The 125166-nt window shown below is 44.6% G+C and overlaps 1 protein-coding gene and 1 long non-coding RNA gene across 8 annotated transcripts; one reads left to right on the top strand and one right to left on the bottom strand.

Moving 5' to 3' along the window:
• Positions 1-13529: 13529 nt before the first annotated feature.
• Positions 13530-90705, bottom strand: LOC144597889 (KN motif and ankyrin repeat domain-containing protein 4-like). 7 transcript variants are annotated; one of them, XM_078407644.1, is made up of 14 exons: positions 67467-67589; positions 64413-64458; positions 50102-50238; positions 49463-49551; positions 47941-48148; positions 44479-46677; positions 30678-30776; positions 30466-30577; positions 30141-30347; positions 26366-26453; positions 24325-24544; positions 23535-23677; positions 16481-16681; positions 13530-14179 (listed from the first exon to the last, which is right to left on the bottom strand). In XM_078407644.1, exons 5-14 carry the CDS (start codon positions 48038-48040, stop codon positions 14078-14080), a joined length of 3471 nt encoding a protein of 1156 aa, XP_078263770.1. In that variant the 5' UTR covers positions 48041-48148; positions 49463-49551; positions 50102-50238; positions 64413-64458; positions 67467-67589; the 3' UTR covers positions 13530-14077. The 7 variants fall into 7 exon arrangements, 6 of the variants coding, with proteins under 6 accessions (XP_078263770.1, XP_078263768.1, XP_078263769.1 ...); XM_078407642.1 differs by lacking the exons at positions 64413-64458; positions 67467-67589 and adding an exon at positions 90491-90704; XM_078407643.1 differs by lacking the exon at positions 64413-64458 and having other exon boundaries at positions 67467-67616.
• Positions 58074-85566, top strand: LOC144597890 (uncharacterized). Its single transcript, XR_013547802.1, has 3 exons — positions 58074-58153; positions 82519-82756; positions 85286-85566. It is a non-coding gene; the product is annotated as an uncharacterized LOC144597890 (long non-coding RNA).
• Positions 90706-125166: the final 34461 nt, after the last annotated feature.

Here is a 125166-nt window from a genome sequence, read left to right as displayed (position 1 = left end):
GCTACATTGTCATAATTGCGGGGTTGTGGGTAAGAGAGAAGGAAACTAGAGGACATGACTCTCAGTCTGAAGAAGGGTGTCAACCTGAAACATCACCCATTCCTTCTCTCCAGAGATGACCCGCTGAGTTACTCCAGCATTTAGTGTCTGTCTTAGAGGACATTAAGTTCTGTTTGCTTTTTTAATTCATTTTCTGTGATTTGGGCATGATTGGCAAGGCCAGCCATCCCCAAACCCCTTGATGATGCGATGCTTTCTCGAACTGTTGCCGTCCTTCTGATAAAAGTGTTCCGACAGCAATGTTGGGCAGAGTGTTTCACGATTGTAACCCAGCAACTTCGACTGGCCAACTATCTGTTTCCAAGTCCTGGTGCTGGGGAACCTGCAAGTGGTGACGTTGCCATTAGCCTTCTGTCATTGTTGGTGTGGTAGAGAGGCCATGGGTTTGAGAGGTGCTGTTCAAGGGGCCTTATGAAGTAACTGCAGCGCATTTCACAAAACGTGACACAATGCGGCCTTTGAGTGCAAGTGGTAGAGGGTGTTGTACTTCGTGGTCTGGTATCTGTTATACCTTTGTTATGACTCTGGACGGACCACAAGTACACGTGTTTAAAAGGTTATAATGCTGGAACTTAAATCCAGGCTGTTTATTCCACAGCTACCTGGAACCAGAGTGACCACCTAATCACCTCAATCTCTTATATACACGTTACTACTCAGGGAAATAAAGTAGTCCTTGTGATACAACAAAGTAGTCCTTGCAGTATCACAACAGAGGGGTGAATGTTTGGAGTGGTAGATGGAGTGCCTACCAAGCCGGCTGGTTTGTCCCGGGTGGTGATGAGTTTCTTAAAAGTTGCTGCTGTGTGGAGAGTAATTTATTACGCTCTTCCATGTGTCTTGTACATGGCTTTGAGAAGCCAGAAGGTGAGTAAGTCACTATAGGATACCCAACTTCTGACTTGCCTTTGTAGCTCCAGTTTATATATGCTGTATATTACTATTCTGGCTGAGATACCGATCAGTTGCGTCCCCATGGAATTTAACGGAGAAGGGATCTGTGGTTGTACTTCCGTTGAATGTCAATGAGCGATGGTTGGGGTGATCATTTCCGGGCACTTCCAGGGCACAATGTTATTTTCCACTTATTCGCCCATCCCTAGACTTTGTTGCACATTGCTTAATTTCCAGCATGATTGTGAATGGATTGAACAGCATGTAACCATCTTACTTCTTTTTGATGAAGGAAGGGGTCATCGATTAATGATCTGAGGATGGTCGGGCCGAGGATATGCAGTGATGTCAAGGAACTAGAATGATGGACCTCCAATAACCAGAGTGATCTACCTTGGTGCAAGTTATGTAACCAATGGTAGACACAAAATGCTGGAATAGCTCAGCAGGTCAGGCAGCATCTCGGGAGAGAAGGAATGGGTGACGTTTCGGGTCGAGACTGACATCAATCTGAAGAAGGGTCTCAACCCGAAACGTCACCCACTCCTTCTCTCCTGAGATGCTGCCTGTCCCGCTAAGTTACTCCAGCATTTTGTGTCTACCTCCGATTTTAACCAGCATCTGCAGTTTTTTCCTACACTTCTAACCAATGGTGTTTTCTCCTGATGCCTATTGACCAGTGAACCTAGATGCCACACTTGGTCAAATGCCATCTTGATGCCAATGGAAGTCAGTCTTCCTTTATCTCCCAAATTCACTTGTTGGTCCATGTTTGCACCACGGCTGTAAAGAAGTCTACAGTCACGTGACGATTCACTTAGGCATTCTCTGCTTCGGCGAGCAGGTTACTGGCAGCACTGTTGATGATAGTCTGCATCATTTTGCTGGTTGGTGACGAATATATTGATTAGCTGAGTTTGATTTATTCTGCTTTTTGTAAACTGTTCATACCGGGGTCATTTGGCTCATTGCCGGAATCGTGTACGTATTGGAACAGCTTGTCCAGGGTCACAGGATTTAATCACCATGTTGTTTGGACCCGTATCCAATGCAGTATCCATTGCTACACTTGGTTGAAATTAGATTTTTGTCACTGAAGAAATGGCTGGCAAGTTGGTGCAGTGTGGTTCCTGCAGGATGTGGGAAGTCAGGGACATCGCTTGGAGCTTCTGGGAACTACACCTGCAGAAATTGTGTCCAGGTGCAGCTCCTGAATGAACGTGTTGGGCAACTGGAGAAGCAGCTGGATGACCTCAGGGCAATCCGTGAAAACGAGAGTTTCCTGGACAGGACCTACAGCGAGGTTGTCACGCCAAGGATACAGGAAGAGCGAAGGTGGGTGACTGTGAGAAAGGGGAGTAAACGTGGAGAGCAGGAGACCCCGGTGGCTGTGCCTAATGAAAACAGGTACGCCCTCTTGGGAGCTGTCGGGGCAGAAGACGCTTCCAGTCCGAGTGGCAGATAGGGTCGGTGGCTCCAATATCAACGATGAGACTCGACCGGTGAGACCGACATCGGGCAGAGCCATAGTGGTGGGTGACTCCATTGACGGAGGTGCGGACAGGAGATTCTGTGGCGGCAGGCGAGACTCGAGGATGGTCTGTTGCCTCCCTGAAGCCAGGGTTCAAGATGTCACGGACCGACTTCAGAACATCCTCGAGAGGGAAGGTGAACAGCCAGAAGTGGTTGTGCATGTGAGCACAAATGACGTCGGGAAGAAGAGGAAGGAGGTTCTGCAACATGAGTTTAAAGAGTTAGGAAGAAGACTGAAAAGCAGGACTTCTAGGGTGGTTATCTCTGGATTGCTTGTACCTCGTGCTGATGAGGGCAGGGACAGGGAGATAGGGGATATGAATGTATGGCAGTGGGGCTGGGATTTAGATTTCTAGACCACTGGGATCTTTTCTTTGGTAGGGGTGACCTGTACAAAAGGGACGGGTTACACCTTAACAGCAGGGGGACCAACATTCTGGCAGGCATGTTGCTCGTGCTACACATGTGGGTTTAAACTAAGTAGTGGGGGGGAGGGGTTGACGAATTGGGAATATAAAATTGGGCAAATGTAAAAATTGTCCCCAGTGTGTGTAGGATAGTGTTAATGTGCGGGGATCGCTGGGCGGCGCGGACCCGGTGGGCCGAAGGGCCTGTTTCCGCGCTGTATCTCTAAATCTAAAAAAAAATCTAAATCACTTGGAGTGATTTCAATTGGCTGAAGATAGAGGATTTCAGAGGGAAGCTGAGGAGGACTATCTATTTGACATTTCTGACTGCACATGTTTGCAAATGCTTTACCCATTTCTTTAGCACTTACATGCAGGTTCCTATCGTGGCCGAGGATGGGGATGTTTTGGAGCCATCTCCTCACGTCACTGTGTAGGAAGGAAGTGCAGACGCTGGCTTACACCGAAGATAGACACAAAATGCTGGGGTAACTCAGCAGGACAGGCAACATCTCTGGAGAGAAGGAACGGGAGACGTCTTTAGTCTGAAGAAGGGTCTCAACCTGAAATGTCACCCATTCCTTCTCTCCAGAGATGCTGCCTGTCTCGCTGAGTTACACCAGCAATTTGTGTCTATCTTCGGTGTAAGCCAGCATCTGCGGTTCCTTGCTCCACACCGACCAACAAACTTGCCCCACCTCCTCAGATGCCTGCAAACCCTCTGTGCTATTTGTCCTTTGCTTTCACCAGCAGGGAGTTCCTTGCACTGGGCAAGATCTAGACACACAGTTAATCTCTCTACACCATGTTAAAACTGCTGTAGTTATGTAAGGACTGGTAAAACCAATGACCTGCAGAAGCTGGAAACCTGAAATAAGAAAGGAAATACTCAGCCAATCAGGCAGCATTTATGGGAAGAGTGCAGAAGTTGGGAGGTCATATAACAGTTGTATAAGACGTTGGTGAGGCAACGTTTAGAGTATTGGGTTCAGTTTTGGTCACCATGTCAAAGGAAGGATGTTGTCAAGCTGGAAAGGATGTAGAGAGGATTTACTGTATGAAGATGTTGCCAGGACTCGGGGGCATGAGCTATAGGCAGAGGTCGAGTGTGCTGGGACTATTCCTTGGAGCGCAGGAGGATGAGTGGTGATCTTATGGAGGTGTACAAAATCATGAGAGGAATAGATCGGGTAAACGCACAGTATTTTGCCCACAGTAGGGGAATCGAGGAACAGAGGATGTAGGTTTAAGGTGAGGAGGGATGGATTTAACAAGAACATGAGGGGTAACCTTTTTACACAAAGGTTGGTGGGTGTACATAATGAACTGCCGGAGGAGGTATTTGAGGCAGGTACTATCGCGATGTTCAAGAAACATTTAGACAGGTACATGGATAGGATAAGTTTAGAGGGACATGGGAAAAACCCAGGCAGGTGGGACTGGTATAGATGGGGCATGTTGGTCGGTGTGGACAAGTTGGGCCGAGAGACCTGTTTCCACGCTGCATCACTCTGACTCTATGACAAACAGACTCAATCTGAAACATTAACTCTGTTTCTATTTCCCTGTCCATGGATGCTGTCCACTGACAGCTTCTGGCATTTTCTGTTTTTTATTCCCAACAGGCTGTGAATTTTTATGCATTCTACCCCTAATGAATGCTCAGGAATTAAAATGAAGACACTTACTATTCCTGAGGCACCGTCAGCCCGGGGCCATTCACCATATGGGCGTCTGGGGAATATGCCTGAACAATAGGAGCCTGTGGATCAGCTGGTGAAGACTTGCTCTCCTCTCCTGGTTCAGGAAGACTACAATTAGTTCCCAGCACCAGTCTGTTCCGTCTGATTCAAGACTGTGCCTGGCTGTGTACTGTCTGAAGAAGGGTCTCAACTTGAAACGTCACCCATTCCTTCTCTCCACAGATGCTGCCTGACCCGCTGAGTTACTCCAGCATTTTGTGTCTATCTTCGGCTTAAACCAGCATTTGCAATTCCTTCCTACACATTTCATCTGAAAAAGAGTGTGAAATCTGATAAGTCGAGTGTTAGCAGCATTGTGAAACCTGACATTCAGAACGGACATGAAAAATCCCTGCAGTACCAATGCTGTCATGGCTGTTTTGTATTTGTTCAAATAAAACGATTGAAACAACCCAAGTTCTCCTCCTCTCCTCGATGCGTTCTGCCACACCCTCTCTCACTGCTCACCCTCTGTGGTCCTCCTGCTCGCCAGCCCTCCCACCACATTTTAACCCAGAAAACAGCCAACAATAAACCATTCCACGTTTCCTGGACCATCGTCTGCTTTGATTGGTCCTTTTCACATCTTAAACTCACTTTGTACCCTTCCATATCTCTAGTTTCCCTCTTCCCTGACTCTCAGGCTGAAGAAGGGTCTCGACACGAAACGTCACCCATGCCTTCTCTCCCGAGATGCTGCCTGACCCGCTGAGTTACTCCAGTATTTTGTGTCTACCTTCGATTTAAACCAGCATCGGCAGTTTATTTCCTTCATAAAAGACACTTGTGTCTAACTTCATAAATGCAAATGTTTTTCAGCGAGTAACTATGCATTTATGAAGTACTTTTGTCAAGCTCGAAGGTCTTTACAGCTGATGGTGTAGAGAGTCAAGAGTGTTTTATTATCAAATGTCCCAGATAGAACAATAAAAGTCTTACTTGCAGCAGCACAACAGAATATGTAAACATAGTACTCTGTAAATAATATAATAAATGAGAAAAAGAGTTTAGTGTGTGTGTATACATAAACATGCACACACACACACGCACACACGCATATATATATATGCACACACACATACACATCTAAATATATTTATTAAAAAATATATATCTAAACACACACACACACAAATGCATACACATATATCTATACAAGCACACACACATAAATAAATAAATATATTTATTTAAAAATATATATCTAAACACACACACACACATATATATATATATATATATACACACACATATGCATGCACACACACACACACACACACACACACATAAACCCAAACAAACAATAATAGTGCAAAAGACATAACCATGCCCCATGACTATGCAGTTTGGAGCTTATTTGGAGGCTGTTTGGAGGTGTTTAATAGCCTGGTAAATGTCAGTGAGGGCATTATCCATTGAGGGGGAGGTGAAGGGGCAGGTCATGTTTGGCTGGGAGATGCTCAGAATTCCATCCCAGACTAACAGACAGAGATCTCTGATTTCCGTGTAGTGGTATAATATCATTCAGAGTCATAGGGATTCCGTTCAGTTCAATCCAGTTCCTAGCAAGTACGTTAGCATGTCATTGACGTTTACAAATGAGGCCATGTCCTCAATTCTCATAATGAAATCTGCATCAACTCAGGCAAATAGGAATAGGTACCAGAAATTCCCATAATATGCATTTCACCCAAATTTTAATTTACTAAATTTAGCTTAACAAATCTTGGAATGCATGCATTTCATCAGGGGCAATCTAGATACTGTCTGGGCTGCCACGTGACCATCTTGAGGCTAACCATAAGACACACACCCATGTCTGATCACCCTGCGGTGGGCCTGCCTCGACTGAGGGTGTCTTGTGATAAAAGGCCGAAACACCCAGTGATGTTGAGGTACATAACTGAAGATGTGTCTGAATGGTAGCAACATCACCTAGTGGTCACCCCCAAGAACAACACCAGTCAATTGTAGTGCAAACCTTAGGGATTGTAACATCTAGTCCTATTAATCAATCACCCAAATTTTAAGTTACAAAATTTAGCTTAACAAATCTTGGAATGCATGCATTTCATCAGGGGCAATCTATTTTAAAAAAATCAAGATAGCTGGCATGTAGAAGGAGAAAAATCTGTGCTTGTTGTAGTGTGTTTTGATTAACATTACAGATGTGATGTAAGGCATGGAAGTGCTTCTTGCCAGTGCTTCTTAAACCAGTGAATGGTTCACCCAAGGGCAAATGAAATTATTTTGGGGTGAATGAAACCAGAGGGGTGAATGAAGGGGTGAGTGACTTAATAAATATAAAATTATATTAAGACGAAAATTACCAAAAAACATAAGAACATTTAGTCGAGGGTGAATTAAAGGTTGTGATAAAGCTTCAAGGGTGAATGATACAGAAATGGTTTAAGAAGCACTGCTCTATGCCATCAGTGGAGTGAGCACCCTAAATATTAATTATAATTATCTGGTACCAATGCCATCTTGCTCCCGGTGGGAGAGTTCATTGTAAACCGATGCCTCAAAAGAACTATAATTCTCCAGAAACCAGCTCCCTACATTTGAAAATGTATTGTATAAATCCATACAAAGACACCGTTCTATCTTCCTAAGTGCTCCTTGGCAACAGATTTTGCAACATCCAGCAATTCATTCAAACACACATTTGTCAAGAGGTAACATGTCCCGCTGACATTTGTTGTGGCACCTTAAAGCTCACGAGGGGGAAACAGTCATTTGCACAAAACAACTTGTTCTTCATTAACCACGACAGCAGGGAATATAAATCAGATGATGAATTCAACTAGAGCATCGCAATGCATTAATTAAAATAGCAACAAACAGAGGACTACCCATTTCCTCCGACCCCTGATAGCTGTTAATGGAAACGCACACACAGAATCTTAACAATATCTGTGTCTCAGGGTGTACTGAACGAGCCTGTGCTGTAGTGAACTCGAAATGTGCAATAGACTAACGGTTGACAATGGCCATCATGGGAAACGTGTACCCTTGAGTTGTCATCCTCTGTCAATTAATTTGTTTCTGTAACGTAGACAATGTAACGTAGATAAAGGTCACCTGCATCTAACTTTACTACATGGCTCACAATGACACCCGACTGGGGAAATCAGTTGTTGACATCCTGCCTCCTCTGTTTCTTCGTTCCCTGTGTCGGTAGGACTTTCACTTCAAAAGTTGCCTATGGCTCGTTGGACAGTGATTGGCAAGTAAAATTGGACCAGCTCACTTACCGTCACCTCAAGTGGAGAAGCCAAGGACAGGGAGAGCACTCTTTCTGTTGTCGGAGGAAGATCAGCTCGAGGCTTATTTATGTTCATAAGTGATAGGAGTAGAATTAGGCCAATCGGCCCATTAAGTCTACTCTGCCATTCAATCATGGCTGATCTATCTTTCCCTCTGAACCCCATTCTCCTGCCTTCTCCCTATATCCCCAATCACCCGTACCAATTAAGGAATCAATCTATCTCTGCCTTAAAAATATCCATTGACTTGGTCACCACTGCCTTCTGTGGCAATGAATTCCACAGATTCACCACCTTCTGACTAAAGAAATTCCTCCTCATCTCCTTCTTAAGGGAACTTCCTTTAATTCTGAGGCTATGACCTCCGGTCCAAGACTCTCCCACTAGTGGAAACATCCTCTCCACATCCACTATATCAAGGCGTTTCACTATTCGGCAAGTTGCAATGAGGTCCTTCCGCATCCTTCTAAACTCCAGCGAGTACAGGCCCAGTGCCGTGAAACGCTCATCATCGTTAACCCACTCATTCCTGGGAAGTATGCTGCTGTTGAACCACACAGACTGAAGGATCCAAAGTGAATATTGCCATCCCTTGGCTTCAGCAATGGGTGTAGACCTCATATGCACTGAGAATAATACTCTGCCAGGGTCTTGTGCAAGAGCAATGATCCTTGCTGGATGGTGGACAAAGTCTGAATCAGGCTCTCCAGCCCAAACTAATAACTATACATGAGGAATGGCCATTTGAGTTTGGTATCAGAAAACACACAAACGTACAGTATTTAATTCTCACAATTCTGCTGGGTATTTTCAAAAGCGATTTATATGTTTGCCAATAATGGCTATCCCATTGGCACAATAATTCTCGACCACAACCGATCAATATCAAATAAGGAGAGATTAAGGGAGGTTTAAAGACCATCCTCATATTTCACAAGTAAACGATAACTAAGATTTATTTGAACTGTGTAGGAAGGAACTGCAGATGCTGGTTTAAACCGAAGATAGACACAAAATGCTGGTGGACTAGTCTAGTCTGAAGAATGGGCCTCGATCCGAAAACGTCACCCATTCCTTCTCTCCACACATGCTGCCTGTCTCGCTGAGTTACTCCACCATTTTGTGTCTATTTGTACTGATATCCTTTTGTGGTCTTCTCAGACAATTTGAATGAAAATGAACAGTTCAGTTACGTGAAAAAATTTCCCAAGATTTTCAACGATAAGCTAATGCACGAGGTTTTTCAGAAATGTGGGGAAAAAATGCATTTGCAAGCAATTACTTTGAATTGTTATGACTTGTTCTATGAACGGATTAAAAAAGAAATCAATCATTCTTAATTACAATACAAATATTACCTATCAGTCAAATGCTTCAGTCATCTCCTGTTCAAGTGCTAAGGCTTCATTACAAAGTGCCTAAGGGAGAAACAGATGCCAAGCCGTGTGTTGTTGATGTGAGTGATTTGAAGTGCACCAATACACTTTACATCAAATCCATTGTATGCAACAAATGTAGAAGAGTTTGCAAATGCCTATTGAAATCACCATAGTGCATCTATCAGCATTGCATTTCAAGAAACGTTTATTTGATTTGACTTTGGGATTCACTGGCACTTATGTTGAAGCAGAAGACATTATTTTAATCAGTTGCCTTTTTCAATCTACACTCTTCATCTGGAATAGGAAAAATCCAATTGAAGACAAGGGTTATAAAGCAGGGATGAAAGCTAAATGCACTGCAATGAAGAGACGCAAATTCAGATTGAGACATTCAGAAGTGCGTAATGGGAAAAGGCAACGTTTCTTTCTGCAAAATGCAACGTGTTCATGCAACATGGGAAGATCATTAAAGTGTGCTGTACAAATGGGCTCAGAGGGGAACTTGATGTGACTGTAATTATATGGACTAATTTTATGTTAATGAAGTTCCAGCAGAAGTGTGGCCAGCTGGCGCTGCCTATTCAGAAACTATGGATACGTCACACATGAATCCCAGCAGACCGATGAATACCAATGTGTGGCCAGCAGGTGTTTCAGTACACCAGGGTATCGGGGGTGGTAAGTGAGAAGGCAGTGATATGCGGCCCAAATCTAAAACAAATATAAATGTTAGACCGGATATTTTCCTGTCATAAAAATCCTTGTGATTTTATTCACACTCAAAATAAGGCAATTGTTCACCAGCCCACTTGCAAAATGCATTCTGAAGAAGGGTCTTGACCCGAAACGTCACCCATTCCTTCTCTCCAGGGATGCCGCCTGACCCGCTGAGTTACTCCAGCATTTTGTGTCGATCTTCAAAATGCATGTACAGTGATCAGGCCAATATTTGCCCAGAGTTAATATCACAGAAACGGCTTTAATTATATTTCATAATTTCTAAGATCTGAAGCATACCTCTATTGCCCATTATTTGATTAAGTGGTAGTAATTAACTAATGACCTTTGTTTTAGTATAAAGCAAAGGTCAGAGTGTTTCATAACCTCAGAAGATCTCAATGAAGTGATTGGATTTTCATTGCCACAAATGTGGTAGGCGACATGCACACAGGAAGCCCCCACACACATAACATATAGAAAAGCCGTTTCTTTGATATTAACTCAGGGCAAATATTGGCCTGGTCACTGTACAAAAAACTCTGGTTTCCTTATTGGACCATGCAATCTCTAATCTCCATCAGAGATAGTTGGCAGAAGAAATCAGATCAGGTATAAAATGAAAGTCCACTCAGAACACATCTCATCCACATCAGACCAAGGGCATGAACATGACCCATCACCATTCTGTCAGGTATGGGAGAGTCTCCTTGGCTTCAGTGGCGTGTCTAGGGTATGGCAGGTATGGCACGAGTCCTGGGTGCCAGTGACAAAAGGGACAATTTTACATTTTACACCAAGCCTATTAACCTACAAACCTTTGGAGTGTGGGAGGAAACCAGAGCACTCAGCGAAAACCCATGCAGGTCACGGGGAAAACGTACACATTCCGTACAGACAGCATCGGTAGTCAGGATTGTAAGGCAGTAGCTTCACTATATGCCGATAATGAGTGCTTTAGTCCAACTGATCTGCAATACCATTAACCCTTTATGCTAGTCATAGTAAAATATTGAATGGTGCTTTGTAACTTAACTGGAGGTTTTGTTCCGCTCCACAGTTATACACATATAGACTTCTCAAAGGCTGGCAGATCACCTCTGATCTAGGCTGTTGTTGGAATACAGGTCCACCACCGATTTTCCGGCACCGTTGGTTCCAGAGCCTTGCCAAATTATCCGTTTTGTCGGACCAACAGAGGTCACAGTCTTATGGGGCCGAGATACTGGCCCGCAAAGCCGGCCTCGGAAGTCGGCTAAGGGGACAGATCTGCCTGCTCCGGCTGGGCTGGAGTTCCAGAGCCCCAGCCGCAAGGAGCAAATTCAACCCGCCAATTGGCACGGAAGACCCAATGAGGTAGAGATCGGCTGGACCACCGTTTGCCGGAAAATCAACGGTGGACCAGTATCACCTGTAGGACCTGTGTGCGGCACGGTGGAGCAGCGGTAGAGTTGCTGCCTTAGAGCGAATGCAGCGCCGGAGACCCGGGTTCGATCCTGACCTCGGGTGGTGTCTGTATGGAGTTTGTAAGTTCTCCCCGTGACCTGCGTGGGTTTTCTCCGAGATCTTCGGTTTCCTCCAACACTCCAAAGACGTACAGGTTTGTAGGTTAATTGGCTTGGTAAATGTCAAAATTGTCCCTAGTGTGTAGAGGATAGTGTCAATGTGCGGGGATCGCTGGTCGGCGCGGACCCGGTGGGCCGAAAGGGCCTGTTTCCGCGCTGTGTCTCTAAACAAAACCCAAAGGCGGGCCTACCTGGTCCGTGTCAGATGTTTGGACAGGGGCGCGATTTCAGAGCTTGCCATAGGCGCGATTTTACGTAGTTACGTCCCTGCTTGGCTTCCAGTCGGGTAGGCAGGCTCTAGTTCGATGTTTGAAACTCTGGACCCGAGTTTGATGTTTCACCTGAAAGATGGTATCTCAGCAATGCATTGAAGTGAAGCATAGCTGATGTGTTAAGCCTCTGCAATGGGGCGAAAAACCACAACCTACTGCGTCGGCCGGAACTGCAGATGCTGGTTTACATCGAAGCTAGAGACCCTTCTTCAGATAATCCACTGAATCCACAACATACTGATGATTGATAAAAACACTACCTGCTGACTGACACTTTCTTGATTAACTAATCAAGAATGGGGAGAAGGCAGGAGAATGGGATTAAGAGAGAGAGATAGATAGAGAGAGAGATAGATCAACCATGAGAGAGAGATAGATCAACCATGATTGAATGGTGGATGGGCCGAATTGCCTAATTCTGCTCCTATCACTTATGAACATGACATATCTCTTGTTCTCTTGTTTGTTTATAGGACATGCCAAATCTGGTCTCCTATCTCTAAAGAGGGTGGACTGAACGGTCTCTAACAGTTGAAGTGTAATCGGCCATGATGTAGGCTTGAGAGGTCAGGGGTTGCCTATCCTGCTCCTATTTTCCTGTGGTCCTTGTGGTTGATTATTGTGGTTGTGGTACCTCAGCTGCACGGAGGCAGAGAGGAAAGCTCTTCAGCGGGTAGTCCATAGAGCTCAGAGGACCATCGGAACACAGCTACCAGACTTGGAGGGCATCTACAACACACGATGCCTCAGAAAAGCCACCAGCATCCACAAAGACTCCTCACACCCCTGCAATAGTCCATCGGGCAGACGCTACAAGGCCTTCTACGCCCGCACCTCCAGACTCAGGAACAGCTTCATCCCCAGGGCCATAGCTGCTATGAACCGGTCCTGCTGAGCCGGATGGTCACAACGCACAGTGAACCGGTACAGATCTACTTGCACTATATTCTGTTTTAAAACTGTTACAATTTATTTCATTGGGTTGTTTAAATTAATACTGACTAGCTAATTAAATTATTGCATCGTATGGGAGGCGCATTCCCAATCTCGTTGTACCCCTGTACAATGACAATAAAGATATATTGTATTGTATTGTATTGTATAACGTTACATTAATTACTGAGGGCAGAATAGACAAAGAGCGGTCAGTGGTAGGGGAAGGGAGGGGGGGAAAACAACACAAAGGACATAATGAAATGAATGAGGAGCAAACATTTCATTAAGGCCCATGTGTAGATACTTTTCCTCAGTTAATTAACCAACAAAAGCTCTCGCTGACAGAATCCAATCTATTTTGATAGCGAAAATTATTCTTTAACGATACAATAATCACCATTGTGATTTGTAATTTATAACAAATTATGAAAGGGTACAAATCAGTCGATGGGAGTTCCACGTGATTGCCGACTCAAGGCCGATCTGCTCTCAGATTGGAGTCTTCTACAGAAGGTTCTCACCAGCATCTTGTTTCTTCGCCATATTATGAATGGCAATAATTTAGTTTTCATGAGAGCTGGTGTTAAATGCCATGTACGTCAGGGTCACTGGGCTTAATGCTTTTGGTATGCAAACAAAATTCATCTCAGGCAATGTCAATACCACAACAAAATACCGCACCAGCATAGTTCTTCTCAAAACCATATCATTTAAGCTCAAAGACAGTACATTTTTCACAGCACAATCTTTTATTTTAATAAAGCTTTGTAATGGCCATGAATTTGAAGATATTGCAAGTATTAGAATATTCTTAAAGCACATTAGGGTAAAGCAGCATATATTTTTTGTTCTACTGTGAGAACTGTACGATTAATTTTATTAGAAGTTAAATGAACGGGATTTGCATAATCTTACGAGCAAATTCTCTCTTTAAGGCTCTCCGCTAGAATGGCACAGAAAGATACAGCATTAATTTGGTAATTAGCATGACTTCAAAATTAATGTCCATTTTGTGTGAAGTGATGCTGCAGAACTATTGAATAACAAGCTTAGAGACGTGTCTGCAGGAGTCCATATGCTATTTTTGACAGTGTCCTTCAAGCCAAGATGTCAGTCATTGACAATTTTTAACTTCTGAGGAAAAATTGAGATACGTTTCCAAATGGAAGGATCTCTTGATTAGCTCAAAGGGCTGAACATCTTCTCTGATGAATGGTTTAGAGTAGCGAAGTTGGGGTGTCACAGCTGGTTGTTTGTTTCTGATTAAAGAGTCAATAAGGGAGGCCGCGGTGAATGTACATCAAGGAGTGTGAGAGATGTCACTGATCATGTGGATTCTCAGCAGCTCCGCTATCTCCTTCTGTCCAGCTTGTACAGCGATGTCCAGAGCCGTACTGTCATCCTGCAGGGTAAAGGACAGAGAAAGATGCGGAGTATGAAACACACGAGAAGCAAATCATCAATCATGTTTTGTCAGAGGCCACTGTCCCTGCCACCGTGCTGAACTACTATCTATAGTACCTGTGTCGGAAAGAACTGCAGATGCTGGTTTAAATCAAAGGTAGACACAAAATGCTGGAGTAACTCAGCGGGACAGGCAGCATCTCTGGAGAGAAGGAATGGGTGACCTTTCGGGTCGAGACCCCTCTTCAACTACCATCTACCTCTTTGGTGACACCCGGACTATCCTTGATGGGACTTTGCTGGCTCTACCTTGCACTAAACGTTATCCCCTTGCCATGCGGCATAAATGGCTCGATTGTAATCATGTATTGTCTTCCTGCTGACTGGTTAGCATGCAACAAAAGCTTTTCACTGCACCTCGGGACACGCGACAATAACTAAACTGAAACTAATGCTCCAAGGGCTATAATGTCACAACACAGAGAACAAGTTTCAGATCCACACTGACCACTCTCCTTGCATGTGATGTCCAGGACCTCAAACCACACTACAGTGGCGGCTAATTATCAAGAGATGCTGAAGCTTACTTCCAAAGGAAAGAGAAACTACAACTGAGGGAGGGGTGGTTTTGTTACAAACTCAATTCAATTTTAATAGCATCGTTTTATTTCGATTCCCAAAAACTGACATCGCTTTCTCTTCCAGACAGATTGTGTTTTTCAAAAAGAGAATAAAATGCCAGTTTAATCACAGAACGTGCGACCAAGCAGGGCCTCAGAGAAGCATGAGGCAGATGGTAAATAGCTCTGCCTGAATCCGGAGAAACTAATAAGAGTCTCATTGTGTGCCACTGACAGCCGCCTCAGAATTAACAGAGATGTTTGCAATAATCTCTATCATTAGTTTAGTCAGCCGCTAACAATCATAACAATCCTCCCCTGGAATAGTCTCTCAGTGGCAGTTAACATAATAAATTGGAGCATGTTAATTGCCAATCAATGCATTCAAAAGTCACCAGCAAGTGTATTGAACAAATGCAGATTATATATAAAATGTGCTGATGGTGAATCTTTGAGCAAATCAAGATGGAGAATGCAACAGAGCCCCACTCTGTTTCAGTGACATTATCAAGTACGCTCAGGTCAATGTACCATTGTTTTCTCTAGACCGTTGGAGACTGAAGGGGTGCCTGATAGAAGAATATAAAATTACAAGAGCACAGGTAGGACAGGCAGTCAAAACCTTGCGCCCGGAATGAGAATATCAAAGCCTAGAGGGCATAGTTTTAAGGTGAGAGGGACAAAGCTCAAAGAAGATGTGCAGGCAGAGAGAATTAGTTTAACTTGGTATCATGTATGGCACAGACACTGTGGGCCGAAGGGCCTGTTACTGTGCTGCATTGTTCTATGTTCACAGCAGAGTAGAAGCTCTCTGTTTTGCCTTAGTAATGTAATTCAACGCAAACCACCCTCAGGTGCACATAGGGTTGCCAACTGTCCCGTGTTAGCCGGGACATCCCGTATTTTGAGCTAAATTGGTTTGTTCCTTACGGGACCGCCCTTGTCCCGTATAAGGCCCGGACGGCACTGTAGGCCCGGACGGCACTGTAGGCCCGGACGGCACTGTAGGCCCGGACGGCACTGTAGGCCCGGACGGCACTGTAGGCCCGGACGGCACTGCAGGCCCGGACACTGCAGGCCTGGACACTGCTGGCCCGGACACTGTAGGCCCTGACACTGTAGCCCGGGGGCCACCTAACGGACATTGCATAGCAACCCGTCTCCCGGCCCGGACGGCCGCCATTGGTGGAGCGGGAGCACGTGGCCGCTGGCTGGGTGAGGTCACGTGGGGCGCAGGGCAGTGACATCACCTTGTCCCGCATTTGGGAGTGAGATAGTTGGCAACCCTCGGTGCACAGCTCATGGCTCACCACGACACCATTTCCCAAGTTCCCACACCTGTTGCCAGTGTGGCCGCTTTGCAACAACCAGATTGTCTCACACTGTTAAATAATCGTGCGCTGCGAGCCTGGACCACGACAGGCTACGGGAATAGGTAGAGTGGGGGAAAGAAAGTCTAAGATTAATATTGTGCCTTTCAAGAATTGTGAAGTTTCAAATATAGACACAAAATGCTGGAGTAACTCAGCGGGACAGGCAGCATCATTGGAGGGAAGGAACGGGACTAATAAGTACTTTTGACGAGTAGTCTCCTCTGATGTAGGTGAGCTGGCTGTGAGACATGGATGAAGATGTGGAGAATGGACAAACCAGGAGGTCTAGAACCGCGGGATACTCACTTTATCAGTTAGTGCTGAGTTACATCCAGGCTGAGCCAGAAGGAGTTTAACTATCTCCACATGACCATTCTCACTTGCACACATCAGGGCTGTTGATCCATCAGTATCTTGAATGTTCACGTTGGCCTCACTGGAGAGGAGCGCTCTGACCATATCTGTCCTTCCGTGGCTAACTGCCAGCATTAATGCAGTCTGCCCTGCCTGCAGAAAGTAATCACGTTTGGTTGTTATTACTTTTAGAAGTTAAACTTCGAGCAAGAATTCAAATGGTTACATTACACCCGTGCTTGAGGCTTGCCTACCCATGTACCTTGAGAAGTCTGTAGGAACGAACTGCAGATGCTGGTTTAAACCAAAGAAGATAAGACACAAAATGCTGGAGTAACTCAGCGGTCAGGCAGCATCTCTGGAGAAAAGGAATAGGTGGCGTTTTGGGTCGAGATCCTTCTTCAGAACCGAAACGTCACCTATTCCTTTTCTCCAGAGATGCTGTCTGACCCGCTGAGTTACTCCAGCTTTTTGCGTCTATCCCTTGAGAAGTCTATTGAGTTTCAGCCTGGGATAACAAAGAAAGTGATGAAGCCTTCTACTGGAGAGAAAATAATGTGAATTACTTTGCAGTTCAATCTTTCCATAACATAGCCAATTTAATACACTTGCACTGAATGCATCGGATTCTTTCTTATCAATATACATACCCACTGTAATCTCCACATCAATCCATTACAGTCACGTACAGTGAAAAGCTTTTTGATGTGTGCTATCCAGTCAAAGAAAAGACTATACGTGATGATCATCAAGCCACATCGGATACAGGTAAAGGAAAAAGAATATTGAGAATGTAAAGGAAGGGCGGTCACGGTGGCGCAGCGGTAGAGTTGCTGCCTTACAGCGAATGCAGCGCCGGAGACCCGGGTTCCATCCTGACTACGAGTCCTGTCAGTATGGAGCTTGTACGTTCTCCCCGTGACCTGTGTGGGATTTCTCCGAGATCTTCGGTTTCCTCCCACACTCCAAAGACGTACAGGTTTGTAGGTTAATTGGCTTGGTAAATGTAAAAATTGTCCCTAGTGGGTATAGGATAGTGTTAATGTGCGGGGATTGCTGATCGGCGCGGACCCGGTGGGCTGAAAGGGCCTGTTTCCGCGCTGAATCTCTAAACTAAATTTTAAAAAAACTAAACAATATACCATTTATTGGAAGATAAAGTCTGATTAAAGATAGTTCAAAGGTCTCCAATGAGGTAGATGGGAGACCAGGAAGGCATTCTAGCTGGTGTGAAGACGGTTCAGTGGCCTGATAACAGCTAGGCAGAATCTGGAGGTGTGCGTTTTCAAACTTCTCTTGCCCGATGGAAGAGGGGAGGGGAGAGTGACGGGGTGGCACGGGCCATTGATTATGCTGGTGGCCTTGCCGAGCAAGAGTGACGTGTAGATGGATTTAATGGAAGGGATGTCGGTTTGCATGGAGATCAGGGATTTTTCTTTTCTCTTTTGTCTTCTGCAGAGTTCTTTACTCTTTATTGCCCTAGATTTCTCTGAGATTTGTTTTAATTTCCCCAGAAAACTACACTGTTTCAAAAGAGTAGGTGAAGGATTGGACTCAATGCTGCAGACTCAGGAGTGTGGCCAGGTTTGATGGACCAACTTATCTTCCCATTCTTGTGACTTCCACGTTCCTCTGCTTTTTTTGCTTTTTTTCTATACCTGAAGCCAAAGATTTAATCTTCAAATTAATTAAAATTGAATACATTTTCAATAAATGTTCTCATTATGAGTAACTGTTCCGATTCCACTGAGTTCCCAGCTCACCAGAGGCCTGCGTTTTCCAGAGCAATTAACTCATTATTTCATCAGTGATAGGAGAAGAATTAGGCCATTCGGCCCAAGTCTACTCTGACATTCAATCATGGCTAATCTATCTTTCCTTCTTCACCCCATTCTCCTGCCTTCTGACACCCGTACTAATCAAGAATCTATCTATCTCTGTCTTAAAAATATCCATTGACTTGGCCACCACAGCCTTCTGTGGCAATGAATTCCACAGATTCACCACCCTCTGACTAAAAATATTCCTCCTATCTCCTTCCTAAAGGAACGTCCTTTAATTCCGAGGCTATGACTAGTGGAAGGTTATAGACTCTCCCACTAGTGGAAACATCCTCTCCACATCCACTCTATCCAGGCCTTTCACCATTCGGTAAATTTCAATGAAGTTCCCCCTCAGTCTTCTAAACTCCAGCGAGTACAGGCCCAGTGCCATCGAACGCTCAATCCTGGAGTCATTCTCGTATACCTCCTCTGGGCCCCCTCCAGTGCCAGCACATCCTTCCTCAGATAAGGGGTGCAAACTTAGTTCCCTCACCTCAAAGAGTGGCAGAGATGGGGCAGCTTCAGAGCACAAGGGAACTGACTGACGCTCATTGGACACTGTAATCATATGCTCACCTGAACCGCCTCCTCTGATCAACTGGCTACAAGACTAGTGCAGACCAGTATTCAACATCTTGAAGGTAATTCACAGCTTGTTGTCAACTGGGCAACTGTGGGTCCTTTCCAACTTTTAAATGTCTCCTAGCACTGCAGTCAAGTCATTGTAAAATAAATTCCTCCATGCCTTTAATACTGATACTAGGAGTGAATCAAAGATGCAGGCAACTCATGTGAATGCTTTGCTTCCAATTCCTAATCCATCCTTGCAGCGACCAGCTGAGGTCTCAGAAATGTGTGGGATTATCGATAGACACAGCCCAAATTACATGAGCAACCGCATTAAGCAACATGTTGATGCAGGTTTGCGCCTAACTCAGAGGATTTGCTATCAGGCAAGCAAACAAAGTATATTTATGAAGCATATTTAAGTGGAACAGGACGTGGTATTGATCACACTCATTGTCGTCGAGGTAACAGGGTATCCAATCACTCCTGACAACGGCACGTGCAAACTACTGGGACCGAATTCACATCAGGATTTAAGTCTAGACATTCCCTTCGTAAGAAATAGAGGTCTAACCACCTGCGGTAAAAAAGAGGTTCCAATTTATCTTGCTACAGAGGATTGTACAGAGGATTTTCAAATATTTATTTTTTCACCCTTAAAAGAGGACAATTATTCTTTGTTAAATTGAATTGCCATAACAGCAAAATCATTGCCATCTGCGAAAATTCCCCAGAAGCTTTAAGACGTTATTATGTATGCTATTTTGTCGGAGCTAGAAAAATAAAGGAATGGCTTTTAATGAGAGCCACTAAACACAATTTCTAAACTACGCACATAAAAACAGAAGGTACGGGAATACTCAGCAGGTCAGGCAGCATCAGTGAAGACAGCAACACTGTTCATGCTTCAAGTCGATAACCTTGCATCAGAACTGAAGAGATGTAGGGTCTTGACCTGAAACGTCACCCATTCCTTCCCTCCAGAGATGTTGCTTGTCCCGATGAGTTACTCCAGCATCTTGTGCCTGCCTTAGATGTAACCTACTTTGTTGCCAAATTTCTACAGGTGTAATGGTTAAAATAAAACCAATGGGATTTTCTAAGAAGGTTTGTATTTCTGACTCATCTGCTCAGCTTTCACTCACAACTAGTCTCCCTGGTAGAATTGCAGATTTTTATATACCAGAGGGCAGCAATTAAATCTAATTTGCTTCTGCCATGTTAGAAACATAGAAAATAGGTGCAGGAGTAGGCCATTCGGTCCTTCGAGCATCCACCACCATTCAATCTGATCATGGCTGATCATCCAAAATCAGTACCCCGTTCCTGCTTTTCCCCCATATCCTTTGATTCCATTAGCCCTAAGAGCTAAATCTAATTCTCTCATTTCCGTCGTCTTTGGAATGTGGGAGGAAACCGGGCCACCCAGAGAAAACCCACGCAGTCACAGGGAGAAACCAACAAACTCCATATGGACAAGCACCCAAAATCAAGGTCGAACCCTGGTCCCTGGCGCTGCAGGGCCTGGGTTCGATCTGCGCCGCCCATAATACAAACCAAAAAGGAAGGGAAAAACAACCAATGTCTGAAAAAGGAGAGTCCATGCCTTAGTCTGCATGTTTGGGGCAAGAGATTTGAGAATGTATAAGGATTTTTTAACATTACAAATGGAAGTAACCTGCAACTCAATGCTCCCGAGGGTAGTGGATGGACAACGATTTCCAAAAGAAACTCGATTGGCACATAAAGGAAACAAACGTGCAGGGCTGCAGGAATTGCATGGGGCTGCATTGATCTACCAAGTACCCAATGATATCTCGGCTGCTATGGGTGGAGGCTGGATTGGTCCACCAAGAACCCAATGATATCTAGGCTGCTATCAATGAAACTTCTCTTTCCAAAGCTACAATGGATTCTCAGTGGACTCTTACATCTGCTCAGACATTTCCGGCACTAACACAACAATTTAAAAAAAGTAAAGATTCCCCCTTAATTGTTTGAAAAGATTTAAAATTTTCTACAATGAATTCCAATGAATTGGCTTGGACTTGAAATGCTACGTCTATTTGTCTCAAATCCACAGATTCTTCTGATCTGCTAGCGTTTGCAACATTTTCTGTTTTTATTTCAGGTTTCCGACATCTGCAATTTCCGCTGTCTGGGAAATATGGTTTACCACTATTTACTTGAAGGCTCAAGTTACTTGAATTTGATTTCTCTAAATTCAAATAACCCTTGCTTTCCCTCTCTTGCTGTCCCTCCCCCACCCTAGTTGTCTTTCTAGTTTCATTGTCCTAATTAATTTTATTATTTGTCGCCTTGTTGTCACCTTCCCTTCATCCAACAATGAACCATTCTACATGTCCTTGATCATCGTCTGCTTGATGTGTAGGGAAAAGAAACTGCAGATGCTGGTTTAAATCGAAGGTATCACAAAATGCTGGAGTAACTCAGCGGATCAGGCAACATCTTGGGAGACAAGGAATGGGTGGCGTTTTGGGTCGAGACCTTTCTTCAAACTGAGGAAGGGTATCGACCCGAAACGTCACCCATTCCTTCATCATCTGCTTGATCTTCTTTTCACACCTTACATGGTCTTAGATAGAGCTCTTAAGGATAGTGGAGTCAGGGGGTATGGGGAGAAGGCAGGAACGGGGTATTGATTGAGAATGATCAGCCATGATCACATTGAATGGCGGTGCTGGCTCGAAGGGCCGAATGGCCTCCTCCTGCACCTATTGTCTATGTACCCTTCCATATCTCATTTCCTCTCCCCTGACTCTCAGTGTTAGGAAGGGTCTCAAACCGAAAAGTCACCCATTCCTTCTTTCCAGAGATGCTGCCTGTCCTGCTGAGTTACTCCAGCATTTTGTGTCTATCTTCACTATTTAAAGTTGGTTGAAAAATCTGAAACGGATGATTTTTTAAAATCAGGGCTGAGATGAGGCAGGGAACTGCTAACATCCATGGCACAATGTAATCAGCCTGTGTCAGCTGGAAGATATGGAATGGAAGGGTAAGCTAAAAACCAAACCAAAGAGAACAAGTGAATATTGAGTCCAAAGAATTCAGGCTGCAAAATCTGTTGATTAATCGCATTAAAAAGTCAAATTCCCCAATCAACCTCGCTGTGACCTTAGCACATCGAGGTGGATCTCTTACTTTCAACTTCACTTCCTCTGTCACTGTAAAAATATATATTCTGCAGGGTTTGATTGTATTCATGGATGAATGTAGACCCAGATAGAACAAAAAACAAAGTTTTTCACTGTACATGTGACAATAATAAACCAACTTTAAACAACGAGCCTGTTTCAAGGATTCTTGTCCAGGAAGCCTGAAAGGAAGAAAAGTCAAAATTAATTGTCAGAAGCATGTCAACAAAAATAACTTTCCAGTGAGCAAGTGATATGCTTCTGACAATTAATTTTGACTTTTCTTCCTTTCAGGCTTCCTGGACAAGCTGAAACAGAACATCATATTGAGGTGTATAAAATCATGAGAGGCGTAGATCAGGTCTCCTGCCCAGAGTCGGTCAATCGAGGACAGAGGACATAGGTTTAAGGTGAAGGGGCAAAGATTTAATAGGAATCTGAGGGGTAATGTTTTCACACAAAGGGTTGTGGGTGTATGGAACAAGCTGCCAGAAGAGGTTGTTGAGGCAGGGACTATCCCAACATTTAAGAAATAGTTAAACAGGTACATGGATAGGACAGGTTTGGAGGGATATGGATCAAACGCGGGCAGGTGGGACCTGTAGCTGGGACATGTTGGCTGGTGTGGGCAAGTTGGGCCGAAGGGCCTATTTCCACACTGTATCACTCTATGACTCTATAATGATCTAGGAATACCTCACTATTTTCCTTCAATGTTGGCCTTTTAAGATATCCCCAAACGTGGTTTAATTCACCCAGGACAGTTGTAATGGCTGCTATACACTGATCAGCCAAAACATTATGACCACTGACAAGTGAAGTGAATAACATTGATTATCTTGTTACAATGGCACCTGTCAAGGGGTGGGATATATTAGGCAGTACTTGAACAGTCAGTTCTTGAAGTTGATGTGTTGGATGCAGGAGAAATGGGCAGGAGTAAAGACCTGAGCGACTTTGACAAGGACCAGACGACTGGGTCAGAGCATCTCTGTAACGGCAAGGCTTGTGGGGTGCTCCTAGTCGGCAGTGGTGAGTACCTACCGACAGTGGTCCGAGGAGGGACAAACCACAAACCGGCGACAGGTTTGTTGGGCACCCAAGGCTCATCGATGCGCGAGGGCAACGAAGGCTATCCCGTCTGGTCCGAACCGACAGAAGGTCTACTGTGGCACAAGTCACAGAAAATGTTAATGGTGTTCACGGGAGGAATGCATCACAATACACAGTGCATCGCACCCTGCTGCGTATGGGGCTGCACACGGAGGACCAACAGCATATTAGGCAGGTGGTCATAATGTTTTGGCTCATCGGTGTATTTTCTCCGTCACAACCTTTCATGCTAATTAACCAAACCATTCCAAGGCACTCTTTTTAGCCTCTCAGTGAAAGGAAGCAAGAAGCAGCCAAAGGCAATGAAGTGGATGGTGTTTTGATCCATGGCACCACTTCGTCCATTACCTGGCTGGCTTGAATGTTGACATTTCCCAAATGAAGCAGCTGCCTCACCACCGCCACCTCTTCACTTGTGTCAGCAGAGGCCAAGGAAGCGAGCATGGACGCCGTGTATCCAGCCTTGTTCTGATGGTCCACGTTGCACACACCTGCTCGGCAACAATAAAAGACCAAGGTATTCACCAGCAACTAAAGCACATTCCCCTTTCAAAGTTTCAATCACAATGTTTCAAAGTTTCTATCCCCATCTTTAAATTACGTGAGCTTTATTTAGAATTGGTAGCATTGAGAATTAAACCAACGAGCCTGTTTCAAGGATTGCGCCCAGTTGGGGGAATGTACATAACATGGTGCCTTTCCTCATGTTTACAAGCTAAAAGTCTCAGCTGGGGCGGACTGTTGGAACTACCGATAGAACGTTATCCTTATCTGAAATCCAAATATTCCATTATTATATAAATGGCCAAGAATGAGGTCCTTGATTGATTCAAATCGCTGGACCAAGCTCTCTGATTTGCTGCAATTTAGGAATATTAATACACTTTTAGACCTCTGCACCAAGTGGACCATGGATGATCTTAGCTCCATCTATCTACCTTGGTTTCTTAAGCCTTACCTAACAAAAATCTATTAACCCCATTTCCGAATTTCTCCATGGTCCTCACCTCAACAGCGTTTTGGGGGAAATGAGTGTTCAAGATTTCCACCACTGTCTCCGAGGAGCCAATTTTTTTAATCATTCTCTAAAATGTGTTGTTATACTTCAGCCCTTCAAAACAGATGTCTCTTTTGGTACCTGTGTCCAGTAGGAGCCTCACAATGTGGAAGTTGGAGTGGGAGACACTGTAATGGAGAGCGGTGTTCTGATTGTCATCTGCTAAGTTCACAATGAAGTGAAGTAGTTCTGGTGACGTTTCTTGGAGTTTTTCGAGAAAGGCTTGAACTCTGTCAGAAGCTGCCGATTTCTGACTGGAAATCCTAAACCATTCCCACTGAACTGTGGTGAAATTCTGTCTCTGCAGAAACAGAGCACAACGAAACATTTTGTTAACAAAAAGTAGTTTTCTGTATTATTGAATACTGATCTCATTTTCCTGAATCTCCCCCCCTTCTCTACTAAAGCACTTGAACCATGGCCCTATGCTGAACATTATAAAGGCTACGTCTTTCAGTGATGGAATGTTTTTTATGTTCATGTCCTCCTGCAGAGACAATGTTCAACACCACATCAATCTGGTGTTGGGGGAAATATTATTACTGGTGATTGCCTTTTTTTTTGGAAGTAACACTAAATTGAGACCGTGTCCTTTCTTTAGGCTTTCCAAAAATCTCCACCACACTATTTGAAAAAGAGCAAGGTCTTGGCTCAGACCTAAGCCATCATTCAAGAATCAAGAGTGTTTTATGTACCGAAATAGAATGTCTTACTTGCAGCAGCACAGCAGTTTGTAAATGACTAATATAATAAACAAACATAATAAATAAATAAATAAATAAATAAAAATAATATAGTGCATAAACAAAACAAAGCCCAAAGACCCGAGTGCAACCAAGGCAGTTCTTAGCTCAGAGTTTAATTGGAATTGGTAGTGTTCGGAAGAAGCTGTATGAGTCTGGATGTTTCAGTTTACAGATTCCTACCTTCTTCCCGATGGCAGGAGTGAAATGAGAACGTGGGTGGCCAGGGCAGTGATGACCTTTGATGATGCTGGCTGGCCTTTTTGAGACAGTGTCTCCTATAGATCATCCCTGGGATCTATCACCTCCATCAGATCCCCTCTCAACCTCTGATGCTTCAAATCTGCCCAATCTCTCTTTATAGCTAACACCCTCTAATCCAGGCAATATTCTGGTAATCCTCCCTGCACCCTCTCCAGAGCCTCCACAATCTTCCTGTAATGGGGGCCACCTGAACTGCATGCAAACGTGGCCTAACCCAAGATTTATAAAGCTGCCACACTACACCCTGACTTCTATACAATGCCTCTAACACCGAAGGCAAGCACACCATATGCCTTCCTGTCTGCTCGCATTGCCACTTTCAAGGAGTTTATGGATCTAAACCCCAAGGTCTCTCTGTACAGCAATGCTGTTAAGGGTCTTGCCATTAACACGAATTGTCTTTCTGCTGGCTGCTCAGCACGCAACAAAGGCTTTTGACTGTACCTCGGTACACGTGACAACAAGCTAAAATTGAACATGAGGCTGGTGTGGGAGGAATGTACCTTGATAACCATATGACTACAGAAACAGGAATGGAAATAAACTGGAAAGATGTATAAAACATTTAAAGGCATGGCCATGCTCAAGCAGGGAGTCAACGTAGGATAGCGGGCACAGGGGAGGGGATGAATCGTGCAAGGTGGACCAGAGGCCAGGAGGTTGACAGAGAACAAAACTACAAGCCAGGGGGGAGAGAATAGTCAGGGTGAAAGACACAAAAGACATTAACAGTTGTAATATAGCAACTTCGCCTAATTCTGTTGGTGGAGGTTACTTCCCATATGGATCAGGTGGGGCCTGCAGTAATACCAAGATACATTAGTTGGCAGCCAAGTGGCTGGGAGAGCAGATTTACTTCATTTGACAAGTTCCCATGGGAGTTGTCACATGCAAATATGTCAGGCAGTGATGGCTTTCAAATCTCTTCAAAATTCAGTATAAATGCACCCCCCCCATCAAAATTAAAGTGGAACCTTTGAGTGGCTGATGAACTATCAACTCATCGTCCACGGCAACCAAGCTCAGCCATTTGTAAAATATTTAAAGCATCCACCTCTGAACTGCGCAAGGTTTTGATTCGAGCAGCTAAAGTTAAGACAGGAAAAGTACCATACCATGCCTTTGTCGCTTGTGGCTCCCAGCTCACTGAGATGATCCTTCAGGTTTTGACAAGCCAAAATGAGGCTTGGGTTCCATTCATGGCTGCAAGGAGCACATAAAGTAAGTCCTATTAATTATATTTGAACGGGCTCATGATCTGGTGATTTTACATAAAATGGTATGCTGGTCTGCCATCCAATGCACCTCATATCATATCATATACATACAGCCGGAAACAGGCCTTTTCGGCCCTCCAAGTCCGTGCCGCCCAGTGATCCCCGTACATTAACACTATCCTACACCCACTAGGGACAATTTTTACATTTACCCAGCCAATTAACCTACATACCTGTACGTCTTTGGAGTGTGGGAGGAAACCGAAGATCTCGGAGTAAACCCACGCAGGTCACGGGGAGAACGTACAAACTCCTTACAGTGCAGCACCCGTAGTCAGGATCGAACCTGAGTCTCCGGCGCTGCATTCGCTGTAAAGCAGCAACTCTACCGCTGCGCTACCGTGCCGCCCAAACATAAAGGTTTATCTCCTAACACATTGGTTAGGATGAGATACACACAGGCCATTCTGCCTAGAATAGAAGGGGCCATTCTGTTGTGAATGCCATGACCAGTTTAGTTTAGTTTGGAGGTACAGCGCGGAAACAGGCCCCTTTGCCCACAAGGTCCGCACCGACCAGCGATCCCCACACATTAACACTACCTTACACACTCGAGGGACAATTTTACATTTACACCAAGCCAATTAACCTACAAACTTGTACGTTTTTGGAGTGTGGGAGGAAACCGAAGATCTCAGAGAAAACCCACACAGGTCATGGGGAGAAGGCGCAAATTTTGTACAGACAGCACCTGTAGTCAGAGGTATTTATTCACAAAATGCTGGAGTAACTCAGCAGGTCAGGCAGCATCTCAGGAGAGAAGGAATGGGTAACGTTTCGGGTCGAGACCCAAGGGTCTCCAGCATTTTGTGAATAAATACCTTCGATTTGTACCAGCATCTGCAGTTATTTTCTTATAGCACCCGTAGTCAGGATGGAAACCGGGTCTCTGGCGCTGTAAGGCAGTAGCTCGACCACTGTGCCAGTGTGCCGCCCTTTGCTAAGCCATCGTGCCGCCCAGTTCAGGTCAGCTATTTCTTTAATCGATTACCATATCATAATTTCCTTAAATTTGTTTTCTGAAACATGCTCAAATCCTCCATTTTGGGAAAGCACAACATTTATCTTTTCCAGGTAAAAGTATGAGGGTGAGGCAAACAAAGGGAAGTCCCCGTACCCTTCATCAGTCTGACTGTAGCAGTGGGGGAGAAAGCTGGAAGAGAGGTAGGGGTGGGTCAAAGTCTGGAAAGTGATAGGCCCATGTGGGTAAGGCAGTTGGGGGGTGGTTTTTTCTTTTTTTTTAAGTGCAGGAGTAGGCCATTCGGCCCTTTGAGCCAGCACCACCATTCAATGTGATCATGGCTGATCATTCTCAATCAGTACCCCGTTCCTGCCTTCTCCCCATACCCCCGGACTCCGCTATCCTTAAGAGCTCTATCTAGCTCTCTCTTGAATGCATTTAGAAAATTGGCCTCCACTGCCTTCTGAGGCAGAGAATTCCACAGATTTACAACTTTCTGACTGAAAAAGTTTTTCCTCATCTCAGTTCTAAATGGCCTACCCCTTATTCTTAAACTGTGGCCCCTGGTTCTGGACTCCCCCAACACTGGGAACATGTTTCCTGCCTCTAACGTGTCCAACCCCTTAATAATCTTATATGTTTCGATAAGATCCCCTCTCATCCTTCTAAATTCCAGTGTATATAAGCCTAGTCGCTCTAGTCGTTCAACATATGACAGTCCCGCCATTCCGGGAATTAACCTAGTAAACCTACGCTGCACGCCCTCAATAGCAAGAATATCCTTCCTCAAATCTGGAGACCAAAACTGCACACAGTACTCCAGGTGCGGTCTCACTAGGGCCCTGTACAACTGTAGAAGGACCTCTTTGCTCCTATACTCAACTCCTCTTGTTATGAAGGCCAACATTCCATTGGCATTCTTCACTGCCTGTGTACCTGCATGCTTCCTTTCAATGACTGATGCACTAGGACACCCAGATCACGTTTCAGGTTACCAGTGACACATTCATCACCGACCACCCTCTGGGCAGGGGTTTATGACTCGTTCAGTACTATTATTTTATTACTAATAATCCGTCTCCCATGGTCTGTAACTGATGTGATGTATCTCTTTAACTTGGTTAAGGGCCTGGCTGATAACGTGGAATTTGCAATCACAGGGAAGAGTCATATCAGGATTAAACCAGATTGATTCCAATAGTGCAGAAACAAGAAACTGCAGATGCTGGTTTACAAAAAAAAAGACACAAAGTGTTGGATTAACTCAGCAGGTCAGGCAAAATCTTTGGAGAATATGGATAGGTGGCGTTTTGGGTTAGTCATAGAAATAGAAAGGAGGAGGCTATTTGGCCCTTCGAGCCAGCACCGTCATTCATCGTAATCATGGCTGATCATCCACAATCAGAAACCCGTGCCTGCCTTCTCCTCATATCATTTGATTCCGCTAGGCCCTAGAGCTCTATCTAACTCTCTTAAATTCATTCAGTGAATTGGCCTCTACTGCCTTCTGTGGCAGAGAATTCCACAAATTCACAACTCTCTGGGTGAAAAAGTTTTTTCTCATCTCAGTTTTAAATATCCTCCCCTTTTTTTTAGACTGTGGCCCCTGGTTCTGGACTTCTCCAACATTGGGACCATTTTTCCTGCATCTAGCTTGTCCAGTTCTTTTATAATTTTATACGTTTCTATGAGATCCCCTCTCATCCTTCTAAATTCCAGTGAATACAAGCCCAGTCATTCCAACCTTTCCTCATATGACAGTCCCGCCATCCTGGGATTGACCTCGTGAACCTACATTACACTGCCTAAATAGCAAGGATGTCCTTCCTCAAATTGGGAGACCAAAACTGCACACAATACTCCAGATGTTGTGGTCTCACCAGGACCCTGTATAACTGCAGAATGACCTCCTTTTCTCAAATCCTCTTGTTATGAAGGCCAACATGCCATTAGCTTTCTTCACTGTCTACTGTACCTGCACACTTACTTTCAGTGACCCTTCAGGCTGATTGTGTGGTGTGTGGAGGGGGGGGGGGGGGCAGGGGCAGGGGGTGGGGGGGGTTGGAGAAGAAAGCTAGACGAGAGGAAGGACAGGATCAAGCCTGGCAGGTAACAGGATGATACTGCTGGGGATGGGGAGGTGATGGTTTGATAGGAAGATGATTGGACAAAGACAGAAGATGACAAGACAAAAGGGTGTGAAACAAAAGAATTGAAGGGCTGTGAATTGTGAAGCTAGAGGAAGGAATGTGGGTGGAAGGGAGGGGGTGGGGAACGGGAAGAGTTACAATGGTTAGCAACTGGGAGATGCAGTAAGTGAACGTGAAGAGGAGTTCACTATGGGAATGGGAAGAGAAGTCATGCCCTTTATTCTATTTCTTCCCATCTTTACAGGAAATTAGATGGCTTTCGTTGTTGGAGTGTATACTAGCTACCCACTAGTTGGGAGACTACTGCCCTCACCCTGTGATCAGTAGAGTTAATGGAGAGATAAGATAAGGTGAGATTCAACATGCACCCTACACATACATTAGATGGACTTAACGTTGGACTAATACCCAGATTCCAGCCCGATGTCATCCGCTTGTCCATTGCATTTGATTGTTTTCCTCAAATGTTTATTCCCCACAACTCTCAGAACAGTCAGTGTACCTTGTCGTGCAGTCTTGCCTACTTGTGGCTGTGGCACCGCCTGCCGTTGGCTGGATCTCTTCAGGTGCTGTTCTCTCTGATTCTGGACATAGTTCTGCTTGGTTGTCAGCATGTGGCACTCGGTCTCTTGTGTTGACACCTTCTTTCTCCGATTCGCTCTCTGAGCTTCCTTCTGAGTTGGAATTTTCACTTGACGTGGTTTCGTAACTTTAAAAAAATATATATTTGTTCAAAGAACCAGTGCAAATGACATAATTCAGATACTAGATTAATTCTGTGCACATCGCCGGTCGGCAAAGACCAGAAACTCTTATTTAATGCTTACCCGCCATTCACACCAATGAACTGAAGATTCTTTTTGGCTGATGAACCTCCTAATTTGTTATTTCCACTGCTTTTTTTCATAATAGATTTAAGAGATGTGGATTGAAACGTAGCTAGAGATAAAATAAAGAAAAACAACAATCACTTGATAATGGCTGCAATTATGTTTCTCAAACAAATGAATCATTTTACTTGGTCTTCAAGGAACTAGACCTGCATCACCGATGCACATCTGCAGCTGGAGGTGGGTCCTGTAGTCCAGAGGTTTGGAGGGTGATGTCGCCAGCTCCACATGATGCACAGGTTCAGTTTCTGAAATACAATACAAACTACCTCAAGAGAAATTCAATGGATCCAAAGACTTTGAGATGCGCCAGTCACACTTTTGAACCGCATGCAGACTTTATGAACTTTATGAACTGAGATGAGGAAAAACTTTTTCAGTCAGAGTTGTGAATTTGTGGAATTCTCTGCCTCAGAAGGCAGTGGAGGCCAATTCTCTGAATGCATTCAAGAGAGAGCTGGATAGAGCTCTTAAGGATAGCGGAGTCAGGGGTTATGGGGAGAAGGCAGGAACGGGGTACTGATTGAGAATGATCAGCCATGATCACATTGAATGGCGGTGCTGGCTCGAAGGGCCGAATGGCCTCCTCCTGCACCTATTGTCTATTGTCTATTGACTTGCCATTTCTGCATTCCAGATTAGTCAGAGCTAGAAGCAAAATGCTGCAGTAACACAGCGGGACAGGCAGTGTCTCTGGAGAGGAGCAACGGGTGATGTTCCGGATCAAGACCCTTCCTCAGAGTTTCTTCCCACACATTCCTGACTGGTCAGCCAGGTGGAGAAATTATTCTTAAAATACATAGGACTGAGAATTTTTAAAAACGTTTTCTTCTTCCGTAGAGACAAGACGAATGGGTGCAGTGACAAGCTAGTGTGTTCCTTTGTTCAGGTTCTCTCTCTAATTACCCCCTTTAAAGCACCGACTAGATATCTTCATCCACTGCTTATCCCTAGCCTCAGCCTCTCCGACGTCCAATTTATCCCTGCTCCACACTATCTGCAATGTTTTCCTTCTTGGCAGCTCCAAAGTGCTTTTGACCCAAATGTTAACTCGTTTTCACCTTGCACTTTTGTTGCTAATTGTTTCCAGCGTTTTCAACTTTTAACTCTCAAGATGAAGTCTATGTTGGTGACTGTCCATAACCAATGGTTTATTCTCATGTGAATCCATGCATTTACCCCCCCCCCCCACTCCCCCCTTGATTGGAAGATCAAAAACTGGAGGATATAAGTTTAAGGTGAGAGGAGAAATATTTAATAGGAACCTGAGGGGCAACTTATTCACACAGAGGGTGGTGGGTATATGAAATAGCCTGCGTGAGGAAGTATTTGAGGCATGTACAATGACAACATTTAAAAAACATTTGGACAGGTACATGGATAAGTAAGGTTTAGAGGGATATGGGTCAATGGGGCGAGCCTGGATGGGCATTTTAGACAGGATGGATAAGTTTGTCTGAAGAGGTGTTTCCATGCTCCATGGCTCTGACCCTATGACATGGCCTTGGAATACAGGTAAATCAACTAGATTGATTTCATGTTAGACAGATTCATAATTTGTTAGGAAGGAACTGCAGATGCTGGTTTAAACTGAAGGTGGACACAAAATGCTGGAGTAACTCAGTGGGACAGGCAGCATTTCTGGAGAGAAGGAATGGGTGATGTTTCGGGTCGAGACCCTTCTACAGTCTCGACCCAGAACGCCACCCATTCCTTCTCTCCAGAGATGCTGCCTGTCCCGCTGAGTTACTCCAGCATTTTGTGTCTATCTTAAGAATTTGTTGGACGGAAAGAGTTTGCAACCTCAGCAAATATCGAAAAACATTGGATATTTCCATTCGACGATACTTATGGGTCATTTGCCAGATATGTGTTGAATTATGAGACGAAATTACAGGATCCTGAAACATAGACTTTTTCCATTAAATGATGAATCGGGAACACAGATGGAAAATTAATGTGATATTTGGAACAGAGAGCAGGAGAAAGTGGTTACACGGCGGAATACAGAAAGGCCAGTTGGAATTACGGAAGGAAGCATTTAATAGCTTAAAATCCCTTCCCTCATCCAACTGTCTGAGGGGAAATGAGTACAGAGCTCTCCGTCTGTTAATATCAATGGACCTGCCTGCTATTGCTACTGATCATGACGAGTTTAATCCTTGAACTGATGCTGTTCCTCTGTTGTGATTTCTATATCATGTCATTTTAATCTAGTCTGGATTTACATCATGTTTTAAGAGGTGGAGGATCATGATGCTAATTTATCTGTTCTCCATCTGGGCGTACGTCTGCTGCCCTTCACATTGTTCCAGATTTGTTTCTCTGCCATAGCAAATCATTTTGACATTTTAATTGTCAGCAAGCATACCAGATAGTTAAACTTACCAAATCTAAAGCAAATGTATGATAAATATATTCCTTGCTGGAACCCAATACAATCTTTAAGCATGGCTCTACAAAATTTTAGCTTTTGTTAATCTATTGCAAAGAAGTTGCTCTGTTTCACTGGAAAGTCACAGGTGGAGACACGGGAACAAGCAATAAATGTAATATGCATGATATCTTTGGTGAACAAAAAGCAAAATAATTGTTGGGAGTTTGAAATTAAAACAAAGTGCTGGTAAACCTCTCAGCAGCACGGTGGCGCAGTGGCAGAGTTGCTGCCTTGCAGCGCCAGAGACCCAGGTATGATCCTGACTATGGATGCTGTCTGTGTGTAGTTTGCACGTTCACCCCGTGACCGCGTGGGTTTCCTCTGGGTGCTACAGTTTCCTCCCACCCTCCAAAGAAGTACGGGTTTGTAGGTTAATTGGCTTTGGTAAAATTGTGATTTGTCCCTAGTGTGTAGGATAATGCTGGTGTAAGGGGTAATCGTTGGTCGGAGTGGACTTAGTGGGCCGAAGAGCTTGTTTCCATGCTGTATCCATAAAAGCAGAAGTGTAAAATTAAAGTCTAAAGTCAGGCAACACCTATTGAGAGCAATTCAGAATTAACGTTTCAAGTTGGTGACATTTCATCAGAATTAGGTGATTATAAACAATGCACGAATATCTCTGCCAAAATCAACAACAAAAGTGGTTAAAAAGATCAGGCGATCTATCATGTGACCAGGTGATGAGATATCTCCTGATAGCATCGTTTCCATCACTTTTGACAGATTTTTGGATAAATATTCATGCATTGTGTTTTCAGGTTCATTTTTACGAAAATGAAACAACGATGAACAAAACTATACCATGGTAATCTAATAAAGATCATCTGAATCGGACATCAATATTAGTTTTTAAATAACTATGGAAAAGGGTGGGACTGGCCCAAAAGATTAAACTCCTAAATTGGGCCAAGGCCAATTTTGATGGCATGAGACATGAACTTTCAAAAGTTGAAGGGGGCGGAGGGGAGGGGGGGATTTGCAGGCAGAGAGATGCCTGGCAAGTGGGAGGCTTTTAAAAGTAAGATAAGGAGAGTTCAAGGCCAGCATGTTCCTGTTAGAATAAAGTGCAAGGCTGAGAGAAATAGGATGACAAGCAATGTTAAGTATCTGGCCAGCAAAATAAGTTGTGCCAGGTCTCGGCAGCTGGGATGACGTGATTCCTTTAACGATTCACTTAAGGAGTAGACTTAAAAGGGAAATGAGGAGGGCAAAAAGGGAACAACAGATAGCTCTGGCACAGGGAGAGGGTAAAGCAAAATCCACAGAGATCCTCCAAGCATATTAAGGATATTAGAGTAACTATGGAGGGAATATGGCTCCTTCAAGATCAACAAGTCCGTCTCTGTGCGTGTGAAGCCACAGAAAGATGAATAACATGGATGGTAGGAAACTCAGGCAAGTTCAAAGTGGTGGTAGACAAAAAATGCTGGAGTAACTCAGCGGGTCAGGCAGCATCTCTGGAGAGAAGGAATGGGTGACGTTTAGGGCGAGACTCTTCTTCAGACTGTAGAAGGGTCTCGACCCGAAACGTCACCCATTCCTTCTCTCCAGAGATGCTGCCTGACCCGCTGAGTGACTCCAGCATTTTGTGTCTACCTTCGATTTAAACCAGCATTTGCTGACAAGGGAAGTCAAGGACAGCATAAAAACAAAAGAGAAGAAGTATAACATAGCAAAGAAGAGCAGGAAGCCAGAGGATTGGGACTCTTTTAAAGAGCAACAGAAGATAACTAAAAAGGCAATACGGGGAGAAAAGATGAGGTACGAAGGTAAGCAAGCGAATAATATAAAGGAGGATAGTAAAAGCTTCTTTAGGTACGTGAAGAGGAAAAAAATAGTTGAGGCAAATGTGGGTCCCTTGAAGACAGAGGCAGGTGAATTTATTATGGGGAACAAGGAAATGGCAGACGAGTTGAACCGGTACTTTGGATCTGTCTTCACTAAGAAAGATACAAACAATCTCCTAGATGTTCTAGTGGCCAGAGATCCTAGGGTGACGGAGGAACTGAAGGAAATTCACATTAGGCAGGAAATGTTGGATAGACTGATGGGACTGAAGGCTGATAAATCTCCAGGGCCTGATGGTCTGCATCCCAGGGTACTTAAGGAGGTGGCTCTAGAAATTGTGGACGCATTGGTGATCATTTTCCAATATTCTATAGATTCAGGATCAGTTCCTGTGGATTGGAGGGTAGCTAATGTTATCCCACTTTTTAAGAAAGGAGGGAGAGAGAAAACAGGAAATTATAGACCAGTTAGTCTGACATCAGTGGTTGGGAAAATGCTGGAGTCAATTATAAAAGACAAAATTGCGGAGCATTCGGATAGCAGTAACAGGATCGTTCCGAGTCCGCATGGATTTATGAAGGGGAACTCATGCTTAACTAATCTTCTGGAATTTTTTGAGGATGTAACTAGGAAAATGGACAGGGGAGAGAGCCGATGGATCTAGTGTACCTTGACGTTCAGAAAGCCTTCGACTAGGCCCGCATAGGAGAATAGTGGGCAAAATTAGAGCACATAGTATTGGGGGTAGGGTACTGACATGGATAGAAAATTGGTTGGCAGACAGAAAGCAAAGAGTGGGGATAAAAGGGTCCCTTTCAGAATGGCAGGCAGTGACTAGTGGGGTACCGCAAGGCTCGGTGCTGGGACCGCAGCTATTTACAATATACATTAATGACTTGGATGAAGAGATTAAAAGTAACATTAGCAAATTTGCAGATGGCACAAAGCTGGGTGGCAGTGTGAACTGTGACGAAGATGCTATGAGATTGCAGGGTGACTTGGACAGGTTGTGTGAGTGGGCAGAGTACTGATTGTGAATAATCAGCCATGATCACATTGAATGGTGGTGCTGGCTCAAAGGGCCGAATGGCCTACTCCTGCACCTATTGTCTATTGCATGGTTTTTTTCCTACATAAGTTAAAAGTGACATCTTAGAGAGAGTCCACATCACAGAAAAGGAGGTATTGGAGGTCTTAAAACACAAAGGTGGATAAATCCATTAGACAGGATCAGGTTTATCCTGGGGCATCATGGCAAACTAATGAGGAATTTGCAGGACATCTTGCAGAGATATTTGTATAATTGATGGCCACAGGTGAGATGCTGACACACTAGGAAAGGCTGCAAGACAAAGCCTGGGAATACAGACCAGTGAGCCGAATACTAATGGCGGGCATGTTATTGGAGGGGATTCTGGGAGACAGAAACTACATGCATTGGGAAAAGGCAGCGACTAACTTGGGATAGTCTAAGTAGCTTTGTCAGTGTGAAATTGTGTCTCATGGACACATGTTTTTGGAAAAGGTGGCCAAGGAGAGTGGTGAGGGCTTTGCAGTAGATGTTGCTGACAGGAACACTAAAGGGCCTGTCCCACTTAGGCGATTTTAAGGGACTGCCAGTGACTAGGCTGTCGCCGACAGTTCGCCGGGGTGTCACGGGCATGATCGTGAGGAGTCTTCAAAGAATCGTAGTGGATCTCGGTGCGTCGCTGAGAAATCAACCGGTTTGAAATTTCGGCGACAGCTGGCTTGTCGCCAGGTATCGTTGCTTATTGCGGGCGCTGTCGCATGCTGTCCCCAGGTTTGCTAGGTTGTCTTAGATGTATTTAGAAGCACGTAATACTAAATTAAGTAAAGTAATTTGAAGATACCATAAAATACTTGTGTTTAAGCAATTTATTTACCGTCAGGACATTTGACAGGTAGATTGGAGGTGACAGTTTGACGGTCAGGTAAGCGTGGGAATTTTCGCGATGTTTATGGCCATCGTTGATTACATTTAAAGTAGGCTCCCAACCCAGATATGCAACCCAGAAACCAGATATGCATCTCCCGTACATTTTCAAAGAATGCCCACACTCCGCACAAAAATCCATTTAACCACTTTTAAAATTAAATTTCTTAATACTGCTATTAGTAAACTGGAAGTCAATCCAGTTTATGCCTTGTTACCGTGAAGCTTGGTTTTCAAGTAACCCGGGCAAGATGTTATATTTCAAAACTCTCAAGTAATTACCGACTTGCCAGTGATTTCAGCGAAAATTAGGACGCCGGAGAAGCATTGATAAGTGTAGGAATTTCGCGATGTTTCCGAAGACGGTGTAATCTCGAACTGACTCGGCCTTGTCGTGGTCATTGTCGTAGGGTAAAAGAAAATTTCGGCGATCTGCTACGACTTTGATGGTCGCTGGCAGTCGCCTAAAAAATCGCCTAAGTGGGACAGGCCCTTAACTAACCTCATCTGCCCATTCATGATCCCAATCTCTCCATCCCATACATATCCATGTGCCTATCTAAAGGTCTCTTCAACACCACTAATCTGGAGGGGATGCGTGAAGAGCCAGAGATTGCGATCCATTCTCTTCCCAACGACGTGGATAGAAAAAAAAGAGGTTCTCGAGGAAGACTTTACGGAATTAGAATATACAACATAGAAAAGTACAGAAGAAAGACACAAAAAGCTGGAGGAAGGTTTGGACCTGACACGTCACCCATTCCTTCTCTCCAGAGATGCTGCCTGTCCCGCTGAGTTACTCCAGCTTTTTGTGTCTATCTTCGGTTTAAACCAGCATATGCAATTCCTTCTTAAGGGCCTGTCTCAATTAAGCGATTTTAATGTGACTGCCGGTGACTACGCTGTCGCCGAACGTTTGCCGGGGTGTCACGGGCGTGATCGTGAGGAGTCTTCAATGAATCGTAGCGGATCTCGGCGCGTCGCAGAAAAAAATTCCAGATAGAAATTTCTCAGCGACAGCTGGCTTGTCGCCAGGTATCGTAGCTTATTGGGGGCGCTGTCGCATGCTGTCCCCAGGTTTGCTAGGTTGTCGCAGATGCATTTAGAAGCACGTAATATTAAATTAAGAAAAGGCATTTGAAGATACCAGAAGATAGTTTTGTTCAACCAATTTATTTACCGTCAGGACATTTGACAGGTAGATTGGAGGCGACAGTTTGACGGTCAGGTAATTGTGGGAATTTCGCGATGTTTCCGAAGACGGTGTAATCTCTTAGCCAGGTGCTAGTTTCACAAAAAAAGTAACTTGTAACGTCCTGACTCGGCATTGTCGTGGTCATTGTTGTAGGGTAAAAGAACATTTTAGCGATCTGCCACGACTTTGACAGTCGCCGGCAGTCACCTTAAAAATCGTGTAACTGGGACAGGGCCTTTACACATAGAACAGTACAGGTCAGGAGGAGGCCTTTTAGCCTACATCTGTGCCAAACAATGATGCCAAATTACACTGAAGACAGGCACAAATTGCTGGAGTGACACATCCCTTAAACATTAAACTAATCCCTCCTGCCAGCCAGTGATCCATATTCTTCCATATCCATATATAAAAGCCGAATAAACACCACTATCGCATCTGCTTCTGTCACTCCTGGCAGCATATTCCAGCTAACAAAGTCCATAATATTGGTCACAAGCCCAAGAACAGCGAATGAACAATTCATAGAATGAGATAAGGTGGGGGGCAGGGAGAGGCTGTTTGCTCATCGTGTTCATGGGGAGCTAAAATAGATTTCATGTGGATCCCATTTCCTCGCTGCTGAGCTATGACCCTGCAGGTTATGACTCCTCTTGTGGTTATCTCCCCTTGAGGATTTCTGCCTCCATCACTACTTCAGACGGGGTCAAGGAAAGAGCGTTCACGTCGCGGCCCTGTTTCCACCAATCTCTCCACCATTACCCACAAGAAGCACAGGAAGAGCAAGACGCCATTGTATGCAGATGCCGAGAAGCGTGTTCAGCTCTTCGTGTCTCAGAACAATTTCCAATCTTGTGATGTGGACTCGACAAGAAGACTACTTCAGACGATGGAATTTCCTCAAGTCGAACCTCATCCTTCCACAAATGAACGAATCTAAATACTCTTGCTATTTGACCTCTGCTAAATTTGGAGAAGGACCATCAATGTGTTTCCAGTTAACTCTCTTTTGAACTGACACATCTGCCCCAAAGCTACCAACATGTCCAAATACTTTCTCTTTTATCTAATTCTTTATCTTAGCACTCAATGGAGAGGGAGCGCATTTTTCCGATGTTCTTGCTGAAGCTAAATCGCCTACTGTCTGCTGTTGTTTGATGAATTATTGAGCTGCTGAAATTCACCATGTGAAAGGAGCAGGCTCATTTCATGAACACAACCATTGATTTAATGCACCTTTTGATGATGCTGTGAACTTTACATTTCTCCCAATTAGACATGCACAGGGATATCTTGAACAAAGCCGTTCAACCTCTTGTCTACAAAGCTGAATGAACATTATCAGAAGGCAGAGAGGTCTAGCATCATCTCCGCTTCAAAGGAAGGTCACAGAAGAGATTTCACAGCACAATGCACAGGCTGCAAAGGCCAAGCAGTTTCTTACTAAATTCAAAACTTGATTGCTTTGATTGCTTTTCTGCAAGTGCAAAAACAAATTTCACTAGATTGTTGGTAATTATTATTTCAATCTTCACACCCTTATTACTGTTGCTGCAGCTCTGGGGGTCACAGCATAATGGAGCAAAGGAACAAGTTCCCTGTGCTGGAGACCTCTTGCAAAATGAGGCTAGACAAAAAAGCTGGAGTAACTCAGCGGGTCAGACAGCATCTCTGAAGAAAAGGAATAGGTGATGTTTCGGGTCGAGACCCTTCCTCATACATCTCGACCTGAAACGTCACCTATTCCTTTTCTCCAGAGATGCTGTCTGACCCGCTCCAGCTTTTTGTGTCTATCTTTGGTTTAAACCAGCATCAGCAGTTCCTTTCTACACGTCCATTAATCCATTGAGCCTGCACCGACCATCAAGCATCCACTTCCACAAATCCAACACTAATCCTATTTTTATTTTTGCCTCATTGCCATCAACTCCCCTCAGATTCTATTATTTGTCTACACACTAAGAGGGATTTCTGATTCCCGGTGTAGGTCTGACCTGAAACATTAACCATCTCTACAGGTGCTGCCTGACCCAGTGATTTCCTTAAAACATTTGCTAGTTGCTCCAGATTACAGCATTTGCATTGGTATGTGTTAGCAAGTTGGAGTGTTTGATTAACCTTCCGACCTGCACATTCTTTGGGGAGGATATTCTCAGTTCTCAGGGAGAAGATGCCAACTCCACACAAAGAGAACCAGGGGTCAGGACCTCATGTGGGTTGTTGGACCTGTAAGGGTGCAGCTCTACTGGTTGTGTCTCCGTGCAATCCGCAGCATTACCGGCAGGTTAACAGTTACCTTTCTTGTTAAAGTTCAATCCGCGCTTTCAGACAACAAACCACATTAAACACCTTAAGAAAGTAACAATACCTTTTTATTCACACATGCGGGAGTGGGAGAGCAACCCGAGTATGGCTACATACTCGCTGTCCCTCGTGGTCCCACTCACTTGAATTGTGCACAGACAGTACATTTATACCTGAGTATTCACGGGTAGTTAATCACACACATTCCTCAGCACACTCCTCTACCGGTTCTTATCTTTTCTGGCATCAGTTCTTTAGATTTTAGATTTAAAGATACAGCGCGGAAACAGGCCCTTCGGCCCACCGAGTCCGCGCCGCCCAGCGATCCCCGCACATTAACACTATCCTACACACACTAGGGACAATTTTTTTTACATTTACCCAGTCAATTAACCTACATACCTGTACGTCTTGTCTGGATCAGACTTGTCTTTCTGTGTGGTTTCACTTAACAATCGGGAAACTTCTCTTTTTAGTCACAACACCTTGGATCTGTTTCTTTTGACATGCACAACATCGCAATTTCAGCTAATCACGGCATTTTATCTTGTTTCCACCTATTTCTTGCCCGAGTCATTCCTCTGCAGTTTTAAAACTCTTTCATTCTTACTTTACAAATTTTCTGTCCTCAGGAATTGTAGTTCACTGTATAAGAGTTCCATACCTTGCTCTTAAAATGCTCCACATATGTACATCATGCTTTGTGCCGGGTATTTGTTAATGTTCATGGATTTTTTTCCAAAAGTACTTCAATAATGTTTTGTGTAATATGTTTATGATAAAAATTGGGGCACATAGAGACAAGGATACGATATCTTGATTGATAATAAATGAACTAAGAAAAACTGGAAAACAGGAAACAGCCATGAAAGGTGCATATTGAAGGAAGGTGGAGGCCACGTCCACATGAAAACCGTGCTGTGAATAACTGCACTTAAAATTTCACATTAATGATTTAAACAAGCAATTGTACTGCAGCATCAAACTGCAGGGAGCAGCTAACAATGAAGCAACATGCTACATAATACACGATAACACAGGAAAATGTGTATGCTTGGCAACTACGTAGCAAATGAATTTTGACTTTGATAAATAAGACATGAGAGATAGAAACATAGAAACATAGAAAATAGGTGCAGGAGCAGGCCATTTGGCTCTTCGAGCCAGTACCGCCATTCATTGTGATCATGGCTGATCAGTGATCATCCACAATCAGTAACCTGTGCCTGCCTTCTCCCCATATCCCTTGATTCTACTAGCCCCTAGAGCTCTATCCAACTCTCTTTTAAATTCATCCAGTGAATTGGCCTCCACTGCCTTCAGTGGCAGAGAATTCCACAAATTCACAACTCTGGGTGAAAAAGTTTATTCTCACCCCAGTTTCAAATGGCCTCCCCTTTATTCTTAGACTGTGGCCACTGGTTCTGGACTCCCCCAACATTGGGAACATTTTTCCTGCATCTAGCTTGTCCAGTCCTTTTATAATTTTATTCGTCTCTATAAGATCCCCTCTCATCCTTCGAAACTCCGGTGAATACAAGCCTAGTCTTTCCAATCTTTCCTCGTATGACAGTCCTGCCATCCTGGGGATTATCCTCATGAACCTACGCTGCACTGCCTCAATAGCATGGACGTCCTTCCTCAAATTAGGAGAGCAAAACTGCACACAATACTCCAGATGTGGTCTCACCAGGGCCCTATACAACTGCAGAAGGACCTCTTTGCTCCTATACTCAAATCCTCTCGCTATGATGGCCAACATGCCATTAGCTTTCTTCACTGCCTGCTGTACCTGCATGCCTACTTTCAGCGACTGGTGTACAAGGACACCCAGCTGCCAATAGCAAACTGAATGGTTAGAAATGCAAAGGGATCCAGACAAACAGAATTATTAAAAGGAACAGTGCAAGATGGCCAAATCATTAAAATGTCAAAATATGAACCAGTTTATTCTGGGAATATTGAAGCCAAAGGTCATGAATCTACATTGACATTACATCCAGAAGCAATGCACACAGACTTGGTGTACATGTTTTCTAACTGGATAAAGCATGAAGAATATTTATAAAGCTGGCACTAGAACTGTGTGAAAGATTGTACAGTCTCCAATCCTTTCTCCATTCGGAATGGGAAGATTAAGAAAATATTTCACTGATAACGGAGAGAGCAGCTGTGGAGAAAGCATTACTCTATGTGGGAGAAAATAAAACAAGGAGGGTTACAAACAGTTGCTGACAATTAAGGAAATAAGGAGCGATTTCTTTAGACTGTTAGCAATGTCAAACTTACAATTAAACAAACAACGGCTGTGACAAAAACCTTGCATGTTTTCTAAAGGGAACCAAATGAGCAATGAAGAGACGATTAGTTGAACAAGGAAGACTGCGGTATATGAAGGGGAAGGGACCTCATGTTGAGCACATACACCAATCACCAAAACATTATGACCACTGACAGGTGAAGTGAATAACATTGATTATCTTGTACAATGGCACCTGTCAAGGGGTGGGATATATTAGGCAGCAAGTGAACAGCCAGTTCTTGAAGTTGATGTGTTGGATGCAGGAGAAATGGGCAGGAGTAAAGACCTGAGCGACTTTGACAAGGGCCAAATTGTTATGGCCAGACGACTGGGTCAGAGCATCTCTGAAGCGGCAAGGCTTGTGGGGTGCTCCCAGTTAGCAGAGGTGAATTCCTGCCAACAGTGGTCCGAGGAGGGACAAACCACAAACCAGCAACAGGGTGTTGGGTGCCCAAAGCTCATTGATGCGCGAGGGCAACGAAGGCTATCCCGTCTGGTCCGAACCGACAGAAGGTCTACTGTGGCACATCACAGAAAACTTTAATGGTGGCCATGAGAGGAATGTGTCACAATACATAGTGCATCGCACCCTGCTGCTTATGGGGCTGCAAACGGAGGACCAACAGCATATTAGGCAGGTGGTCATAATGCTTTGGCTCATCAGGTCATAATGTTTTGGCTGATCGGTGTATACCAACAATGATGAGCTGGACTGAATGTTACTATAATAAAAACAGGTATATCCACAGTGATAGAGTTTGTGCTGTCAAACTGAAAGCTCATCATCCTGAAATGATAATTCATTTTCTACTCTCTCCACAGACACTGCCCAACCTTATGGTATTAACAACAATTTCCACATTTATGTCAGATATCTAGCAACTGCAGTCTTTGCCTTGCCATGGCCTGTTTGTGTTGTATATTCACTTCCCACCAATTGGATAATAAACTTAGCAAGAGATTCGTGGAGAAACTTAATGCATGCAGAAATACTCTCGCAAACTGTGCTCTGTATATTTGACAGAGTGACGAGGACAAAAGGTGTGAAGAATGCAAAACAGATGGTGCTTTACCGCAACTAAAAGAGCACAAAAATCCATCTAATAATCAGTTGTTGTAAAAATGTGGGATTATCTGCACGTCTTTTAATTGTTGAACACTCCACTGCTGATGAGATGAGATTTTACCTGGATGATTTTAATTTTATTTTTATTGACTTACAGTTTATTGACCGTAATGCAACATATTTCACTACTTCCTTTCCTCCCAACCTGCTTTTTGGGATAGATATTTAGCAGATGTAGGCCGGACAATTGCGATGAGATTTATCTGTGGAATTCTCTGCCTCAGAAGGCAGTGGAGGCCAATTCTCTGAATGCGTTCAAGAGAGAGCTAGATAGAGCTCTTAAGGATAGTGGAGTCAGGGGGTATGGGATAATATTGTCTATTATCTATTGTCTATTGTCTTAATTGCAAATTATCTGGGCTGGGAATGCTAAAATCAACAATGATCTGAAGAAGGGTCTCGACCCGAAACGTCACCCATTCCTTCTCTCCAGAGATGCTGCCTGACCCGCTGAGTTACTCCAGCATTTTATGTCTATCTTTAGTTGCTATACGATGATTCTTGCAAACAGAGGATCCGTGATTCCTCGTGATGAAATAACCTGGTTCCTGCATGTTGATTTTACCATTAATGATTTTACCATTGTCTTCCACAGCACAGTCCCATCAGCAAAACAGGTCTTCATGTTCATGGCTGTGTTAGAATCACTCTTTCCATTACAACTAGGCTCAACATCAGGAATGGTCAGTTGATAAATATGAACAGAGTATCACAGGCTTCCATGAAACAAGAGCACCCTCAAGAAAGATGGGCATTAAGAGAGAAAAATCAAAGTTACTTGAACTGTTGATTACGATGAAAATGTAAGTATTAATGATGCCTTTTTATCCGAATGGGGTCTTACCTGGTTGGCATTCCTTTTTATCAGAGTTCTGTTGTGTCGGAAGTGACGAGGTTGATGGCTGAAGAGAATTTATCAGTTGAACACTGAGGGTCCCGATACTCGAACAAAGCTTTTTAAAATTCTGTGCCAACTCAGGATAGTTCTGCTCCAAAAAAGATTGCTGTTTGCACAGAAGGTCCTCGACCTTTTGAATGCTTTGGGTTAATTCAGGCTTTGTTGAAATTGTCTTGGTTTCACTCTGGGGAGAGGCATGGTAGGAATCCTGGGTATGGACATCTTTTTCACCGACACGATGTTGGCTTCCAACAACACCTGGATATTCCTCCCCATTGTCTTTCACGGCACTGCTCCCATCGGCAGAACAGGTCTTCACGTTTCTCACTCTGTTGGAATCACTCTCTCCATTGCTATCACACGCCACAGTGTGCTCTTTGGTAAGCTTACTGACCACGTGACACGTGCATTGCAAGGATGATCCGTGGTCAGTCTCGATAGCCTTGCTGCACATCCTGACTGTAGCATCTGTTGCTTTGTCACTCGTGGCAACAGTTGCCAAAGCTGCCGTATCACAGACGGTGACGCGATCTGTATTGACCCCGAAACTCTGCGTTTCTATTAAAATTGTGTCCCTCCCGTTTGCACCACAATCTCCACAATTCACCAACTGGGTGACAGGCCGGAGATCTGGCTTGATCTCATGTTTGCACATTTGTTTTGACTCAGTTAGTTCTAGGAGCTCAAGTTCTTGTTCAGTGGCTCCCAGATTAATAATTCTTGGCTGATTTCTTGTATCATGTACCTCTGTTTGGTCATGGGTGTGTTTCCTTTCAAAATGCCTAGATGAGTCTTCTTCCAGTTTATTTGAGGAGGGAAAAATCCTGTTATCCTTAGGAACCATACCCTCCTGTTCCACCTTGGGTTCCTGAGTTCCTCCTTTAAGTTGATTCTCTGGTATATTTATTGGTTCTTTAATGGAAAGTCTCACTGCATTGGGGTGCGCTAAAGGTACCAAACCTAAGTCTTCCATGTTAACTTGAGTACCGACCTCCCTCATTCTGTGTTCAGTGTCTTCTACAGCACGAGGGATCTGATATATTTCCTCATGGGCACTGAAATCAAAGTTTGTGTTACCACTTACAGTAACATTTGAAGCAAACTTGATTTGGTTATCAAGGTTGATCACTTTTTCACTTTGAAAGTTTTCGTCTGACTCAGAGAATTCAGAGGTTACACTTTTGCTTGGAAATAATTTTAGTCCTTTTGCTGTTTCAGCTCCAAGTGGGGTGTCTGAAGAACTACATTGAATTCTTGCAGGGACACATTTGGTGTTATCCCTAATGTCATCAAGTTTCCCCTCTTGAACAGAATCTGTTGGCAACGCATTCTGCTGATTTTTCAACTGAATATGGAGTTGTTTTTTTTCTTCCTGTAACACAAGAACTTGTTGTTTAAGTTCAGAAATAGTTTTTACTTGCTCGTCCGTGTCTTTGCTTGCATCTTGAGCAATCCTGATTTGTCTCTGTAACTGATGAACCTGGGTCGATCTCACATTCAACTCTGGGGCATCTTCATTGGGAGTGGAGTTCTCCTGCTTTACCCCTTTGCCTGGTGCACTGAAGCCATAATTATCCAATAATTTTAATTTCTGCTGGGATATGGACAAGATTTGATGTTGCTCTTCTAAACTCAACTCCTTGAAATAAACTGGCACACTGGAAGCCCGAAGAAAGGGAGGCTTCGGAGAGCTTTGGGGAGAAAGCCCATTCTCCTCCAAGTTACTCCTGACACCAGGTGAAGTCTTTTGTGATCTGCAATCATACATGTTGGGTTGTGACGAAGCTGGATCATAGCCACATGGAGAACTTGTCAATAGTTCCTGGCTACTGGGCTCTTTATATCTGTTCATGGGTACCTGGGAAGGAGTTGTCATCCACTTGTCCCCAGACTTCCGACAGGACCGCGACTCAGATGTGGAGAACCGGGTGTCTGAGACACTGAAATTCCTTGGCAATGTGCTGTATTTTGGTTGCCTTGCTTTCTTGTGTATGTGAACCTTCCTGATGGTATTTCCTTTCTCAATGTCATCGACGTACTTCAGAAAGTCCAGATCCAGGCAGAATCCATACGGGGTTTCCACTGAATATGGAGATTGCTTCTTATTGTCTGCACTGGCCCGCATCTCAGGCAACTCAATGTTGGCTTTTAAAAAAAATTAAGAAAATCAGTTTTTAAATACCAAAGATTTGCACTTTATAATACAAGCCTGCCAATCCAACTAATTCATTTCATAATTTACAGTAAAAACCAATAAGCTTTCAACATAAAGTTATGCTCAATAACACGCAGTCCTTTGTAACGATTGTCAATGGTTCCATAAAATTAGTGAACATAAAGTAAACAATGTACTAAGACTGTCATTTAATTAACATGAATCCAACTACTTTAGATAGTATTTTATAAACTCTACAGAGCAGAGATATTCAGAGAGAAAAATCACACCCAAACTCAGCCTTGTAAATGAACTCCAGTAGGAGATCATTGGAAAGAAAGCACAAGGAGGAAACATGCCACAAGATTAATTTCCCCTTGCAAGCCATGGTATTGATGCCGTTTGTTAACCAAGTGCTCGTGAGGGAGGAAGCCCTGACAGCAGAATGCATGGAATTAAAAATGCCAACGAGGGTATCACAAATTCATTATCATCCTATGCTGCCATCCACCTCCCTCCATTCACCACGAGATCTTATCCTATCCTCCCTCCCTCCCGCTTTCTGATTCAGAGTAGTTTTTGTCATATGCCCCAGGGTGAACCGAAATTCCTTGTGTCCACAAAGCTCACAGAGTAAACAGTATGCATGGTAATAATATAAGAAAATAACTGCAGATGCTGGTACAAATTTACATCGGCGAAACCAAGCGCAGGCTCGGCGATCGCTTCGCTGAACACCTGCGCTCGGTCCGCATTAACTAAACTGATCTCCCGGTGGCCGAGCACTTCAACTCCCCCTCTCATTCCCAGTCTGACCTTTCTGTCATGGGCCTCCTCCAGTGCCACAGTGAGGCACACCGGAAATTGGAGGAACAGCACCTCATATTTCGCCTGGGCAGTTTGCAGCCCAGCGGTATGAACATCGACTTCTCCAACTTTAGATAGTTCCTCTGTCCCTCCCTTCCCCTCCTCCTTCCCAGATCTCCCTCTATCTTCCTGTCTCCACCTATATCCTTCCTTTGTCCCGCCACCTGACATCAGTCTGAAGAAGAGTCTCGACCCGAAACGTCACCCATTCCTTCTCTCCCGAGATGCCGCCTGACCTGCTGAGTTACTCCAGCATTTTGTGCATGGTAATAATGATGAATACAACTAATGATACAATTAATGATAAATAAATCTGAAGTAATGAAAAAAATAACTTAAGTGCAATATCAGAATAACTGAATGAATGAGAGAGAACATGGCCACACCTCTGTGTTGAGGGGTGTGGAAGTCACGGTCCAAACTGCACCCAGCATTTCCCAGGGGGTGGGGTCTCTGAAATCTCTGCAGATACCGTAGGACACACATGACAGTGCCATTTCTCCAAGAATATAGCCACCATTTTTTGAACTTCCAGTGGATATCATAAACATCTTGGCAGAAATCCTCCGTCCATTCATTTGTAATGGAATTTACCTGCACATTTTAATATATTTTGCTGGTTACCTGTATATATTCATCGATAAGTGACAATGAATTTCCTCAGACCGGTCTTAAGGTCATAAGGAATAGGAATAGAATTAGGCCATTCGGCCCATGAAGACTACTCCGCCATTCAATCATGGCTGATCTATCTCTCCCTCCCAACAGCATTCTCCTGCCTTCTCCCCATAACCTCTGACACCTGAACTAATCAAGAATCTATCTATCCCTGCCTTCAAAATATCCACAGCCTTCTGTGGCAAAGAAGTGCTTTCTCCTCAAACATCAGCTGATTTATGCTGTGTGCTGCGAGTCTGGCCTCATTGTCCAGGTTAACCATTTACCACGTGCATGATTATTTGTACTTGTGGCAATTTAAAGATCTGTCCAACAGTGTAGCAGGTCAAGGCACCATCTTGTCTTGTATCAAGTGACATCCTAGTTCATGTCCCACATGTAATTTCAAAGTGCCTTCATTTCCGATGGCGCAGAAACAATTTTTCTGGTATCGTATGTAATCTAGACCAACTGCTGAGAAAAGATGTAAGACAATCTGACGTAGTTTGCCCGGTAACAGAAATGTGCTGGGTTGTACTACCTGAATAAGGACTGTTGAACAAATCTCAACAGGGTCATTCATCCACCCTCTCTTCCCGATACTGACTTCCCAAATCTTAGCTGGTGACACTAGTCATCAGTGACCCTGGATTAAAACGGCCCTTGACAACACCAGGGGAGGAGGAGAGAATCTGAACTAGCTGCAGTACCTTCCTCAATCAAAAAACTCATCAACATGCGATGCCTATTTATTCACAAAATGCTGGAGTAACTCAGCAGGTCAGGCAGCATCTCAGGAGAGGAGGAACGGGTGACATTTCGGGTCGAGACCCTTCTTCAGACTGATGTCAGGGCGGCGGGACAAAGGAAGGATATAGGTGGAGACAGGAAGATAGAGGGAGATCTGGGAAGGGGGAGGGGAAGAGAGGGACTATCTGAAGTTAGAGAAGTCGATGTTCATACCACTGGGCTGCAAGCTGCCCAGGCGAAATATGAGGTGCTGTTTCTCCAATGTGATGCCTAGCTGAAAGGATGCGCTAGTGGAGGGCTGGCATTTCAACGAACCGTACACACCAACAACGTGAGAAAGTGGACGAAGAGAAATGCAGCAGGAAGTAATGATTAAAAGTATGGCCTTCCATCCCCAACCCCTCTTTCTGCTTTGTGACGTTGATGCATTTATTCACCCCTGAAGTAAAGGACACTCTCGAAATTGATTGTCACCCAATACTAAAAAATAAATATTCCTACCTGAACGATCTGGTGACGGAAGAACTTCCGACATTCTGTCGTTGCAAATTGCAGCTCAATAAATAAATAAATAAACAAAACTGACCGAGCTGCAAGCAAAAAATGGGAACATTGAGCTCTTAAACTTTTAATTAGAAACATAGAAACATAGAAAATAGGTGCAGGAGGAGGCCACTCGGCCCTTCGAGTCAACACCGCCATTAATTGTGATCATGGCTAATCATCCACAATCAGTAACCTGTGCCTGCCTTCTCCCCATATCCCTTGATTCCACTAGCCCCCAGAGATCTATCTAACTCTCTTTTAAATTCATCCAGTGAATTGGCCTACACTGCCTTCTGTGTCAGAGAATTCCACAAATTTGCAACTCTGGGTGAAGAAGTTTCTTCTCACCTCAGTTTTAAATGGCCTCCCCTTTATTCTTAGACTGTGACTCCTGGTTCTGGACTCCCCCAACATTGGGAACATTTTTCCTGTAATTACTTATCTACTTATGTCAGGAGACCATTGCTTAATATTTTCAATTTCACCAATAACATATTCACATTATTCATTCATTCATTATTGATTAAAAAAAGTGTTCACATTTAATATTCTAACTTCACATCTTAATATTAAATATTAATAGTTAACACTTACTCTTCGCAATTTGAATGAAGGGTCTTTGACCTGAACGTTAGTCGTGTGTCATTTTCCACAGGAGTTATCTGATCTGCAGTGAGTTTCCAGTAGTTTTTATTTTTATTTCAGATTTGCAGCATCTGCAGATTGTTGAACTGTAGGAGGCACAGAGTTCAATATCGTTTATATTGGAGAATCATTTAGCATGGAAAAACAGAAACTTGGTAGTTATTCATTAAATAAAATCTCTTTTTCAAAGAAGCAATGTTAAAAAAGCTGAACTTTCCTTCCCCACATTCCACCCCTCTGCCAAGTGTGAATCCAGGAATCGATCCCTGAAGAAGGGTCTCGACCCGAAACGTCACCCATTCCTTCTCTCCCGAGATGCTGCCTGACCTGCTGAGTTACTCCAGCATTTTGTGAATAAATCGATCCCTACATGTTCCCTCTTAGCTCATTGGCATAAGCAGGATTTACAATAATGTTACAATAATGTCTGCTGTAACCTTTATACTATCTGAATAACCCTGTTGAAATTTGTTCGACAATCCTTATTCACATTGTACACCCTACGCATTTTTGTTAACAGGCAAACAATGTCAGATCATCTTATACCTTCTCTCAGTGGTTAGACTAGATTACATATGATAGCAAAAAAAATGCTTCTGAATGATCAGAAATGAATGCAATTTGAAATTACATGTGGGACAATAACTAGGATGTTACTTACATTACTCGTCTTGCTTTGCATTTGGCGTGAGTTGCAATGACAATCATATTTTGTTTAATTAATGGACCAGCATTTTAACAGAATGTGCTTTTGGCATGATTTATACATGCACAATTCCATGCAATATCATGTGGTATTTAGATTAACCAGCAAACAATGATAAAAAATAACTTGCAATTTTCCAACACAAGGTGGTGTCATTTATGTTTCTGGTCTCACCAATAATATATCTTGTGAAAATAGACACAAAATGCTGGAGTATCTCAGGGGACAGGCAGCTTCTCTGGAGAGAAGGAATGGGTGACGTTTCAATAGACAATAGACAATAGGTGCAGGAGTAGGCTATTCGGTCCTTCGAGCCAGCACCACCATTCAATGTGATCATGGCTGATCATTCTCAATCAGTACCCCGTTCCTGCCTTCTCCCCATACCCCCTGAGACCCTTCTTGAGACTGAGAGTCAGTGAATAGGGAAGGTGATATGGATGGGTAAGTTGTGAAAACGAGAGATCAAAGGAGATGTAGTTCAAGGAAAATGTAGAATGGATCATTGTCAGCTGAGGGGAAGATGACAATGAGGCATTCAATCAGTAAAATGGAAAAGAGAGAGAGAGAGAGAGAGAGAGAGAGAGAGAGAGAGAGAGAGAGAGAGAGAGAGAGAGAGAGAGAGAGAGAGAGAGAGAGAGAGAGAGAGAGAGAGAGAGAGAGAGAGAGAGAGAGAGAGAGAGAGAGAGAGAGAGAGAGAGAGAGAGAGAGAGAGAGAGAGAGAGAGAGAGAGAGAGAGAGAATGAATGAATGTAAGGGTTAATTGAAGTTAGAGAAGTCAATATTCACAATATATTGTGAAACAGGGCAAATGGGAGCCAATATGGGCCACCAAGCTCAGCAGTGATGGCATGAGGAACGTATTGTTGGATAGCAGGATTCTGGATGAATTTGTGCAGCAACAGTTTGGCTGAAAGGGAGCATAAATAACTGAATCCGGAAAGGTAGAAATGCCTCGTGTTTGAGAGGGAGAGGAAGACCTGCCTTTTCTGGAACACCAACGTTGATAGCTTGGTTTGAAACAAAATATGCAGTGGTCTGAACGACCTTGTGCAGTATGAGACATGGCTATGTCTATTGGTATCTATTGGCATGAAGTTTGTGCCGGGAATCATAAACTTGGTCTTTGCAGTGCACTGCTTGAAAGTGACGACTTATCAGAAATTGCAGGTAGACACAAAATGCTGGAGTAACTCAGCGGGTCAGGCAGCATTTCGGGAGAGAAGGAATGGGTGATGTTTTGTTTCTTCAGACTGATAAAAAATTGCACATCCTGACAGCACAGAGGCAGCAAAGGCTCTGGGAAAATTGTGGAGATTCAGGGGTGTCAGCCAACAATGACCCTTGCATCTGAGTGTGGCCTCACCAAGAAATTGCATCATGTGGAAGATCTATTAAGGATAAATGCTGAAAGGCAAATCGCCTGATTGTTGTAGCATTTGGGATTTCCAATTTACCATTTTCAACCTCGGAACACAGCAGACAGATCAGTACAGGTCTGAAGAAGAGTCTTGACCCGAAAAATCACCCATTCCTTCTCTCCAGAGATGCTGCCTGACCCGCTGAGTTACTCCAGCATTTTGTGTCTACCTTCGATTTAAACCAGCATCTGCAGTTCTTTCATACACAGGTTTAGTTTAGTTTAGTTTAGAGATACAGCACGGAAACAGGCCCTTCGGCCCACTGAGTCTGCGCCGACCAGCGATCCCCGCACAATAACACGATCCTACACACACTAGGGACAATTTCACACTTATACCAAGTGTACAAACCCAAGCCTATTATGGGGTTATGGGGAGAAGGCAGGAGAATGGGGTTAGGAGGGAGAGATAGATCTGCCATGATTGAATGGCGGAGTAGACTTGATGGGCCGAATGGCATAATTCTGCTCCTATCACTTATGATCTTATGATCATAAATTCCACACCTTATAAGTGGGACCCATCAGGACTTCGTTATTTAGGTGCAGTTCTAAGAAACTCTGAGGATCAGTGGCACAGGCTTATAACATAACCTTTTCCATTACCCCTTGACAAATAGGAATGTTCACACAAACCTGTTCAGTTCACCTCCATTATATATTACTGCCCCTTAATTACTAATAAAAGTTATCCCGCATATTTCAGACGGAGGAAGGAACCAAAGAGTCAGGGGTGGGGGAGATGGCGGACTGGGAAAAGATGAATGTAAGAGGCAAGATTAGAAGCTGCTCCAGCAGAGATATCAGAGGCCTTGTAGACGGGCATGGTGTAGGGGCAAGGTGTGGTAAGGAAGTAAAACAGATCTCACAGGCAGATGGAGAACCACAACTCCTGCATCCAAGCAACGTCACCTCCTTTACCAGGATAGATTGGTGGCCATTGTCAAATTTTATGTGTTGGTTAAATGTGTTGATAAGCAGGGAAGACACAAAATGCTGGAGTAACTCAGCGGGTCAGGCAGCAATCCTGAACAACTTTCTTCAGACTGAAGAAGGGTCCCGATCCGAAAAATTGTTGTCTTGGCACCAGGTTATGAGGTTCTCAATCTCCTCCCTGTACTCTGTCTTGTCATTATTTGATATCTGGCCCACTAAGGTGTTGTCATCTGCTAATTTGTAAATTGAGCTGGATTTGCATTTAGCTGCACAGTCGAGGGTGTGTAAGGAGTAAAGAAGAAGGCTGAGAAAGCTGAGAAAGCATCCTTGTGATGCATCAGTGTTGAGGATTACAGTAGAGGATGAGTTGTCACCGTCCTTTCGGATTGTGATCTGTTGGTCAGGAAGTCGAGGATCCAGTTGCAGATCCGAGGAAACTGAGATCCGTTGCAGAGGTACAACAATATTGGTACATTTATTAAACTGCTCAAGTTGCTTGAGTGCCAAAAAGTGTAATGTCATCATTCTGGCCCACGTGAAGCTCTTTGCAATGTTGCATGTTTCGAGCCATTGACCCAGAGGAAGTCCCAAGAACAAGATCTCAAGGAGATAGGAGCAGGAGTAGACACCCAGGCCCCTCAACATGCCCCACCTTTCAACATGATCATGGCTAATCTACATTGTCCTCAGCCCCTCTTCTGTACCAGTTTCCTACAGTAGACAGTAGACAATAGACAACAGGTGCAGGGGGAGGCCATTCGGCCCTTCGAGCCAGCACCGCCATTCAATGTGATCATGGCTGATCATTCTCAATCAGTACCCCGTTCCTGCCTTCTCCCCATACCCCCTGACTCCGCTATCCTTAAGAGCTCTATCCAGCTCTCTCTTGAATGCATTCAGAGAATTGGCCTCCACTGCCATCTGAGGCAAAGAATTCCATTCCTCAATTCCTCAATCTTCAATTCCAGTCTTCAATTCCTCAATCTTTCAAACATTTATCTATCACCACCTTTTGTACTTCGAATGATCCAGCCTCTACCATCCTCTGGGGCAGAGAATTCCAACCGCATAAAAACAAAAAAAAAGACATAAAGTGCTGGAGTAGCTCGGCGGATCAGGTAGCATACCTGGAGAACATGGATAGGTCATGTTTCAGGATGGGGAAGGGTTCCCTTCAGTGTGACTCATCCACAGTGAAAATAACTCATCAGGGCAGCACGGTGGCGCAGTGGTAGAGTTGGTGCCTTACAGCGCTTGCAGCGCCAGAGACTCGGGTTCGATCCCGACTATGGTTGCTGTCTGTACGGAGTTTGTACGTTCTCCCCGTGACCGTGTGGGTTTTTCCTGAGATCTTTGGTTTCCTCCCACACTCCAAAGACATACAGGTTTGTAGGTTAATTGGCTTGGTATAAGTGTAAATTGTCCCTTGTGTGTGTAGGATAGTGTTAATGTGCTGGAGTTCCACCAGGGGGCGCTGCATGATGGCTGCCTCGCCTACAGTCTGTTTGTCCTTTTCGAACTTTTTTTGTTATTTTTAGTGTGTTTTAAAAGTCTGTGTTAATGTTCTCTGGTTTGTTTTATGTGGGGGGTGGGGGAGGGGACCGGGGGAAACATTTTTTCAATCTCTAACCTTGCCGGAGATGCGATTGTTTTCCGGATCGTATCTTCGGTCGCTCCGCGGCCTAACATCATGGAGCTGGCGGCCTTGCTCGAGACTGACTTTGAGCCCCACCACGGGGCCGTGGACTTACCATCGGAGCCTGCGATTTATTTCCTGGGATCGACGCTCCAACCACGGCCTGCGGTTTTCACCATCGAGGAGCTCGCAGTCTCGGGTCGAGACTGATGTCGGGAAGCTCCAAAGTCGCAGGAGGCTCGACTAGCCCCGACCCAGGGTAGATCGTCCGGCATGGGGGAAGCTAAGATCCTCCCCAATGCAGGAGCTTGATCATCCCTAAGCAAGGGCCCGACTGCCAGCTGCGGGAGCCAAGATCGTCCCGTCAATGGAAGGCTCGAGGCCCCCGACCGCGGGAGAACAAAGAAGGGAAGAGATTGAACTATTTTTCACCTTCCATCACAGTGAGGAATGTGGAGGAGTCACTGTGGTGGATGTTCATGTTAAAATGTACTTTGTGTGCCCTGTTGTTTTTTATTGGTATGACTGTATGGCAAATGAAATTCCTCGTCTGTTGCAAAATATACTTGGCTAATAAAGTATGATTGTGATTATGATTATGATAATCATAATAATCTTCTACCATAACATTATTTTTCTGCCCAGTCGCTCGATTCCTTGAACATCCAGCAATTGGTTTTGCATGAACACGACAGAGCAGCCACCACCTTCTGAGGTTGAGACTTACAGAGATTCACCACCCTGCGTGGTCCAAAATGGTTTGTCACCCATTCAGAAACTCTTGTTCCGAGACCACTTGTTCTGGACTAATCACCCAGAGGTAACGTCCTACCTGCATCGAAGCCTGAGAGAGTTTTCAATAAGCTCTCCTCCCATTCTTCTAAACTCCCCAGAGAACACATTGTTTACTTAATTTCTCATCAATTAAGAAACCCACCACCCGTTAAACCCCTTCATTAATTATATCTTTCTTTGAAAGCTTCTGTCCGTACAAATGCAAAACCCATAAACACAGAGATCATCAATCATTCTTTTCAAAAACAAATCAGTATGTCTATGGACCAGGACACCAGGTGTAGCTGGAGAATCAGCTCTAGTGGTACCTCTCTCCCTCCATCCACATGGGTAATGCTGAAGAAACAAGGGAGGATGAAATCAGAAAGCACCCAGACCCTAGCCTCCTTCCTACCTGATGGCTCTTGCTGAAACATGCACGAGTCAGGTGAACTTTGTGACCCCTTCACTGTCAAATAGACTGGCCTCGTACTCGAGACTTGGCTCGGACAGAGTGGATGTGGAGAGGATGCATCCACTCGTGGGAGAATCGAGGACCAGAGGTCAAGGACGTTCCTTTAGGAAGGAGATGAGGAGGAATTTCTTTGGTCAGAGGGTGATGAATCTGTGGGATTCATTACCACAGAAGGCTGTGGAGGCCATCAATGGATATGTTTAAGGCAGAGATAGCTAGATTTCTGATTAGAACAGATGTCAGGGGTTATGGGGAGAAGTCAGGAGAATGGGGTTAGGAGGGAGAGATAGATCAGCCATGATTGAATGGAGGAGTAGGCTTGATGGGCCGAATGGCCCAATTCTGCTCCTATCACTTATGACCTTATGACTTGCACGTGAATGATGGCAACTTAGTTCAGTTGGTGCTTGTGGAAAAGTCTTCCCTTGAGAGGATCAACTTCTGGATAGCTGTGAAGAAACTCCGACGGGGAGAAGATAGAATGGGGGTGAAAGAGGGGCATTGCAACATGATGGAAATTGTTTCTCATCAAACATGCCATTAGAAGTAAATAAATAACTGAAACTAACTACAATCTTGTTTAACGGTTCAATAACCTTCTTTGCATCCTTGAATTCAGCCTCAGTTAGATTTTCCCAGCACACTTTCACGGACAACTTATCGACCGCCAATTCTCAATGCCTCACAGATGACAATCACAGATAAACCATCATAGAAACATAGAAGCATACAATATAGGTGCAGGAGTAGTCCATTCGGCCCTTCGAGCCAGCACTACCATTCAATATGATCATGGCCGATCAACCAAAATCAGTACCAGTTCCTGCTTTCTCCTGATATCCCTTGATTCCTTTAGCCCTAAGAGTTATATCTAACACTCTCTTGAATACAGTATATCCAGTGAATTGCTGGAGTAATTGCTGGGTCAGGCAGCATCTCTGGAGAGAAGGAATGGGCGATGTTTCTGGTCGAGACCCTTCTTCAGACTGAAGTATCTGCACGTGTGCAGTTAGGGCGGCAGTTGCACGTGCGTAGTTGGGGAAGGCTGAACATCGCCTCGTGTATGGGGAGTGGTGGGGCATCGCCGCCCGCCACGGCCCCATCGTCGCGAGGCTTCACTGCTGTCAACGCACCACTTCACGCCTCCCTGGTGACCAGCCAACCTTGTTACTTACTTTTAATTGGTACAGAATCAAATCATCCAATACCAAGCGATTTGGATGGTGTTGTGAAGTGGATCGCGTTACACGGCAATGAAAGTGATTTAACAGGGATTGCATCTAATGGAAGTTCCAATGACGATCATATTCGTGATGGACTTCGTGGTGACACATGTTCAAGCAAGGATGGGGAACAGTCCGATGCACCAGAAGCAGTTACGTCGTGTCCGTCTGCCACGTATGAACCCAGGTTTTCAGATGGGTGGCTTTTTTCACAGTGGCTACAGATGAAGAAAGAAAGTGCTGGGAAGTTTGTACCATTTTTTAGCATTTGTAAAGTGGACAACACTATGGGGAAAAGTGCAATTATTAGACACAAAGAGAGCAAGACTCATCAGCAAGCTTCCAAGATGAGTGAGGATCTGGCTAAACCACAACCTGGAATCCAGACCTTCTTTCAGTCTTCATCAAGTTCAGTTTCTACAATGGAAATAAAGATGTGCAGTTTCTTAGTTGAAACAAACTTCCAATATCTCTCTCAGAAGATCTGCTCGCACTGCTGAGGAGTTTATTTCCCTCTGATGAAACTCTCAAGCATGTTACTGTAGATAAACAGAAAGCTACCAACACAATCATACAGGTTTTCATTACATGAAAGTGGGAGTTGAGCAACTGAAAGGTCACAAATGTTCATTAATCATCGATGAGACATCGGACAAGTCAACAGAGATGCGGCACGGTGGCGTAGCGGTAGAGTTGCTGCCTTACAGCGAATGCAGCGCCGGAGACTCAGGTTCGATCCTGACTACGGGCGCCGTCTGTACGGAGTTTGTACGTTCTCCCCGTGACCTGCGTGGGTTTTCTCCGAGATCTTCGGTTTCCTCCCGCACTCAGGTATGTAGGTTAATTGACTGGGTAAATATTGTCCCTAGTGTGTGTAGGATGGTGTTTATGTGCGGGGATCGCTGGGCGGCGCGGACTCGGTGGGCCGAAGGGCCTGTTTCCGCGCTGTATCTCTAAATCTAAATCTAAATCTAAATACTTTGACATCAGAGACATACTTTGATGCAGAAAGCTTCAAAATGAATATTGTATTTATCGATCTCATCGATCTGCCGAATGGAAAGGCAGATACCATCTACAACGCAGTTATTCAGTGTTTGCAGGAAAAACATATTCCAATGGAGAATGTCATTGGATTTTGTGCTGAAACGTGCAATGTTATGTTTGGAGTCCATCATTCAGTTCCTCAGCTGCTTCGTAAGGATCATGCCAATCACATGCTCGTCATTTAATTCATCTGTGCGCGTCTCATGCTTCGTTGAAGCTACCAAAGTCACTGGAGGACTTGTGCAGGAACATTTACTCTCATTTCCGCATGGCCTCACAGATGCTCTCAGAGAATTCCAGGATTTCTTTGACATAGACAATCATAATATCCTCAGGGCAGGACAAACCAGGTGGCTTTCAATGAAAATGTGCGTAGACCGAATACTCGAACAGTATGAAGCTCTAAAACTCTACTTCCAAGGAGTTGCAATTGTAGATCCGACACATACAAATGATTCAATCCTGAAGAGCCTGACCAATATGCTCACATTGGCATACCTTGAGTTGTTGTCATATAACCTTGGCAGACTCACTTCATTCAAGAAACTCTTCCAAGGTGAGGTTCCTCTGCTGCATATTCTCAAACATGAAGTTTCACAGTTGTTGGTGGGTCTTTCATCAGATTTTATGGAGCTGTCGCATGTCAGAATGTGTGACCCCTTAAAACTCAATGCGGATGATGAAGAACACCACATACCACTATGTAAAGTGTACACTGGGGTAAAGGCCTCAAGCACAACTCAAAGTATTAGTGACAATGTTGGGGCAAACCACCCGGACATTACATTGTTCCAGAATCACTGCAAGAGGTTTCTCATGGAATGTGTGAAACAGACCCAGCACAGATCCGGCAACCTTCAGGAGCTGGGTTTCCTGAGATGTCTAGACCCAGCAGTAGCATACAATCTGATTATACCATCCTTGGCACCATCTACATACTAAAACTCTTGTTTGTTTGTTTGTTTGTTCCTGAACTACAGCCAAAACGGTACACGATAGTGCAACAATTTTAGGCCCAACTTCCTCACCGTCGTCCCTTTGGTGCTAATGGAAGAAGTTTCATTGAAATCGGTGTTATATTTTTAAAGTTATTCACATTTTAAAGTTTAGATCTGTAGTCAAGATAGCTATGGGAGTCAGTAGGTTTGTAGTAGATGTCGGTCAATAGTCTGCCTCGTGTGATGGAGATAGTGAGATCCAGAAACGGTAGGGAGATGTCGGAGATGGTCCAAGTATATTTAAGAGCAGTGGGGAAGTTGATGAATTCAGTGAGTTCTGTATGGGTATAGAAGGCAGCACCAATGCAGTCGTCAATGTAGCGGAGGTAGAGTTCGGGGATAGGGCCAGTGTACGCCTGGAACAGGGATTGTTCGACGTACCCGACAAAGAGGCAGGCATAGCTAGGGCCCACGTGAGTGCCCATAGCTACGCCTCGGATTTGGAGGAAGTGGGAGGAGTCGAAGGAGAAGTTGTTGAGGGTAAGGACCAGCTCTGCTAGGCAGAGGAGACTATTGGTAGATGGAGATTGCCTGGTTCTGCGGTCGAGGAAGAAACAAAGAGCTTCAAGACAATCCTGGTGGGAGATGGAGGTGTAGAGTGACTGGACATCCATGGTAAGGATGAGGGAGTGGGGGCCTGGAAACCGGAGATGGAGAGCATGTGAGATATCTTGGACATAGGTAGGGAGGGATTGGACTAGGGGGGATAGGATGGAGTCGAGGTATGTGGAAATTAATTCAGTGGGACATGATCAAGCAGAAACAATGGGTCTGCCAGGTCAGTTCTGTTTGTGAATTTTGGGGAGAAGATAAAATCGGGCCGTGCGGTGCTGGGGAATGATAAGGTTGGAGGCTTTAGAGGGCAGAGAGCCGGAAGTGATGAGATCAGTAAAGGTGTTTGAGATTAAGGCCTGGTGCTCATCTGTGGGGTCATGGTCCAAGGATAAGTAGGAGGAGGTGTCTGAGAGTTGTCGTCTGGCCTCGGTCCAGTAGACAATAGGGAATAGACAATAGACAATAGGTGCAGGAGTAGGCCATTCAGCCCTTCGAGCCAGCACCACCATTCGATGTGATCATGGCTAATCATTCCCAATCAGTGCCCCGTTCCTGCCTTCTCCCCATACCCCTGACTCTGCTATCCTTAAGAGCTCTATATAGCTCTCTCTTGAAAGCACTCAGAGAATTGGCCTCCACTACCTTCTGAGGCAGAATTCTACAGATTTACAACTCTCTGAGTGAAAAAGTTTTTCCTCATCTCCGTTCTAAATGGCCTCCTGTGACGGACAGGCGTAAGGGGTTAAAAGCCAGACCAAGGGGAGGCGTGGCTCATCCCTAGGTGGACTACGCTGTGGGCAGGAGCTCACAGCCTAATAAAAGAATCTTACTAAAAACTGCCTGGCGTCTTGCCTTTTCTCTGGCCTCCGCCAGGCCACTACACTACCCCTTTTTCTCAAACTGTGGCCCCTGGTTCTAGACTCCCCCAACATTGGGAAGTTCTGTTTCCTGCCTCTTCCCCCAAGTTCTGTTTCCTGCCTCTAACATGTCCAACCCCTTAATAATCTTATATGTTTCAATAAGATCCCCTCTCATCCTTCTAAATTCCAGTGTATACAAGCCTAGTCACTCCAGTCTTTCAACATACGACAGTCCCGCCATTCCGGGAATTAACCTAGTAAACCTACGCTGCACGCCCTCAATAGCAAGAATATCCTTCCTCAAATTTGGAGACCAAAACTGCACACAGTACTCCAGGTGCAGTCTCACCAGGGCCCTGTACAACTGCAGAAGGACCTCTTTGCTCCTATACTCAACTCCTCTTGTTATGAAGGCCAAAATTCCATTGGCTTTCTTCTCTGCCTGCTGTACCTGCATGCTTCCTTTCAGTGACTGATGCACTAGGAAACCCAGATCTCGTTGTTCGTCCCCTTTTCCTAACTTGACACCATTTAGATAATAATCTGCCTTCCTATTCTTACCACCAAAGTGGATAACCTCACACTTATCCACATTAAACTGCATCTGCCATGCATCCGCCCACTCACACAACCTGCCCAAGTTACCCTGCAACCTCATAGCATCTTCCTCACAGCTCACACTGCCACCCAGGTTTGTGTCATCTGCAAATTTGTTAATGGTACTTTTAATCCCTTCATCCAAATCATTAATGTATATTGTAAATAGCTGCGGTCCCAGCACCGAGCCTTGCGGTACCTCACTAGTCAATGCCTGCCATTCTCAAAGGGACCCATTTACCCCCACTCTTTGCTTTCTGTCTGCCAACCAATTTTCTATCCATGTCAACACACCAGACTACCACGGCTCCTCCCTTGTCAGCGGGTTTGATGATAATGTCGGGGTTGCTGCAGAGTGAGTGGAGGGCTGCACGTTCAGGAGGGGGGAGGTTAGAGTGAGTCAGGGGAGTGGAAAATTTGAGGCGGTTGACGTCCCGCCGGCAGTTGGAAATGAAAAGTTCTAGTGAGGGTAGATGGCCAGCCGGGGGAGTCCAAGAGGAGGGGGTCCATTGGAGACGGGAGAAGGGGTCATCACTGGGTGGTGAGGACTCCTTCCCATGGATAAAGGCCCGGAGGTGGAGGCGATGGAAGGAGAGCTCCACATCGTGGCGGATCCGGAACTCGTTGAGGTGGGGGCGGAGTGGAACAAAGGTGAGGCCTCTGCTGAGGACAGACCGTTTCGTATCAGAGAGAGGGGGGGGGGGGGGGGGGGGGTCAGTGGTGATGGTGAACACATCACAGAGGGTGAGGTCAGGGGAGTTCAGAACCCAAGGCCAGCGATAATTGATCGAGCTGATCATCAGTCAGTTCACAAGGTAGCTGTTTGTTTACAGCCTTAGTACAATAATTGATGGTCATTGTTTACATCAGTGGGTTGAAGATCTAGAGGTCAGGTGGAAGGAATGCGGCTTGTGCATTAACTTGCTTAGTTTATTATGTTTACAAATGCAAGGGGAAAGTACACAACTAATGGCAAGACCCTCAACAGCAAAGATGTCTGGAGGGATCTTGGAGTCCAAGTCTACACTTCCCTGAATGTTGCAAAACAAGTAGATAGAGTGATCACGAAGTATGTGATATGCTTGCCCTTATTGGTTGGGACGCTGTGTCGGCTTTATAAACTTTGGTAGGCCACGTTTGGAGGACGTGGTTGCCTCATTACGAGAAGGATGTGAAAGCACTGGAGAGAGTGCAGAAGAGGTTTCCCAAAATGCCACCTGGTTCGGAAGGTATTAGCGATAAGGAGAATCACATTGAATGGCGGTGCTGGCTCGAAGGGCCAAATGGCCTCCTCCTGCACCTATTTTCTATGTTTCTATGTGAGGTTGATTGTTTTCTCTGGAGTTTCAGAGGCTTCGGAAAGAACTGATTTTTTCCCCATCACCACTCCTCCCCACAATCAGTCTGAAGAAATATCCTGATTCAAAACACTTCCTATCCATGTTCTCCAGGGATGCTGTCTGACCTGTTGAGTTGCTCCAGCACTTTGTGTCTATCTTCAGTGTAAACCAGCATCTGCTATTCACCTCAGAGGCCCAAGAGTAAGGTTCACTGTTCACCCATCAGTCAATGACTATTGACCAATACTGACTTTCGATTTGATAAAACCTCAACTTTAAAATTATTGTCCTCTCTTATCATTCCTTCCATGGACTCACCGCCTCTTTCCAACATGTGCTGTGATGCTACAAGCCTTCAGTTCTCCAAACTGAATGTCCACCTCAGATGACGGTGCTTCCAGCTGACTTGATCCTAAACTCTGGGGATCAACTTTTCTCGGGATTTAAGAGTCTGGTGCCACCAAAGATCCTGCAGAGCAAGATTACCACTTCTCAGAAGTGCAGAAAGCTCCCAGCTCACACAGGCCCAAACGGCAAGAGTCCTTATTCCCAGAGGAGTTTGAAAGTAGGAAAAAGGTAAAACTTTACATTCAACCAATTTGTTCAAATGCTGAAAAAAACATCAAAAATGTGTATATCTAAGACCCAGGCTAATACTTAAACAATGCTGTCAAAATGTCTTCATATCAATGACAGTTGAGGTTCTAGGAATGAATTTAAAGTATGTTCTTGAACTGATCAATACAGCCTAACAGATGAAACGATCTTGTCACAGCCTAACAGATGAAACGACTAAGTGAAAAATAACAACAAAATAATAAAAAGATTTTCAACACTCCCATCTGTGAATGGCAATTGAAGACAGCCACTTATCTTCTCATCTGTTCCATGCATGTAGAGTTGCCAACTGTCCCGTATTAGCCGGGACATCCCGTATTTTGGGCTAAATTGGTCTGTCCCGTATGGGACCGCCCTTGTCCCGTATTATGCCCGGCGGGGGGGCGCTGTAGGCCCGGATGCTGTAGGCCCGGACGCTGTAGGCCGGGACGCTGTAGGTCCAGACACTGTAGGCCCGGACGCTGTAGGCCCAGACGCTGTAGGCCCGGACAGTGTAGGTCCGGGCAGTGTAGGTCCGGGCAGTGTAGGCCCGGAGGCCCAGGCGCCTAACGGAGGTTGCATAGCAACCCGCCTCCCGGCCCGGGCAGTTGCCATTGGTGGAGCGGGAGCATGTGGCCGCTCGCTGGGTGAGGTCACGTGGGGCATGGGGCGCGGGGCGGTGACGTCAACTTGTCCCTTATTTGGGAGTAAGATAGTTGGCACCCCTACATGCATGAGGTCATCTATTTTTACTGCTAATTTACATCCAGTATAGCATGCTGCGAGTCACTTCCAAAACAAAGACTCTTTCAATGCAGACTGTTCATCAATGGCATTCTTAGTTTCTTGGCAGGAGAATGAACTAAGGGGACATGGGTGGGCTGGAAGCCTATTCTATTCCCATTGCACATGCCGCCCAGCTGAATGTCACCTCAGAGGCCCCAACAGTAAGGGTTATGTGGGGTTGAAAGGGAGTAGACCTTTCCACATCCATCAGTGATGAATACTGTGCCTTACATCGTGCCAATGCTTTGCACAGAGACCCAAGCTTTCACTGAGTACACATTCTCCAGAAAACAAAAACATTTCAACTCACTTTTGCATTGTGTTCTTAGCTGGATGGAAGTTAAGAAGATTATCCTCTGCAACATGAGAATTAAAGGAAGCATTTATTGCATAAAAAGTTCAAAACAATTTCACTTGGTCTTTGCTGCACAAAAGGAATTCATTGCATCAGTGCAGCTGGGCGTATCTTTCTTCCACAAGCATTTGGCCTGACTTTCTCCTGATTTATATAGGGCCAGTCTTCCAAAGCAAAGCAGATTTCAATTTCTCACTCATTGCACCACAAGCCAGCATCCAAAAAAAATATTCCATTACCGCCCTTTCTTGGTTTACAACTGCTTTCCAAAACAACTTAATTCATCCCAGGTACACCCATCATGTCTGCACATTTGTTATAAGTCTAAGTGATGAGAGTCACATTGAGCACAATGTCTGCTGCAAGGACTGCCCCTCTCATTATACGGCAATGCCAGGTCAGACTTTATCAATTTAAGCAGTTTTACAAATCTGGGTCGATTTTCTCCCCTCTGGCTGGTGCGTATCATTGTCAACTGAGTGTGTACTTTGGAAATCTCCCTGAAAAATCCTATTATTATTGACCTCAAAACAAAATCACCAACTATTTTGGTACTTCTAATCTCAAAATTCTTTCTTAAATGGGACATCAATTTGCAACAAACCTCCACTTTAAGAGGCCTTGCAATAGACAATAGACAATAGGTGCAGGAGTAGGCCATTCGGTCCTTCGAGCCAGCACCACCATTCAATGTGATCATGGCTGATCATCCACAATCAGTACCCCGTTCCTGCCCTCTCCCCATACCCCCTGACTCCGCTATCATTAAGAGCTCTATCTCTCTCTTGAAAGCATCCAGAGAATTGGCCTCCACTTCCTTCTGAGGCAGAGAATTCCACAGATTTACAACACAATGAGGGTCTGTGCCAGGCTGGGGAGGAGACTCCTGGCAGGAATAGAATTATGGTTGGGAATGTAATAATAATTGGGTAGATAATGGGAAGAGAGTTGGAGAATGGATACCTGATCTCCCGATGGCTCAGCACTCCAACTCCCTCTCCCATTCCCAATCTGACCTTTCTGTCCTGGGCCTCCTCCATTGTCAGAGTGAGGCCCAGCACAAATTGGAGGAACAGCACCTCATATTTCGTTTGGGTAATTTACACCTCAGTGGTATGAACATTGACTTCTCTAACTTCAAATAGTCCCTGCTTTCCCTCTCTATCCCCTCCCCTTCCCAGTTCTCCCTCGAGTCTTCCTGTCTCCGACAACTTTCTATCTTTGTCCCACCCGCTTCCCTGACACCAGTCTGAAGAAGGTTCTCGACCTGAAACGTCACCCATTCCTTCTCTCCCGAGATGTCACCTGACCCGCTGAGTTACTCGGCATTTTGTGTCTGCCCTGGAGACTGGAAACATCATCAGGCACCAGGTTGTGCAGCTGCAGGGCTTGGAGGGGTGTGAGGGCTCGGGGTGGTTGAACGGAGCATTGGGGAGATGGGGAAGTGAAACGTGAGGAACGATCGGAAGGATGAAAGGTAAACAAAGCCTCACCTTACAGGGGCCCCTATCCAACATCGTACCAAAACCTTGTTGTATCAGGAAGGCTAATGATTAAACCCAGGTTAACATGATCACATAACCTAATAAGTCTACTCCGCCATTCAATCATGGCTGATCTATCTCTCCCTCCTAACCCCATTCTCCTGCCTTCTCCCCATAACCTCTGACACCCGTACTATTCAAGAATCTGTCTATCTCTGCCTTAAATATATCCACTGACTTTGCCTCCACAGCCTTCTGTGGCAAAGAATTCCACAGATTCACCACCCTCTGACTACAGAAATTTCTCCTCATCTCCTTCCTAAAATAATGTCCTTTACTTCTGAGGCTTTGACCTCTAGTCCTAGACTCTCCTACTAGTGGAAACATCCTCCCCACGTTAACTCTATCCAAGCCAATGATCTAAGTTCTCTGCTCCAAAAGAGGCACAGCATTGAGAATGACTTCAACCAATGCATCCCTGTTGCAGGAATCCCATCAGGATTGCAAGGGTGACCAATTCCAGCAAGTGCTTGCTAAACTTAAGGGATGATGCATAACAACACATTTCATTGTGGAGGGAAATATTGATTTTTGATTGAAACGATGAAAAAATAAATAAAGAGCAAAACATAGGTTTTAACCTAACGCACAGCAATGCCCAACATGAGGAAAAGTGTTTCTTGCACGCCACACCCAGTTTAAACCGTGAACTTTTTGAACACTGATTTTAGAAGATCAAAGGTAGGTAATCTTTGTCATGAATATTGCAGAGAAGATTTGGATTAGTTCACAAAATGCTGGAGTAACTCAGCAGGTCAGGCAGCATCTCAGGAGAGAAGGAGTGGGCGACGTTTCGGGTCGAGACCCTTCTTTTGTCTGAAGAAAGGTCTCAACCCGAAACGTCGCCCATTCCTTCTCTCCTGAGATGCTGCCTGACCTGCTGAGTTATTCCAGCATTTTGTACCAGCATCTGCAGTTATTTTCTTATACTACAGATTTGGACTAGTTGATTTGTTCCAAAACATGGCAAGCTGTACCATCCAGAGAGCAATTTTGATTCAAGGAGAAAAATAGATAGGGTACACGAGGATGGACTAGATCAAAGGACGGCTGATTAAAATAACAATAATTAGTTCAAACAGGATACAGAGTGAAGATCGACACAAAAAGCTGGAGTAACTCAGCATCAAAATAAAAGCGAAGGCATATAATATTGCAAAGATTAGCGGGAAGCAAGAGGATCGGGAAGCTTTTAAACGCCAACGGAAGGCAACTAAAAAGGCAATAAGGGAACGAAAGATAAAAGATGAAGGTAAGTTAGCCAATAATACAAAAGAGGACACCAAAAGTTCAGGAGTATAAAGAGTAAAAGAGAGGCAAGAGTTGACATTAGACGGTGGGAAAATGATACTGGAGAAATCTTGAAATTTGCAATCAAGGTCTTCCTTTTGGAAAACAAAATGAAGAGAAAGTGCTAAATGCTAAATAAAATCATTTAACAGTTGATTAATTGAACGGTACTGACCTCCCCCCAGCTGCAAGCACAGACACTATAACGTCCAGGTTCAGGAACAGCTTCTTTCCAACAACATCAGGCTATTGAATAGCACGAACTCCAGCAAAACTCCAAACTATGAACTGCCTGGCTTGCATTAGGGACTTTGGGCTTTGATTTGTTTTTGCACTATATTGGCTTTTGTTATTTATTGATCTACTTTTGTTTACGAGCCTGTTCCACTGCCGCTGCAAGTAAGAATGACATTATTCCATTGTGGGACATACGACAATAAAACACTCTTGACTCTCTTAGATTGACACAAAATGCTGGGGTAACTCAGCGGGTCAGGCAGCATCTCTGGAGAAAAGGAATCGGTGAAGTTTCAGGTCTAGACCATTCCTCAGACCTATCCCATCTCCCCTGGTCCAATCCCTCCCGACCTATATCCAAGACACCTTACATGCCCTTCGTCACTTCAATGACCTCCGTTTTCCAGGCCCCCATTCCCTCATCATTACTATGGACGTTCAGAGCTAGCCCGCCCCCTTGACTCTCTTAACTGTTAACTACATCGCAGGCTCACACAAAAATGGCAAGTTCAGACACAAGCTATGAAAGGCACTGAGGTACTTTCAGAAAAAACTTCCTGAAAATACTCAAAGGTTGTAAATAACAATTCAATAAATAAATGCAAACTTGCTTTTGTGAATGTTTACAGATGTTTACATTTTATATTATAGAGTCATAGTCATAGAGTCTTACAGCATGGAAACAGGCCCTTCGGCCCAACATGCCCACACCGGCCAACATGTCCCTTCTACACTAGTCCCATCTGCCTGAGTTTGGCCCATATCCCTCCAAACCTGTCCTATCCATGTACCTGTCTAACTGTTTCTTAAACGTTGCGATAGTATCAACCTCAACTACCTCCTCTGACAGCTCGTTCCAATCACCCACCACCCTTTGAGTGAAAAAGTTACCCCTCAGATTTTTATTAAATCTTTCCCTCCTCACCTTAAACCTATGACCTTTGGTTCTCGATATTGCTACTCTGGGCAAAAGACTCTATGTGTCCATCTGATCTATTCCTCTCATGACTTTATACATCTCTATTGCCTGGAATAATTTTTCGTTACTGAGCGAAAATAAAAATCTGTTATCATTTTATGTGGGGACAAGACACATACATGAACACATTGCAGGACATTCTTACAATCAGTAGGTATGTTATGGCAGTTGCTCGGTGATAGGTTGAAAACTGAAAGTCCTGTCATAGTGCCACCTGGGGGGGGGGGGGGTCAAACAATTCCACAAAATCTGGATCTTTTGTGGAATTCTCTATAATAACATTCCCAAATGAATTTCTAATGAAACACAGGCCCCATAACAATCTAATGTAGTTTCTATTGAGCATAAATAATTCAACAAAATAAGCACAACTGTATATTCCACAGAATAAAACAAGTCACATAAACCTAAAACCAAAATAATAAGGTAATAATTTGCAGAAGCAAAGAACTGCAGATGTTGGTTAATACGCAAAGTGCTGGACATGTCACAGAGTGCTGGAGTAACTCAGTGGGTCAGGCAGCATCTCTGGAGAACATGGATAGGTGACGTTTCACAGAGTGCTGGAGTAACTCAGTGGGTCAGGCAGCATCTCTGGAGAACATGGATAGGGTGATGTTTCACAGTGCTGGAGTAACTCAGCGGGTCAGGCAGCATCTCTGGAGAACATGGATAGGTGACGTTTCACAGAGTGCTGGAGTAACAGCGGGTCAGGCAGCATCTCTGGAGGACATGGATAGGGTGACGTTTCACAGAGTGCTGGAGTAACTCAGCGGGTCAGGCAGCATCTCTGGAGGACATGGATAGGGGACGTTTTGAGTCAAGACCCTCGATAATAATTTGTAGATCAAAAATGACTATTATTGACAAGTCTACTACATAAATCAACTCAAATTTAAATGTTTTTTAAAAAATCACATTTTTAAACTCCCCCTGATTATTTTCTCGCAAATTGCCCTGAGGAAGAATGACATCCTCATGTCACTACCTTGTTTCTTCTTTCGAGTGGTGTTTGAAGGTAGCTTTTCCCCTGGCCTTCCTAGCCTACTCAAGTTCTACACAAGCCCATCCTTAGCCTGTGGCGGGAAAAAAACTGCAGATGCTGGTTTAAATCGAAGGTAGACACAAAAAGCTGGAGTAATTCAGCGGGTCAGGCAGCATCTCTGGAGAGAAGGAATGGGTGACGTTTCGGGTCTCAACCCCAAACGTCACCCATTCCTTCTCTCCAGAGATGCTGCCTCACCCGCTGAGTTACTCCAGCTTTTTGTGTCTATGCATCCTTAGCATCTAGATTTTAACTCTCTCTTTATCCACGTGTTTGATTGTTACGTGTTCATTCACAGCTTTTTTTTTATTGCTTGTTCTAACTGTTTCGTTTCATTTGAAACTAAAATTATTTCTCTCTTGTCCTTCCCATTAATGTTAACTCCTTGCTTAGTGGAACATCTGGTTTTCCCTCTCATGTTCTTATTTCGGTTATTTGATCGCCGGCCTCTTCAGTTATTTGTAAACTCACACAAGCTTGCCTCAAATTGCCTATTCTGAAATGAATAATGTTTGTGGAGCTTACTAACGATAGTTGATAGCAAGCTGTAAACCCTGCATCCAGACCGTTCCCTATAAATATGCACCCCACGCTAAATGGGCTAGTTGCTACCTTCCTTCAGGTTAACCACTCAGAGAAGTATGCCAACACTCAGGACTGGTCTTTAGTGCGCAAATGCAAAGATGCAGACAAACGCAAAGTGCAGTTTTGCCGGTGCCAACTTCCAGTCGCTATCCTTTGCAAATACATAGACACAGGAAACATCAACAAGTTAAAACCTTAAGTTACCAGCCAAAAGGAGCCAATGATGAAAGGGTAGACCCAAAATGCTGGAGTAACTCAACGGGTCAGGCAGCATCTCGGGAGAGAAGGAATGTGTGACGTTTCGGGTCGAGACCCTTCTTCAGACTGATGTCAGGGGAGGGGGAGGGACAAAGATAGGATGTAGTCGGAGACAGGAAGACTAGTGGGAGAACTGGGAAGGGGGAGGGGATAGAGAGGGGAAGCAGGGACTACCTGAAGTTAGAGAAGTCAATGTTCATACCGCTGGGGTGTAAACTGCCCAAGCAAAATATGAAGTGCTGTTCCTCCAATTTGCGCTGGGCGTCACTCTGACAATGGAGGAGGCCCAGGACAGAAATGATGAAAGGGAATTAATTATACTATTGTGCACTTTAGTGCTTGAGGATGAATTGCTGAAGTTATTTTAAGAACTCAAAATATATATATATAAAATTTTGGCCCATTTAATGAACTCCCCTGCAGAGGGGACAAGTTTGCCACATGCAGCATTCTTTTTATAAACGGGAATGTTAGAGTTTACTGAAATTTATTTGTGAAAGTGCCCTAAATTGTACTGCAATCATTAATTCCAGTATATCCAATTTGCACAAAATTGCTTTACAATGAAAGTCACGCCATCTTTCTCTTTTACCCAGATTGCTCTCAGATCAGATCAGTTTATTGTCATAAAAAACAGGCTCCAATGAACTCCTTTGTTCACATGAAGCTCAGGAAGTACAGCTTTGAGTGCAAACCAGGGAACAGCAAGTCCAACCTAAAGATCCTGGCCAGGAATTTCCTTCTCACAACGTCGATAAATAGAACTGTGCAATTGAAAGCAGGCTTAACGGAGCAGAGCAAAAGTGCATTCTTATCAGGAAACTCTTTGCAACCGGCAGGGCTTCAACACTGAAGCTTGGTACATATCTTTTACTTGAATAAAGTTCATTTTGATTTAAAAAAAAGGAAATTCAACTCCTGATTTACCATAGGGATTTTCATTATCACCATAATCAATGTTCCAGCAAATGCCCCCCAAAGATGTGGCCATATCCAACTTGATTTTCCATTTCACATTCCTCAAAAAGGCCAGTTGCTTATAAAACAACCACTTTTTCCCCAATTTATTTACCCTGAAATGATGCTAAAGTCAAATTATAATTATAATTTGATTTTAGCATTGCATTCTGCCACCTCAGTTTACCCCAAACACTGCTCATATTCAAGAGAAGGTCTAGCTTGCATCTTCAAATACTTTTCTGACCTCGACTCTATCCGACCCCCCCTTGTTCGATCCCTTCACACCGAAGATAGACACAAAATGCTGGAGAAACTCAGTGGGACAGGCAGCATCTCTGGAGAGAAGGAATGAGTGATGTTTTGGGCCGAGACCCTTCTTCAGACTGAGAGACAGGGGAGAGGGAGACACAGAGATATGGAAGGGTAAGGTGTGAAAACGAGACATCAAAGGGGACGAGGTTCAAGGAAAATGTAGAATAGATCATCGTTAGCTAGGGGAAGGTGACAATGAAGCAGAAAGAGATAACATTTAATCAGGGGGACAGTCAGACTGGTCGGAGAACTAGGATGGGGGAGGGATGGAGAGCGAGGGAAAGCAAGGGTTACTTGAAGTTAGAGAAGTCAATATTCATACTGCTGGGTTGTAAGCTTCCCAAGCAAAATATGAGACGCTGTTCCTCCAATTTGCACTGGGCCTCACTCTGACAGTGGAAGAGGCCCAGGACAGAAAGTTCAGTGAGGGAATGGGAGGGGGAGTTAAAGTGTTTAGCAATGTTGGTTTAGACTGACTGAGTGGAGGTTTTCAGCGAAATGATCGCCGAGCCTGCGCTTGGTCTCACCAATGTACAGGAGTTGACACCTGGGACAGGAGATACAGTAGATGAGGTTGGAGGAGATGCAAGTGAACCTCTGCCTCACTTGAAAGGACTGTCGGGGTCCTTGGATGGAGTCGAGGGAGGAAGTAAGTGGACAGGTGTTGCATCTCCTGCGGTTGCAGGGGAAAGTAACTGGGGAGGGGATGTTTTGGGTGGGAAGGGATGGGTTATGGAGGGAACGGTCTCTGTGGAAGGCGGAAAGGAGTGGAGATGGGAAGGTGAGGCTAGTGGTGGGATTCTGCTGGAGGTGGCAAAAATGTTGGAGGATTATATGCTGTATGCGACAGCTGACGTCACCCATTCCTTCTCTCCAGAGATGCTGTCTGACCTGCTGAGTTACTCCAGCATTTTGTGCCTATCTTTGATCTAAACTAAACTAATGGTCTAGTGGACAGGGCATCAAAAGATTACAGATGTTTACACACCAATTGGGCCCTTCCGACAAAAACAAAAATTTCTTCAAGCTTACATGGAGTCTTAAACTCAAGGACAAAGATTAAAGGTGAGAGAGAAAAGATTTAAAAGGGGACTAGACGGGTGTGGACCCGTTAGGCCCAAGCCTCTCCTGTGGGCCCGGCAACCCACCCCCAACTGATCACCCGTGGACCCGTTGCCGGCCGGGGAGTGTCCCCCAGGGCCGTGGGCGGGCGAAGGGGGAGAGGAAAGGGGAGAGGGAGCCACTCACCATGGCCCCGGGCGGCCATCGCGGCGGCCAGAGTGAGCCGTGGACCCGTTGGGTGCAAACCTCTCCTGCAGCGGCAGCTTGACGGCGACGGCCATCTTCTTTGACCCTCTGCCACCGCGCTGCACCACGGGAGAAAGGTCAGGCGCGGGGCACGCCGGGATGGGCGCCAGTCCTCGGGGGGGGGGAGCACATTTATTAAAGTTTATTGTTAATTGCTTTTTAAAATGTAACAAAGCTTGATAAATCGAGACCGCAGGTGAATGGCGAGTAGGGTGGGCCCAAAATTGTTGCGCTATCTTATACCGTTTTGGCTGTATTTCGGGTACATTCCATCAAACTAACAAACAAACTAACAAGATGAGAGTTTTAGTCATATTTATATATATTTAGATAGATTTGAGGGGCATGTTTTTCCACGCAGAGGTGGTGGATACATGAGTTGAGTTGGCAGAGGAGGTGATGGATGCAGGTACAATTACAATGTTTAAAAGACCTTTGGACAAGTACAGGGACAGGAAAGCTTTAAAATGATATTGCTGAACACAGACATTTGGACTGGCTTAGAAAGACACCCTGGTCAGCATGGACAAATTGGAGCAAAGGACTTATTTCCAATGCCATATAATTATGAGTAGCAAAAAAAGTTATAAGCACTCTTTAGTTTTAGTTTCATCACACACATGGAGCCACTGAATCTTCCGCTCAGTTTACAAATATATTGTATATTAATAGCCAACAATAAACCATTGTATATTCCATAGACAATTGTCTGCTTTGACCTTACATTGTCTTTGTACTCTTCCATATCTCTAGTTTCCCTCTCCCCTGACTCTCAGACTGAAGAAGGGTCTCGACCCGAAACCATTCCTTCTCTCCAGAGATGCTGCCTGTCCCGCTGAGTTACTCCAGCATTTTGTGTTTATCTTCGGTGTAAACCAGCATCTGCAGTTCCTTCCTGCACGTACACCTATTTTAACTGTCCCCGTTTACAAGTAAATCCCATTTTGTCAGTAGTTTAATGCACAGAGAATGGTCTTTCAGACAGGACAGAGCAAGGTGAGAGTCTACACTCTAATTGGCCCTTCAGGACAAGAGAGAAGCCTGGAGATTATACTCAGTATTCTGTGTGGCGATGGACAAGAGGAGGTAAAGTTATCAAGCCGACGTCTGGTAGTGTAATTTTTATTCAAATAAAGAAAAAATCATATTCAGATCTTGTTTCATTTCAGCATCAAGAACCCAAGGGAGTGGAGCACAGGTGCACAAATGATGGCGAATATCCACAATTCCAAAGCCTAACAAGACAATTCAATGAAATTAGTAAAAGCACACGCTTAACAGCCATAAAAAAAACATTGAACAGCAAGAAAGACACTTTACATTCCAAGCAACAATTTACACTCCAAGCAACCTATGGCAGAGGTTATGGGGAGAAGGTAGAATGGGGTGGAGGGGGGGGGGGTGTAAAATCGATTAGCCATAACCAAATGGTGGAGCAGACTGCTGTGCTGAATGGCCAAATTGTGCTCCCGTGCCCAATCCTGCTCCTATCCCTTATCACAGTGACATTCACAGGGGGGGAACCAGGCAGTGACGTTGTTATTTGATGAATGCAACCTTTTGTCATGAGCATTCTTGAGCTTTCACTAACCTTGTCTTGTTAAATGCACCATGTACTGAGGCTGAATCAGGCAAGTGAGCAAAGGGCAAATACTTAACCTTTATTCAACAACTACAAAACAATCCAGTTAGTGTTACAATCACGTTGCTCCTTGTGGGAGTCTGCTCTGCACAAAAATGGCTGCTGCTTTGCATGCGGAACACCAGTGACTAGACTTTAAAATACCTCTTTTGTTTCGCGCATTATGCAACGTGCTGAAGGAAACCTGGATTTATTGAAATCAAAGTGTTTTACTGTCAAACCTGATGCCCATGAGGAGGCAAGACCACTAGCTTGGGAAATTACAGTCTGGAAATGAAGGGAGTTGAACTCTATGGAGTTAAGGCATGTTAATGAGTTAATGCCACACTTAAGGCATGTTAGCTATGCAGTAACAAAGATGTAAACAAGAATACACAAGTTGAATGACAATTATTAACCAAAACAGCCTTGACTTTTTAAAAAAAAGAACAGCACATTGTAAGAGGGAGAGATTGTGGGGCATGGTAAGAATTCAAGCAGATCTGAGAAAGAATGACAATTCAGTCAAAGCTGGCCAACGGTTACAAACAGTCTTAAGAGACAAAATTATCCCACAAAAAAAATAAAGGCAAAATATTGCAAATGTAAGAAATTCAAAATGAGAACAAATTCAGGAGATAACCAGCTTGCCATACAGCACCCACAGAAGAAAACCAGAGGATACTTTTCATTAGAACTGGGTACATTTAAGATGCAGGGAAAATGAGATGGGGCACAGAATGCATGGAAAGATTCGTAAAAGAGTGGAAGGGAGGACAGATTAAATGATGGAGGTGTTAAACCAGGATGAAAGAGAGCACTGCAGGGAAGAGGGAATAAGTAAAGGGGCGGCCACACAGATTGAGAAGACAGTTTCTGTCATGATTTTAAACTCTGAGTCGTCTCCACAGATTGGGTGGAAACTGGACAAAATGGAGATGGATAGACAGGTTAGACAAGGAATCCAGCGAAAGTTAAAATCTTTTCAGGTCGGCACAAACATCTTTTCAGCACAGGACTTTTAAACAAAGCAACTATCTCAACATTGAAAGGGACACAAAATTCTGGAGTGCAATCTCTGGGGAGAAGGAATGGGTGATGTTTTGGGTCAAGACCCTTCTGAAGAAGAAGATACTTCTGAAGAAGGGTCTCCACCAGAAACGTCACCCATTCCTTCTCTCCAGAGATGCTGCCTGTCCCGCTGAGTTACTTTCAGCATTTTGTGTCTAACTTCGGTGTAAACCAGTATCTGCAGTTCCTTCCTCGACATTGAAAGCAAAATGGGATATGGATGGAACATACCATTAATATGAAGCTCTCAATTAAATGTGCTTTAAAGACCAGATGTTAACTCGGACTGATCTAATTTAAACCCATCTACCAACTATTGTTCATACATCTTCAACATTCTTGTAGTAATCTATTCTTTTGATATTGAAGCCACAAATAAAACGACTCGTAACTGTAACTAATGAGCTGTAACCAGCTCTCAAATTGTACTTAGCATGAGATTAACTTCAAATCCAATTTGGTCACACTTCTGAACGCTTGACTTCACGTCAAATACTTCATGGATAAATGTGCCTCCTTTAATTAACCACAGCCTTGTATTTAACAACTTTGAAAGCGTAATCTCAAACCGATCATTCTCTCTGGACCTACACAGAAAAGCTTTGGCTGGCAGCAATCTACAGCACCTCAGGAAGGTTACACTGAGAATCAGTCTGAAGAAGGGTCTCGGCCCAAATGTCACCCATTCCTTCTCTCCAGAGATGCTGCCTGAGCATTTTGTGTCTACCTTCGATTTAAACCAGCATCTGCAGTTTTTTTTCCTGCTGAGAATCCAACATCTTTCATCAAACTGCAGATACTCCCACACACCGGGTTGATTGGGAGATGGTGGAACAGGTCCAAAACACAAAAAAGTGGGGATTAACGAAAGAGGAAGAGCACTGTTGTACTTAGTCTGATTGTGCCTAATCTATATTAGGTTGAAACTGAGCAAAAAATATATATCACTGTACTTGGGTACACTTGAAGATAAAATACCATTGAACAATTGGAATCGTGTTTTTCAAGCCTGCGTGAATGGATGAAGTATATTTCAGAAGAGCGACAATCAATGTCGAATTAATGAAATTAGAAACAAGAAAATGCCTGGTGGTGTTCAACAGCTCGAGCTGAGCGAAAAAGGTTTTATTTTGCCTTTTGCAGATTAAAAAAATGTAATTCTAAAATAGGTCTTAACCCAGATCAAAAATTTCCAATCTATATATTAAATAGAAAAATGTAATCAACTCTTAATAATCAGAGGTGGGTAATGTCACAAATGAAATTAGTTGGCAATCTGATTAAATAATTAAATCGGTCTTCACAGAATGGCAATCAAATAAGAATCTACCCGATATACCCAGAAAATGCGTGCAGAATTCATTAGCTAATGTAATCAATGAAAGGTCATTGTTCTAAAACTATCAAATCCACAAGATTTGATGCTTTCCACCTCTAGTTGCGATGAAGATGCATATATTTGAGACATAATCTTCCAAAGGTCTCTGAAGGCAGGAATTGTCAATTTAGATGAGAATTCTGGAAACGTAGTTATTACTTAAGTAAGCTGACGAAGTGCCAATAGTAAATTTTAGATCTTTTAGTCAAAGACGAGGAATAGTGTGCTTTTAACTTCTGCGTGGGAAAGATATTGGGCTCCACATATAAAGATAGAGTAGCATTGTAAAATGTGACTCATATCTAATTGATTTATTTTTTGATGAACTAGGTGGCGCAGCAGTAGAGTTGCTGCCTTACAGCGCCAGAGACCCGGGTCCCGGGTTCAATCCTGACTATAGGTGCTGTCCGTATGGAGTTTGTACGTTCTCCCCGTGACCTGCGTGGGTTTTCTCTGAGAACTTCGGTTTCCTCCCACACTCCAAAGATGTACGGGTTTGTCGGTTAATTGGCTTGGCATAAATGTAAATTGTCCCTAGTGTGTGTGTGGGATGGTGTTAATGTGCAGGGATCGCTGGTCGGCGTGGACTCGGTGGGCTGAAGGGCATGTTTCCGTGCTGTATCACTAAACTAAAGTTGTGTCACCGGGGGATTGTCTCTATATCCAGTTTAGCTGTCGCTCCCCCTCCCACAAGAAAAAACAAGCATAGAGTTCTACTGGTCCTTCCCAATCACCTCACCAGCCTCCACATCCAACACCTCATTCTCCAACATTATCCCCATCTTCAACTTGACCTCACCACCAGCCATATGGTCCCATCACCACCCCTTTCCTATATCCGCAGACAGCAACCTCGGCAAATGCTAGGTTAACCCACACAAACCACCCACTCCCCAGGTACTTCCACCTGCAATTGCAGGTGTACCACCTGTCCCGAAACCTCCTCCCTTGCACCCATCCAGGGACACCAGCAGCTCTTCCTGCTGAGACAGAGGTTCGCCTCCTCTACTGCATTCAGTGGCTCCTGATGTGGCATGCTTTATGTTGTTGAGACCAAGCAGACACCAGGTAACTGTTTTGTCAAATGCCTGCTAATCATTTAAACTCCCCTTCCCATTCCCAGACTGACCTTTCCATCATGGGCCTCCTCCATTGTCAGTGAGGAAACATGTGGACAGGAGGAACAACATTCTCATATTGTGTAGCCTACAACTCAATAGTATGAACACTGAATTCCCCAATTTTCGGTAACCACACTGCCCCTCCCCCTCCCTTATTTCCCCGTCACTTCCCCACCTGGATGTACACACAATTCTCCCCTTTCCATTCCCCCCTTCCACCTGTATTCCTTCCTCAGGCTTCACATTTCATGTCTCTTCTCTCCTTATCTTACACTTTGTCTTTTCATCTCTGGCCTTTATCCAACAATCTGCCAATCAACCCCCCCCCCCCCCCCCCGCCTGTATCCACCTATCACTTGCCAGTCTTTGTCCCGCCCCCACCTCTCTTCCATCTTTCTCTCCCCTACTACAATGAGTCTTAAGCAGGGTCCCAACCTGAAATATCGCCCATCTACAGTATGTTCTCCAGAGATGCTGCCTGACTAGCTGAGTTAGTCCAGCACTTTGCGTTTATTTTTGTAAACCAGTGTCTGCAGTTTCTTGTATGCAAAGGAATTAAACATGGTTTCACACAAATAATTCTAAATTATAGCCCATGGTGCTGAAGAAAAACTATTGACCTGGTTTGATAAAGAAGGCCGTTTGATGGTTGATACCGGAAGTGGAAGAAAGTGACTGTTGTTACCATACAAGGTTTTATTCTGGGACATCAACCATTATTGATAACTTAATAATATAATTTTGAACTATTTCTCCAAGTTTGCCAGTTATACAAAGGTTTGTGGCACAGCAATTAGGCATTAATTAGGGACATTACATTGGTAGACAGGGGCATTACATTGCTTGAGATATTTACTAGTTTGACAAATAGCGAAACTGTGGTAGATGTAACACATAGACAGACAAATGTGAGGTCATATATTTGAGGACAGGATTCACCTGAGTATTACATAAATGGTCAAAAACTTATGTTTTTAATCGCACCTCTAGTTACACATTCCCCTGATGCTCAGTCTGAAGAAAGGTCTCAACCTGAAACGTCACCTGTTCCTTTTCTCCTGAGATGCTGTCTGACCCATTGATTTGCTCCAGCATATGATGTCTTCCGACACAAAGAATACATGAACGTGAGAAGGGACCTTGTGTAGTGATCTAAACATTTCCTGGGCTCCAAGTATTAGATTGAGGAGAAAAGATTACATCAATTATTTCTGCATGTAATATAACATGTTTATACAATTATTTTCAAGGCTTTAGAATTATGATGAGAATTGTTAGATTGCCCAAAGAGAAAAACTCCTGTTGGGTATGTATAGGTCAAAGCATTGGTGGACATAAATCATTTAGGAGAGAAATTAGAAAACAACCTTTTCGCACACAAGGTGTTAAAATTAGGGAACATCCTTTTCGATCAGGTAGACACAACATGCTGGAGTAACTCAGCGGGTCAGGCAGCATCTCTGGAGAGAAGGAATGGGTTTACACCCCAGCAATATGGACATTGACTTCTCTAACTTCAGGTAGTCCCTGCTTTCCCTCTTTTTCCCCTCCCCCTTCCCAGTTCTCCCACTAGTCTTCCTCTCTCCGACTACATTCTATCTTTGTCCCGCCCCCTCCCCTGACATCAGTCTTTAGAAGGGTCTCGACCCGAAACGTCACCCATTCCTTCTCTCCCGAGATGCTGCCTGACCCGTTGAGTTACTCCAGCATGTTGTGTCTACCTTCGATTTTTACAAGCATCTGCATTTTTTTTCCTACACATCCTTTTAGATTAACAATAATGTAATTGAGATGAGTAGGTACACTGCATATATATGAGCTATAATCTAACCAAATCGAACATGCTGAAGTGGGGATACACTGAAGATGCGGCAGACTGCGAGTGCGGATGGGGCCTCCAGACTATGGAACATCTCCTGAGCTGTGACGTGCTGCATGACACATGCACTGTAAAGGATCTTTCGGAGGCCAACGACATTGCACTAAAATTGCAAACATCTGTGTGATGACAGGAATAGATAAAAAACAAATGTCTAAATTGCCGTGTGGGATTGAATGATCAACCAAGAATCCCACACCATTTTGGGTGATATTACAGCAGAGAGGTCAAGTGTTCAGCAATTTTGCAACAGGCGACCAACATGAACCAACAATCCATTCCATGAATTGCCATGAATAATGAATACATGTGTTAACTATTTATCACACTAATAAATATCTTATAAAGGAGTATTTTTAAAGTACATTTTTCTTTTTTATTTCCTTGAAGATGACACCTCGCTGGTTTGCATCCAGCATCTTGCCCAAATGGTCACTACGTCTGACCTTTCTGTCATGGGTCCCAGTCTGACCTTTCTGTCATGGGCCTCCTCCAGTGCCATCGTGAGACCCACCGGAAATTGGAGGAACAGCACCTCATATTTCGCCTGGGCAGCTTGCAGCCCAGTGGTATGAACATCGACTTCTCCAACTTTAGATAGTTCCTCTGTGCCTCTCTTCCCCTCCCCTTCCCAGATCTCCCTCCATCTTCCTGTCTCCACCTATATCCTTCCTTTGTCCCGCCCCTGACATCAGTCTGAAGAAGGGTCTCGACCCGAAACGTCACCCATTCCTTCTCTCCTGAGATGCTGCCTGACCCGCTGAGTTACTCCAGCATTTTGTGAATAACTACAGATACACCGATCAGCCAAAACATTATGACCTGATGAGATAAAAACATTATGACCACCTGCCTAATATGCTGTTGGTCCTCCGTGTGCAGCCCCATTCGCAGCAGGGTGCGATGCACTGTGTATTGTGACACATTCCTCCCGTGACCACCATTAAGATTTTCTGTGACTTGTGCCACAGTAGACCTTCCGTCGGTTTGGACCAGACGGGATAGCCTTCGTTGCCCTCGCGCATCGATGAGCCTTGGGCACCCAACACCCTGTCGCCGGTTTGTGGTTTGTCCCTCCTCGAACCACTGTCGGTAGGTACTCACCACTGCTGACTGGGAGCACCCCACAAGCCTTGCCGTTTCAGAGATGCTCTGACCCAGTCGTCTGGCCATAACAATTTGGCCCTTGTCAAAGTCGCTCAGGTCTTTACTCCAGGGCCGTTTTTACAGCATTATGGGCCCCCGGGCAAAGCAGTGTACTGGGGCCCCTACCGTTACTCTCCCCCACCCCCCTTTCCCTACCAGCCCCCCCCCCCCCCCCCCCCCCCGTCGTGCCGGCAAAAAGCACTTACCGAAAAGCACTTAGCGATGGACTTAGGGTGCTACATTGTTGCGGAAAGCACTTACAGATCGCTGTGAGAAGCACTTAGTGACCGAAAATGTTGCGAAAAAAGCACTTATTGAACCTACATTTTTAAAGTAGTTTTTATTTATTGCAAGTCACTTAACATACACAGATCTGCATGGGGCCCCTATGCTCGTGGGCCCCCGGGCAAGTGCCCATCAGGCCCATGCGTTAAGACGGCCCTGCTTTACTCCTGCCCATTTCTCCTGCATCCAACACATCAACTTCAAGAACTGACTGTTCACTTGCTGCTTAATATATCCTACCCCTTGACAGGTGCCATTGTAACAAGATAATCAATGTTATTCACTTCGCCTGTCAGTGGTCATAATGTTTTGGCTGATCGGTGTATACTGGAGACCCTATGGCTGAGGAGAAAATCAGATGAAGTCCTTGCGAACATCTATAAGGAACACTGATGCATTAAACATGCCACAGGCACCGAAGCACAGATGAGCAGGTCCATTGTCATTGGTGCCTTGGTTTTAATTGGCAGGGATTGGAATGAGGAAATGAGTGTAATCCTTTCAGCATCTATATACTAAAACTCTCGTTTGTTTGTTTGTTTGTTCCTCAACTACAGCCAAAATGGTACACGATAGCGCAACAATTTTAGGCTCTCCTTACTCACCGTCGTCCTTTTGGTGCTAATGGAAGGAGTTTCATTGAAATCGGTGTTATATTTTTAAAGTTATTCATATTTTAATGTTTAAATCTATCTCCTAGTGAGGGAAGGGGAGGGAGGGAGGAGGGAAAGGGGGGTTGAGGGGGATGGAGTGGTGGAGAGGGGAAGGGGGAGGGGGGGAGAGGGGGAGGGGGGGAGAGGGGGAGGGGGGAGAGGGGGAGGGGGGAGGGGGGGAGAGGGGAGGGAGGGAGGAGGGGAGGGAGGGAGGAGGGGAGGAAGGGAGGAGGGGAGGGGAAGGGGGACGGGGGAGGGGGGGAGGGTGGTAGAGGGGAGTGGGGGAGGAGAGGGTGCTGCACCAATGCAGGCGAGGTTTGGGCCCAACGGGTCCACTTGGTCTAGTATCTTTTAAATTTAATCTCTCAATCATCCTGTGTCATTCACAGGTCCCTGCTCTTCAAGTAAATTAATGGAAATAACTGCAGGCTGTCACTTGGAAAGTGAGAAGGAAGACGTACTGCTCCTGAGCTCACGAGGAACCGCAAGGAGAAGTCTAACATTTACCATTGCCGCTATTGGATTGATCTGGAGCAAATCTCTCTGTTCTGTTTTGTTGAACGCCTGTCTGAATGGCATTATCAGATTCTGATGTGCTCGTGGTGGGCAAGATTCTTCTGGCTTCAGGCAAGTAAAAGATCAAGGGGATTTTAACCCACCAACTGCTCAGCTTCAATCAGGCAGGAGGCGTTGAAATCATCCTGCCAGGGAACATTACTGTGACACAGTGATCGAGGCCACGATATGAAATAATGTGTGCAGGAAGGAACTGCAGATGCTGGTTTACACCGAAGATAGACACAAAATGCTGCAGTAACTCAGCGGGTCAGGCAGCATCTCTGGAGAGAAGGAATGGTGACATTTGTGGCTGAGACCCTTCTTCAGACAGATGTCAGGGGAAAGGGTGATACATAGATAAGGAAGTGCAAGGTTTGAAAATAGGACAAAGGGAATGGAGATCAAGGTAAATGTAGTAGAGATCGATTCAAAACGTTACCTATTCCTTCTCTCCAGAGATGCTGTCTGTCCTGCTGTCTGTTACTCCTGCATTTTGTGTCTATAAAATAATATTATTATTATTAACCTTGGTAGACACAAAATGCTGGAGTAACTCAGCGGGTCAGGTAGCATCTCGGGAGAGCCACACCCTCCCCTGACATCAGTCTGAAGAAGGATCTTGACCCGAAACATCACCCATTCCTTCTCTCCAGAGTTGCTGCCTGAGTTACTCCAGCATTTTCTGTCTACCTTCGATTTAAACCAGCATCTGCAAGTTTTCTTTCCTATTATTCTTCACCTTTATGGATTGGAATGCTCTTACAAAACTCTTGGCCTCGCAGCACAGAAGACAATGTTAAAAGCAACAGTTAAAAGATGCATGCATTCCAGCAGTTCAAATGTGTACTGGGGATAGTGTAATCTAATATATGCAAGTACAGTGTAATGGTATTTGTTCAGTAAAAACAGTGGTAGACAACAGTCATCTGAAGACCATCAATCCACATCTCCTGCTTTTAGCAATACTTTTTCCACGCTGTGGTGAAAATAATGTTCAGTGGGTTTGGCAAAGCCAGCAAGTAAGCGGAAAAGTTTATTCCCTTCATACTTTTCTCTCTGCACAGAACTGTTCAGCTATTCACAGAACCATTTTTGTCACTTAGCTAAAATGCCACTGCACATGTTTTTTTAAAAAACTGCATTCGTCTGTCAAACCATCTTTGCAGCAATCAGATGGAAAGGAAGATTAAAAGAAAATATAAAACAGAAATATTATCATCTGAATCCTGCAATCATCCTTGACAGCATTTTCTACTCTGCTGCTCTAAGCCTCTTCGAGTCAGAGGGGAATTCAAACCATCTGCACCCAAAGTCAGAGATTAAGATATAATGCCATGGTTTTAGTACATTTTCCTAAAACCGTGTTGGATGCCTATTCAAGATTGCGTGCAATTAAAAATAAAATTATCATTACATTGCTGTTCGTAATTGAAAAAAACTATTTTAAAGAAATGGAAGAGCATTTTCAAATGCAAGTTAGTTTTCGCAGTTTTATGCTGCAATGTTTTCAACAAAGTCTCTAAAGTTCTGAACAAAGACACGCCCATAGTTCCCATTCCCAAACCATTATTCCCTTTCTGACTGCTCACCAACATTGAGGTTTGCATTTATAGTTGGACGGGAACATGCTATTGTTTATCTTAAAAACGCAACAGACATTCAGAAAGAAAAATAGTTAGAAAAATCAAAGGCTTTGCAAAGTAAAATCTTGAAGTTCACATTTATAGCGCAGGTATGATATTTTTAATGCATTGTTCTCTTAATATTGCATTGTCCTACAATAGAAGCATCTACCCCAACTGAGTTTATTGAAGAATGTAATGATATGTGGGTCAATAGACAATAGGTGCAGGATTAGGCCAATCGCCCCTTTGAGCCAGCATCGTCATTCAATGTGATCATGGCTGATCATTCACAATTAGTACCCCGTTCCTGCCTTCTCCTCATACCCCCTGACTGCTATCATTAAGAGCTCTATCTAACTCTCTCTTGAAAGCATCCAGTGAATTGGCCTCCACTGCCTTCTGAGGCAGAGAATTCCACAGATTTACAACTCTCTGAGTGAAAAAGTTTTTCCTCATCTCCGTTCTAAAAGGCCTACCCCTTATACTTAAACTGTGGCCCCTGGTTCTGGACTCCCCCAACATTGGGAACATGTTTCCTGCCTCTAGCATGTCCAATCCCTTAATAATCTTATATGTTTCAATAAGATCCCCTCTCATCCTTCTAAATTCCAGAGTATACAAGCCCAGTCGCTCCAGTCTTTCAACATACGACAGTCCCGCCATTCCGGGAATTAACCTCGTGAATCTACCCTGCACTCCCTCAATAGCAAGAATATCCTTCCTCAAATTTGGAGACCAAAACTGCACACAGTGCTCCAGGTGTGGTCTCACTAGGGCCCTGTACAACTGCAGAAGGTCATGAAGCTACCTGCTCTCATTTAGACATTATGCCTACAATGTGGTCACTCTTACTGGATTGCATTTGTTGAGAGGGCCCCATTTGGATTCAAAGTAATTCCACATGGATATGAAGAGTAATACATTCTAGAAATGTTTCATCAGTAGATTGTTTTTGCTTTTCTATCCCTCCCAGCTCTCCTGAAGCTGTTCCAGTTACACCTTCACAGGTGTCTCCAGATGGACATTCTTCACATGCTGACTACCCTGTTGAACTTCAGTACGTCCCTGCAGCTGCCGCCCATTCTGTGGCATCCACTGTGGCAAATTCACAGCAAGAGTTGAGGGAAAGTGACCTTCCCCTTCCTTCTCTGCGCACCTGAAGGGAAAACGATCGCTGGACCGTCGTCATTTGTATATTTTGACAGCATCCAGATAAGAAGCTGAAGAAGCTGAAAGGAAATTCTAATTATTCATTTTACCCCACTGCAAATTTACACACGAGCTGTTAGATTGGTGATTATTAAATTGTAATAAGGGTTAAGTTGGACTACTCTATTTGTGTTTGTTTTTTGCCCCAGATTCCTGCATCTGCAGTCTCTTGTGTCTCTATTCTTACATCAACTTTAATTTTCAAACCCATAAGTAGCTCAGTTTCTGGGCTGGGTTCAACAAATCGATGGGGAAATGTAAAGCTTCAGGGAAGGTTGTTGTACAAATGACAGTGGGAGGTTACAGCTGAGAAAACAAACAAATGGCCTTGATGTTGTTCCCATCTGTACTTTACAGATATCTCATCTGCTGTGTATGGGCGACACTATCTTCAATTGAGAATGATGACAAGTGATTTCATCGTTGATACTTTGATCTGCCGCGCTAAGATTGAAGAGGATCTGGAGTTAGACAGGAGGCATTTTCCACCAATGTCCGAGGTCCCACAGGGAGGAGCAGCCGAACGTCATCACATTGAAGACTGCACGAGGTCAACTGCTGCGAAACAAAAACCCCAAGAAAGGTGGGGGGGGGATGATTTGGAAGATAAGAGAAACTGTTTTTTTAACAAGTACAAAGCATTTTGTCACTTCCATTTATTAGAGCCTTTTTTTTCCCCCCGAAGATGTCTTTTTTCACTCTCGATCTCTGGCAATTGTTAAAAAAAGAAAACAATGTCACTCTTTGTGCACGCTTGCAAGATCGCATGATATATGTGAATCTAGCGACTTTGACTTTTGCTTCAGCGTATTCATTTCTGAAATAACTATCGTAGATAATTATCGCTGGAATAACACCGATCCTGTTTTTCCATCATGTTTTCACTGCACAGACCACTGGAGACCGTGACTCCCACACAAAACATTGTCCAGGCTTGGCTACAAAAATTTAAAAACTGAGACTGATAGATTATGGCATAAATGCATTAAGGAATATGAATCAAAGGTGGGTAAACAGAATCGAGACACATAAAAGATAGGAAGAGGACATCAAAGGCCCCTCGAGCCATTGAAAAGGATTACAGCTGAACTCTGGTCTCAGCTGCACATTTCTGGTGATTCCCACAACCCCGGATTCCAAAAATCCATCACACGTACCTTTGATTGCACTTCATGACTCAGCACGCACAATCCTCTGTGGTAGAGTATTTATTATGTGCTGCTGTATACTCACAAATGCTCAGCCATTTGACTCGCATTGTAAGTGGAATTTTCTCTAAATCTGCGACATTTTCTCTGCAGTCATTTCCCAGACATGGAAACTGATAGAGTCATAGAGTGATGCAGTGTGGAAACAGGCCCTTCGGCCCAACTTGCCCACACCGGCCAACATGTCCCAGCTACACTAGTCCCACCCGCCTGTGTTTGGTCCATATCCCTCCAAACCTGTCCTACCCATTTACCTGTCTAATTGTTTCTTACATGTATAGGATAGTCCCTGCCTCAACTGTTTCTTAAACATTGGGATAGTCCCTGCCTCAACTATCTCGTCTGGCAGCTTGTTCCATACACCCACTACCCTTTGTGTGAAAACGTTATCCCTCAGATTCCTATTAAATCTTTTCCCCTTCACCTTAAACCTATGTCCTCTGGTCCACGATTCACCGACTCCGGCCAAGAGACTCTGTGCATCTACCCAATCTATTCCACTCATGATTTTATACACTTTAATACGATGTTCTGGTTCAGCTTGCCCAGGAACCCTGAAAGTAAGAAAAGTCAGATTTTTGATATTCTCTGGAATAATTAAGGAATAATGATTTGGATGATGGAATTAGAAGGAACACTAGCAAGTTTGCAGATGACACAAAGCTGGGTGGCAGTGTGAACTGCGAAGAGTATGTTAGGAGGTTGCAAGGTGACTTGGACAGGTTGGGTGAGTGGGCAGATGCATGGCAGATGCAGTATAGTGTAGATAAATATGAGGTTATCCATTTTGGTGGCAAAAACAAGAAGGCAGATTATTATCTCAATGGTGTCAGATTAGGTAAAGGGGAAGTGCAACGAGACCGGGGGGCCTTGTACACCAGTCGCTGAAAGCAAGCGTGCAGGTACAGCAGGCAGTGAAGAAAGCTAATGGCATGTTGGCCTTCATAAAGAGAGGATTTGAATATAGGAGTAAAGAGGTCCTTCTGCAGTTGTATAGGGTCCTGGTGAGACCACATCTGGAGTATTGTGTGCAGCTTTGGTCTCCTAATTTGAGGAAGGATATCCTTGCTATTGAGGCAGTGCAGTGTAGGTTCACGAGGTTAATCCCCGGGATGGCTGGACTGTCATATGAGGAAAGATTGGAAAGACTGGGCTTGTATTCACTGGAGTTTAGAAGGATGAGATGAGATCTTTTCAAGACGTATAAAATTATGAAAGGACTGGACAAGCTAGATGCAGAAAAAAATGTTCCCAATGTTGGGGGAGTCCAGAACCAGGGGCCAAAGTCTAAGAATAAAGGGGAGGCCATTTAAAACTGAGGTGATAAAAACCATTTTCACCCAGAGAGTTGTGAACTTGTGGAATTCTCTGCCACAGAGGGCAGTGGAGGCCCATTCACTGGATGAATTTAAAAGAGAGTTAGATAGAGCTCTAGGGTCTAGTGGAATCAAGGGATATGGGAAGAAGGCAGGCACGGGTTACTGATTGTGGATGCTCAGCCATGAACACAATGAATGGCGGTGCTGGCTCGAAGGGCCAAATGGCCTCCTCCTGCACCTATTTTCTATGTTTCTATGTTTAACTGCCTGGGAGATGCTGATTATGGCCAGTCTCCAGAAACATCTTCTAATAGTACATACAGATCCCTGATATGTTCTAAGGATTCACACCCTGAGCCTGGGCACCGATCCTTCACGTTCTCACTGGATCCACTCCCTTAAAATCACATTGCTCACGTCAACAGCTGCAACACTGACAACACAAAATATTGCCGCTTGGTTTATCAGGTTTGAGGGTTGGCAGGAAGGACATTTTGCTGCAAGAGGCTTTCTGAACTCTGTACCAAAAATGATCCAAAATAAAGATCCAGGACATATCCGATCCCAGTGGCAAAACAAAGTGCGGGTTCGGGGATCGTTTCGCTGAACAAACCTTCGCTCAGTCCATCTGGACCTACCTGATCTCCTGGTTGCTAAACACTTTAATTCCCCTCCCCATTCCCATACTGACCTTTCTGTCCTAGGCCTCATCCATTGTCAGAGTGAGGCCGAACGCAAATTGGAGGAACAGCATCTCATATTTCGCTTGGGCAGCTTACAACGCGGGGGTATGAAAACTGATCTCCAACTTCAAGTAACCTTTGCATCCCCTCTCTCTCCATCCCTCCCCCACCCTAGTTTGTTGTACTAGTTGCATTGTTGTTCTGCTGAGTTTCATTGTTTGGATCACTCATCACTTGCCCCACAGCCAACAAAGGACCAATTTGGGGTCAACCTTCCCTTGATCATCGTTGTGTTTTGCTTATCTTTCATTCATTTGTTCCATCTATCTTTTCATCTCTCTTGTTTCCCCCTTTCCCTGACTCTCAGTCTGAAGAAGGGTCTCGACCCGAAACGTCACCTATTCCTTTTCTCCAGAGATGCTGCCTGACCCGCTGAGTTACTCCAGCTTGTTTGTCTAGCCTCATTTTGCAAGAGGTCTCCAGCACAGGGAGCTACTTCATGGATGCTACCAAAGTTTTGAGAAAAAATTGTAGCAAACGCAACAATTCATGAAAATCCATGTCTTGTTCAAAATGGAGGTGCATGCAGGGAAGTATTGAGCACAGACTCTACACAATAGGAACATATGGAGTAGATTAAAGGTCTGTGTGCCATCCAATTGAAGGTGTGAAGGGGATACAATATCCCCAAAAATCCATCCACCCAGTAACGTGAGAGTCTGGGGGGCTATTGGTCACCACAGATCCCAGAGAACAGGTGTGGAAGAAAGCGACCCTTGACCCTGAGGGAGAGCATGAGATTCCAGCACCTTATTCTTATCCCCGACATTATATCTCCTTCGGAACAAAATATTCCTTCCTGAACTCATGGAGAGAGAATGGTGTTGCCCTTTTCAAACAAAGCGTGCCGTGAAAGAGTTCCTTTCAGTTTATGAGTTTAGGATTTAACACAGAGAATAACAGGTCTGGGCTGCCAGAATCCAAATTTAAAACCTTACTCTTGTATTGGTCTCCACTCCAGACACAGCACAAAGAAACACAGAAACATTTGCATGCCAATGATGCAGATACAACACAAGATGTTGTCCGAGTTTTGCAAACTCTGGAATTTATATTGAAGTAGACGATCCAAGTCCAAGTTAAGCTTAATAGTCAAAAGTAAATTTTGATCTAGCCACACAGCATAAAAATAAACTATTTGTACCCAGATTGACTTGAGAGGTTTACTTTCCTTGTTCACTACATACAGTAGTGTATATATGGATTTGATCCAAAACAGCCACGTTGTATACAAGACTATAGTTCCTGCTACTCACAGACATATTCCTCATAGGTTACAACTCTCTACATTTCTTTACAAGCTTCCTCTTGTAAAAGTGGACAAATCTGCTTTAAGAACATTTGATTGGTAATTTATTCTACTTTTGAGCCACTGGATCCTGCTTTGAACAGGGAAACAGTAAGAATCGGGTTAAACTACTTAATGTTCTGTTTAAGAATTGCATAATAATTAAATTCATCCAATATTGTTCAATAATATTTGCAAATTGTTGTGGGCGGTGGCTTTTGCATATTGTTTTTATGCATGAAAGAAACGTTAAAAAATCCAACAGTTACTTCCTCAACAGTTACATTAAAACACACACACACACACTTCAAGTTTCAACAATAACCTCGACCAAATACATCGTAAAATAAATCTAATGAAAAATGTTAACTCTCCACGCCTATAAACACTTGAAGCACTAACTCGCCTTACCTTCAAACGTTTCAGTGAATGTTTCCTACACCAGAGAAGCCAGTTATGTGAAAAGGCAAGAAGTAAAATGTTCTTAATCCAAACAGTATAGGTTCAATTATTCTACTGATGCAATCAGGATGTTGGATACCACTCCATAAGGGTCTGTTCAAATATGCCAAAGTCAACAGGATAAGTCTGGTTAGTTTGCAAGTATTTGTCCATGAAAAATGGTTTTAAGAACACACCCCCAGTGAACACTGACACTGCATGCCTGTTTTAACATTCATCCGAGAACATTTGCTGCTTAACTATTAAGATACCAGGCAGTGTGTAATGGTATTGATTAACGGCACATTCTTTATTCCAGTTCTTCACAGAATAATTATTTTACAAAATAATTATTTTAATTATTCCCCCATTGCTCAAAACAAAATCCATTAAAACAAAGCAAAGGTTAGCTTAGTTGTGTAAAATGGAAAGCTTTGAACTCAATTGCTTGCATTCTCCTGCACAACACCTCAATGTGCATGACACATAAATGATGTCATTGATTATGTAAAATGAACATGATCAAATATTGATATTTGAAGTGATATGATTACCACACAGTAGTGGTGTTTGCAATCTTGCCAGCTGTATTCTGACCAGTTGTTAACGGGATAGAAAAGGAAGATTCTGCATTTTCGGTGTTGTTCTTGCCCCAGGGCACATTGGAGTCAAGTGAATACTTTTAAAATAAAAACCTTGAAGCATTCGGAAATGTGGTAATCAATTTGCACATAGTTAGACAACACTTCTTAGAAATAAATAGTATATCTCGATTTATTGTTTAAAATTCCCACATGGAACCTGCACATCATGTTCATAAATTTCCCTGTTCTCACAATATCTGAGCATACTCTTTCTTTGATAATATTAGGCTTAAACTCTACTGCAGTTACTTGCCACTTTTCTTTTACTAGCTGTCATTTTGTAGTGGCAGGTTCCGAGTGGTTTTTCTGACTCTTACTAATCATTTCACTTTAGTTCAAGTCCAGGGTATTTCATAAAAAAACATATTTGAAAAGATCTCCTATTTCAAATGTTGTCGCCCATTGCTTCTAAAAGATGTTGTCGCCCATTGTTTCTAAAAGATCTGGTCAAGATGTGGTTCATATAACCCATTGCAACGTTCTGGGAATACAAGGTATCATTTCACACCCCAGGAATCAGACCAAGTAGTTTCCCTCCCTGTGGGTCTCACATACGGTTGCCAACTTTCTAACTCCCAAATAAGGGACAAAGGGCGCCCCACATAACCTTACCCAGCCAGCGGCCACGTGTTCCCACTCCACCAATGGCGACCGCCCGGGCTGGGAGATGGGTTGCTACGCAACCTCCATTAGGTGAACACACTCGGCCCCGTTCCCCGAACACACTCCGTTAGCCTACACTGTCTGGGCATACAGTGTCCAGGCCTACAGCACCCCCCGGGCCTAATACGGGACAAAGGCGGTCCCGTACGGGACAAACAAATTTAGCCCAAAATACAGGATGTCCTGGCTAATACAGGACAGTTGGCAACCCTTGTCTCACACTCTCACATGGCTGTTCCTCTATTAACAAAACTTGCATGGAAACATGAATCTATATTTAATTCTTGGAAGGTATCCACAGGCAGAATGTCCGAACATTGGATGAATGGAATGGTCCAACAGTGGCATACTGAAGGGAAGGTACAATTAGTAACAGCCTGCTGACCCCAATATATTAAAAATGGGGAAATGAGTGATGATAATGGCTCTCAATTTTTGTATTAATCGCTGTCAGGCACATGCGTGGAAGGAATGTTATTTGTAGCTTAACAGCCCCTGTCTGGATGTGGTCTTAGTCTTGTTGCAAGCTTAATTCTGCACACGGCACGATCATCAGTAAACATCGCCACTTTTTGACCTTCTGACAGAATACGAATAAGATTGAAATTTAGGAAAGCTTCACAACACGCCGCGGGACATAATTAGCCGAGGTTCACAAATGAATTGTGATGAAGTAATTGGAGATTTGAAGGACAAACGTGTCCTCTGACATTAAAAAGGACCCGAGGTCATGAGAATACGAGCAATAGGCTCAAGGACAGGGAATGGGGAAAGATGCAGTATCGATGTTAACTCAACTGAATCGATTACATGAGCTCTCGTCTTAATCTTAGAGATATTCAGAAGGTAACAGAGATACTGTAGCACCCAGAAATATGATGTCTTAAATAGATGGAGCCACAGATTCATACACAACAGAAACACGCCCTTCAACCAAGGCCTACCGGTTCCCCCTTTTGCTAACCACATTAAGTCCCCTTCCCATTCCCACACTGACATTTGTGTCTTGGGCCTCCTCCATTGCCACCCTCCTCCTGTCTTCCAGCACCTCACCTGTATTTAATGATGACTGGTAAATCTCAGTCAGGGCACCTGCAATTTTCATCTCCAGCTTCCCACATTGTTCTCGCAGATACCTGATCAGGCCAGGGAGATTTGTCCACCTTCATATGCATTGGGACTTTTAGCATCTCCTCAACTGGAATACTGACTGCCCTCAAAACACTTCCATTGACCGCCCCAAGTTCCCCAGCCTTTATGTCTTTATCCACTGTAAAAACAGAGGAGAAATACTCATTGACCACCATGCCCATTCCTGCGGTTCCATGCAGAGATGACCACTTTGATTCCTGAGGGACCCTATTCTCTCTCTTGCCTCTCCTTTCCCTTTAATATACATATAAAATCTCTTTGGATTATCCTTATTCCCTTTTTGGCCCTATTGATTTCCTTCTGTAGCATGTTCCTCAGTTCACAAAACGCCGCCAGGGATACCGTTGATCCCAGCTGCCTAAACCTCTTCCATGCCTTCTAATTTTCCTTGATCAGAGCCCCAATTTCTCTTGTCGTCCTAGCTCCCTTCGGCCCACCTGCCTCCCCCTTCATTCTACCAAGAAACAAGTATGCCCTGAAGTCAGTCTGAAGAAGGGTCTCGACCCGAAACGTCACCCATTCCTTCTCTCCTGAGATGCTGCCTGACCTGCTGAGTTACTCCAGCATTTTGTGAATAAATGCCCTGAACTCTGGTCATCACAAGAGTGAAAGAGTGAAAAGCATCACACTTTCAGAAGGGTCTCGACCTGAAATGCCACCCATTCCTGTCCAGAGATGCTGCCTGTCCTGCTGAGTTACTCCAGCATTTTGTGTCCACTTTCTGGATGTTCCTTTCCCTGCAAACAACCTACTCCAATTAATTTAAGCGAGTTTCTCATCCTAATACCATCAAAGTTGGCCTTGGCACAATTTAGAATTTTAACTCGCAGGTCTGCCCCGTCTTTACCTACACCGACGAGCCAAAACATCGTGACCACTGACAGGCGAAGTGAATAACATTGATTATCTTGTACAATGGCACCGGTCAAGGGGTGGGATGTATTGGGCAGCAAGTGAACAGTCACTTCTTGAAGTTGATGCGTTGGATGCAGGAGAAATGGGCAGGAGTAAAGACCAGAGCGACTTTGGCAAGGGCCAATGTCATTGAAGCTTCTAATGTTAACTCCCCTTCCCATTCCCATACTTTTAGATTTTTAGAGATACAGCGCGGAAACAGGCCCTTCGGCCCACCGGGTCCGCGCCGCCCAGCGATCCCCGCAAAACATTTTGCCCAGCCAATTAACCTACATACCTGTATGTCTTTGGAGTGTGGGAGGAAACCGAAGATCTCAGAGAAAACCCACTCAGGTCACGGGGAGAACGTGCAAACGCCGTACACATGGCGCCCGCAGTCAGGATCGAACCCGAGTCTCCGGAGCTGCATTTGCTGTAAGGCAGCAACTCTACCTCTGCGCCACCGTGCCGTACTGACCTATCTATCCCGAGCCTCATCCATGCAAACTGGAAGAACAGCAGCTCATGTTCCTCTTGGGTAGTTTACAACCCAACGGTATGAATATTGAATACTCAATTTTAAGGAACCACTAACAAACCCTCCCCCTCCCTTTTTTCAATACTTCCCCCTCCCCCCCTTTCTTTCCCCTCATCCACTGAGCCCAACCTGAACTTACACCTATTTTCCCCTCCTCCTCTCCTTCCGCCTTCATTCCTTCCTCTGGCTTCACAATTTGCAACTCTTCAATTATTTTGCCTTCCACCTTGTTCTTTTTCATCTCCCACCTTTGTCCAACCATCTGCCTATGAATAATCCCCCCCCACCTTCTGCCTAGCTATGTTCACTGATTATCTGCCACACTTTGCCCTGCCCCTCCTATCTTCCAGCTTTCTTCCCCCCACTACAATCATTCTGAAGAAGGGTCCCGACCTGAAACAGCACCTATCCACATTCTCCAGGGATGTTGTCTGACCCGCTGAGATTCTTCAGCACTTTGTGAACTTCAACGTTAACTCTGTTTTTTCTCCACCGCTGTGGAGTATTCCCAAATTCTGCAGACTTTCGTTTTCCACTTGCATGCTCCACAGCGGTGGAGGAGAAACAGTTAACATTGAAGGACACAAAGTGCTGAAGAAACCCAGCGGGTCAGACAGCACCCTTGGGGAATATGGATAGGTGATGTACAAGGCAGTGTCTATCGGGTTGATGAGGTGACAAACAGCAGCACCATTTGGAGTAGAACTTCTGCCAAGAAAACCGGCCAACCTACCTTACTCGCGTTGGAGTGGCTCATCTACTGTGAGGAAATAGCCTTGTAATAATACCTTGTAAATAGAAGCACAGTTGTGTGCATGAATCTTTACAAACTTAACAAGCTAAAATAATTCAATATTAAGGAGGAACAGATGAACATTAGGGCGGCACGGTGGCGCAGCGGTAGAGTTGCTGCTTTACAGCAAATGCAGCGCCGGAGACCCGGGTTCGATCCCGACTACAGGTGCTGCCTGTATGGAGTTTGTACGTTCTCCCCGTGACCTACGTGGGTTTTCTCCGAGATCTTCGGTTTCCTCCCACACTCCAAAGACGTACAGGTTTGTAGGTTAATTGGTTTGGTAAATGTAAAAATTGTCCCTAGTGGGTGTAGGATCGTGTTAATGCGCGGGGATCATAGGTCGGCGCAGACCCGGTGGGCCGAAGGGCCTGTTTCCGCGCTGTATCTCTAAACTAATCTAAACTGAATTGTGTGTTGGCTTTGTGTCAACTCTGAGTTTACACACATCTCCTGTTCATTCAGTTGAGATTACGTTTTCCTGTCTGAATACTGGCATCTTGTGCCAGCAACAAACATGTGGTTTGGAGGCTCCCAGGTCAACAACTAAGGACCAGGCCCTACTGGAGAGCAGGCCATCTGGAGTGAGCCCACTCCATGCAGTAGGTGCACACCTGAGAAGCTGTGCAGAACTTAGAGATACAGCATGAGAACAGGCCCTTCGGCCACAGTCTGTGCTGACCAACGATTACCTGTTATTACCCACACAACCTGTTATTACCTACATCCTAGGGACAATTTACGGAAGGTAAATTAACCTACAAACCAGCATGTCTTTAGACTTGAACCATCTTGAATGGTTGACTTCCGAGCATGCTTGCTGGCATCACTGCCGGCTGGGAACATCCCGGGTGCGCCCGTGTGCGGTAGATTGAGAACACGGCCCAGAGGGTGGAGATGTGGGACTTGTGCGGGACTCTGCTGGGACACAGTTTAAAAGGCTGCAGCCATTTTATGTAAGTTAGGGTGATGTACCAAGTTCAAAGTTAGTTAGGAAATTACTTACCCTGTTGTTCTTGGCTCTTAGTCCTCCAAAATATTCCAAATGGAATTTATTGTTAACAATGTTATTGTTCCAGGCAATACCTATCAGGATTGTGGGAGGAAACCAAAGCACCCGGAGGAAACAAGACACAACGAGAACATACAGACTGTATAGACAGCTTCAAACCCATCCCTTCTCTCCAGAGATGCTGCCTGTCCCGCTGAGTTACTCCAGCGTTTTGTCTATCTGCAGTTTAAACCAGCATCTGCAGTTCCTTCCTACACATCAAACTAGAGTGTCTGGCTCGGTAAGGCAGCAACTCTACCCCAGAGCCACTGTGCCTGAGCTTTTCACTTAAAAAATACTTGTAGCTCTACGATGACTTTTATAACTTTTGTATGTATCAAATCGCCTTACAACCAATTAATTGTTGTACATGTTGAGATGCAAGAAATGTTGCAGCTAGTTTGTAGGCAGCAAGTTCCCTCAAACTGAATCATGGTAAAGAGCAAGTAAACTTGAGCCACATGTTTACAATGTTTTCAGAGTTTACCAGGACTAAGTTAGCTAGCACTGAACATGGGCCCGAGTTTCATGGCAGGATCAACCCACATCTGTTCAACGTGTTGCAGGCTTGATGTTAATTTGCTGTCCCCTGCTGTTTTAAATGGTAGCTGCAAACAGCAGCCCAGAACAAGAACAAGGTTCATTGGTTGCAGGCAAATCAGCAGAAGCCCCCAAAAAAATCACAAAATGCCAGTGTTACTTAAAAGTGGCATCTACCTCTTAAAAGTGGAGTGGTTTCTTTCCAACTACAAGTGGCAAGATTTTTACAATGTGAAATTCTTTTCTGAAACTTTTGCAGTCTAGCTGATAACTCAGTTAGTTCAAGACACGGAGTAGATGAGAAACTCTGTATCCGTAGGCAGCAGAAGCCGTCTTGGCATCAGCTCAGAAGTCTCACCATCCCCTGACCCACAGACCATGATTAGTAAGGATGGATGCAAAAACATCCTCCACAATAATTCTCGACAATGCAAGGCCCTGTCCTCAGCCCTGAACTTGAAATCAACTTCAAGCTCCTCCTATTCACATACAAAGCCCTAAACGGGCTCCCCCCCCCCCCCCCCCCCCATATATCAAAAATCTTCTAACCCACCACTCTATCTCAGGTCGGCCGATTTGGGGCTACTCATTATCCCGCGATCTAGGCTTAAGCTCAGGGGTGACCGTGCTTTTGCGGTTGCAGCTCCCAGACTGTGGAACAGCATCCCTCTCCCCATCAGAACTGCCCCCTCCATCGACTCCTTTAAGTCCAGGTTGAAAACCCATTTCTACTCCCTAGCGTTTGAGGTCCTCTGAGGGGGCGCTGTGAACTGTTTATGTATGTGCTGTTATGTTTGTGTGCCATTGTATGTTCGTTTCTTAGTACCTGAACTGATGTACAGCACTTTGGTCAACGTGGGTTGTTTTTAAATGTGCTATACAAATAAAATTGACTTGACTTGAACTATACTCCCCATACCGTCACCACTGTGTGGACAAATTCTTTTCTAGCTCCATTCCCAAGCTTTTGGACATCACCTCCGTCGAGGGCTGGATCTCACGCAATGCTGGGATGCAGTACAGGAAGCAGATCGGGAGCTTCGTGGCAGGCATGATGTCAAGCCAATCACCTCCTCTTCAATGTCAGCTGAATGAAGTAGCTGGTCATTGATTTGAGGAAGTAGGTTAGAGGACATGTCCCGGTCTGTACCAGTGGTGCTGAAGTGCATACGACCATGAACATCAAGTTTCTAGATGCATCATCGACACACGTTTAATGGTACCTACTATTATTTATTTAACGTGGGCGCAGAATGCCTATGTGGAAAATCTTCCCAAATTGTACCTTGAGTAACAGATCATACTCTGTTGGTAGACACAAAATGCTGGAGTAACTCAGTGGGCCAGGCAGCATCTCTGGAGAGAAGGGGTTGGGTGATGTTTCGGGTCAAGACACGACTGAAGAAGGGTCTCGACCCGAAATGTCACCCATCCCTTCACTCCAGAGATGCTGCCTGACCCGCTGAGTTACTCCAGCATTTTGTGTCTACCTTCGATTTAAACCACCATCTGCAGTTTTCTTTCCTATACTCTGTTGGCAAGCTAATTGAGGGTTATTATTTACGCGCTGGAAGTCCAGAAGGATCACCACTGGGTAATCCTGGTATTATCGTAGGATCCTGATTTGTTGCAAGCCTTTCTTCCAACTCATTGTTTTTTAGACTCCAGAAGATGACGCCAAAGCAGCATGTTCTCTTCAGTTCTTCGTTAACAGTCAGAACGCTTGCAAAGCCACTTTTAGAACATAAAATATAGAAATACAAAAGTCCATCACTGCAAAGCTGCAGCAAGTAAGAATGTGGCTTCACACATCTTCACTGAGCTCCAACTAAAGGATATTGCTGATAAACCAAGATTGTTTTGATGAAAAGTTAAGATGTGGAGTTGAGTGAATAAGTTCAAAGACATTTGGAAACACGACAGTGGAAACACATGTGGCCAGGGCGACAAAGGACAATCAGGCCGGGCCACGTCTGAACACAGCCCCGAGCCACCGCCATCGAGGAGCAGGGTGGGCCGGTGGGCAGCAAGAAGGGCCATGGAGAGACACGGTGAGCGAGGAGGACCACCGGGGAAGACAGGCAGAGAGTGAGGATGGGGGGAGAGTGAGGTGGATGGGGGGAGAGTGAGGTGGATGGGGGAGAGTGAGGAGGGAGGAGAGTGAGGAGGGGGGAGTGAGGATAGGGGAGAGTGGGGATGGGGATAGTGAGGATGGGGAGAGAGTGAGGATGGGGGATAGTGAGGATGGGGAGAGAGTGAGGATGGGGGAGAGTGAGGATGGGGAGAGTGAGGATGGGGGGAGAGTGAGGATGGGGGAGAGTGAGGAGGGGGGAGAGTGAGGATGGGGGAGAGTGAGGACGGGGGAGAGTGAGGACGGGGGAGAGTGAGGACGGGGGAGAGTGAGGACGGGGGGAGAGTGAGGAGGATGGGGGGAGAGCGAGGAGGGGAGAGAGTGAGGATGGGGGAGAGTGAGGATGGGGGAGAGTGAGGATGGGGGAGAGTGAGGATGGGGGAGAGTGAGGATGGGGGAGAGTGAGGATGGGGAGAGAGTGAGGATGGGGGAGAGTGAGGATGGGGGAGAGTGAGGATGGGGGAGAGTGAGGATGGGGGAGAGTGAGGATGGGGGAGAGTGAGGATGGGGAGAGAGTGAGGATGGGGGAGAGTGAGGATGGGGGAGAGTGAGGATGGGGGAGAGTGAGGATGGGGGAGAGTGAGGATGGGGGAGAGTGAGGATGGGGAGAGAGTGAGGATGGGGGAGAGTGAGGATGGGGGAGAGTGAGGATGGGGGAGAGTGAGGATGGGGGAGAGTGAGGATGGGGAGAGAGTGAGGATGGGGGAGAGTGAGGATGGGGGAGAGTGAGGATGGGGAGAGTGAGGATGGGGGAGAGTGAGGATGGGGGAGAGTGAGGATGGGGAGAGAGTGAGGATGGGGAGAGAGTGAGGATGGGGGAGAGTGAGGATGGGGGAGAGTGAGGAGGGGAGAGAGTGAGGATGGGGAGAGAGTGAGGATGGGGAGAGAGTGAGGATGGGGGAGAGTGAGGATGGGGGAGAGTGAGGATGGGGGAGAGTGAGGATGGGGGAGAGTGAGGAGGGGAGAGAGTGAGGATGGGGGAGAGTGAGGATGGGGGAGAGTGAGGAGGGGAGAGAGTGAGGATGGGGAGAGAGTGAGGATGGGGGAGAGTGAGGATGGGGGAGAGTGAGGACGGGGGAGAGTGAGGACGGGGGGAGAGTGAGGAGGATGGGGAGAGCGAGGACGGGGAGAGTGAGGACGGGGGAGAGTGAGGACGGGAGGAGAGTGAGGACGGGAGGAGAGTGAGGACGGGGGAGAGTGAGGATGGGGGAGAGTGAGGTGGATGGGGGAGAGTGAGGATGGGGGAGAGTGAGGATGGGGGAGAGTGAGGTGGATGGGGGAGAGTGAGGATGGGGGGGAGTGAGGTGGATGGGGAGAGTGAGGATGGGGGGAGAGTGAGGATGGGAAGAGTGAGGATGCGGAGAGTGAGGTGGATGGGGGGAGAGTGAGGATGGGGGAGAGTGAGGACGGGGGAGAGTGAGGACGGGGGAGAGTGAGGACGGGGGAGAGTGAGGACGGGGGAGAGTGAGGACGGGGGAGAGTGAGGTGGATGGGGAGAGTGAGGTGGATGGGGGAGAGTGAGGTGGATGGGGGAGAGTGAGGAGGATGGGGGAGAGTGAGGTGGATGGGGGGAAGAGTAGAGTTGCCAACTTTCTCACTCCCAAGTAAGGGACAAGGTGACATCAATGAAAAGCTTTGTTTGCGTGCAACCCAATCGAAGATGGTATGGATGAGTTGGGCCAAAGGGGCCTGTTTCCTTGCTGTATGACCCTGCACTAAACTGCGAGATTCATATATTTAAATTTAATGGGATGGAAATAGCTCAGAGAACACAGCAGTATTATTAAAACAAAGACCAAGGATGCCAGAGGCAGAAGATGTGTAATTAGACACACATTTACATCGAGAAACTACACAAGTTAACAATAGTTTAAGTTCAGCACTAACTCTATGTTAATTAATTTCACAGTCAAATTTCTTATTTCCCCCTGGCACCAGGTGAGGGATATGTTTAATGTCTCTTCATATACAGAGCCATTGGCAAATAAATAATTCTTATAGATGGGCCCGTTTAGTTAGAGACATAGAAACTAAGAAAAATAGGTGCAGGAGTAGGCCATTCAGCCCTTTGAGCCAGCACCGCCATTCAATATGATCATGGCTGATCATCTAAAATCAGTACCCCATTCCTGCTTTTTCCCCTTGATTCCTTTAGCCCTAAGAGCTAAATCTAACTCTCTCTTGAAAACATCCAGTGAATTGGCCTCCACTGCCTTCTGTGGCAGAGAATTCCACAGAGTCACAACTCTCTGGGTGAAAACATTTTTCAAATAGCTTTTTTTAAGATCTAGTATTTTAGATATGACTATTTGCATAACATTAATCACTCGTTGCTTTGTAAGATGGAAGACTTATTTTCAGTCACACTGCATTGCCAGGCCACCATAATTGCTCTTTATTTGCAAAATGAAACACAACATTTCAAGACTTCTTAACAACAATTCAGCTATTGTGCGAGGCTTTTAAAGAAAACGGTTCCGTAGGATGTCGAAAAGCATGAGGCATTCTGGCAGAGGACCATCAGAGGGTTTTTTTCCGAAGAAATCAGCTGAAGACGCCTTTGTTGACCCGAAGTATTTAACATTTTAACCTGTTGGGAACTGCAGTATTAATCCTGAATATTGTGGTCCAAAAGTCAATTCCAAGGATGAAAGGAATTAGGACTTGGTCTTTGCTTTGAGGTTATTTGGTGCACTGAAGACACTGTGGTGCCCATGCTGGGCATGGTGCAACACAGTGGGATAGCAGCCTTGAAACACTGCCATGGACGTTAGTGTGGAGCATGGACCAAATATGGACTAACGGGAAGACTTGGCAGAGAAAGAATTATATTTGTTCATGAATCTCCAAATAGTCAACTGCACCTAAATAACTTCTTGTGTGGTGTTGCATTACATTGCACAAGGAGATATATATATATATTTTTAAAAAGGTCATACTTTACAAAAACTGGAGGAATATAATGGTGTCTGTTTTTTTTTTAAAACATCCCTCCCACGCTCAGTTCCCATCTGTTTGTAGGCCAACAGATGCAGAAAAAGGAGAACTCCGATTCCCCAGATGAAGCTAAACATTTTTTCCAAATGCCACCCACCAAACCCAAAATCAGAATTGATTTAAAAGATAATCAAAAAATGTTTGATTCACCTTTCACTGAAGTTGAGCAGATGCTTGAGCAAGACAGTTTTTCTAAAGTTAAATTTGAATGTTAATAAACTCTTCTGAACTACTAGCATTATCTGTGCACAGATAACAAATCATAATCATAATCAGACTTTATTAGCCAAGTATGTTTTACAACAACATACAAGGAATTTCATTTGCCACACAGTCATTCCAATAAAAAGCAACAGAACACACAAAATACTGTGTGCTGTGTTTAGCAAGGAAATCTTTAAACTGCTGACTTTTCCCATCAGGTTTCTCTGACGCCTTAGGCTGCCAATATCTGAGGCACATCAGCCAGAAAGTGAACAGTTTCAGGAAACAAAGAAGAAAATATATCCCATTTGGGGAGTCGAAAAGTTACACCCAAATTCTTTAACGAAAAAATTAAATACATTTACTAAAATTAAAAGTCACAGCTGACATAAAGTGACTTGCCCCTAAATTCAGCCAAATTATCGTTACCCTTTCTGCCTCCAGCTGTAGATGTAGGAAAACACATGGGATGATTCTACACAATAATAGGAAGAAGCCAGACTAGAATTGGCTTCCAAGCTGGAACCCAAGTCATGCATCCTAAATTTTTAATAGCCCACAATTATATATTCCAGTAGCTCATCGGGAGGATTAAGTCATTGTTGTAGTACCAAAGCTAAAGTAAATGCAGCACACAGCCATCATTGTACAGAAATACACCATTTCAGTTAAACAGTGACAGGAGAATAGGGATTTGCCCAAGTTTTGTTTACCTGCCAAGCAGAAACGTGTTGATCTCTGGTTGTTAATAGCATAGACGTTCTATTCACTCAATTCAATTACTAAACCCAGTTACTGGGTCAACCCCACCCTGGAGATAGTGTGGTTTGACACTTAGCACACCAGCAACTCGGAAATAATGAAGATCAGTTGGATTTCTGCCAAAACCTATTTCTTTAATAAAGCTGAAATCCTTGCAGGGAACATAATAGAAATTATTTTGCAGGGGACACAATAGAAATTATTTTGGACCTCAGCTTAGCAAGCGGAATATATTTTCCAATATTTCTCTGACATTGAATTGACTCATACAGGTGCAAAACATTTTCCATACATTCCAATATATTACGTTGACGTGCAAGTGCGAAGAAAATTTGATAATGAAAAATTCCCACTCTCAAAATCTACCAGAGAATCCAAGATTAAAATTCTTGGATCTAAATATTGTATCGAGGGATTCAACCTTGGGAATTTATTGCATCATGTTGTTAATGGGAAAAGGGAAATGTAATATAAAAGCAGTCCCTTCAAAAATACGACCTTGGAGCTCTAAGCTCTAGAAACCTGCTGTTGTTTGAGCAAATTCTCAACCCAAGTTCATGTTAAGCAATCGTGAAGTGTGGCTGTGCTCCCAACCAAAAGGCAAGGTTCTGGGATGAAGGTGAATGGGGGCGGCACTTCCATCTACCTCACGGTGGAAATCCACCATCGAGTTTCCCAAGAAATAGAGCCTTCAGTCCATGGCTGGACGGAGTGCACTGTAGTTGTGAACATTCTCACTGATGGTATTTGGCCAAAGGGTCACGACCAGCATCAGGGTCCGCACATCTGCGATCAGTGAGAGAGTGAGGCCACTCATACTATCCCTAATCCTAAGGGGAGTAATTTCTTTATCACTAAGATTTAAAAGCAGTGGTCCAATGAAAGGCCAGAGCCCTCAGCTTTTGAGTTTGGAGATAGATGTGGGGTTACTGGTTCACTCTGACAGGTTATGCTACATCCTCATCCTGGTCCTCTCAGGGATTGCGGGACAGTTCTGCACTAGACGGATACACTTCCCCATGGAATATGGGAATCAATTTCCTCATTGACTTTTGGGATCAAGACAATGCGCAATAAAATCACAAAATGGTTACCACATGGAAAGAGACCACTTAGCCCGTCAAGCCCATAACAGTTCCATGTAAGAACCATCCAGCATACTCCCCAAATCTCTGCAAGATCTTTCTAAGATACACATCGTCTCCATTCTGAGTGCAACAATTGAATCTGCCTCCACTCTAACCAAATTAAACGAAACCAAATCACATAAGCATATTTCAGACCTTCTACATCCACTGATTTTTAACTTTTCCACCAATGGGAACAATTTATCGCCATCCATTCTGCCTATACACTTCATAATTTTAACTACTTCCAGCAGATCCACGTACAGAGAATATATGGACTTCCTTCCTCTTTGTTTACATCTGACACATTTGTACTAAACGGGAAAAGATGTTTGTACATGCCTAAAATCCACATAAAATAGACCTTGCAACATCCCACAAGTAAAGCTTACAAGAAAACAAATGTCTCTCTCATCCCTAAAGACTCAAAATATCTGCTTAACAACGTCAAGCCAAAACTAATTTTGCAATCTCCATCAATGATAGTTTACATCTCCATGTAGACAAGGCTAGATTATTACTGTCTGAAGGAGGGTCTCGACCCAAAACGTCACCCATTCCTTCTCTCCAGAGATGCTGCCTGTCCCGCTGAGTTACTCCAGCTTTTTGTGTCAGTACTAGATTATTGGGTATCTTATTATCTGATTATTTACAGTTTTATTTTTACTTCCATCAGGTCCTGCTGGAAACATCATCCAACCCGGCATTGGCTGCCTTGCTGGCAACTGGCTAAAATAAATTAAAATAAATGTCTCTAACCTCATCTCATTTGAGGGTTGTGTCTTTTATTACACACATCACAGTTAATCCTTATTACATACATCATATACATCCTTTGAATAGCTTTGACCAGGGATTATAGGTCAGAGTGAAGTCATGCTGTTATAATCGGTAAGATCCATAGTTCTAGCACAACCCACATGGCGCGATGTCCACGCAAACAAGGTGTAAAAGGCACTTTAGCCTTGAACAAAACTTGAAAATGTTAGCAACACTCAGCGGGCCAAGCAGCATCTGGTAATGATTCAGATCAAAGATTCTTCATCAGAACTGGGAGAAAGCAACTTTGTTGTGAAGATAGAGGCAGAAGGAAAAGCAGATTCTGGAATCTGGATGTTAAAAAAAAGCAAAAGGCTGGAGGAACCGAGTCAGGCAATGTCTGTGGAGAGAATAGGTTTAGAGCGATATGGGCAGGTGGGACTAGTGCAGATGGGACATGTTGGTTAGCGTGGGCCAGTTGGATTGATGGGCCAGTTGGATTGATGGGCCTGTTTCTACGCTGTATGACTCTATGAGCAGATGGTAGAGCATTGGATAAGACATGGGGATAAGACAAGGCCTGGATTGGCATGGAGATAAATTGTAGATGAAGTCAACCTATTGATAGGTTAATGTGAGGTTATAGAGAGCATCAGCAAAGGAACATAAACGCTGTGAAATGCAGTGCTCTAGATAATGTCCAGCGCAGACAGTGCTTAGAACAGAGAGCAGTCCAGCACAGGAACAGTCCCTTTGACCTACAATGTTTGTGCCTAAAAATATGCCTAGGTAAACCAACCTCATTTGCCTGCACATGATGCATATCCCTCCATATCCATTTGTACAGAAGGTAACTAAACGGGCAATGCGGGCTGAAAAGATGATGTACGATGGGAAGCTGGCCAAGAATATAAAGAAGGACAGTAAAAGCCCCTTGAGGTATGTTAAGAGAAAAAGATTAGTAAAGACAAATGTGGGTCCCTTAAAGGCAGAAGTGGGTGAAATTATTATGGGTAACAAGGACATGGCAGAAGAGTTGAACAGGTACTTCAGATTTGTCTTCACTAAGGAAGAAACAAACTCCCAAATGTACTAAAGGACGGAGAATCTAGGGAAACAGAGGAACTGAAAGAAATTTGCATTAGGGGAGAAATAGTATTGGGTGGACTGACGGGACTGAAGGCTGATAAATCCCCAGGGCCTGATGGTCTGCATCCCAGGGTACTCAGGGAGGTGGCTCTAGAAATCGTGGACGCATTGGTGATCATTTTCCAATGTTCAATAGATTCAGAATCAGTTCCTGTGGATTGGAGGGTAGCTAATGTTATCCCACTTTTCAGGTAAGGAGCGAGAGAGAAAACGGGGAATTATAGACCAGTTAGCCTGACATCGGTGGTGGGGAAGATGCTGGAGTCAATTATTAAAGAGGTAATAACGGAGCATTTGGATAGCGGTAAAAGGATTGGTCCAAGTCAGCATGGATTTATGAAGGGGAAATCCTGCTTGACTAATCTTCTGGAATTTTTTGAGGATGTGACAAGTAAAATGGATGAAGGAGCCAGTGGATGTAGTGTATCTAGACTTTAAGAAACCCTTTGATAAGGTCTCACATGGGAGATTGGTGAGCAAAATTAGAGCACGTGGTATTGGGAGTAGGGTATTGACATGAATAGAGAATTGGATGGCAGACAGGAAGCAAAGGGTAGGAATAAAAGGGTCCTTTTCAGAATGGCAGGCAGTGGCGAGTGGAGTGCCGCAAAGCTCGGTGCCTGGGTGGCAACTATTTGTAATACATATTAATGATTTGGATGATGGAATTAGAAGTAACACTAGAAAGTTTGCAGATGACATAAAGCTGGGTGGCAGTGTGAACTGCAAAGAGGATATTAGGAGGTTCCAGGGTGACTTGGACAGGTTGAGTGAGTGGCCAAATGCATGGCAGATGCAGTATAATGTAGATAAACGTGAGGTTATCCACTTTAACGGCAAAAACAAAGAGGCAGATTATTATCTCAATGGTGTCAGATTAGGTAAAGAGGAAGTGCAACGAGACCTTGGTGTACACCAGTCACTGAAAGTAAGTGTGCAGGTACAGCAGGCAGTGAAGAAAGCTAATGGCATGTTGGCTTTCATAACGCGAAGATTTGAGTATAGGAGCAAAGAGGTCCTTCTGCAGTTGTATACGGCCAAGGTGAGAACACATTTGGTTAATTGTGTGCAGTTTTGGTCTCCTAATTTGAGGAAGGACGTCCTTGCTATTGAGGCAGTGCAGCGTAGGTTCACAAAGTTAATCCCTGGGATAGCAGGACTGTCATATGAGGAAAGATTGGAATGACTGGGCTTGTATTTACTCGAGTTTAGAAGGATAAGAGGCGATCTTATAGAGGCGTATAAAATCTAGCTGGACAAGCTAGATGCAGGAAAAATGTTCCCAATGTTGGGGGAGTCCAGAACCAGGGGCCACAGTCTAAGAATAAAGGGGAGGCCATTTAAAACTGAGGTGAGAAGAAACTTTTTCACTCAGAGAGTTGTGATTTTGTGGAATTCTCTGCCACAGAAGGCAGTGGAGCCCAATTCACTGGATGAATTTAAAAGAGAGTTAGATAGAGCTCTAGGGGCTAGTAGAATCAAGGGATACGGAGAGAAGGCAGGCACGGGTTACTGATTGTGGATGATCAGCCATGATCACAATGAATGGCGGTGCTGGCTCGAGGGGCCTAATGGCCTCCTCCTGCACCTATTTTCTATGTTTCTATATCCGGGGCCTGTCCAAATGCCTCTTAAAAGTTACTATCGTTTCTGCCTCCACCATCACTCTTAGCAGCATGCACCCCCTCCAAAGTTATGATGAAGCTGTATCATGACTTCCTGACTCTTACACTCAATACCCGGCTTATGAAAGCAAGCATACCATATGTCCTTTGTACCACTCTATGTACTTGTGTTGTCACTTTCAGGGAGTGATGGACTTGGACCCCAAGATCTCACTGTATATCAATGCTGTTAATGCTTTACCCTTTATCATATACATGCTTTAATCCCCTGTCTATATGTATCGTATTGCACTGCACTGTCATCCTGTCTATATGTTTTGCATTTGTATTGCACTATGGCCCCCGGAGGCACTCTGTTTCCTCCCATTCGTTGCATCATCTGTAAGGAGTGGAATGACAAATAAGCTAAATAAATAAATAAATAACAATAAGGGTCTTGTCATTAACATATATTTTCCCCTTACATTTGACTTCCCAACATGCAACACTCACAGATGCTTGGATTAAACATCTGCATTTTCTCCACCCAATTGCTGTAGATGACCTATATCCAGTTGTTTACTTTGACAGCCTCCCTCATAAGGTCAAAAGTGATAGGATCAGAATGAGGCCATTCGGCCAATCAACTATACTCCGCCATTCAATCATAGCTGATCTACCTTTCCCTCCTAACCCCATTCTCCTGCCTTCTCCCCATAACCCCTGATGCCTGTACTAATCAAGAATCTATCTATCTCTGCCTTAAATATATCCATTGACACGGCCTCCACAACCTTCTGTGGCAAAGAATTCCACAGATTCATCACCCTCTGACTAAAGAAATTTCTCCTCCTAAAGGAACATCTATCACGCTTGTTGATCTGCTGAACGTAGCCATTATGCTGCTGCCACACAGTAATTTCCTGGCGTTCTTCGGAGTGGTCAGGAACCCCACAGGTCCTAATTTGGCGCCTGATGCTCGAACAAAACACCACAACATTATTGTTATTGAGGGATCAACTTGGAACTACTGTTGGATGTAGCACTTGTTTAGCACACCTAGAGCAAGACCCAGTTTCTGGGCATTTATAGATTGAAATACAGTCTCGTTGATGAAATAATCATTCAGCTGCAAATAAAAATCATCTATCCAAAAGGTGCCATCTGTTCTCTCTGGGATATCAAACCCACAGTTTGACCCGAGGAGGTTTAAACAGACAACGGACAAGATTTGTTTTGAAATAAAATCGCCTTGCCTGGAAATTATGTACCTGGCACAGCGTTTTGTTCGATTCAATTTCAATGGAAGATCTCGCCAAAAGAAACAATGGTGGACGTGAAGTGGGTCCCACAACAACAGTGGCTTTGCTTATGGGATGTTTGTGCATCTGATGCATAGAACTGTCCCGGGCACACACACTGGCACCCAGTGGAGGAGGTGTAGTCCACAACTAGCTGCAGATATTAGCAGCGTGCAGACTGGTGACATGGACAGGTGAAAATTAATGAAGAGAAGGGTGAAACAGTACCTCTACATAGGAAACACAAGGTGAGGCCATGTAAACAAAATAGGCCAATTTTAAACAAGGTACAAGAATAAAAAGACCCAAAGATTCACATCCCATTAAATCTTAGAAGGTGGCAGTGTTAAAGTTCATCTCCTGCGCTTTCAGACACCAAACCACATTAAACACCTTAAGAAAGTAACAATACCTTTTTATTCACACATGCGGGAGTGGGAGAGCAACCCGAGTATGGCTACATACTCGCTGTCCCTCGTGGTCCCACTCACTTGAATTGTGCACAGACAGTACATTTATACCTGAGTATTCACGGGTAGTTAATCACACACATTCCTCAGCACACTCCTCTACCAGTTCTTATCTTTTCTGGCACCAGTTCTTGTCTGGATCAGACTTGTCTTTCTGTGTGGTTTTACTTAACAATCGGGCAACTTATCTTTTTAGTCACAACACCTTGGATCTGTTTCTTTTGTCATGCACAACATCACAATTTCAACTAATCACGGCATTTTATCTTGTTTCCACATATTTCTTGCCCGCGTCATTCCTCTGCAGTTCTAAAACTTTTTCAGCAGAACAAGAAGAGAATGGTGGGAGCAGAAAGGGCATTAGCATTCACGAAAAGGGAATGCAACTGTAAATAAAGCTGTACAAAAGACTGTTAACTAGCTGCTCTACCAAGGAACTGATACATGCCATGATGAGATTCTCCACATTATGATTCCACTCCAGCAACAACCTGAGTTCAGAACTGTCAACCAAACCTTATTTTTAAGTTACTAGGTGAAACCGTCTTAAGCCGGCACACTTGGACATTGACCACCCAGTGCAGGTGGCACAACCCCGCCGTCCACCATCATAACCAAACCCACTCTCAACTCACCCCCCGGACACAGGAGACGCATACACAAGATCAGGCCACCTCACTGGCAGCCTAACCACCTCCAGTACTCCGGTTCTGGGGGGGGGGGGAGGTCATGTGGAGGGCTGAGCCATTTTGGCTTTGAACCGTCGTTTATCGGGCTCGAACTCTCGCGTGGACCGGGCGTGATCTGGGCCGACCAATCACGGGGTCCGGGGGGCGGGCGTTCATGTGTGGGCGGAGAATAACACAATGGCCGTTAGAAATTGAACTTGGGCATGTGCGGTGAGCGGCGGGGGCTGTATCCATTAATTATTAAACGGAGTGTTTACACGATGCGTGGACTTCTAGTGTTTAATTATTGCCAGTTGCTATTGTCATTCTCCCAACACCACACCGATCAGTCAAAACATTATGACCACCTGCCTAATATGCTGTTGGTCCTCCGTGTGCAACCCCATATGCAGTAGGGTGCGATGCACTGTGTATTGTGATATATTCCTCCCATGACCATCATTAAAATTTTCTGTGACTTGTGCCACAGTAGACCTTCTGTTGGTTCGGACCAGACGGGATAGCCTTTGTTGCCCTCGTGCATCAATGAGCCTTGGGTGCCAACACCCTGTCGCCGGTTTGTGGTTTGTCCCTCCTCGGACCACTGTCGGCAGGTACTCACCGCTGCTGACCGGGAGCACCCCACAAGCCTTGCCGTTTGAGAGTTGCTCTGACCCAGTCATTTGGCCATAACAATTTGGCCCTTGTCAAAGTCGCTCAGGTCTTTACTCCTGCCCATTTCTCCTGCATCCAACACATCATCTACAAGAACCTACTGTTCACTTGCTGCCTAATATATACCACCCCTTGACAGGTGCCATTGTAACAAGATAATCAATGTTATTCACTTCGCCAGTCAGTGGTCATAATGTTTTGGCTCATCGGTGTACGTACACTCAATGAATGGGATCATTGAAGGGGTTTTTGTGGACTTAGTTTTAAATAGCCTCAGATATTACAGAACAACTGTGGGAGACATAGCCACAGGAAATGGTTATTTCAAGATAACACGCACTGGAATTTACTTATTCCTTCAGTGGTAATGGCCATGCCAGATACAATTCCGTTGCAAGCAAATTATCCACCAATACTTGCCAACTCTGCAATGCTTTCCTGCTCTTGGCAGCTTGAACTATTGGCGAGCACACTTTAAACCGTGTGCACGTGTGCTGTATCAACACTATCACAGCATGGAGGACCAATTACCAACCCCCAGTGTAATAATATTCAGCACCAAGGAGAAATAATTGACGCCAACAAGCTTATGGGCTTTCGAACATTTCAACCTCACGAATCAGTGCATCTCAGGCAGAGGTTTGGTAAAGAAATTGATGCTGGAGAAGATGGCTGTGTTCGGGAACTTTAATGCATTTTAATGTGTCAAATGGAGGCTTGAAAGCCAAAAGTGGCATTAGGGGCACTCGGAGGTGCAGACTGTTTGAAAACAAAAGAAATGGAAGCACAGAAGGCCATTTGACTCCTTGCGCCAGTCAGTAAGATTGCAGCCAACCTTCGTGGGTTTTTTTCCACATTAACCCGCTTGCCCTTGATTTCCTTAATATCCAAAAACCTTTTGAGGGTGGTAACGATTTTCAAATTTATAAGACTGATGCTATCCAGGTCAATTAAGAAAGAGTGGCAATTGACTGGAACTTAATATGGAAAAGGACATGAGCAGTGGAATTTGTAATGAACTGAAGATTATGGATAGAGGAGGCTGAAGTCTGGTGAGGCCACAGTGATTGAATCATAATGTTCAATTTCATATTCTCTGAACCAGGAGGGTAGACTGTTTCTGTAATGAATTATCTTTGAAAATTGTCACAAAAAAAATCCCAAGAGCTCAGGTTTGAAGAACGCTAATTGACGGCTGGAATAACACTCCTGCAGCAAGATCATAAATGCCACACATACCCGATTTTGTTCTGCTTTAAGCAACACTATGAAATGAGGCAAGCCGGGAATTCCTGTAAAAGGAAACCTATATAATAATCGAAAATTCTAGATAGGATAAAGGCAGCTTCGGAAGAAGCTGAAGTGGTCAAACTCAGCTGGAAAAGCAATGGATTTCAGAGAACAGTAGAATTAATGTTAGTGTCAGACGTCAAGAGACTCTCATTAATGAGGGGTGACTTGGGCAAGCCACGCTGAGGTAGATAAAATTGAATATTTTTCAATCAGTGGTGAATTTCAATGCATCCTTGCACATGCAAAGCTAAGAAAGGAGAATTCAAGGTAAAGTGAAAGCTAAGTTGTTAAATAGTGATAGCCAGAGAGAGACTAATCACTCTATAGAGAAAGACCACGGTAAACATATCTGAACAATTATCAGAAGATCACTAAAGATGGTGTGGGCAGTACAGAAAGTCCAATTAGACAAAAGAACAATGAATAATTGCAAGAGAAAGCATAAGGTTCTTTTTCAATTATGCTCAGTATCACTTTGGTCTTTCGTGAGATTTCTCCAGAAAGATCATAAACAAAGATAAAGACTTAGCTAATATCGGGAACACTTATCATCCCTGAAATTTAAGCCACGAATCCAATGTCATGCAATGGTTGTGCAGCTCACATTGGTTTATTCAAAGTAACTTCTGATATTTTTCACATACACTTTACACTAAGAGCACTGCTGGATCAGATGCAACGTCTTGCACAAGTTCAAGGAGATTTGCATTAGCCACAAGCTCATATGTTCAAAAGTTTATCAAGGTCCAGTTTAGCCCAATAAATTGGAAAACAACTCCCTTTGTCCCTGTGAAAAAGAAAACAAAGTGCTGGAGGACCTCAGCAGGACAGGCAGCATCTGTGGAGGAGATTGGACAGGCGTTGTGGGTCAGGACCCATCTGCAGCTTGACCCAAAATGTCACTTGTCCATTTCCTTCCACAGTTGCTGCAATGACCCACTGAGCCTGTCCACCACTGTGTTTTTGCCCAAGATTACAGCATCTGGACACTCTTGTCTTTCCATGTTAGCGCTTGGGCAGAGTGTCCATTATTTGGGAAGCGCAGAATGGTTTAAAAACAGATTCATTCCTTTTTCATCTTCCCCATAGAAATTGCTTGCACAGTCACCTTCATGAAGAATCTTTACGTATATACAAGATGATTTCCTGATCTGGAGTGATTTGTCAATAATGGAGTTGCTATTAAAACAAAATGAAACAAAAGGTGATTATACCAGATAACTTGATTGGTTACAAATGAAAACATAATTGAGGCAGAACATCTTTAGTTATTAAATTATATCTCAATGTGTTCTTGGGACTATATCAGTAAACTTAAGAACATAAGGAACATAAGTATTAAGGTTAGGCACAATAAGCTTTGGCTTCTGCCACACCTTTTTTTTCGGTCAGAGAATATGATGTGCGATTATATTGTTTTATTTTTGATATAATGATTTCGTACTATTTAACTTTCACAACTGTACGGTCAATTGACTGGAAAAATAAACAAATAAATATATGTTTTTTAAAACCATATTGAGTGGTACAGCATGGATTCAGGCCCTTCGGCCCAACCAGCCCACCACACCAGCCACCATGTCCCAGCTGCACTAGTCCAACCTGCCCGCGTTTGGTCCATATCCCTCTGCAGCATTAGGAGGCAAGGGATGCCATTTAGCCCGTTAAACTCGGTCCCACTGATCAACAGAACTATATATTCACCACAACCTTCAGGCCAAGGGTTTCCAACGCAATGTGGAGAGCGGGACACATAACCATTTAACTACATGAAATTATTGGGTCAATGAGGATATGATATAACATCTTGAAGAATATTTCATAAAATGATAAATAAGAGCTGGCGATATAATTGGCCATTGGTGCAGCAGAATTACCTTTCAGTGTGCTCTCTCTCTCTGACCACAACAATGCCACATCACAATGTATATTGATGACTGAGCGAGGAATCAATCCCCTGCCCGGGGCTGTTCCGTGAACAGCACTTCACAGGAACCAAGAATTAACCCCTTCGCTTTCTGTTTTACGCGTTGACTGTGCTTCTCAGCCTCCGCCCCACCAAACCTGCAGCACAAAATGACCAAAACACATTTGCTCATAGTGTCTCCACCTTGGATTCTGCAGCAATCACGAGAACGCAATCCTGAGCTCGCTGGGTCCTGCGGTCCACCGGCTAAATTGCTTTAATCCACAGCACCACACGGATCTTTGATATCTTTATTTTATCCCAGCGGTCACGAATTGTGCCCTTCTTTGAAATAATGGAATGTCAGACAATTATTATTGAGGCACTTGCATTAACTGTGTTCATGAACGAAAATGTAAACAGGCAAAATTAAAAATCAGACACAAGGAAATGCAGATGCTGGAATCTTGAACAAATTTAAAAGGGTATTGCTGGAGTTGTTGCTTAGTTGTATAAGAAGATAACTGCAGATGCTGGTACAAATCGAAGGCTTTTATTCACAAAATGCTGGAGTAACTCAGCAGGTCAGGCAGCATCTCGGGAGAGAAGGAATGGGTGACGTTTCGGATCGAGACCCTTCTTCAGACTGAAGACTTAGTTGTGTTGGCAGAGAGCCATGCTTTGCAACAGGTGGTTTCAGTGTGGACTTCGTTTCTGACCACCTCCTTCAACACAACGATGCAACATGGAAACAAGCCCTGCGTCCACCAAGTCCAGGCCGACCATCCATCACCGGTTCACACTCGGTCTGTTATCACACTTTCTCATTGACTCCCCATACACTAAGGGCAATTTACTAGAGGCCAATGAACCTACAAACCCATGTGTGTCTGGGATGTGGGAGGAAACTGGAGCACCAGGGGGAAACACAAGCAATCACAGGAAGAATGTGAAAACTCCACCCAAGCAGCACCTGAGAGCAGAATCGAGCCCAGGTGTCTGGTACTGTGAGGCAGCAGCCTTCATCCTCGGTGGTCACTCGAAGCGAGTATGACTGTCCTCTCCATAGGGTTGGAAAACGCCTGTGCGTGACTTTGTTTAACGTGGGGAGACTGGTGCACAGACAGCCACCACACGGCCCTTGACAGGTCTGGGTCAGGATCCAGTGGCATGGAGTCCAAGACGACCGGGGACCCTTTCCTGCTGCAGCCTTCATCCGCCTTCCCAGCCGTTGTGACGCTCCACTAAAGTCAGCCCTCATCCTCCGCCTGTTCCACCATTGAGGTCTTGGTTGGATTGCTCTTTGTCAGGGACCTCCCCCTCGACCTTACCGCCATGGGTGACCCTACCAGGAGCATAGCTCCAGATGGCATCGCTCTCAGGATCTCAGGACCATACAAGCTTCTCCACCACGACAAGGTGACAATCCACGGAGAAGGGCAGCAGCCTTGCCAGCTGTGCCAATGTGCAGCCCACTTTAGACAGAAAATTCCACCTCCTGCACTCACTCTTTGCCCTGAACAGAAAACAGGAATATATAATGAGCTGAATTGTGGGACCAGGACACGACAACGTAGGTTCAAGTAGTAAAACGTCATAGTAGGAAGTTCACGATACCAGGAAGTTCTCCTTCATAAAAGAACAAATAGAGGGTGAGATACATTGATCAATGATGAGAACTCTTGAATTATTTAACAAACAACTGGATAATGAATAAACTCCAGTATTGAGGATTACAACTCAAGATGGCCTTTGTCATCTGTAATCGGCATGCGATCTTGTTCCTGCCCACAGCCAAATATCTTGCAAATACCGCCAATCCAACTCACAGGCATGACTCAACAACTTGGATGAAACGCAGTGGTTTTTGATAATGACAACGGACCAATCCCGCAAGCATATTATATCTACATATCATATCATAAGCACTCTATCTACTTGTGTTGCCACTTTCAGAGAGCCATATGGACTTGGACCCCAAGATTCCTCTCTACATTAATGCTGTTTAGGGTATTGCCATTAAAGGGTCTTGCCCCTTACATTCGACCTCCCAAAGTGCAACACCTCACACGTCCTCGAATTACACTCCATCTAACATCTCTCCGCCCATTTCTGCAGCTGCTCTATATTCTACTGTGTACGTTGAATGCCTTTCCCACAGCCTGCAACTCCAGCAATCTTGTTGTCGTCTGCAAACTAATCCATCTACATTTATAACCACTTCATATATATAGGATAGTGGAGTCAGGGGGTATGAGGAGAAGGCAGGAACGGGGTACTGATTGAGAATGATCAGCCATGATCACATTGAATGGCGGTGCTGGCTTGAAGGGCCGAATGGCCTCCTCCTGCACCTATTGTCTATTGTCTATATATATATTAACAAACAACAGAGGTCTCAGTAAAGATCCCTGCAGAGCTCCAGTAGTCACAGACCTCCAGTATGAATAATGCCCTTCCAACACAACCATCTCGAAGGGCCGAATGGCCTACTCCTGCTGCTATTTTTCTATGTTTTCTATTAGTAAGCCAGTTCTGAATCCAAACGGCCAAGCCACCGTGACTCCTGTGCATCCTGATCTTTTGGTCAGCCAACCTTGATGGCCTTGCTAACATGCATAAAGACAACATCTGTAGCCCTCCCCTCAACGGTCACCTTCGTCACCTCTTCAAACAAAACTCAAGAGATGATCTGCCGCTTGTAAAGCCATGCTGACAGTTCCTAATTATCCCATTCTCTTGCGAATGCGAGTGAACCCGATCCTGAAGAATCCTCTCCAATATCTTCCCAGTGAGGAGTGTACCAGCTTATAATTCCTTGGATCTTTCTACTTAAATGAAGGAACAACGTTGGCTACTCTTCAGTCCTCCAGGATCTTGCCTCTGGCGAGAAAAATGCAAGGACTTTCACCAAGGCTCGTGCAATTTCCACACTTAATAACTTAGGATAGATTCCATCAGGCTCTTGGGATGTACCCACCATTATACTCTTCAAGAACCCCAACAGCAGATCCTTCTTGATTTCAAACCGTCCTTGCACATTAGTATTCCCCACATTGGTCTCACTGTTCTCCATGTCCTTCTCCTTGGTGAATGCAGATGCAAAGTGCTCATTGACTGTGCACTATCTCAGGTTCTCCAGTCAGTCGGGGTATATGCTTCTGCGGTAACTGGACTCATTAAATGCAGGAGCTGGTCACTGCCTCTCACAACTTTTTACAATGTATTTCAGGGGCAAAACAATTAGGTGACTGTAGGAAACACCAAGAAGCCTCAGGGTGGTTGAGGCTTGCCTCTGCCTCCCTATCCCCGTGGAAATAGCGTTTCCACAGCCACAGGGCAAGAGTATATCAATTCTATAAGCACGTAAATGATTTAAATAAAAAGATAAAAATCACAATGGTGTCATCATGCCACCTGCTGGTAACTGACAGAAATGGTTATATAATCAGGACAATATCTTGTAAACACAACATCTTGTAAACACAACTATTATTGAATAAGTTGTAATCATAGGAAGTAAAGTTCTTGACCTTAGAGAATGGTGTGATTGTGTGGAGTTGGGGCATTCAAACAAAGACAAGGGGTAAAATACAGAACAGAGTGAAGGCAGTGAGGGTTAAGGGGTGGGGTGCAGGAGTAGGGTCGCCAACTTCCTCACTCCCAAATACGGGACAAGGTGATGTCACCACCCCACGCCCCACATGACCTCACTCAGCCAGCGGCCACGGGCTCCCGATCTACCAATGGCGGCCGCCTAGGCCTGGGAGGCGGGTTGCTATGCAACCCCCTTTAGGCAGCGCCTGGACCTCCGGACCTACACTGTCTGGACCTACATTGCCCAGACCTACGCTGTCCGGACCTACACTGTCCAGACCTATACTGTCCGGGCCTACAGTGTCCGGACCTACACTGTCCAGACCTACACTGTCCGGGCCTACAGTGGCCCCCGGGCCTACACTGTCCGGGCCCGTAGTGCTCCCCCGGGCCTACACTGTCCGGGCCCGTAGTGCTCCCCCGGGCCTAATACGGTACAAGGGCGGTCCCATACAGGACAAACCAATTTAGCCCAAAATACGGGATGTCCCGGCTAATACGGAACAGTTGGCAACCCTATCTGTAAGGCATGTTTGTGAATGAGTACCAGACCTCTGCATTATGAGAAACCTTTTCCCTTGTATATTGGAGAGACTGTGCTGTGTTCTGGGCAACCTTTCACCATCTCCATTATGCACTTTGTGACTACTGGTAACAATGTTGGCACATATGGTAACATTGCTTATCAACGGAGTAAATTCAAAGGTGTCAAAGGTGACAGTGAGAAGGCAGGAGAAAGGGGTTGAGAGCGAAAAGTAGAACAGGCATGATCGAATGGTGGAGTACCTGGCCGAATGGGCAAATTCTGCTCCTATGTCTCATGATCTTATGAGTACTTGCTCAGGTACCAAGGGCCACTGTAATGACAGGGAGTTCTCCCCAATCTAAATACGTACTTGTCTGTCTGACCAAAAGGTAGCTGGTACAGTAGACTAACTTAAAACCAAACAACAAAGTTTAGTTTTAGTTTAGTTTAGAGATACAACGCAGAAACAGGCCCTTTGGCCCACCGAGTCCACACCGAGTCCACACCGAGTCCACACCGAGTCCACACCGAGTCCACACCGAGTCCACACCGAGTCCACACCGATCAGCGATCCCCGCACATTAACACTACCCTACACACTAGGGACAATTTTACATTTACACCAAGCCTATTAACCTACATACCTGTAATACTTTGGAGTGTGGGAGGAAACTGATCTCAGAGAAAACCCATGAAGGTCACGGGGAGAACGTACAAACTCCGTACAGACAAGCACACGTAGTCAGGATTGAACCCGGGTCCCTGGCACTGCAAGGCAGTAGCTCTACCGCTACGCCACCGTAACACCTAGTGCATTATAGAGTCATTGAACTGCAGAACACTGTAGACCCTCAACATGTCTTGTCCATGCAGACCAAATTGGCATCTTGGGCTAGTTCCATCTGCCTGCATTTGGCCCACGCCACTCCAAACCCCCCAAAAATGGCGTTGTACTGCGCCGACATTTTGCAAGAAGTAGGACAGGTTAAGATCAAATGCAGCAGTTTTGAGTTCCTCCATTTCTCCAGGAAGTGGAACCAGAACGTTGGCCTTTCCCCATAGGCATTTTATGCAACTGTTAGTGTCACGGCGTCAAAGCTCCAGGTTCAACCCTGACTTCAGATGCTGTCTGTGTAACGTTTCCATATTCTCTATGTAACAAATAGGTTTCTGCTGGGTGCGGAAGAAGAAGGGTCTCGGCCCGAAATGTCACACATTCCTTCTCTCCTGAGAAGCTGCCTGACCTGCTGAGTTACTCCAGCATTTTGTATCTACCTTCATTTGAACCAGCATCTGCAGTTATTTTCCTACACTTCCTCTATTTTTCCGCTGAAGTCACATAGGCCGCATCTGTTAGAAGATTCAAGATTCAAGATAGCTTTATTTGTCATCCAAATTCGGTCACCCACAGTCCAACAATAAAAGCATTAAATTAGGCAGATTACACAATAAAGCATTAAAATAGGCAAATTACACAACCCCAAAAACACACCAAAAAAAAAAAAAAAAAAAGGGAGAAGAGGAAAAGTGTTCAATTGGTCATGGAGTAGGAGATTCTATTATCTTGACTTCAACAGCTACTATACATGTTTCATCTGTTTTCTATCTTGCAATTTCTGGCTCATTGCTGGAGGGAACTGAAAAGCAGCCATTTTTAATGATGATGTTCAATGGACTTTTCTTCCAACTCTGAAAATTCTGCAACATAAGCTGCCTTGCTTATATGGCTGCTAAGGCACTAAAAATGTTCTTTACAAATGACCCATAACTGGTCACTTCTATGGTTCCTGCATTGTCCATTTTCAATGTCATCATTTCAGCATGAGCCATAGGGAGAGGTTGAGTAGGCTGGGACTCTATTCCTTCGAGCACAGGAGGATGACGGGTGATCTTATAGAGGTGTATAAAATCATGAGAGGAATAGATCGGATAGTCTCTTGCTCAGAGTAGGGGAATCGAGGACCAGAGGACATAGCTTTAAGGTGAAGGGGAAAAGATTTAATAGGAAACTGAGGGGTAACTTTTTCACAAAGGGTGGTGGGTGTATGGAACAAGCTGCCAGAGGAGGTCGTTGAGGCTGGGACTATCCCAATGTTTAAGAAACAGTAGATGGATAGGACAGGTTTGGAGGGATATGGACCAAACGTGGGCAGGTGGGACTAATGTAGCTGGGACATGTTGGCCACTGTGGGCAAGTTGGGCTGAAGGGGCTGTTTCCACTCTATGACTAACTCCGAAACCTACACACATGAAAACAAAACTTTAAAATGTGTTACACAAATGAGGTCTGTCCAAAAACAACACGGGAAAGGAGTATCTCTCAGATCTTGTTAGGTGAATATGCCATGAACAATAAAGAACTACATTTCCAACACTTAGAATAAATAAGGCATGGCTCAAAACGCTGACATACAATGGTAAATACATTTTCATCACCTTGAACAGAATTAGCTCAGATTTCCTGCTTCTGTTAAGCCGAGAGGGTGAAAGCAAAATTGGGCGCCGGAAATTGAAGTGTGAAATGTATAACATAATCAATCCACTGTGAAACTGTCAAAGTTGACATAAGCAGATATTGGGCACATACATGCAAACATACCAGGAAACCAAATCATCTCAAGTTGAATCGTGACTCAGTGCCAGGGATGGTCTGCCATCAGCCTTGAATGGGTGTTTATTTCTGCCACAGATATTCTTAGCAGGGCTACAATGACAATTTTTTCAACCACAGTATGTTATTTTAAATAAAACTTAGGCAGCAGAAGTCCTTTTCAAGTGTTGATCCTTTTGTAGCTATCGTTCGATCAGCTGAGAAGGTTGTTGGCTGCAACCTTCCCCCCATTGACGAACTGTACACTGCAAGGGCCAGGAAGCGAGCGGGCAAGATCATCTCTGACCCCTCTCACCCTGGCCACAAACTCTTTGAAGCACTTCCCTCTGGAAGGCGATTGTCAAAGCAGCCACAGCCAGACATGAAAACAGCGTTTTTCCGCGAGTAGTAGCTCTACTCAATAACCAAAGTCTGCAGTCTCTTTTTGCTATGGTTTATTTCACTCACATGTTTAAACCGTAATGTTGTATTCTTAATGCTTTAATGTTTTATGCTTTATTCTTAATTGTTTACTATATGTTCGTGTTGTTACTTGCGAGCGGAGCACCGGCACATTCCTTGTATGTGTACGTACTTGGCCTATAAACGTATTCATTCATTCATTCATTCATTCATTCATTCATTCATTCATTCATTCATTCAGCTTTGCAACTTTCCAGATAATATGAATCAACATTTTTGTACTCAGTTAGAAAACACATGGGGTCAGAATTTGCTGCCATTGGTGAGCTACCCATTCTCGCCTCTGGGCTGCGTGGTAACTTATCTTTAGTCATCACTGTGTGGAGCTGCTGGTTATTCAGGGTGTAGTTCTACTGTACAAAACCACTGCTGGTACGGATGTGCAGTTGCACAGCGTGTGGCTCTCTGCAGGAAGGAGGGCATCAGGGATTGTGAGCACAGAAAGAGAAAGGAATGGAGTTGGCGAAGGCTGAGTGTCTGCATTCATTTTGAGTGTGCGTGTGTGTGTGTGTGCGTTTGTGTGTGTGTGCGTGAGCGTGTGTGCGTGTGTGTGCGTGCGTGAGTGTGTGTGGTGTGTGCGCACGCGTGTGTGGCTGTGTGTTTGCGTGCGGGCGTGTGTATGTGTGTGTGTGTGTCTGTGCGTGCATGTGTACGTGATCAGAGTACTGCTGCCACTCCCTCTTCTCCCCATTCCCAGCAGGCAAGAGGAGCAGAAGTTTGAAAATGCACACCTCCAGATTCAGGGACAATTTCTTCCCAGATGTTATTAGGCAACTGAACTGTCCTCTCATCAGCTAGAGTGCGGTCCTGACCTCCGTCCACCTCATTAGAGACCTTTGAACTATCTTTAATCAGACTTTATTGAACTTTATCTTGCACTAAATGGCCTACCCTTTATCCGTGCACAGTGGACCTCTTGATTGTAATCATGTAAAGTATTTTCTTTGACTAGATAGCACTTAAATAAAAACTTTTCACTGTACCTCATTACACATGACAATAATAAATTAAACAAAACTAAGCTAAACTAATATCACCTGGTCTTCCATCAGCCTGGATCAACCCTTATTCAATGAAGATATGCCCGGAGCAAATAGAGGAATCATCCTGACCATTACATGACAGGGCTACTTGTAATGGAGTGCCCAATCTCATATTCAAAGGGTGAGGCTAGCTGCCAAATACATATGGATATTGTGTGAGTTCAGGCACAGACTCTGAAACCTCCATGAAAAGGTGACACAAAAGCAACCAGTTAACACAAGCATAAGTGATGCCACTCTCAGAAGAAGAGGGCAAGGAGGAAATAAATCTCTACTCTAGCATTTACATACACCGATCAGCCAAAACATTATGACCACTGACAGGCAAAGTGAATAACATTGATTATCTTGTTACAATGGCACCGGTCAAGGGGTGGGATATATTAGGCAGCAAGTGAACAGTCAGTTCTTCAAATTGATGTGTTGGATGCAGGAGAAATGGGCAGGAGTAAAGACCTGAGCAACTTTAACAAGGGCCAAATTGTTATGGCCAGACGACTGGGTCAGAGCATCTCTGAAACGGCAAGGCTTGTGGGGTGCTCCTGGTCAGCAGTGGTGAGTACCTGCCGACAGTGGTCCGAGGAGGGACAAACCACAAACCGGTGACAGGGTGTTGGGCGCCCAAGGCTCATCGATGCGCGAGGGCAACGAAGGCTATCCCGTCTGGTCCGAACCGACAGAAGGTCTACTGTGGCACAAGTCACAGAAAATTTTAATGGTGGTCACGGGAGGAATGTGTCACAATACACAATGCATCGCACCCTGCTGCGTATGGGGCTGCACACGGAGGACCAACAGCATATTAGGCAGGTGGTCATAATGTTTTGGCACATGGAGATATCCCAAAGAATTTCAGGGAATTTAGCTTCGACAAAAACATATAGCAAGTTAATGAATGGTATGACCAAGAGTATCTTAAATTTGCTGCATAGAATGTAATTGCTGCTCTGTGATCTGGGCTTGGTACCTTGATGCCAAACATCATAAACAGCAAAGGGTCTCGATCCGAAACGTCACCCATTTTGCATCCAGCATTTTGTGTCTATCTCTTGCAATTCGATTCAGTCCATGTGATGCCACAAAACAACTAAGAGCATTGTATACAGTAACAACGAAGGGCCCCGACAACATTCCACCAGTAGTCCTGAAGACTCGTGCTCCAGAGTATGCTGTGTCCCAGGCCAAGCTGTTCCAGTACAGCTGTGTTACTGGCATCCACCCAACAAGGTGGAATATTGTCCAGGTATGCACTGTCCACAAGAACCAGGCCAAATCCACACTGGCCAATTATCACCCTGTGAGGCTGCTCCCGGTCACCAGCAAAATGATGGAAGTGGGAAGTGATTATGTTATCAAGCAGTGCTGCTAGGCGGCACGGTGGCGCAGCGGTAGAGTTGCTGCCTTACAGCGAATGCAGCGCCGGAGACTCAGGTTCGATCCTGACTACGGGTGCTGTACTGTAAGGAGTTTGTACGTTCTCCCCGTGACCTGCGTGGGTTTTCTCCGAGATCTTCGGTTTCCTCCCACACTCCAAAGACGTACAGGTATGTAGGTTAATTGACTGGGTAAATGTAAAAAATTGTCCCTAGTGTGTGTAGGATAGTGTTAATGTGTGGGGATCGCTGGGCGGTGCGGACTTGGTGGGCCGAAAAGGCCTGTTTCCGCGCTGTATCTGAAATTAAAATTTGCTCACAAATGCTCAATTTGAGTTCTGCCAAAGTCACTCAGCTCTTGACCCCCCGTGGAGCTTTAGTCCAAACATGGACAAACAACTGAACTCTGGAGGAGAATCAACAGTAACTTGACCTTGACCTACAGGCAGCACTGGATCGAGTACGGCATCAAGGAACCCTGGCCAAGCTGAAGTCAATTGGAAAGGACACAAAGTGCTGGAGTAACTCAGCGGGTCAGGCAGCATCACGAGAGAACATGGATAGGTGATGTTTCACAGAATGCTGGAGTAACTCAGCAGGTCAGGCAGCATCACTAGAGAACATGGATAGGTGACGTTACACAGAGTGCTGGAGTAACTCAGCGGGTCAGGCAGCATCACTAGAGAGCATGGATAGGTGACGTTTCACAGAGTGCTGGAGTAACTCAGCGGGTCAGGCAGCATCACTAGAGAACATGGATAAGTGATGTTTTGGGTTGTGATCCTTCTTCATACTCGACCTGCAACAACACCTATCCATGTTGTCCAGAGATGTTGCCTGATGTGCTGAGTTACTCCAGCACATTGTGTCCATTTGTGTATTAACCAGCTTTCTACACAAAGTCAATGGGAATCAGGGGAAACCCTCTGCCAGCTGGACCCTCCATAGCACAAAGGAAGATGGTTAGGGTAGTTGGAGGGCAATTAGTCCAGCCACAGGACATCTATGCAGGGTTCCTCAGGGTACTGTCCCAGCTCCAAACATCTTCAGCCCCTTCATCAATGGCCTTCCTTCAAGCATGACGTTAGAAGCAGGAATGTTCACTGATAACTGCTTCGTGTTCAGCACCAATCATGAATCCTCACTTCATGAGGTCGGCGACAACCCAATACAACAAGACCTGAACAATATCCAGGCTGGGCTGATGGGTAGCAAAGTAACATCCACGCCACATCAGATCCAGGCACAAACGATATTCAACAAGAGAACATCCAGCCATCACCCCCTGACATTCAATGGTGGTACCATCACTGAATCTCCCACTATCAATATTCTGGGAGTTACCATTAACCAGATATTGGAGTGGCCGTAGACACAATCTGGCCACAAGAGCAAGTCAGAGGCTAGCAATCCTTTGGCGAGTAGCTTACCTGTGATCTCCTCAAAGCCTGCCCACCATCTACAGGGCTCAAGTCTGGAGTGCGATGGAATACTCTCTACTTGTCTGGATGAGTACAATAAGAAGCTCGATATCATGCAGGACATAACAGCCCACTTGATGGGCACCCCATCCACAACCATTCACTTCCTCCACTGCCAATACATAGCAGCAGAAGTTTGTACGATCTACAGGATGCACTGCAGAAATCATAACTGCATCACTTGGAAACCACACATGATACTGACTTGGAGATATACTGCCGATCCATCACC

Source organism: Rhinoraja longicauda, chromosome 11, assembly GCF_053455715.1.
Source record: "Rhinoraja longicauda isolate Sanriku21f chromosome 11, sRhiLon1.1, whole genome shotgun sequence".
Taxonomy (NCBI): domain Eukaryota; kingdom Metazoa; phylum Chordata; class Chondrichthyes; order Rajiformes; family Arhynchobatidae; genus Rhinoraja; species Rhinoraja longicauda.
This window is presented reverse-complemented; position numbering and strand designations above follow the sequence as displayed.

Coding starts and splice junctions, on each gene's coding strand:
- LOC144597889 (XM_078407642.1), bottom strand. CDS start 48,040: ATGTGTGTCCTACGGTATCTGCAGAGATTTCAGAGACCCCACCCCCTG. Junction 23,678..24,324: donor GAGGCTCCTACTGGACACAG/GTACCAAAAGAG, acceptor GTTGCCGAGCAG/GTGTGTGCAACGTGGACCAT. Junction 14,180..16,480: donor ACTCAGCACTAACTGATAAA/GTGAGTATCCCG, acceptor TTTACCCTGCAG/GATGACAGTACGGCTCTGGA.